This window comes from Columba livia, chromosome 27 (genome assembly GCF_036013475.1).
Source record: "Columba livia isolate bColLiv1 breed racing homer chromosome 27, bColLiv1.pat.W.v2, whole genome shotgun sequence".
Taxonomy (NCBI): Eukaryota; Metazoa; Chordata; class Aves; order Columbiformes; family Columbidae; genus Columba; species Columba livia.
The window spans coordinates 130,461-268,120 of record NC_088628.1 but is presented as its reverse complement, the minus strand read 5'-3'; the positions used below and the strand labels follow the sequence as shown (position 1 = coordinate 268,120).

The following is a 137,660-nucleotide window of genomic DNA, read 5'->3' as shown; positions in this document are numbered from 1 at the left end:
CCTGGTTGGCTCTACCCATAGGCTGGATGAGGCCCCTCATATGATGTGACACCGGTTGTCACTGCGGTACAGCCAGCAATGGAGAAAAGCCTTATCCTGTGTTCTCCTCCTTCCAACAGGTCAGAGCCACCATCGTGGGTCCCAACCACCTGTGCAGGATCCCCGGCTCCACCTCCCTACCTGCCTCTTTCCCTGGGGGCTCGGGGGAACTAGTTAGATTGTGTTCTTAAAGTGCTCTGGAAATTAAAAGCGCTTGAGAAAAGTGGTCAGAAACCTTAACAGAGCCAGAGGTTGCCTGGCCAGGGATGGACATCCCGGCTTTGTTTCCACGCAAGGAAAGACACCCAGGGCCTGTTGCAATAGAACAAGGGGTGATGGTTTAAACTAGAGGAGGGAGATTCAGGCTGGACATGAGGAAGGAATTCTTGTCCTGAGGGTGGTGAGAGCCTGGCCCAGGTTGGCCAGAGAGGGGGTAGATGAACCATCCCTGAGACACCCCAGGCCAGGCTGGACGGGGCTCTGAGCACCCTGAGCTGCTGAAGATGTCCCTGTCGTGGCGGGGGGGCACTGGGGAGCGGGGAAGGGCCCTGCAACACAAACTATTTTATGATTCTATCCTCCCAAAGCCCCCAAAACTCTCCTCTTTGGGCCGTGCCCAAGCCATGGGCTCGCGGGGTCCGGGGTTTCAGCCGTGGCTGGCGGGAGGCTGCCTGTGCCGCAAGGCCCGCCAATACTTAGCCAATAAAGTTATCTAAGGGTAATCATTAAGCCCTTATGAGCAATGCAGGTCGGGTAGAGCTGGGGGAGACAGCGAGGGAGATTCTGCTGCAGGTGCCCGTGCAGAACACAGCTGGCCTTGGCGAGGCAGAACCATGCGCTGCGGCCCGACCTCCTCTGAATTTGGGGATGGGCGACAGCCGCAGGACAGGTTTCCTCGCGAGGAGTCCAAGGACTTGCGGTGGCAACCGTGGCCAGCCTGTTCTTTAAGCGGTCACGTCCTTCCAGCAACAAGGAATCGCAGAATGGTTTGGGTTGAAGGGACCTCCCCAGCTCCCCAGTGCCCCCCTGCCTTGACAGGGACATCTTCAGGGCAGCTGTCCTCCATGAAGGCAAATCCCAGCCCTGGAGCCACAGGACGCGCCTGGGAGCGGCTCCGGCAGGGTTTGCCCCGCACCACCCTGGCCCCTGCTTTGCTCTGGAAAGTTTGTTTTGTTGATTTTTTTAATTAACCAGAAAGTAAATTTTAAAAGTTGGCTGTGCAGGAATTAGGCCTTTTGGCTGATAGTTTGTGAAGCATCTGTCTCCATCATCTTCCACAGGAGAGTAATCAGATGGTTAATGCAGCCGCAAATGAAATCACCCATCATTAACTATTCAAACCAAGAGGTCTGTAAAGGATTGGCCCAATGAATCCCCCCGGGTGAGGGCAGGAGGGGCCAGCGTGGGGCTGGGGTCACCGCGCCGGGGCCAGGAGCTGGTGACGCGGGACCGGGGCGCCCGGGAGCACCAACAACTCTGAGCACGAGGTTTTCACCCGCCGAAAAACACGTGGAGGGGGACGGCTCCGAGGAACCAGCGTCCAGCTGGTGTGTTTGGAGCAAACCAGACACAGCGGGGTTTGGCCTCTCCAGGCTCCCGGCCAGCGAGCTTCTGGAAAAGACCGGAGGAAGAAAAGGCAAATCAATCAGCAAACCCCCCAGTCACAGGGAAGGGGAAGATGCAGATGTTGCCAGCTGTGCCCCGTCTTGCCCGTGCAACCCCCACACCCCTAGGTGCCTCTTGTCCGTAGCGCCTGTTTGGGCTGGAATTTCATCACCATGACATAGGGGAAAAAAACAAAGACGGGAATTTTGGTCTCACACTGACACCATCACATGCACGTAACAAACACGGAGACCGAGGGAGACATTTACCCCTCTGACAAAGGTCAGTGCAGAGGTTGCGCAGCACCCGCACCCCGGGGACGCCGCGGGCTGCCTCCATCTGCAGGGCTGCGTTTGCCCTTAAAGAGTAATCCCTTAAAGATGACTTTACTGCTGGAGAAGGGGAGGAGACGGAGGAGCCTGCGTGCTGGAGGAGTAAGTTCTTTGTTGCCTAGAGCTGGTTAAATCCATACATTGAAGAGAAGAATAAATAAAAAATCAAATCTCTACTTCTGAAAAGCGTTTCTGTGGGGAACTGCTTCCCTGAATCTTCCAGACCCGGCCTCTGTCAATAAATCAATAGCTGATGCAGGTCGGCTGCAATCGGCTGCAGGAGAGCAGGCATGTGATGGATGGACAGGAGAGAGGCGAATCTAAGAGATAGGGCAGAGGTGATGCTCACCTTGAGCTTTATTGTTTGCCACTGAAAGACGCAGTAGTGCGGAGGCATTAACTGGAGTGCGAGCAGCAGGTGCAGGAGCGCAAACACCCCCTCCCCAAATCCCAGTTCTCCTGAGGAGCCCGCAGGGTCTCTCCTCTGGCTTTTACCGTGTCCTGTGGTCTTCCTTGCCACACAAGTGAGTAAACCGAGGTGAGGAGGAAGCCCAATGATGCTCCAAACGGCTGGGAAAGGAGGGATGTGCCTCTGGCTCCTGCTCAGATGTTCCTTGTGCGTTTAAACTTTCCAGTTTCAGCTGCAAGGGGCACATGGTTGCTCCTGCATGAGGCATGGGAGAGAAACACGGGATTTTCACAGCTGACTTTCTAGTTTTCAAGCCCATTGTCTCCTCAGCATCAGGAAGGAGCCGACTATACCGGGGAACAGAGGACCCGGTCTGCTGGGTTCGGGGGTTGCTTGGGCTGGCTGGAGCAGCGATGGGCCCATTGCTCTGCCTTGTGGGGAGAGGATTTTCTGTCTGCCACCCTCCTCCTGGCCCACAGGTTCACTCTTCCCTCCCCTGAACTCCAGCAGACCTTGAGACCTTCAGCACATCCCTGTTCCCAGCAAGGGGAAAGCTAGTGAGAAATAGGGTGACATTTCTCTTGCTGAAACACTTCTTATCTTCAGCTTAATGATTTATTTAGCTGTGGCTTCACTGGCCATCCCACATAACCATCCTCAAAAGCTTATTCCGGCCCCTCCAAACCCATTTATACTTTGGGTCTCAGCGGTCCAGGAACAGGGAGCTCCTGAACATAAGGAAGCACAGAACCTGCTTATCAGAGAAATTTGGGACTTTGCATAATTTTTCTGTTAGGAAAACAAGAAAATAACTATTTCTCTTCTTCTCCAGGCTGCTCACGACCTTTCGGGCTCCTCATCAACCCCTCAATGTCCCCACACGCGCGTACCAGCCAAGCCCACCCTTAGTGCCTCTCCTTGCTCAGCTCCCAAGGCAGGAGGGGACGGGGGTATCGAATATGGATTGACACAGGGCTCTAATGATGTGTTCTGATTTCTCTTCCATTCCTCTCTTAATCATTGCTAACATCCAATTTGCCTTTTTGACTGCAGCCGAACATTGAGCTGACATTTCCAGAGAACTACCCACATTAGCTCCAAGAGCTCTTCCCTGAGCAGTAATAGCTAATTTGGTGCCCATCGCAGGATATAGGTAGTTAAGGTTGTTTTCCTCCTGTGCATGACTTTGCATTTATCAACGTCATATTTTATGTGACCTTTTATTGCCCCGTCTCCTCGTGTCCTCAGATCCTTCTGCAAACTTTCCCAGTCACTCTTTGCCAACTGCCCTGAACATTTCTGCCTCCCCACCAAGCCTTATAGTTGTACTTTCTGCGTTTTGTCCCAGGTTATTTAGGACCGTGTGGTCAGAGCAGGTCCCAGCGCTGATCCTGTGGGGTCCTCCGCGAGGGCCGGTCGCAGGCTGAAGGAATGATCATCAGACACTGCCAGGTCATGTCCCGGTCCCATGTTTTCCAAGAGAAGCAAATCTATTTTAGGCCCAGGACACTAAGAAGGGGGTTAATTTTGGAGAACATGGAAGTGAGCAGCAACAGATACCGTAACATAATCAGGAATGCTGAGGAAGGTCCTTCATCCAGGCACGAGGCTTCATCCCATATAGATATTGTCTTCAAGTCCTCGTTGCTGTCCCACATTGGCACGTCCATCCTGAAGTCTGTCTGATTCACACGTCCCCACATGAGCAGTTCTGGCCTGGGAACCTGCAGAGGAGGGTTTTCCCCTGGGGTGTCTGAGGGGCTCTCGAGCTGGTGATCTCCGGGAGCACGTGGAGGCAATGGAGCCCAGATCGCAGGGACTGGGTCAGCTGGGAACAGAGTAGGATACTGGCCCCAGCAAAGGTGCTCAGGGACAGGCTCTCCTTGCACAGGGATTCAGACCTGGCCCATCTGCCCTGGCACAAGTCTTTGTCCTTTCCTTGCTGCTTGGAGGTTTGTAACTGCAGGATGGAGCAGCTGGTGGTCGGTCTGTGCTTGCAGGAGAAGGCAAATCCCTCCCGGGGGCGGTGGTGGAGTCAGCGCCAGCTGCCCTCGGGCACTGCAGGATAAGGACCTTCCCAAGGGGGGGTGGCTTCCTGGGACACCTTGCAATGGTGTTGCATGTGTAACTGTCCCGCACTGTTGAGCACCATCAAGTCTGGGCACGCATCGTGCCATGGGATGCAGGGAATAGCTCACACACCTTCTGCCTTGCAACCACAATAGCAAAACCCTCGCAGAGACTTGAGGTGGGGAAAGGGCTCTTTTGTCTCGTTTTTTATGTGACATCGCCGGGGTCAAGACTGGCTCCTCCGCGGGCCCACCACCGCCCCCATGCTCCAGGGCCATGGACCCAGACAAAGTGCCCACTGTTGTCACCTCCTCACAGCTGTTGCCAGCTGCAGCAGAGCGTCCCCGGCGTCCCCGCTTTGGCCGGGCTCTGCTGCCTTCCCTGGCTCTCGGAACAGTGTCTCCCGGCCCCCTCCCTGCTCCTTGGGCTTTGTCAAAGCACATTTCCCAATTAGAGGATAAAAATATTCCATTCCTGACTCCGTGCGCTATCGATTTTGCCTGTAGCTGTGGAGGGGGTGAGAGGGGCGGGCGCGGGGTAGGGAGAGGTGAAGGGCTGTAGGCACGAAGTGCAGCTGCCTCTCCCCCCACAACCCCTTTATTATTATTGTTATTATTCATCACTGTGAAAAGCACCTAGCAGGACTGGTTAGCTCAGCTGACCACTGATAGAGAACAGGGGATCGATACTTAATTGACACAGGCTGGGCAGCCGGAGCAGGGATTGGAGATGGAGAGAGGCTGCTGGGAGGAGGGAGGGGAAGAGGAGAGAAGGAACAAAAGCCAGGAGAGGGAGGAGAGGCAGGAGAGGTGGGAGGAGCGGGGAAGTAAGGAAGGAAGAGGCAGAGAGGACAGGCGGGAGGCGGGAGGACAAAGCCCAGCTCACCGTGGGAGATCTGCTGGTGGGCGCTGTGCCAGCACGTGGGCCCAGACGCCTCGTGCCCCACGAGGTCTGGCGGGACAGGAGAGGCGGCAGCCTGGCAGGGACGTCCTGCTGCCCACGTGGATATCTAAATCCTCTTCTGAACGCAAGGTGCGGGCTCTGCCGCTGCTGCAGGTGCGTGGGCACCCTCAGCATCGCAGCAATGGCAAAATGCCGCGGACCGGCTTTGCTCAGTTGTCCCTTCTTGCCCACTGTGGCCAGGAGCATGAAAACTCATGAACATCGCTCAGATGTCAAAAATACCCCAGCAAGAGCCAAACAGCATGCAGCAAGTTATCTGCTGGCCGCTAGTCTTGTCTTCCACCCCCTCATGCTGGAACTGGGCCTCCTGCCGGCAGGGGCCAGCCGGCCCTGGCCTGTCCCACGTGGCTGGTGGCGTGTGACCACCAAAGCCGCAAATAAGGTCTGAGCTCCCCACACCTCAGTTTTCCTACCTCTAGATAACGCTGCCCAGAGCTGTTAGAGAGCAAGTCTGAGCGAGGGTCATTGTGTGAAAACTTGTTTTGTCTCACGTTGGTCATTCGGGTCTATCTGCCCAGTGAAGCCGTGCTGTGGAGATGACCAATGCGTCCCCTGGTGGCCCTGGTCATTTCTGTCCTTCGAGGTGAGGAGCTGGTTCTGAGCGCTCAACAGGGCCTGCAAGGTAGACGTTCCTGCAGAACTCCAAGAGTCACTGCATGTGGTATGGAGGTCTGGCAAAGGGAACTTTAACCAAAAGGACAGAAAATTGCCGAACTTCTCCAGGGCTTGGCTGCTCCGGAGGATTGGGCAAGACGTGCTCGGGGCCTTTTACTGGGCCAGGAGTGGAAAAACTAAAATGTGCCTTGACCTTCAAGGTCCTTCGGCTGCCAACAGCACGGGCTGCTCTTCCCCCTGAGCGAGCCGGGCTCTCGGCCCCGCAGACACAGCAGGACTCCTTTCCTGAGCAGAGGGCTCTCTGCCCATCTGTAGAATGAAAGGGATGACCTTTCCCAAGGCAGAAGGTGACTTTTCCTTCTCTTTCGTTTTACTCTGGACCCTTACAGCTCTCCTGTCCATCACCTTCGGGAGGACACCCACGCACAGAAGGTCTTCAAGGCTCCTCCTTCTGCTGACCTTCACCAGCACCTCATACCAAACAACCCAACCAGGCAGGGAGAGCCCAGTTGGCCTTGGGAGAACCCAATGGAGCCTTTGTCTTCTTCCCAGTCAACGGGAAGAAGAGGGACCTTCCGGGCACCCCTGCTCCTGAGGGGTTCAACCTGCCGAGGACATACCAACCTGGAGAGACACACCTGTTGCTCAGTCCTGGGACCTGCTGGGTGGGAAACACTCAGACCCTCTTCCCGTCTACACAGATGTTTGCCTGCAGACGGGAAAGATTGATATATTTAGCTTCTGTTGGCAGCAGCCAAAAAGGGCATTGAAGGGAGGGATAGGGTGGTAGGAAAGCAGCACTTTGATTTTATTTGTTCTTTTTATGGACTCTTAAAGGTACAGGATGGCATTTGAGCCTTGTTAAGGCATGGGGCCCAACAGGCCATGGTGCAGGGAACCTCAACCCAGGGCCCGGCCCGTCACTCTTGATCTATAACATGTCAGTCTTAAAAGGATCCTCTCCATCTCCTTAAACAATATATTACTGCTGTCCATCGTTCCCATTAATGCATAAAAAATCATTAGGCATTTCTATGGAGACCCATTGCCATAAACACAGGCTTCCAAATGCACTCCGGCATTAAGCGGCCAAAGTAAACTGAAGGTGATTTCTGCGGTAATACCCTCTCATCACGCATCCCCATCCCAGCCCTCCCCCGTCCCCCGCTGTCTCTCTTCCCTCGATCAATTTTATGGTGCTTGCCTGGGGTTCATTAATGTTTCCGGAATCTCTCTCTGCCCTGTTTAAAAATTCTTAATTAAGCAAGGTTTTTTTGTTTACACTTGAACTAATTACACTTTTAAACCCGACAATAAAACATCAGCTCTGGGCCATTAGGGCCCGCCGTGGCCGGGCAATTCAGGAACTGCCACGCTTCGCAAGGAGATAGGAAGGCTGGGGACGCAGCCGTTCTGCCTAGCTTCAGTCAAGAGGACGCCAGGATCTTCACCTGGTACATGGAGATGGGGGCCAAGGGTCCAAGCAGCCAGATGTCCCCTTTAGCTCTTCCTTGTTTCCTCCGGATGCGCCTCCCCCAGATAAGGACGGGCAGAGCAGCTGGATGCGAACATGTCCTCACCCGATGCTCATCGCTGTTTGCCACGCATGGGTTCTCCATGCAGCCACCCCCATTTCTTCCAGAGGCACTTTAGCGTAGTGGGTCCCAAGGGTAACGAATGATGGAGGAGATGGAGACCTGGAGAATGGGCCTACGTGGAGGCTGTAGGCCTGAGACGTCAGTAGTTGGGTTGTCTCCAACAGGCCAAGCTTGAACGCTTATCTGTGCTAAGGAAATGCTCACCCAGGCCATCAAGGAGCAGAAGGGATGGAGAAGAACCTCTGGGACCTGTCTGTCATCATCCTCAAGAGAATGTTCCATGTCCTAGTGGTGGGAACACGTCTCACAAGCTTGGACTCAGCTTCTCACCACCGCAGGAAATGGTTTCTTCCTCACCTTTGTCTGCCTTGGGCTTTTTGTGTCCATCCCTGGGGACAGGAGCTGATGCTGCCGTGGTGCTGAGTCCTTGGGGCGTTGGTACTGGGCTGATTCTGGTGAAGACCCTTTAAGCAAGTACAGCTCATGGTGGACACAGTGTCATCGGTGACAGGGAGCTGCCCACCACCACCACATGAATGCTCTGAAGTCCCCATGAGCACAGCAGTAAGGGACACGCAGCAGCTGTTCTGCTCCATCCAGGACCAGGAGATGCTGGCCATTGGCTCTTCTCCCACCACAGTGGTGGCTCTCCAGATACCAGCTCCAAACTGGTATCTCCTGTCTTCTTCCTGTCCTATCCAGAACAAACCTCTGACATCAGGAGAGCACGCGGGGCACGATGGCCCAGCCGTCGCTCAGTGCTTCCCTGAAATCTGGAAAACCAGAGCGCCAGGGCTCCCTCTGCAAAAAGGACTATGGCATGTGTTTAAAATATAGATGAGGTTCTTAGAGACATGGTTTAGTGCAAGAGTTAGGTTATGTTTGGACTCGATGATCTGGAGGTTATTTCCAACCAAAACGATTCTATGATTTTCTCCCGTGCATCCAGGTCTCATCCAGGCAGGACTGCAGGGGCTTTCGTGACGTGATAAACACCCTGAGCAGCACCAAGCACTCCCGTCCAGTCCTGCAACTTGCTCCCACATCGCTTCATCCCAAGAGGCGCTCGTCTGCCTTCTGGAAACCTCTTTTCCCAGCAGCTACAGGCAGGGACCCTGGGAAAGCGTCTCTCCTTGCCCTCTTGTTTCTTCTCTGTAGCCTTCCCCGGTCGATCAGAGCAGCACCCAAGGCACCTGCAAACTTCCATCCCCATCAGGGGAGGTTTAGATTGGCTATTAAGAAAAATTTCTTCCCAGAAAGGGTTGTCAGGCATTGGGGTGCTGGGTCTCCCCCCCACAGCCCCTCTGGCACTGAGCCCCAACCCCTAAACAGCCCACCCAGGGCAGCATCCCACCCCCTTTGCACCCTGCCTCCCTCCTTCCCGTGGTCAGCACCGCAGCCAGGCTGCAGCCTCCTCCCTGCGCTCTGCCCTTGTTTCAATTTTATGAGCTTTTTCTTGCTATAAATATGGTTTTGAGAGCCCATTTATCAGGTCCTGCAGCTCTGGAGTCAGCCTGCCGAGCTGCCCATGACAGGTCAAAATTGACTCGTATGATATTAGAATTGCTATTGATCCCTTCGGCACCTCGCTCCGCTCCCGGCTCCGTGACCCGGTGTCAGGCTGGGCAGCCTCCCCGGCTCTGGCTGCCCCTCTCTTCCTCCCACCCGCCCACCGGTTCGTGTCTGCCACTGCAACGGGTCCTCACTCCCTGTCCCCCTGGCACCCCACGGGGGCACTGTGTCCAGACACCGTGTCCTCCCATGGCCCCCAGGCTGGTTTATCGGGTGACGCCGAGCAGGATACAGCCTCAAACCTGCTGTGTGCACAGCACTGGGTGAGTCCCAAAGGGAAATCCTGCTCCGGCTTGGGTGAGTTTCGAGGTTCTCAGCCCCTTGCTCAAGGATTTTGGGGTGGGGATGGGTGCTGCACCCCAGCAAGGCCGTAGAACCATAGAATCATTTTGGCTGGAAAAGACCGAGTCCAAGCATTACCCCAACCCTGACGCTAACCCATGTCCCTGAGAACCTCCTGTCTGTCTGTCCAGCCCTCCAGGGATGGTGACTCCAGCACTGCCCTGGGCAGCCTGTTCCAATGCCCCACAGCCCTTTGGGGAAGGACTTGTGCATTGTGGTGAACGGTCATGTATGGTCACATGCAGCTGTGATGACATCCAGAGCCACATAGCTGTGCCCCGAGCCTGGAGCAGGGCTGACCACCAAGGACACGAGGATGCCGCTGGTTCCTGGGAATGACATTTTGGATGACCAAAAGCAAGACCTGTTTTTCCGAGGAGTTTATCTGGAGCCAGGGCTGGCAATAATCCATCAAAGGGAAACTCCACATCCTCCAGCACAATGCAAGATTAATTTATGTTTGTCTGAAGGACGCTAATTAAGCCTGTTTAAGAGAAAGTTAACTTTAATACTGTGATCTAGTTGATATTAAGAAGCTGCCAAGGAGAGCTGGAAGCAGCGGCTCTAATGTCCAGCCAAGGGCTCCGGTTCAGGACTGGCTGCCCTGGGGATGCTCCCTGGGAGAATCTGCTCGAACACCCAAAGGAGGACTAAATCTGATCCAACCTGGTTTATCAAATAGGACCAAAAATATATATTTTCTTTTTTTTCGGTGTATTGGCAATTTCCTGTTCCCCATCTCAAAAAAAATAAATAGAAGTGATTTGATTTGAAATGAAAACTGGTTTGAAATCATTAGCAAATCGAAATCGGGCAAAACCAGATTGTTCTGGGTCAGGCAGCATGTTTGGGTTTGATTTCTGATTTTGAGGTGCAGCTTAAACATTTTAAGGTCAAACCCCATGAAATTCTTCCAGACAAAGTTGCTCTGGTGGCAGAGCCGGAGCCGCTTGGCACTGGAGCTGCTCCAGTGCAGGTTGGCACCGGGGCTGTGCCAGAGCCCTGCGTCCCCCTGGCTGCTCCTGTCACCCCAGGGACAGGGAGTGGGGCCCGATCCTGCTCCCCCAGTCCCACCCACATTCACCCTGGCAGCTGCCCACCCACCCCGGGGCTGCAGGAGATGCCACCAGCCCTGGGGACAAGCGGTGGCAGCAGCTCCTCGTCCCACCGTGGCCCCGTCACCCAGGACAGGGCAACATCCATTGAGTCAACAAAAAAATATCCTGGCAGCTCCATCTCTTTTTTCCCCCCTTAAAGCAAACATCTTCATTACAGCTCGGAGTTGTTTAAATAAATGAATTAATATTGACAAACCATCAACGAGGCTAATAAATGATTAGTTAAAGGCATACATACATCACATTACGGTTAGCATTAGCCGAGGCTTAATTACTTGTGGAGAGGATCCCATTAGAGTAGGTGCTGTGTCGCCATCACCTTCCGCAGCCCTTCACCCCCCTAGGACACCCCTGCGCCCTCAGGCCCCCCAGGGCCCCCGGTGACACCGTATCCCGCTGCCGCAGGGCCTTACCGGGATGGAAAGCACCAGTGGGCTGGGAGCAGAGGAGCCCTCGCCCTGACACGCTCACGGTGCATCGGCGCGGTGGCCGGGCCGGGTCGCGGCGCACGGCCGGGGCAGAGCCCGACGGCCCTCGGCACCACGCGAGGTGGTCAGACATCAGATCCGTGCGGCCTGTGAAAAGAGACACCGACAAATAAAATAGGCAATAAATAATAATAACAATATCATAAAATTTTCAAATTTATTGAAAACCGGTCCACTCACAGAATATTGGATTTTTCTATTATTTACACAGCTGCTGATTTTCTGTAAATATTTAATGCCCCATGCATTTTTTTCAAAGTACGAAACTGAACAATTTCTAAATTTAAAATCCATCGCACAGCGTGACACAGTGAGGGCCTGATCCTGCCACCCCCGCAGCGGGACCCATCCCTGGGGCTGGGATGGGGCCAGTGCTGCACCCACAGACGGCAGTGGTGGCTCCTGCTGGCCGGTGACATTTTGGGTCATCGTCTCAGGTGACAGACGGGCAAAGCAAAATCCTAAAATCTCCCACTATCTTCCCGGAGCATCCAGCACCCCCTGCCCCCCGACCCGGGGACCCGAGGCCACTTGCTGGTCCCACACGCAGTGGCGCTGGCACGGCCACTTTGTGGGGGCAGAGAGCCAAACAGCCCAAAGGCTGGAAATGGAGATGAAAGGCGGCGAGCGAGGCGCGTGCCCGCGTGCATCTCAGCTCGGAGAGGTTTGCGAGGACTAAAGAGGCCCTTTCATCCCTTTCCAAGGTGTTGTGCTGGATCCCCAGCTGCCTTTCATCTCTGCCTGATTGATACTCAGGGCTCTAATGAGCCTGACAGGAAAAGTGGCCAAGGCCTGGGGGGGCGGGGGGGAAGAGACCCCTCTGCAAAGGTTTCAAAACACTTTCCCTGTTGCAGCTGATGAGGAGACAGAGCTGGACTGTGGCGCTGGGAGCAACAGGAGGACAGGGCTCCCAGAAGCTGATGGGTGCAGGTCTCTGTGCCCCGGGGGACATCAAGCCCATGCCTCTGCAGGTAACCCTGCAGGATTCTTCTGCTCCACTGGCAAAGTGGAACATTTAAAGACAAAGAAGGCTTTAACCACCCTTTTGCTCTTGTCCATCCCTGGAGGTGTTTGTCCCCAAACCGCATGGTGGTGGGATGACGGCCCCGCTGGCCCTTCTCCCCTGGGAGGTGGGGGTTTGTATCCCTGCCCCAGGGGGCACAAGTGAGACAGGACCCCCAGGCTCCTCTCCCTTCCAGAAGACCCTCAGGCAGGACTAACCCCGTGGAGACGGTCACCAGAGGGACCCCTCCTGTCCCTGCCAGTGGGTCCCATCAGCTGGAGCTGGTTCTCCCAGTTCCCAGAGCTGTGACCGCAGCAAGCTGGGTCTGACTCAAGCCCAAGGTGACAATCCCATCCCTGCCTGTCCCCCTGACAGCCGGGAGATGCACTGGGCATCCGGGATGGAGGTGGCACAAGTGACGGGATCTGTCCCCTTCCCATCTCACGCGTGCTCAGAGTGCCCAGCTGAGTGACCGATAGGTTTTTATGTTACATTGGGAGGAAGAATTAAAATAAAAAAAGGGCAAGGGAGGAGATGCCAGCGTATTTAGCACTACCGGAGCAGTGGCTGATGACTGCCTGGAGGGAAATGTCTCAATACCTGGTGGCTGGGGGACCTGGAGATCTCCATCTCTTGCCGAATCACCAGCTGTGAGCCCTGGTGCTGGATGCAAAAGGCAGTGCTGCAAGAAATAGCTTTGTTTTCCCCCTGAAATTCCCTTGTCCCATCTCCAGCTGGTCTCCCAGTGTCCCAGCCCGGAGGGACCTGTCCCCTTTCCTTTGCTCACTGTCCCCACTGTGTCCCTGCCCAGGTTTGCTGGCCTGACCCCGGACATGGCAGGTGTCAGTCACAGAACTGGGGTGGGGACGGTTGGGGACCCCCACACTGGGGTCGCACCTGGGTGACTCCAGGACAAGAGAGCATCTTCAGGGCCAGTGGGAATGGAAGAAGAGGGGCACAGGCAAAGTTCCCACCCAAGCACCCAAAGTATGTCCCACCGCCCAGCAGCTCCATGACCCTCCCCTGGGCTGACCCCTCCTTCCTCCAACAGCTGCCTCTCCCCATCACCTTCCCCTCCCTCTCTGCTTTCAAACGATTGCAAAGCCTCTCATTTTCTAAGCCCAATTACTCCGGCACAATGCCCCCGACTGTGCTCTAAGCACGGCAGCACGGTCCGCTGCCTCCCCGAGCTGCCCCGCGGTCAGCGCCGAAAGCCGATGGCAAGAGGCCGGGATCAATACAACGCCTTCATCTCCTGGCCCCACTGTGCATCGTGGTCCGCACCCCTCTGGGCTCTGCACCCCTCTGGGCTCTGCAACCCTCCGGGCTCTGCAACCCTCCGGGCTCTGCACCCCTCCGGGCTCTGCACCCCTCCGGGCTCTTCTTCTGGAGATGGCCAGCAGGATGAGCTACGTCTTGTCCCATCAACTCGTCAGTGAGGGAACGGGCACGAAGGACTTCTGCTGGGATTTGGGAGCTTTATCGGCCCAAACAGGAGCTGCTCTTCTTGTGCTGCCTGGGGAGGGACATGGGGCCTGTTGTGATAGGACAAGGGGTGATGGTTTTAAGCTAAAGGAGATTCAGGCTGGACATGAGGAAGGAATTGTTGTCCTGAGGGTGGCGAGAGCCTGGCCCAGGTTGGCCAGAGAGGGGGTGGATGAACCATCCCTGAGACACCCCAGGCCAGGCTGGACGGGGCTCTGAGCACCCTGAGCTGGTGAAGATGTCCCTGCCATGGCGGGGGGGCACTGGGGAGCGGGGAAGGGCCCTGCAACACAAACCATTCTGTGATCCAGTGACACTGGTCTCCACAAATTCATGGGGCGAAGCCTTGAAGGAGCCACCTCTGCAAGCCGAGAATCCATCAGAGATGTAGAGCTGCAGGGCTGGGACTCACCGGCTGACCTGGATTGCAAGTAGCCGTTGGTTGGCAAAGGAGGATTTTTGGTAAACCCACCTCCCTCAGAGCCCATTGACCTCTCCGTGCTGTGACAATGGGAAAAAGCATTATGTTTTGCCAGCTCATGAAAAGAAACCAAAGCCAGAGCCTGGCAGGTGAAGTAGAGGGGCTGGGGTGACCCCGGGTGTTTCACCTAGACTGTCTCAACGGCGCTGGGTCCTTCCCCACGTGTTTCAGCTTTTCCAGGGAATATGGGTGATGGGAGTTGCTGGTGGCTGGTTTGGAAAGAAAAGGGCCAGCTAGGGGAGTTTTCCCAATTCCACAGGTACCCCCATCCATCTGATAACACCCTTCTCAACACAAACCCTTCAGCACCCATCCCGTGGACCCAAAGGTGCCCCCAGATCTCACACGTGCACCGAGTGCTGCCCGTCCTCAGCTGCAGCTGAGCCGACGCGCTGCAGACCCTTCCCAAGCCAACCCCTCTGCGGGGAGCTGGTTTACAAGAACAGTGCTGGCTTCCCAAACAAGCCTCCCAGTCCACAACACATTTCCAGCCATACATAATCTAATATACGTTACCATAGCGCCAATCAATAACGCAGTAGGCCAGCTCCGAAATTATTCTCTTAAAGGGCCGGTGCACCTCTTCCTCCCCCTCCCTGGGTCCATCTGCCTCGTGTCACCCAGCGCTGGGTCCAGAGGCACCGCTTGCCCTCAGGTCCTCGTGCCAAGCATTGCCAGGCAGGACATGACACTGGGCTGGTGGTGATGGTGGCCTTTCCGTACTTAAAAGGGGCCCGTAAAGAAAGATGGGGACAGACTTTTGAGCAGAACCTGTTGTGACAGGACAAGGGGTGATGGTTTAAACTAAAGGAGGGAGATTCAGGCTGGACATGAGGAAGGAATTGTTGTCCTGAAGGTGGTGAGAGCCTGGCCCAGGTTGGCCAGAGAGGTGGTGGATGAACCATCCCTGAGACATCCCAGGCCAGGCTGGACGGGGCTCTGAGCAACCTGAGCTGGTGAAGATGTCCCTGTCATGGCAGGGGGGCACTGGGGCAGATCTGAATGTCCCTGCAATCCCAGATTATTCCGATTCTGCCATTCCGTGGTGCAGTTCTTCACCCATCACATCCCCTTTGTGCCACGTCTCTGCTGCTTCACCCATGACGACACGTGGGTGCAACCTCCATCTTCACCACAGGGCAGCACCTTCCCTCCTCCGCAGCTCCGCCATCAGCACAGCTTTTCCTCCTCAACACAACCATGGCAGTCCCTCCCCACGCTCACACTCACAGTGGGCAGAGCATGAAAACACCCGGTTGTGCTCCATCAACCCACCTGCACAACAGGATTTTCCATCCCTCCAGTTCCCGAGAGCTGATGGTGTTCAGGCTGCAACGGGAGCACAGGACCAGGCAGCCACAAGCCACCCAGCTCCCTGCACGTGCCACCATGGGTTTGGAGACAGGCGCGGGGGACATCAGCACCCTGCCAGTCCCTGCCCTCCAGGAAACCCCAGGGACCTGCCCCTCCTGTGCCGAGGCACCCAGAACCACAGAAAGCCCAAGGGCACGTTTCCCAGTCAGCTCCTGCAGCATCGCTGCCGACGGCTCTTCCACCCGCTTCAACACCGGGGGGGAAAAGAGCTCCAGAGACCCCAGAAATCGCCTTCCCACAGCCCTCACTGGGTTCAATCCCCCCACCCGCCCCAAGAACCAGAGGGCTGTGCACACAGGTGTCGCTGCAACTAATCCCATCCTGCGGCACGGATGAGCAGACCCCGTGCCATGTCTCAGGGCACCATCCTCTTCCCCAAGCATCTCTAGTCCAGCTGGAGCAGGTTTGCAGGGCTGCAGGTGCTCCCCTGAGCCCAGCTCATCTGCTCTGCTCCCATTACAAGAGGAAAACAAAAGGAACTGCAGGACCTGGAGACAATTTCTCAGGTGCCCACGGTGCCTCCCCAAGCCCCTCACTGAACAAACGCACCAGACAACCCCAGTGTGAGTCCGTGTTGGTAGGAACTCTGCCATTCCCTAAGAGCGTTAACACTGAAACCTAACGATGCCAGCCAAGGTTGGCACCTCTCTATCTCAATCCCAGTAAAGACACACCAGCAGAAAGAATAGTAATTATGCCCTAAGGCCCTAATGAGCCTCAGCAAGTGAGAGAGGTTGCAAATTGTCTCATCTTAGGTGGAGTTTGGGAGATTTGTGCAGCTCCTGCCCCTCTGCACGGCGGGAAACGCTTCTGCAATGTTTCAGCTTTTGTGCTTTTTTGAGCTCGCTACCAAATACTCTGCAAAGGCAAACGAGATGTCGGAAACCCTCGTGCTTGCTCCGAGCTGGTTGTAGGCAAGGTCCTGGTTACACCCGGCTCCTCAGGTGCACGGAGCCCTCGTGAAAGAAAAGGCAACAGATTTTTATCAGAAACTGGGGATTTTTCTCCCCTTCTTTAATTTTCAGCACACCCCACCAGATGTTTTCATGAAAATCCTGACCAAGCAGCCTCCCCTTTTTGTTTGTCGGAAGAAAATACCATTTTTTAAATGCCTGGCTGTGGGGAAAGAGGCTACAGATGCTGTTTTAGAGTTGGGCGCGCTCCGGCGCCCTGGCGCGGCGCGGCCCTTGCGCAGCCGGGGCTTGGGCGCGAGGGGCTGTCTCAGCTACCACAAGATCCCGACTCTCTTGTCGGGGAGCAGCTCTAAAGCCACAAGGTCCCTACGACCGACCGGTGTCCCCCGACCCCCCGGCAGGATTGCAGCCAGGGTCCCCGGGGAGCCCTCCCGGCATCGCCAGCTGCCTTCAAGCAGCCCCCAAAGGGCAGCGCGGCCTCGGCAGCGCTGTCAGCCAGCCCCTACGTCTTCCATTAATTCACTTCACACTGTCCATATTGATCGGTTCTGCTCTCTCCCCAGCTCCCCCCGCTCCCTCGCACGCCCTCCCCCCCGCTGGCTGCTGCACCGCTGGGCAGCCCGGCCTGCAGGATCCATACAAACCCACTTACTCAGGGAAATCAATGGGCTCGAAAGAGCACACGCAGCAAGGCGAGGAGTCTGTCTGGGGATCGACCGCGCAACAAGGAGACACAGAGAGCAGCAGCCTGCACCCTGCCTGCCCGGCGCCCCGCGGGGCAGCCAGGGGACCCGCTGACCCCTGCCGCCCCCCCGCCCCGCTGCCACCCCCACCTTGCCCCGGTCCTCTGCAGGGTGGGGTGACGGTGCTCGGAGATGGGGGTGCCAGGGTGCAGCTGCCCTGGGGGGTTTCCCCCTTTTCTGACAAAATGAGGAGGCTGGGAGGCAGCGCGTGTCCTTGGGCAGGAGCAGGGGCTGTGCCAGGGCAGCGTTCCCACCGGGACACCTGCCTCCTCCTCCCACATCTAAGAGAAAGTACCTCCCCTTTTGCACTTTTACCTCCCCCTTTACACAACACAGGCTCCTGTATCATAGAATCATAGAACAGTTTGGGTTGCAGGGATCTTCCCAGCTCCCCAGTGCCCCCCCGGCCATGACAGGGACATTGTCACCAGCTCAGGGTGCTCAGAGCCCCGTCCAGCCTGGCCTGGGGTGTCTCAGGGATGGTTCATCCACCACCTCTCTGGGAACCTGGGCCAGGCTCTCACCACCCTCAGGACAAGAATTCCTTCCTCATGTCCAGCCTGAATCTCCCTCCTTTAGTTTAAAACCATCACCCCTTGTCATATCTTTCCCGCTTTGGTTCTCTTCAGCCTCAGACAAGCCATGCTGCCTTCATGCCTCAGTTTCCCCATGCTTAACTAGCAGGATGCCTCCCAGCTGGTTTCGAGGTGAGGGGAGACCGTGCTCTGCCAGGCTGCCCTGGTCTGCGGCCAGGCCTCTCCACAGCGGGGATGAACGCTGCTGGGCTGAAGACAGAGTTAAATGGGGGATTTTTGCCCGCTCTCAGGGCGCCACCAGCCCTGTTCACCCAGGGAAATAGTTGCCGCTGCACAAGCAGTGTGCTGGGGTGATTAATAAATCCTGCCAGAGGAGCTGCTGCTGTGCTGAGTTCACCCATCAAGGAAGGAAATCTTTATTTATATATATTCTATAAACTAATTTTTGCATCATTGCAATAAATCCATCTTCCAGCCGTCAGCTGCAATCTGCCTGCGTTGCCATTCACGTGCGGCTCCAGGCGGGACGCTGGGGGAGCAGGCACGGAGCACAGCTGGTCCCAGGGGTGTCCCTGCTGAGGCTGGAGCCGAAATGGGAACGTGGGGCAGTGTTAAGGGGGGAGGAAGAACGGCACCCAGCTCCCAGCCAGGTCCGTCACACCTTGGCAGAGGGATGAAGGGGTCCCCAGGAGCATTGGGTGACTGGGATGTCACCACCCTTGGGACACGGGACCCCAAATGGGCTCAGACCTCCCTGGGGAGGCCCAGGCGGAACCGGGAAGGCTCCGAGACGGTGCTGTTAACCCAGTACCGGTAAATCCTGACAATGCCCCTGCCCGCGGGCGCCCCGGCAGAAGCAAGGGGAGCCTTTTCCCAGCAGCCCCCCTCCCCGAGGTGAGTGTGGTTGTGCGCTGGAGACACCATGTCTGTCCTCTGCAGCCTCCAGCCCCAGCCCAGAGCAGCGGGGGAACCGGGGGGCCACGGTGGGCAGCGGCAGAGATGCGGGGATGGCTGCCGCCCTGGTCTCCAAAGCCATGACCCCCTTCAAGCTCCAGGCTGGTCCCTGGAGTTTGGTTTGCGGTTAGGAGGTGGCAATGCCACCCTGGCCACCCTGAGCAGCCTCTCCTGGTGTTTTCTTTGGCTGAGACCTCGTCCAGGGGTGGCCGTATCCCTGTGCTCTGGAGCATCTCAAGACAGGAGGTTGCACAAGATATTTGAGTTCCCACCTGGTCGCCCCCCCCACCATCCAGGAATGTCCCTGTTTGCCCTGCCAGGCTGATGAGCTCCCAGGGAGCAGGACCCCGTTTTGGGGGAGATTTGGGTGCCGCATCCCATCCCCCTGCCTGGGTGAGGGCTCTGCTGCCCAGACCTGCCCCAGCACCGCCCGGAGCCGGGGCCGGCAGCGGCCGATCGAACCCCGCCAGCGCCCGGGCAGTTGCGGGCAGGGATCCCACTGGGAGAGGAGTCTGCTGGGCCTCAGCCAGGCCGGGAGGCCCCGCAGCCCTGGCTCCCAGCCCAGGGCTGGAGCGGGATGGCAGGAGGGTGAGGAAGACTCAGGGCAAGGGGCTGGAGGAAGGCTGCCCTCCGCCTGGGCAAGCAGGGACCCCTGAGCCCTCCCCAGGATGGGTTCGCCATTGCTGGGGGGCACGCGGCTGCCTGGCCCACCCACAGGGACGGGGCAGGAGGAGGCCGGTGGGGTGCAGCAAAGCCGCCCTGTCCCCTCCCTGTTCACGCAGCCCCCGGCTGACGCTCTCCGGCAGGATGTGGTAACGCCGGGGGAGTGGGCTCACCCCCCGGGGCAGGGGTTTCGGGAACCGGCAGCTGCCAGACGCTGCTGTACGGGGCAGCACAGCTGCCGCACCACCTCCGCACCACCCTGGGCACCCAGAGCCCCACCCTGCCTGGGGACACCCACCTTGCCCAGCCCAAAGGCGCCTGCGGAGCTCCAGAGGGACCCATCTCAGGGGTCCCCTAATGGGGCAGGGGACAGGGGGGACTGGGGCAGGCACTTGAAACAAAATACTTTGAGTTGCTTTTACATAGTTTTCCCCCGTTTTGTCCCTTTTTCTCTCCCTTTCCTGTGCTTTGCCAGCCCTGGCACTCGTTACCAGTGCTGGCGGTAACGAAGGGCTCTCTGCATAGCAATGAGATTGATTGACCCCAGTGACCCTGGCCAGGGCCAGGGCTCCCTCCAGGGCACCCAGGTCACCGGCTGCTGACCATCACCGGTTGCCACGGTGACACCAGCGGTCCCCAGGGGTGGATGGGGGGCTCCAGGATGCGGGGGAGTGCCGGGACAGGTCAGCTGGTGTCAAAGCTGGTGCGTTGGTGGGATGCTACTGGCTTGGGGAGGGTGAGGGTTAAATTCCTGGCCCGGGTGGCACCCCAAGGGGCAGGTCCCCTCCAAGAGGAGCAGGACAGGGGCTGTAAGGGGGTGCCAGAATTTGCTGGTGAGGGTCGGTGCAGCGCACTCCCTGGTGAAACTGAGGCACAGAGGGATGCCTGGGTGACACAGCAGGAACCCAGGAGTGCTGGTCCCGGGTGGGAGCTGGCAGGGAGAGGGAAGAAAGGCCAGGGGGAGTGGACAGGGGTGGGAGGGGGCGTAGAGTGGAGGTTGGAGGTTTGCGTGGAGAGGTGTGGGGCGGAGGGAGTGAGGACGGAGGGGTGCAGGGCAGGGTGGGGATGGCGGGGGGCAGGATGAAGGGTGGAGGGGTACAGGGCAGGGTTCAGGGTGGCGGGGTGAGGGGTTGGGGTTGCGGGTCCCGCCCGGGGACCCCAATTCCTGGGCTCCCGCTGCCCTCTAGCGGCAACTGCGGCCCCGCCCCGGCCCCACCCCCCGCTGCCGCCGCCAGGGGTCCCGGCAGCGCGAGGCGGGGGGCGTGGGCTGGTGACGGGACACGGGGTCTCGCGTGTCGTGGCGGGTGGCGGAGCGGGGCGGGTGACCGGGCACAGGCCGGGCGGGCTGGGTCCTGCCTGGGGCCACTCTGACCCCCCCGGGGGACATATCGGGGACACGTCCCCCGGGTGCAGGGGTCGGAGCGGGGACGGGAGCTGCGGGCGGGGCCGCGGGTTAAACCACCAGCCCACCTCCGGGGGGATCCCCCGGGCCTCCCGCTCCGGCCGGAGCCGTGTCCGGGTGCGGGGGGCACCCACGGGCCACTGCCGGGGGTCCCACTGAACTTCATCCCCACAGGGTCCCCTCCCCGGCACCCAGCGGCTCTCACTGCCCCCCGTGTCCCCTGACTGGCACCCAGCGGCGCCCAGTGCGCCCCCGACCCCCCGCTCCCTGCAGCGCGTCTCTCGGCCGCCAGGTGGCGCCACGAAAAGGTGCCCGGCCCCTGTCCCTGCTCCTGTCCCCAGCCCTGTCCTTGTCCCTCTGCTCCGCCTGACCTGCCCGCCCCGCTGCCTAGTGCCGCCTAAGGCCTGATCCCGTCCCTGTCCCTGTCCCCGTCCCCGTCCCCAGCCCCAGCCCTGTCCCCGACCCTGTCCCCTGCTCTGCCTGCACTCCCCACTCTACTGCCTAATGCTGGACTGATGCTCAGTGTCCCATGGGCCTGTGACACCCCAAAGGTTCTGCCTGTGCCCAGCCCTTGGTGGCACCTGGCAGGCTGAGTCACCCTGGGCAGCCCCGGGTTGGTGGCACCTGGGCCAGCCGGCTGGCGGCCACACCACGGGCTGCGGTCGGGGACGGGAAACCCTCGGTTCTGCTTCTGCTCCTCCGATGTGGGCTGAGACGTGGACGGGGAGCGGACACCAACTCCGTCAGGACACAGTTGGGGACCAGGCAGTAGGTTCCTGACAGCCCTGAACATCACCCTGGGACAGTGACACCTGGGATGGGGTTCAGTGCCACTGGGGAACGTGGTCCAGGGGCAAAGCACCTGCAGCCTCGCTGTCCTGTAAAGAGACAGGAGAGGGGGCTCAGCCATCCCTCCCACCCCCTGCATCCTTTTCCCATCAGCCATTTTGGGAGGTGACACCAGCCTGCTGCGCTGTCCTGGGTGCCAGCAGGAGCAGGACGTGCAGAGCTGGTGAGCGAGCGTGACCAGAGGGGAATGGGGGTGACAACCCCCCACTCCTCCCCAGCCTGTTGCGGTTGGAGCTGTGGAGCGGAAGTAACAAGCGGCGACACGGCTGCCCAAAGCCCTGCCGCCAGAACAACAGTCGGGAGTGCGGAGAACACGGGCGGCCACGCTCCCCCAGCGCTTGCTGAGGAGCTGAAGACATCCCTGGGACACCCCTCAAGGGCACCCGGCTTGGGGACGTCCCACGCAAGAGACATCCCACAGCACTGGGTGGCCCCGGTGGTTGATGAGGACACTGTGCTGATGAGGATGGCCTGACATTTTGAGGGTGGCACTGGGACAGAGCTGGGCATTGGTGCTGGAGTCACAATCAGAGTGGCACCTGCGGAGCCCAGGGCTTCTGCCACCTCCAGCCCTAACGGGGAGAGAGTGAGGGGGAGAGGAAATGGCAGGCGAGACAACAGAGGAGCGGGTTGCTTCGCCTTTAAAATAATGCAGCAAAATTAGCAGCTCTGCAGTCATTAATATGCAAAAATGCAAATCAGGAGGTAATTAAGCTGCAGTCCTCCGGAGGATATTTCCATTATAATGAATTCTATTGTCAGGGAAAGAGCAGCCAGGCGGATTTATGTTGCTTACATGAATATAAAATATGAGTATCACAGGGCTGTCCTTGCGGCCTGCTGCAGTCCCGTCTTGGACAGAGGAGGGCACAGGGCACAATGTCCCTGTCTCCAGTGCCGTCCCGGCTGGCACTGCCCATCGCCAGGGCCAGGCAGTGGCTAGGGGACCCGGGCACCTGCAGTGCCGAGTTAAACAGCCTCTCCCTCCCCGCTCTGTGCCACATTCCCTGGCAAACCCCACAACCAACCAGCAGCACATTGGTTGTCCCCCATGGTGCCCACCGGTGCTGAGCCCTGTGCCGGAGCTGTGTCAGCTCTTCATCTCCCCAGGGACAACGAGGGACTGGGGACACCCAAGCCGGGAGGGTCCTGTGTGGTTATGCTCCCCCAGTGGCACCGCAGGGACCCGGTTTCTGAACCCATTGGGATTCCACTCCCAGAGAGCTGGATGCTGAGCAACACTTTGTCCATCTCTGTCCATATGGGGACAGGACCCCACCGGAGCTGGCACTGGACATGGCCCTTGGACACCAGGCCATGCGTTATGGTACAGACCCCAAACCAGGGGGGTGACACATGGATTCCCCCAAGGTTTGGGGTGATGGGGGCAGCTGGACTGCTGAGCTGTGAGAGTGATGCACCAGCCAAAGGGCCCTTGGGCACGGGATTGGTGCCCGTCTGAGGTCAAACCGACCCACCCGTGGGTGCCACATCCCCCCGGCAGCCCCCAGCACAGCCCCCAGCCTGGAGGGCGAGCACCGGGGTGCAGCCTTCCCCTTTCATTCCAGCCAGTGGCGGCCGCCACGGAAAACAAACCGAAACCCACCCAAAACAAAATATTTGGCCGGGTGCCACCCTGCAGCTGCCGCCTCCCGGCTCCGCCTGGCATGCCTCACATGTCAGGGCGAAAGGCTGCGGGGCCGCCAGGCAGCCAGCGCGGGGCTCAGGGCTGGGGAGGGCTGGGGACGGGGAGGGGGATGTGGATGGGAGGGGGTGGGGAGGGGGAAGGGACCCCCCAACCCTGCAGCTGTCATTGTCGTCCCTGCGGTGGGGCGGCGGGCTGGGGTGGCAGAAGGAGCCGTTTACGGGCGAGGTGGGGGGAACCGGCTCCATCTTAAGAGTCGCTGTGGTCGAGGTGAAAGAAAATTAAAAAAAAAAAGAAAAAAAAGCAGGAAAGGAAACGGGCAACCAGGAGCAGCTGCTCCTCGGGGACGGGGGCTTTTGCTTTCTTTCAAAACCACAAAGTTCTTGCTCACAGGCTCGTTGCCCCTCCCGTGGCCCCTCCTGTCCCACGCCGCGGTGGCCAGCGCGGCTGGATGGCTGGTGGCCAGAGCTCGAAGCCACTTTTGCCATCTGAGTGTCTGGGCAGCCAGAGCCGAGCTCGTCCCGCCCAGGGCATCCCCTGGTTCACTGGGAGGGAAGGGACATCCCTGCTTGTCACTGGGGCTGGCTGGGGACACAGGGCAAAGGGGCCCAGCAGGACCCTCCTCACCCTCGGCGAGGCTGAAGGCTCCGTGCCCCTGCCCGTGCCCAGGGTGCTGTGTGGGTGTCTCACAGCCGTGCTGCAGACGCAACCCAGCGTCTGGGGCCCCCACCCGCCGTGTCCCTGTCCCCCCCGTGCCGAGCCCCAGCACACCTGCGAAGCCGGAAACCTTCATCTCCCCAGCGGAGCCCAGAGGGGGGGCGCGGGGGCCGGGGAGGGGGCTGCCTCCGTCTCCCCCTGTGCCTGCTCACGCCTCACCGTCAGGCAACGGGGACATCGCTGTCTTTTCCTGGCGGGGGGCTCAAAGTCCCAATGTCCCTTCTCTGGGGAGGTGGGACACCAAGCGGGTGCCTGAACGTGGGTGCTGGGGGTGCTCTGTGTGTGCACAAGCCGGTGCATTGGGTGTTCTGTGTGTGCATGAGTGGGTGTGACGGGTGTTCTGTGGGAGCACAAGTGAGTGTGTTGGGTGCTCTGTGTGTGCACAAGCGGGTGCTGTTCACGTGTGACACCCCCACCGAACAGCATGAGAGCTGTGGAGCTGCAGTGGGCACTGTGACACCCAGGTGTCCCCCTCCCTAGCACCCTCCTGAACCCCTCAGGGAGGTGTGTGCTGGCAGGGGAGCACGGGGGGTGTCAGACACCTCCTTGCTGTGTCCCAGCCCCACGTCCAAGGCGGCAGAGCCTGGTGTGATCCGGGGTCCTGGGTTTCCCAGCTTCTGGGGGGCTCATGCCCCAGTCAGGCTGCAGGGGGGTTGGGAAGTTACATGGATGCTGGAAGAGCAAAAGGGGTTTGCAGTGGTGACAACCAACAAACTGAGGTCGAACTGGCTCTTGAGGAGCCCAGAAATGGAGTAGGCTGAGGGCAGAGTCCCAGATTTACCCCCCAGACCCAGAGGACAAGACCCCCCCATCCCCATGACCACAGGGTCCTCAACCATTCCCCAAAGCCACCAAATCCATCTCACGGGGGATGGCAGGGATCAGGGGTCGGAGTGCTATGCTGACCCCAAGAGAAGGGAAAACCTCGTGCCACCGCCCTGAGAAGCACCCGAGCGCACCAAGGCATTTTCATTGTCACTGCAGGGTGACAATATGGCAAAGGGTCATGTCCCCACTGCCCTGGGAGCTCACGGTGCACTGAGGCCATTCCCTGTCCCCCGGGGGGGACACGAGAGCCCATGGTCCCTGGTGAGGCTGGGGGGCTGCGGAAGGGGACGGCTGGGAGAGGAGCACCCTTGTTTACACACACACGGTGACTCGCAAATCCCCCCCTTGGCATCCCGGCCGCCCTCCCCCTCGGCAGCTCCTCTGAGGTTTGAGGTGACATCCTGCCTCTGCGTCTCACTGTCACCCCGGCCCGGCGCCTTGGGAGCAGGTAGGGAAACCGCAGAGGTAGCGGAGGCAGGTTTGGGGGGGCACAGCCCCCGGTCCAGCTTCAGCTTCACCCGAAAAATGGCAAATGTCTGCACCAGAGATGAGTCAAGTACAGTGACCCCCCTCATTCTCCTTATGGGGGACACACTCCGGGGCAAGGAGTTCAAAGGCTCCTTTCCTGAGCTCCCCACTCCTGTTCTGGGGGAAAAAAAATGCCAATATTTGGGTTTATAAGCTACCAGGAAAGGAAAATAGCAAGCTAGAAATCAGGGTGACATTGTCTCTGCTGAGCAGCAGGTGAAGAGTTCTGCATGGGTGCTTTCTTTGGGGAGCATGTGTGAGCAGGATTAGAGATAAATGGGGACTCTGCCCCACAGCCCAGGGCACCCGCAGCACCCACATCCCCTGTGCACCTCCAGACCTAGAACACAGACAGCTTGAGCATCACAGCTCCTGAAGACAGCAACAGGATGATACCCAGTGTCTCAACCTCCCCTTCCCGGGACGCCGGCGGATGAGGAGGGATGCGGGATGGAGGAGGGATGTGGGGATGAAGGAGGGATGCGGGATGGAGGAGGGATGCGGGATGGAGGAGGGATGCGGGGATGGAGGAGGGATGCGGGATGGAGGAGGGATGTGGGGATGGGAGCAGTCCCCGTTCCCATGAATTATCCCAGGGGACACCGTAGTGCCAGCTCCAAGGGCCGTGCGCGGAGCAGCCGGTCCCCGCGATGCTGAGCACAGGGTGCTGTGTCTGCGCGATGTGCTCCCAGCGGGCAGGGCCGGGGAAGCCGAGGCGCTTGGCACTCGTCGAGCTGCGAGCGCGGCTCGATGCGGAGATAAGATAAAGCGTCTGACGGCTGCCAAGTTAAACTGAGGTCACTGCAAACCCCGGCGGGCGAACGTGCCCCCGCAGCCCCAGGTTACACACACACAGATGTGTGTTTTCATTTCAGGCGGGTTTGTGTCTTTCCACCGGGCTGTCCTGCCCAGGCTGGTGGAACGGCACCGTTTCCCGCGGCACCACGCGTCCAGCGAGCTAACGGCAGGGCTGGGGGCTTCTGAGCCACTTTCTGCCTGGTTTTGCCCAAAATCTGAGCAAAACACGCTGTGGGAGAGGGACAAATTCTCGGGCAGAGAGGTTTTTTTCTATTTTACAGCTCGAGCAAGGTGTCATGGGCTCCCCCCCGCTGTGAACATGGGGCTGGTGTGGGGCTCAGCTCTGGGGCACCATCCTGCCGGCTCCCAGTCCTGCTGGTGACACCCCTGTTACCTCGTGGGGCTGCCAGATCTGTCACCCCCTCCCCAGCCGCTCCTGGGGGCTCCAACAGCACCCGCCACTGAAAGCTTTGCAAGCAGCTTCAAAACCCAGGGTGCCCAAGAACTGCCGAGCTGGGGCCAAGCCACACGTCCGAATGGCTCAGTCGCCTTTCTGTCCTGTCCTCTCCCCTCTCCAAACGTGTCTTTTTGGTTTTTTCCCCCTAAAGCTCCTGATTATAAACAAAACTATCATGACCCCCCCTGACTCCCTGACCTGGAGCTTTTCAGAGGCCTCAAACAGAAGAGAAATGCCCCCCGGGCGCCTAAAAACTGGGTCGGAGCGGAGCCTGGAGCCCGGGCTGGGGGCTGCCCGTGGGGACAAAAGGCACAGCCGGGGTTTTATACGAGTCAGAAGTCCCTTTGCCACCCCAAGGCCTCCTCCCCCCACCAAGGATGCTCCCCGCAGCCCCCCCGGATGCGGGTTTGCAGGAAGGGGCGGGGGGATGCAGGAGGTGGGGGTGATGCGGGGGGAGGCATCGCAGCCGCATTCGAACGGGAGACGCCTGACAGATGGGGCTGCCCCAGATTTCACGACTAGTTGCCGTTAATCTGGCTTCCTGCGCCCTCCCTGCCCCCCAGCCCACCCCCCCGCGGCCAGGGGATGCACCCAGGCTCCCCACTGCTAGGGGGGCAGCAGGGCCCTGTGGGGACACAGGGCGCAGCGGGGGTCACCGGGTGTCCCCAGCCCTTGGCAGGGCTGCGGGAACCCACCGCCACAGCCACAGCACCCTGCTCCGTCCTCAGTGCCACCTGCCAGCGGGTATGGCCTGAAACCCAGCCCTGGGGTGCCTGTGTCCCCTCTTGTCCCCCCTCCCACAGGCAAACCCCTCTGTGGTCTGCTGGCCGCGGCTGGGGGAGGTGGGTTTTGCTGCTGGGTCCTTTGACGTGCCCAGGCCTGAGCATCAGTCCAGCCTCCTCTCCCTCAACCCAGCAGTGGATTTCCTTCCTCTCCCCTTTGCACGTCCCAGCTCCCCAAAGACTGAGCGAAGCTGCAGGTGTCAGGGATGGGGACCACCCTGCAAAATGCCGGGGGGGGACCCAGGAGCTTCAGCTGCAGAACATGCACTCACAGCCAGGCTGCAGGAATTTTGGCTGGTGCCCGTGTGGGAACATCGCCCAGTGACACTCCCACAGCAGCCTCCGTCCCGGCCGTACCCACGGGGACAGGGGAAGGATGGGTCCCCTCCACTGCCCTTTCCCGCGTCCCCAGGCCGCCAAGATGCAGCCTCCCCAGACCCCTCGCGGGCAGCTCAGCCCCCACAGGAGTTTCTGCTTCTCCTTTCCCTCGGCCGACGTGACGTGAGCTCCCGAAGTTGCTGGTGTCTAATTATACCCCGTGTCCGTGTGGTTGGCTCCCCCGCCCACGCGCCCCACCGGCCCGGGGAAGCAAACGGGAAGCGATGCCGCGGTGCCGCGGGCCAGGCCAGGTGGGGGGACATGGTGGGGACACACCGGGAGCCACGGCAAAGGATGGGCCAGGGCTGGCAGAGCCACGGCAGAGCCACAGCGTCCCCGTGCCCAGCCCTGAGAACCTCACGTCCGTCTGTCCAGCCCTCCAGGGCTGGTGACTCCAGCACTGCCCTGGGCAGCCTGTTCCAATGCCCCACAGCCCTTTGGGGAAGAAATTGTTCCCACATCCAACCTCAACCTCCCCTGGGCAACTTGAGGCCAATTTAGGTCACTCAGGGCCAGTTTCTCCAGGAAACAGGGTCAGTTTTTAGGTGCCTGCTCATGTTCAGGTTGGTCTTTGCTCTTGTGCCCAAGCCCGAGTTTTGGGGGAGTTTTCAGCATCTTGCACCCACACCAGACCTGTGCAGTGGGACAAGGTCACAGCACAGACACAGGGGAAGGACTGGGTGGTATGGAAGAGGATGGAGCCAACCAGGGATCTCCCCATGCCGGGGGGGCTGGATCTGGCAGCTGGGGGGGAAACTGGGGGGGCAGGCAGTGCCTAAACCACCCCCTGGGCAGAGACCATGAGGAGGGAGGACGGAAAATTGGGCTGAGATGGGACTCGCTGCAAACTCCGCTGCGGCGTGAAGTGTCACCACGATCTGGCCATGACTGTGTCCCATAGTGGCGGACGGAGCCCGGAGCAGGGACTCACCTCACCGGGGAGGTTTCTATTACTCTTCAAATGATGCTGAAACTTGACGTTATATCACAAAACCCGCTAAGGGAAGAAATCTGGGTAGGGAAGGGAAATCCCCAGAGCGGTCCCAAAGAAGCAGCACTCACTCGCGTCCCCTCCTTCCCCCGCAGCACAGGGACCACTGCGCTCCCCAGCGTCCCGGCCCCTGGAGCAGCTCCGCTACCGGGAGCGTTTGCAAAATGAAACACTCCGAGCCTCACCCGCCATGATGAGGAATTTATTAACCTGTTTATCTCAAAGAAGCTGGAAATTCGCCCCGTTAATGACACATTTATATCCCAGCAGCATTCGAACCCCCAAACCCAGGCAAACCCCGCCCCGGTCCTCCTGCCCCTTCCCCACCAGGGCTTTTGGGGTGGGGGGGGGGGACCTCTGCAGCGGGGAGGGGGCACACGGGCAGTTCTTTAGACAGGTACTGCCACCTTCCTCGTCCATGGGGAATATTTACCCCCAAGTTTGAACAGCTGCCCATCCTGCTGGTGGCAGCGTGAGGGGCTGCGGGACGGGGCATTTCTAGGACAAGAGCAAACGGCCCCAAGTGGCGCCAGGGGAGGTTGAGGTTGGATCTGGGAACAATTTCTTCCCCAAAGGGCTGTGGGGCATTGGAACAGGCTGCCCAGGGCAGTGCTGGAGTCACCAGCCCTGGAGGGCTGGACAGACGGACATGAGGTTCTCAGGACACAGGACAGGGACAGGGCTGGGTTATGGTTGGACTCCATGATCTTGAGGGGCTTCTCCAACCAAAATGATTCTATGATATGATTCAGTCTTTTCCTGGCAGGTTCTCCCCTCACATTAACCTTCTCCCACCCACGAGCTGTCTCACCGGCAGCAACCTGCTCCCCTGCATCCTGGCTGGGGAAGGCAGTTTCCACCGGCCGCCGTGGGGCACCCCGGCAGGGGCACCCCTGGAGATCCACCCCCACAGTCTCTGGGTGGGGAGGTGACTTTTCTTTCCATTCAGAGGAGATTCCCCGGCCCCCCCGCCCCGGTGAACGCGTTCAGAGGGTTTCCTGTTCGTAGGCGGATGCCGTCCTGGGCCGCGCGCTGCAGCAGCGCGGGGAGGTTCCCACCGGGGACGGGGACCCCGCGTGACTGCCTCCAGCACACCGTTCTGAGGGCTCTCATGACTCTGCTTTGGTTTTGGTTGATTTTAAGGCAGCTTTTCCGAGCTCCCCCAGGCACGATCACGCTCCCCAGGCAACAAGCTGCCTCGGTGCTTTTCACTGTGTGGTTGAGAAGTTTCTTTCCCAGCTCTGCCCGGGCTGGGAGGCGAGTGGAGATGCTCGATGGCCACCACGAACTGCTGTGCTCCAGCAGAAAAGCCACTGCCTTTCCCTCTGCTGCAGCTTCCCCATCTGCAAACGGGGCCTGGAGCTGAGCCTGGTGGTGACAGGGACCCCTGCGGTGCTGGCAATGGGGGGGTCGGTGTCACCGATGTTCCTGCTCCATGCTGTGCCTGAAATAGAGGGGGGAGGAAGAAGAGGGTCCCTGACGCCCCAAGCGAAGGCAGGGGGACAATCACACTCTCAGCATCACTTCTGTCCCCACAGCTGGAAGAAAAGGAGGAAAATAGGTCAGAGAAGGAAAACAGGACCTGTCACTGCCACCGATGTCCCCCATGGCTGTGACCAAGGCCAGTCCCCATGGGCCACGTGGGCTAGGAGGGAGCTGAGGACAAAGTCACTGTAATGTGAGATATGGGCGGGTTCAGAAGAAGAAAAGACAAAAAAGAGCTTTGAGGACTTTTTTTTCTCCTCTCCCTGTTGTTGTTGTTGTCCATAAATAATAATTAAACCTCCATTTCCAGCCGAGGCCACTTGTTTTAAATTTCCTGGCTAAAGTGATGTAACAGCTGTGTGTGATGCAACAGCATGTGGAACCCATCAGCCAGGAAACCAAACACAAACCTGCCTTTCTGGCCCAACACTCAGCACGTCTCCCGCCGCCAGCCCCGGCGCGGGGGTCCGGCAGCCCCCGGGCCTGGGTGTCCCCAGTGGGACGAGCTCAGGGTGCCCGGGGCTGGCGGGAGAGGGGCCGGCGGGCGCGGGACGGGGGCTGGCTGGGCGGCAAGTCTTTTCTAATTAAAAACGTTACAAAGAAACGGCACTTTGCTGAGGACAAATAAACCTGCGTGAGCCTGGCCGGTGGCTTCGGCAGAGCTCCTGATGCCCCCGCGTCCCCCTGCAACTGCTGGAGGGATTTGGGGGTGTCCCTGGCTCAACCCCCTCCATGGCTGGGCCATCTGGAAAGGTTTAACCTCCCCTCACCTCCCCAGTGTTGCAGGGAAAAATGGAACTCCCTGGGCTGCCCAGGACCGCGTCTCTGCCGCAGCGGCCCCGGAGCGTCGCGGCTGATCCGTGCCCAGTGCCGAATGTGCTCCCGCGGGAGCCCGACCTCTGTCCACTGGGGCTGTTCACAAAGGACGGGCAAGAGACGGAGCAAAAAGAGGAGAAAGGAAAACAGAAGGCGGAAGAAGGAGGAAAAAAAAGGAAAAAAAGAAAAAAAAAGGAAAAAAGCTGGAGTTGCAGTGGGAAATCAGAAGTCAGAGCTGAGGCATTTCGGCAGCCGGGGCTGGAATGTCTGACTCACACTGTGACTAAATGCAAATATGAACTCAAGCTTGCTCCTAAAGCTGCTGGGATCCAGCGCGAAGCCCCACGCTCCCCTGCCCCCTCGCCTCGGCGGGGTGGCCCCAGCCTGGCTGCCACTGGCCCGCGTCTCGGCGGCCCCGGGACCGTCATCTGCAGGAGCGTCCTCTGCGGCGACAGCGCCCAGCGATGTCCACACCTCCTGGGTTGTTTTACCTCCTTGAAACTGGACCAAGAGCGGAGCTGGGTGGGGACGGCACCCCCAGACCTCGGCTGAGAGTGGGAGATGCTCGCCCGGTCATGTCCCTCATTGTCCCCAATGACGAGGGGACATCCTTGGGCTGCCCTGATTTTTAGGGGCTTTGCACAAGGACTTTATACAGCCGCTGGCCGTGCTGGGTGGTCCCAGCCCATCCATCTCCTCAGGTCCCCTGTGGTGCAAGTGGCTGTCACATGGTGCCCCTGGTTGGGTACAAGAGTTTGGGTCCCACATGGTGGCCAGGTCCCAGCAAACTGTGCCGAACCCTGGGAATCACATTACTCCCTGGGAAAGCAGCTCCACTGGAAGGAAATTCCAGGGAAATGGGGATTTTCTTGAGTATCTTATTTTTTTAAGCCTGTTTTGTTGTCAGCACTGACCTAATTTTTATTCATTTTCATCATTTATTTTATTTACTTATTCCTGCAGACCCTGCTGGGGCTGGAGCCCCCCCAGATGTTGCCGCAACACTTTGGCTGGAGCAGCCCAGTCCTCCCAAACCCTCCTGGCCAAGGACCTTTCCTGGACCCTCCTGAACCACTAGGAGGTGACACGGGGACAGTGATGGGCCAGGCTGGGTCTGCAGAACAACCTGCCCCACGTCTCCATCCACCTCACGTCAGGTTTCAGCCTTTTCTTCTGCAGCAGCAGCCCGTTCCCTGCGGATGGTGATGAGTCTGGCATCTTCTTGCTGAGAAACAAAACATCTCGGCTGGTTTTTGGTTCTGGGGATGACGCCGGGACATGGGGCAGCCCCCTGGGTTCCGGCAGGTTTGTGTCGTGAGGTTTTGGACACGGGGCTTGTTCGGGGAGCCCCTGCCCGGGTATGCTGCCGTGGGTTGACGCATCAGTGCCGCATCCCCAGCAGCACCTACAAAGGTCTTTGAGGGTTTCACACGAGCAGAGTTTGGCCTTGCTGTCATCACGCGGAGGGGAAACTGAGGCACAGAGACGGGGGCTGCAGGCGAACAGAAAGATCCAACTGGAGTAACCGCTCGTCTTCTCGTGGAGAGGGCGCGTGGCTCTGCCGGCTGCCGGGCTCGCGGCCGCTCTGCTGCTGCTGCCTCGCTGCACGTCACGACCTGCCCGGGGCTCAGCGGCGAGGAGGAGGCGGCTGCGCCTGCGGTGCCACGACCAGGGCCGCGGAGGCTGCGCTTCGCACGCAGGGAGCGAGACCCTGGGCAGGGAGGTCGCTGCAGCCGGAGCTTGGAGCTGGCCGGAGCCCTGGACTGCAGTCAAGGGCTATAAAGGGATGTTGTTTCTCTGCGAAAAATTTTAAGACAGGGAAATCCCCGGAGTGGGAAGCACAAGCGCTGGTGCTGTGCCGGCTGGCGAGGGCACCACTGCTGCTGGAGATTATTTAAGCCACAGCTCTTGGTGTGGTAGGACTACGACACAATCTCAGCTCCCACCCTTCAGGAGCAGGGGGAGCGTGGAGCATATGCTGGGGAGTTAACAGTGCCTGTTGTGACAGGACAAGGGGTGATGGTTTAAACTAAAGGAGGGAGATTCAGGCTGGACATGAGGCAGGAATTGTTGTCCTGAGGGTGGTGAGAGCCTGGCCCAGGTTGGCCAGAGAGGTGGTGGATGAACCATCCCTGAGACACCCCAGGCCAGGCTGGACGGGGCTCTGAGCACCCTGAGCTGGTGAAGATGTCCCTGTCATGGCGGGGGGACACTGGGGAGCGGGGATGGTCCTGCAACCCAAACTGTTCTGTGACTGTGTGACAGATGACTTTGGTCAATAACTCCCTTTAAAGGCAGGCATTTCTTTCCAAAAAGCCAAATGGCTACGGGGATATGGAACACGGACTTTACACCGCAATGCCCGCTGCGCTGCTGGGGACGGGCTGAGGCTGCGGGCCGGCGGGCAGCAGCACGGGCAGCGTGGGCAGGTGTCGGCGGCAGCGCTGCCCGGGTGGCGCGGGGCTGCCCTGTGGCGGGGGACCCGATGTCCCCAGCACCGAGGGGCGGAGGGGCCAGGCCGCAGACGCCTCAGCCCACCGGGCCCCTCCAGCCCCAAGCGCGGGGCTGCCCCGGGTGAAGCTACCCCACCCCACGGCGGGAAACCAGGGGACATCCAGCTGCGAGGCGGCTGCTCCCAGAGCGCCGCCAGCCCCGCAGCGGGACCTCCGGCCCCGCACAGGCCACCGGCTTGCGCCGCCCTGCCCGCCCGAACCCGCCGGGTGCCCCGTCGGCGAAGCGGGGGGAGCTGCGGACAGTGACGAGAACAGCGACCGCCCACGGTCTCCGCCGCGCCCCGCCCACCGCGCTCGGTGGGCGGGGACAGGGACAAAGCGCACTCTGGTTGGCCTGGCCGCCTGCCACTCAGAGCAGCGGCGCTCTCCCGTTGGACGGTGTCCCTCGGCCTTATCAGTCAATCTCCGGGAGCTCCCGTGTCGTCACGGCCCTCCTGCTTTTTCTTCGACACCACGTACGACCCATCCCCTTCCGCCATGAAACATAGTGCCCCAACCGGACGGGCCTCCTCCCCGTCTCCGCCTCCGCGCTGCCGTCGGGCCCCGTTCCGCCGCAACAGGTTCTGCCCAACTGCCTCCTAACGGTAGCGGGGTGTGCGTGGGGAGCGCCGCCTGTGGAATCCGCGCGGTCGGCGGAGGGATACGGTGGGGGGGGAGGCGCCCTGCCACGCAGGGGGCGGGGCGTGAGGGGGGGGCGGGGGTGTGCGCGGGACGGGGGAGGGGGGCGCCGCATCTACGCCCGCCGCCGCGGGGGGACCATGCGGAGGCAGCGGGGCCGGCGGGCGCAGCAGCAGCGGGAGGCGGAGCGGCGGCGGCAGCGATAGGACCCGGAGCGGCTGCGGGGGGGCGGGGGGGAGGTGGGGGCGGGCCGGAGCGCACGCGCCGCCCGGTGCGGGGCGATCGCGCCGCTTCGCTACATTGTATCCGCCGGCGGCGCGAGAACAATAGGCGCCGCCGCCGCCCGCCGGGCCCTGGGCGCCGCGGCCGCCGCCCGCCCCGGCCCTCCGCGCCCGCGGGACCTTCATGCGCTTCCCCTGCCCTGCGCACGCGGGGGGGTGCGCGCCTGCCCCGGAACAGGTAAAAAATAATGATAATAAAACAAATACAATAATAAAACACGCGCCCCCCCCTCCGCCCCCCCGGTGCTGCGGGCGCTGGAGCTCCCGGCGCAGCGCCCCGTGATCTGCGGGACTTGGGGCACCGGCCGCCTCCCTTCGCCGGGGCTGCCCCGGGACGGGCTCGGCTCTATTGTCCCCAGCAAAGTTTGCCGGGGCCGGAGGAAGGGGGGCGGGCAGCGGACGGGCCGTGCTGGGGGGTCCCAGGCGTGCGGGGCCGCCTCGAAGTGTGTGTGTGAGTGTGGGGGGGCGCAGTGCCCCGTCCCGCTGCGAAGTTCGGGGGCACGAATTTCAGCGCCCCGGGCGGGGGGTCCCTCTCTTCGGCTTGGGGCTCACGGCTCCGGCCGTTCCAAAAGTTGGGGGTCCCGACGCGGGTGGGAGATTGTTCGGCCTCGTTCCGTGGTGTCCAGCCCGGGGGGGGCCTCTACTTTTAGGGGAGGGCAGCCCGCTGTGAGCCCCCCCCAGCGACACGGGGGACACAGTGGTGCGCGAGGACCCCCTTCGCCCTTCCCCCTGCATGGGGGGCAGCCCGGATCGGCCTAGCTGAGCCCGGTCGAGCCAGGCCTGGCCCACGCGTGTCCCGGAGCAGCCGCGCTGCTGCGGCCGCCCCGGGAGTTGCGGGAACAGGAGCCCGGGGGTGCTGGAGCCTTTGTCCGAGGAGAGGAGGTGCCGCCAGCGCCGGGCCCGCCGGAGGAAACCCGAGCGGGCCGGGGGGAGCGGCGGACATCTGCTGCGCGTTAGCCCGGCCCGGCCGCCCTGCCTGCCAGCGGGGTCGGGTTTTCCTCGGCCTTTGTGCTCCTGGGGCAGGACGCTGGGTGCCCGGGGGCTGCTTGGGAGTTACAAATAGGACAGATTGGGGCGGGGGGTAAAAACAAAAACCCGTGTGGAGTTGGAGTTGTCCGCGGTGGTGTTGTCTCTGGGATGGGGGGTTTGGGGGGGCTGCTCAGGGGGGGATCTGCCCCCCCCCGTTTCACCAGGGGCTTCTTTGGGGTGTAACGGGGGCGAGCATGTCGCCCCAGCCCCCGCGCTCAAGGTGCCCGGGTGGGAGGTTGGGAAAGTGGCTTTAAAAGTGCCGACCAGATGCTCTGATGACACTTAGAAAAGGTGTTTTAAAGCCAAGAAAAAGAGGAAAAAGAAATCTCCTGGCGGTTGTTTTTGTTTTTTTTGTTTTTTTGTCGTTGGTTTGTTTTCATCGCGGCAAAGGGGTTGACGTGCTGGGCTGATCTCGGCGTTGGTCGGGTTTGTTTTTTAAGGCTGGGTGCGACGCGCAGGCCGAGCCGGCGCAGCCCGCGGCGCTTTGGGTCCCGCGGACTCTGCTGGCGAGTTCCGTTCTCTTTTCTAACCTGATGATGAACGAGTTAAATCTATTGGCCAGCGGCCCTTTGTGACCATGAATGAGTTCCTAAAAAAAAACAACAAAAAAAGAAATGTTTTATCTCATCCCAGGCCTCTCTTCCTTCCAAAGAAATATTTTTCTATCCTAGCGAGCTGGCCAGAAAGATCAACCTCCCTTTAAAAATAATAATCTGTAAAATTAGGAAAAATAATATTGACCTATCTCGCAAAGTTGCCTGAAGGGCTTTATTTCTGCAGAACCCTCCAAACCCGGTGTTTAAACCGCTTTCTTTCCGGCCGTTCCCGGAGCGGGAGGCTCCGCTCCCAGCGGGGCCGGCAGCCCCGGCGCCCGGAGGAGCCGCCGCAGGTGCTCGCGGCCCCGGGACGGAGGCGCAGGACCAGCGCTGCCCCTCTTCCTCTAGACAAACCTCAGCGAGGACAGCGAGCCTCCCGCGGGGGGGCGGGAGAGGGGCCGGGCCAGGCAAGTGCCTGAGTGATAACTTGCCTGAACCCTTTGATAAATGAGTTGACTCTTTTTTTTCCCCCCTTTTTTCTGTCTTCATTCGCCACACGCCAGGAACAGAATTGGCCCGAACTAGTGGAATTGGCAGCAAAAAACTAACATACAAGTGTGTCTGGTCAATAGAGCGCTTGTTCTGCCTCCAGGCGCGCTCTGAGGACTCCGACTGTGTCGAGGACTCGGGTGCCGGAGACCCGCAAAAAGGATTTTTCTTTTCGTGCCCCTTGCTCTGTCTTTTTAAAATATTCATCGATGGGGGGGTAGTTTGCTGTAGTCACTAAAATATCTCTTTTTCCCCTCCCCCTGGTTTTCCGCAGGGCTGGTGAGGCTGCGGGAGTATGAATCAGCAGCAGCAGAGAATGGCCGCGGTTGGGACAGACAAAGAGCTCAGTGACCTGCTGGACTTCAGCATGGTGAGCGCGCGGCCCGGGGGTCGCGGGCCCGGGGCGCCGGGTGCGGGTGTTTCGGAGCCGCAGGAGGGAGGAAACGTGAGACTGGAAATTGGCCGTGATGGGTTTCAGATGTGCCCGTGTTTGTTTGCGTGCACATGTGCTGCAACTTGTTTATTTTCGAGTTAAAGCAAAGCCTCTGCCCATCCTCCCCCCACACTTTCCCCTCAAACGTATTCTGTTTCCTGCCGGAGCACAGAGAGGTGGATTGGGGGAGGTTTTCGTTGGATGGGAAATTCTGGGGAAATGTAGCGGAGTCGTGTGTTCTCTGTTTGAACACTCACCGTGAACTGCGGCTGATTCTGAAGCCATTCAAAGATGTAACTTCAGTAGCTGATTAATCAGGCTTTTTTTTTCCTCTCCCCAGACCAGACTATTAAACTTTTGCTCCCACAGGTTATTTTGTCACAGTTTGAACCGTGTCCAGGCTCTCCAGCACGTTATTTTGCAGGAGCTGGACACTTGTGTCCCCCCCACTCTTCTCTGGAAACCTTTGGTTGCATTTAGGAGCTGTGCATTTCCAGAGGAACAAGACCTGCGAGTTCCCCCACAAGGATGCGCGCAGCTCGGGGGCACGAGAAGTCCCTTCTGGTCGCGGCAGGGTGGGGGTTATCACCCGACACGTCCGTCTGTCCTGCCGTCCGGGGACTTGTGGAGAGGAGAACCTGTGTTCAAAAGAAAATGACTTTCTGTTGGGTCCCTGTGTTGTGTGCTGCACCCTCACGGCGCCCGGCGCGCATCTTGCTCTTTTAGATAAGCAAACGTGCTGCAAAGATAGAAACGCAGCTCCACGAGGAGGAACAACCGTGGATGTGACCGGTGTGTCCCCGCGCTGTCCTGGGTCACCCAGCCCCTGGTCCTGCGGGGATGATTTTCTTGCCCCTTGGAGACTCAGGTCCATAAAGCTTTTTAGAAACGCTGATTCAGAACAGGCCAAACTGCTACTGCTGAGAATGTCAGCAAGTCACAAATGGCCCTCAGACACAGGGTGTGAATTTTGGGGTTGTTCTATGCAGGAACACAAGCTGCACTTGATAATCTTTGTGGGTCCCTTCCAACTCAGGACATTTTATGATTCTAAGAATGGAATAAAAGGGGGAAGAGCGATGGCAGAGCTCAGGCACCTGGTGACCTGGTACCTGTCATGCCTCGGGGAGTGCTGGGGCTCAGCCCCTCTTGCGCATCTGAGCAATGAGCAATAGGACTTGCGTACAGCTGGGGCGTATAGCTGTCCCAGCAGGACTCTGCGCTGGGGGGTCTTTCAGTCCCCCAAAGAGCAACTTCCTGCAGGTCCAGTTCTCCCCGTTTCAGGATTTTGTTGGGAGGCCAGTTCTGTGGAATTAACCGATGCGCTTTTACAGCTGCAGTGACAGCGTGCGTTTAACGGCAGGAACGTGTCGGCGCGTGGCTGTTTGTCCCTCCCTCCGTCGCAGGGTCCGTCCCTTCCCACCTCCTGCACCGCAGAGTTGCGGGTTTTGAAGCGCTCTGGGGCCGGTAGCCGGTGAGCGGCCCTGCTGGGGCTGCGGTGGTTCCCCCTTCGAAAGAAATAAAATCCCACTCACTATTTAGAGCTTTAAAGAAAAAAAACCCGAGACCTTATTTTCAGATTTAACAAGCCATCCTCATTTGCATGCTCAGAGCTGTGTTCCCTGGAGGGGTCCTGACCGGTTCCCTCTGCGCATAATGGTTCTGTCCTTGGAGATTAATCTACACCTAACGGTTGAATTTGGGTTCAGTTCCAACGCTTTTACACTGGTGTAAACCTGGGAATGCCCAGAACTCGTTCGTGTAGGGCTCGTGCGTCCAGCGGTGGCACCGGGGGCGCCTCTTGTGGGCCAGTTGCCAGCAAACGATTCAAAGACGTTCTCTCCAGGATAAGTTGGCCGATGGGCTTTGGAGCAGCCTGGATTTGAGCCAGGTCTGGCTCCCAAACCCTCAGCTCCGCACACCCTTCTCCGGAGTTTGCATAGGGGAATATGAACATCTCTCTTGGAGGATGAGTCGGTCAAATGGAAAGCTTCCTAGCGAGTAGATGATCTTGACCTGGGCGTTGTGAGCTTGTTGTGCGCGATGTGGGTCTGTTGAAGAGGCTCTTCCATGGTTGTTCTCCATGTGTTGCTGGGATGCAGCGTTTCTGACCACAAACCTTGCTCTTTCAAGCATATTCGTGTTTTTCTTTCACTAAGCAGGAGTGGAGCATTGCTCTGCTAATCCTCCCCAGGAGAGTAGATGGGAGGGAGGACTAGAGGGATTCACAGCAGCTGGAAGCGTTCACTTCAGATCAATATTTCTAGGGAAAATACGTTAAACCCCAGCAGCCTGTGGTCCAGCTCTCTGCTGTGTTTTGCTGTGCAGTGGGTGAATTTTAAGGTCACAGCGTAGTCAGACGTGAGTTCGTGGGGTCAGTACGGGGCAGGGTTGTGCGGGATGCTGTAAGTCAGGCTCACAGTCCTGAAAGAAGGACTTGTGCCTTCTTTAATAGATAAATAGATTGGGAGGTTGTTGAGCTGCAAAGTGCTCGCCCAAAGCTTTGTGCTAATGTAATTTGCCAATAAGGGCGAAAAATCAAAGGAATCTGAAATGTGGATCAAAGTGAGCCGGAGCCAAACCCCCAGCTCTGTGGTCTGGTCGCTGCTTTGGGCTGTACACGGCGCTCACCTCCCTCTGCTCCCAACAAATTGCCTTTTATAATTGCCCCAAAGTACTGGTAATTTGTAAGCTTTCCTTCACCACCGCTCCCTGGCAGTAATCCAGGCTGGGCTTGCAAATCTGGAGGAGAGCTTTTGGGAAAGCATCCTGCCTATAGATCCGAGTTGCTGTCTTAGCCCATTGACTAGGTTGGGGTTTCGGTGCGGTGGCTGCCAGGCGGCGCGGGGGCCGCTGTCGGGAGCCGCTCGGCCGTGAGGACTCGCCGTGGCTGTCCCGGCGTTGCGGGAAGGTTTGGGCAGGGATCCCGGCCGCGCGGGGGGCAGGAACGCTCCGTGGCGTGGGGAGAGCTGGGACGGAGCAGCACGCGGACGGGTTTTGGGGTCTGTTCGTGTCGCAGGGTGTTCCTTCCAAGCGAGATAGAGGCCGGCGGCTGTGTGCCAGCCCGGCTCTCTGGCAGAAGCGAGATGCTGTTAACAACCATGATTATTACAGAGTATTAACCATATGCTGCGGGGATGCTGGCTGTCAGGGTGGGTTTCCGGCTCGGTGGGACGCCGCGGGGCGGGCAGGGGCGCGGGACCTGCCGTCTCGTCTCTCCCACCGCTCTCCCGCGTTCAGCCCGTGAGCCGCTTGAGAGCCGAACCCTCGGCAGCGAGCGGGGCCGGGGCAAGCCTGCCCTCCCCGGTGCCGGGGGTGCCGGAACCTGCCGGCCAAGGCACGGCCCGTGTTTCCACGATGCAACTCTCGCTTTTGTTTGAAGTGAAGCTGTTGTAAAATTTGACTTTACGCTGCCGTGGACATTTGGGGCTGTAGTCAGGAAGGTCTGTCTTAATGAACACGTATGAAATATCCTGCTGGCAACGTTTATTGAGCTGAATTCCCTCTTCTCCCTGAATTAGCAGCTGGATGCTTTCCACAGTGAAAAATAGATTTCAGGTTTTGAGTTCAGGCCTGAGGTTGGTTCAGCCTGGAGCTCATGAGGTGGAAGAGCAGAGGAAGTGAGAACAGCTATTTAACTGGGAACACTGGTGCAAGTACACAAGGCATGAAATGCTGCTTGGTATTGTTACTTGTGTCTGACAAACTCCCTTTCTCGCTTTTGAGCTCGCTGTTGAAATTGTGGGGTCTCTGAGCTGTGAGAGGGCGGGTGTTTGGATCTTCCCAAGCACTGGGTTTACATCTTTTAACCTGTGGGAAAGAGAGGGAGAGGAGTAAATTATTGGGGAGGGGTGGAAATTGGGCTGTGAGGTTACGCTCAGGTTGTCAGCTGTCAGGGGGGCTGGAGAATAGGACTCGAGGAACCAAACACAACGACTTAAGATGGGAGATTTTTACATAGTCGTTTGCATCTACATTATTCAAATTCAACAAAGGCCAAGTAATGACCCAATTACATCTCCTCAGACTCTTGTGCCTGGGTCCCTCCTTGGTGCCTGGGGTTTGGCTCATCTCCTCCGCCCCCCACCTGGTTTATTTGTAAAGCAGAGAGGAAATTTGCAGTGGGTGGGTGAACTTTGCCTGTGCCAGCCGGCAGCCTCCCGTCTGACCTGAGCGGGGCTCCCGGGCGCAGCGTCCCCGCTCGGCTTCAGCCCACGCGCCACGGCAGAAACCCAGACCAACCCAGAACGCTTCTCGGAGCTGGCAAATGATAAACAAATTTGGAGGCCGCGTTGAGGTGAGGGGTAGCCCGGGGTTCCCCTTGTCTTGCCCTGCTTGAGCATCCTGGCGTGGGAGGGGGTCGGTGACTCCGAAATCCCAGCAGGAAGGTGTTGCATCAGTCTCGAAATAATCTCTGGAAGCAGGTGGGCGGTGGGGAGGGCACCCCCGTGGGGCGGCCGGGGCGTGGGGAGGGTGGGGGGGGCACCCCCCATGGGGCGGTGGGGAGGGCATCCCCCGTGGGGCGGTGGGGAGGGCACCCCCCGTGGGGAGGCGGGGGGCGGTGGGGATTGCCGGGGGTGGGGGTGGTGGGGATTGCCGAATGCACCGGGGGGGGACACTCCGTGTTTGCAGAAGTAAAAAAACCCCCACGGTCGTTGCACAATGGAACAAGGCTGTTCATTTTCTCCACTCAGGTTTACTGCTCAGACCTTGGGTTTTTCAGCATCAGCAAGTTAATAAGCAGAAACGCTTGTGAAAAAGAGCTAGCGGTGCTTTTTTCGAATTGTTGTTTTTGTTGGTTTTTGCTGCTCGGTACCATTATGTTCGTGCATCCCATCTCCCCCCGCAACTCGGATATGCAGAACTTGGCAAAGGGTTTTCAAACCACTTCACTTAATCTCTTCCGTGCCTCAGTAGTGAGCACAGGCTGGGCGGGATCAGCCGCGTAAAATCCACTCTGGGTCATTTTTGGAGGTCCTTGCAGCAAGCGGCGCTGCCCCGCGGGGGGCGGAGGGCAGGAGCCGCGGCGCTGTGGCGCTGCAGACCCGCGCTGGCGGCACGGCTCGCCGTTGTTCTCTGGCCCCGCATCCCGAGGAAAGAGGGTGCGTGCGATGTGTGGGCTGCCGGTGCCCCAGGGTGACGCTGGCGTCCCTCCGCCGCGCCTCCGCTGCCAGGCTGCATGTGGGGCTGGGGGAGCGCCATGGTGCTGCGTGCGGGGCTGGGGGAGCGCCGTGGGGCTGCGTGCGGGGCTGGGGGAGCGCCATGGGGCTGCGTGCGGGGCTGGGGGAGCGCCGTGGGGCTGCGTGCGGGGCTGGGGGAGCGCCATGGGGCTGCGTGCGGGGCTGGGGGAGCGCCGTGGGGCTGCGTGCGGGGCTGGGGGAGCGCCGTGGGGCTGCGTGCGGGGCTGGGGGAGCGCGGCGGTGACTGGGGACGGAGCCGTAGGAAGGCGGGTGGCTGCAGGCCGGAGCGGTTGTTCACGCACACGCTGCACCCTTAAACGCTCCTTACACCTTTGTTTAAATACATATATTACATATACATGACGCGCGTGTGCCTATATGTGATCCCAAGTTTGTGTTCTTTTTTGAATGGCAGTTGGTTTCTTAACTGCTCACTTTGCATCTCTACCACATTTAACTGCCTTTTTTCTTTCTTCTCCCCAGTGTTCGTAAAAACAAAGCAAAACAAAGCAAACCAAAGCAAAACCAAAGCCGGGCAGACGGTTTGTGCGGAGGAATGTTTCTGACCACAGCCAGACAGCAGCTCTGTCAGGGCATGAAACGCTGTGTTTCTTAAGCTCTTGTGCCATTACATTGTTTAATCTTCAAAGCATTAAACTTTGGAGTTGCTCAGACCTTGCAAAGCTAAAAATAATAAAAATTCAAATGACTCGGTGGTGAAAGTGTCTTGAGTTGAGTAGTAAAAGGATATTAAAATGTTAATTCACTAAGCGTTTTCCCACCAGTTGTTTTATTGGCTGGAGCTCCATTTGTGTGGAGGAGAATTAGTTTTCTGCCGCACACAGGTGTATATAAATTTTTAAATAACAGCTTCTGAAACCCTCCCAACTTATATTAAAAATATTCATACGGGTTAGCAGACGAGCCGTGCGGTGTTTTTGAAGGGAGAAGATGCGTTGCGATACTGAAGCCGGAGCAGCAAACAGGTTGCCAGAGTGACCGATGCCAAAGACACATTAATCTTTGTGATGCTGAGCTAAATACCTTTGGGAGATGCTGTGAGGTTTCCTGCGTGCCTGTCGGTCGCGTCTGGCTGACACCTGGAGCGTTACGGGTGCTGAGGGATGAAATGGGCTGTTCTGCGTGCTGCGGTCTCGGTGGGTGCCGTCGTTCACGGGGGGAACCGGCCCTTCTGTGCGGGCGGGCGCCTCCTGCGCCGCGCCTTGGTGAAGAAGTAGGGAGGGAGCGGTCGCTGTGCCCCAGCGCTGCTGCTTCTGGGGCGGTTCTGGGTTGCGCCGAGGAGCCGGGCCGTGTCTCAGCGCACGGCTGCGCCGCTCGCCCGTCCCTCCGCAGCCGGGCTCCGTAGCAGGGACGTTCGGAAAGTTTTCTGCATCAGTAAAGTGCTTTTCTCCCCCTTCCCTCCCCCGCCTGCCCAGTCTGACCCCTTTGCAGCAGCACAGTAAAACTGACATACTGAAATCTCCTTTCTCTGCCTCTCTCCCTCATCTTGTTTTGTAGATGTTTCCCCTGCCGGTGGCTAATGGAAAGAACAGACCCACGACCCTAGCGAGCACTCAGTTTGGAGGATCAGGTACTGTCATCTTACATCTATTTTTTTTTTCTTGAAACTGTAATGTTTCTTGCAGTAAATTTGTGTTTGCTTCCAGCGCCCCAAAAGGGGGGGTTTCTGTTGTTTTGTGTTACATATTTTTCTGGTGGTGGTCTGCTACTATTTCTCTAGGTGATTTTCTTGTTGTTCCCCGTGTCTCTGGATGATCAGAGCTGCTCTTGCCGAGCTGTCCCCAATTCAGGAGTCACTGCCCGAGCTGGAGGCTGTTGTCTCACTGCTCTGGTTGAAGCAGCACAGGACCAGACGCTCAGTGGTCTCCTGAGCTGCTGAACGCGTGTCTGCAGATGTGTGGTGGTGAATTCCTGGGCTCGGCTGCCCAGAGGGAGACCCTGGCATGGTTCGGGTGTCTGCTTCATGCAGCTCCCTGCCGATAGTGGGATCCTGGCGTTCCCAAAGGGACCTTTGCAAAGCCACCCTGACGAGGTGCCACCAGGCTGCCCTGGGGACACGGAAGCTGTGTCACCAGCCACCGAGCTGGACCTCGCTGTGGTTTTGGGGTGCTGTGAGCACAGCCGTGCCTGTCCCCCCATGCTGTGGTGTCTGTGAAGCCACCAGCTGGTCCTGGTCCCCAGGAGGACCAAGTGGCTGCATCTTTGCCAAGGAGGGGCCGGGGGTGCGGACGTGGAAGGGTTTGAGGGCGCGGAGCTTTAGGTGTGTGACTGGGAAACGTGGCGCTGGTTTATTTGAGGCTGAAGCGGAGAATTCCCCCCGGGTTGCCGGCGCGGGGCCGTGCCAGGCATTCGATGCCCGCGGAAGGCGCTTTGTGCCGGGCTCACCGTGGCCCCAGCGCGCGGGAAGTTCAGGTAGTTTGTCCTTCTTGCTGGAACATGCCGCCGCTTTGTGGGTGGTTAAAACTTGGCCTCCTCTGCCCTGAGCTGACGCGAGCTGGCCGGGGCAGTCCTGGCCACGTGGAATGTCCGTGCCCCACGCCGGGTGGCTTTCCAGGGGCGGCGGTGGGATTTCTAGGTTGTGGTGTTGATGCCGGAGCAAGTTGTGGGGCAGCTCTTGGGAAGGCCTGCCGGAGCAGGGACGGGAGGCGTGTGCCCTGGAGTTCGATGCTTTCAGATGGGGCGGTTTTCAGCAAACATTTTTACATGCAGGGAAGCTGTCGAGTGGGCGCTGGAGGAAATTCGCGGGGAGAAAGCTCTTGGGTTAGCGCAGGTGGAGGCTGATCTCTCCAGCGAGTGTTCCCATGTGCGACTTTTGCTGTTAAAATAATCCACAAAAGATGTGCTGGTGGGAGAATACCAGTGGAGCTAGCTCGCGGTAGTTGGCTTCCCGGTCGGCCGCCAGTTTGTAGCGCTGGCCGGACCCCTCCTGCTTGTACAGCAGCTGAAGTGACACCGAATCTTTGATTTCCCCCCGCTCCTTCTTTTCTTTCGGGTGAGCGCAAGGTAATGTTGACAGCACCCTTCCCCCGGGCTGCTGTGTTCCGGGTCCAGCTGCGAGCAGTCCATGAGAGCACAGGACTGGTGTTATACAACTGAAGGCAGTTGTGCAATCGCTGCCGCGCCGCGTTCTGCGGCTGCTCTTTGGTCCTGCCCTGGGCATTCTGGGCTTGAAACCAGCTCGGGGTTTGGTGTAGGGGAAGGCTTTCCTCTGACATGGAGTTACCTCTGCGGCCTCATTTCTGGAGAGCAGGGGGCACGTTTAATTTGTGTCGGCTTTGTGATTTCTCTCTGGTCCTGCATGTTTGACGACTGATTTTTGCTGGTGGGATGAGTAACTGCGGTAAGACCTTAACAAGATGTGCTGTGCACAAGGGTGCACTGTGTCAGTTGGAAGGATCCAAAGTGTCTAAGCTAGGTCTTAGGTAATTTGGAGTGATTGTTTTTATAGTTTGGTGATGTTTGGTTTAGCTTAATTCACTAATTGGCAGCAAGGTACAGTTGGATACTGGTTCACCCCCAAAAGGCACAACCAGCCGTCTGGCTCAGCATTTGGTTTGAAGCTGAATTGTTACCAGCCCGGCAGCGGTCAGGGGGTGAAGAGCAGAGAGTCCTTGGGTTTGGAGCCCCAGACTTGCTGAGGGAGCAGAGCGCCTTGCAGCCGGGCCCTCCTGGACCTGGAGGTTAGCTCCTTAAGTCTTCTTACCTTGCAGGAAGGACTGGGCTTCGTCTTTATGTGCCTGATGTTTTTCAAACACTCCTGTTCAGTTGGTATCGTAGACTGGTCTGGGTTGGAGGGACCTTCCCCGCTCCCCAGTGCCCCCCAGCCATGACAGGGACATTGTCACCAGCTCAGGGTGCTCAGAGCCCCGTCCAGCCTGGCCTGGGGTGTCTCAGGGATGGTTCATCTACCCCCTCTCTGGGAACCCGGGCCAGGCTCTCACCACCCTCAGGGCAACAATTCCTTCCTCATATCTGCCCCATCCACCAGTAAAGGCGGCGCCGTGTTTCCTCTCTGCTGCCTGGAAAGGAGAAGCAAATACTGATTTACTTCAGTGCTAGTTCAGTAACATGCACCACAGTGTCAGGATCTCATTATTTGGGGTTGTTGTAGTAACTCAAGAGGCTGCCTCGTGTGCCAGAGAAATCGGTGTTTCACGCTCCTGTCCACCCTTGCACACGGGAATTCCTGTCATCCCGCTTTTATCTCCTTCCTTCTCGGGAAATCCTGGGGCAACATGTAGCTTTTCTGCTTTTCCCCTCCGGAGGAGCGATTTCCCACGGGAGGTGGGGGGCGAAGGGGCGGCGCGGTGACCCGCGACTCCCAGCCGAGGCGCCCCACGTGCCAGGAGGAGATTCTTGCTTCCAAAGGGAAATCATAGAACTATCTCAGTTGGAAGAGACCCTCAGGATCGTTGAGTCCAACCATAACTTAACCTAACTCTAGCACTAAATAAGGTAGCGCAGTCATTTGAAACAGTGCTACTAGCAAATGATACTGATAAAGTTTCCCCAAATTCAAACTATTTTCAAATCCCAAAAGCTGCCCTGGCACCGGTGCCGGCGGCCGCTTTGCAAAGGGGAACCTGTTTCTCTCTGCTAGGCCAGGAACATTCCAACACAAGCCCTCCAGCTTTGAGATCCCCTGGCTTTTATATTTATCTCCTGGTTTTATTTTAAGCTCTGCCACTGTTTCCCTCCTTTCTGTCCTTAAATGCACCAGGGAGGAACTGGTTTAGCTGCCCTGCTGCACGGACAATGATTCCACACCTCCGCTTTGCCTTTTCTTGGCAAGGCGAGACCCAACAATTGCCGCTCGGATGGGGCTTACGTCACGCGGGCCGTGTCTGCGGCATTTATAGCGCATATAGGTCACCGCGGGGAAGTTGGTCTTCCTGGGCCTTAGAGCTGCAACTTGTGTTTTCCAATCCGAGCCGTGTCATTTGCTGCTCATATTTTATTTTAGCCGGGGTGCTCATTGTGTTCCTATTGTCCTGCTCCCGGGGCTGCGGTTTCCTCGTCCCCTCGCCAAACTGGTTGTTTATTATTTGCAGGAGCAAAATGTGTAAAACTGTGTCCCTCTCCATCTCATAGTTCATAAACAACTAATCTGATCAGAAACAAGCTCCGTCCTCGCGCGCTAAATTAAACTGCACTTCAAGCAGGAAACCGCGTGTGCTAAATTTCACGTGGAAATAACCATTTTTAGTTGACATTAAGGCAGTAGGAGTGGCAGGAGGCAAAGAAGTGTCACTGTGTCTCCCCAGCCTGGGCCGGCCTTTGCTTTAACGAGCAAGCGGGAGGCGCGGAGCGGAGCGGGGCGGGCGGTGCGGAGCGGGGCGGGCGGAGCCGGGCGGGCTGTGCGGCGCGGAGCCGGGCAGGCGGAGCGGAGCGGGGCGGGCGGAGCCGGGCGGGCTGTGCGGCGCGGAGCCGGGCAGGCGGAGCGGAGCGGGGCGGGCGGAGCCGGGCGGGCTGTGCGGCGCGGAGCCGGGCAGGCGGAGCGGGGCGGGCGGGCGGACGGAGGGAGGGGGCGAGCGAGGGGCAGCCCGGGAGCAGCACTGGGCAGGGGGTGCACAAACGTCTCCCCGTGCCCTGGGCAGCGCTCGCCGTGCCGGGTCTGCGTCCTGCGGGAGCAGGAGCCCGGGCGCGCTCCGCCGAAGGGACAACTCCGTTCATCACATAAAAACTGCTAATAGAAGTAGTGCTTTTTTTTCCCCTTTCCTTTTGAGTAAGTGCGTTCACCATTAAATGTCTTTTCCTTCTCGCGTTGTGGTGAGGGAGCTCCGGCACTTGGGGTCTCTCAGGCGGCGTGGGAAGGGGGAGTCCCCTCTTGCTCTGTGATTTCCACCCCCAAAATTTGTGCGGTGCTTTTTTCCTCGTGAGGCTCGTTGTTGAGGGAATTGCTTTGATCGGGGCAGGTTCAGAAGACACATTTGAAGCCGCCTAACCAGGGAGTTTTTTCAAAGACCTACAAGCTGGTGCATGTAACAGATTTTAAGTTACAGTCTACTGAACAAAGCGAACGCACTTTCCCTGGAGGGAGGTGAGTCTGTATCCCCTTTGAAAACCCGCTTTAAACAACATTCAAACTTGGATACTTGTGGCAGCGGCACTGAAAGTAATAAATTCTATGAAAGGTGAGGGTTGTCTCTTTAATTGGTGCTACGGGTGAGCTGTTTGAAGGTCTAATGACGTTGTGCGTGGGGAGAGCTCGTGGGCAGCCCCGGTGCTGGGACTAAACGCGTCTCGGCTACTCGGGAAGAACTGAACACTCTAAACTGTCAGCAATTGAGTCTCAGGCCGCAGAAACGCATTTGCAACTACTTACCACAGTGAGGAAAGCAGGAGCTTTTATTAGTAAGGATATATCACGTTTTCCTGCTAAGTCCCTCTAGTTCCCACATGTTTTGCTTATGCTGGAGTGGGAGTGATGGGCTTTGCTTGCTGTTTTGATAGATGATGAAAGGCAGACATGAGGTGCACAATATGTGACTTGGTATTAAAAACTGGCACTTTCCATTAAAGTACGTACTCGAGGCTGCTTGTCGATGCTGCGGCTGCACGCGTGCCCGTGCAGCGGGCTTGTAAAACTGTCACTAAACGCAAAGCCACCTCACCAAAACAAGGCAAAGCAGAAAGTTGTACTTGCCTGCCTATTGGTGCGACTTGCTTTCAAAGTAAAAAAATGGCTTTTTAGCCGTTATCAAAGGAAAAAGAATTGAAATCAAAAAGCTTTGCCGTGGACGAGCGAAGCCTGCGGCGGTGTCGTTGGGCCGGGCCGAGGCGCCCGCTGCTGCTCTCCGCGGCGCCGGGGCGCTCCGGCCGCGCGGCCTGTGCCAGGGCGCGGGGCGGTTCTGCAGGGCACACCCCGGGTGCCGCAGCCTTTCCGGTATCAAACCCTGGAGGACTTCCAGTGCAGTTTGTCTCCCACATGCTGGTCAGGTGCGTTCAACACCTTTCTGCTTCGTTTTCATCCCTCTGTTCTCCTTCCTCTCCCTTTCTGCTCCCCGTTCTTCCCCTGGGCTGGGGTGGGATGCAGAAGACAGGGTTTGAAGAAAAGAGCCCAAAAGCTGGGGGCAGGGAACATGGGTCGCAGGAAATAGCGAGTGCAGGGGAACAAACGGCCAGGGGCGATCTTCACACCCATCTCCCTTAACCCAGCGTCACATTCCAACCGTATCTGGGATCCTTGTGTTCCTGCTTCTGGGGCCGCCGCCCGGGCAGCACTTTCACCCCGGAGGCTGAGGACGTTCCTCTCTCTGTTGCCCCTCTTCGGATTCCTGGCTTCCCTTGACCTTCTGCCCGAGGCTGAGAGGGGCGGCCGGCCGGCGCACAGCGCGTTTCTGATGGACACACGAGGAGTGGGCGGGAGAAAGGTGGCGGTGCCAGCGCACGTTGGGGATGCTCTGCGGCAGCTCAGTGCTTCTCCAGCAGCTGGGGAGAGGAAGGCAGAACCCCGTCCCTGTCTTGCTGCACCTTTTTGGGGTAGAGTTGTTTTGGTTTATTTTGTTTTTTTTCTCCTGTATGGGGGAAGAGTCCTCCCGGCTGGATTGGAGATGTTGAACTAGGGAAGGAGCACGGCGAGCGTCAGGAGTGCCGCGGGGCAGAGCTGTGCTGAGCCGAGTGACAGCTTTTGTTTAGAAACTGCGAATTTGACATAGACCTTGTTTGAGCGCAGTTTTAGCCAAGCCAGGGGAGCTGAAGCAGCACAGCCATCTTTGCCAGCTGAGCTTTGTCCTCCCTGGACGAGGCAGTTCAGCGCTGGTGTAACTGTGCCCGCCTGGGGTTATGACAAGATGCGCGCATCTCCTGTACAAATGGTGTGCCTGGCCTGGATTAAGGCTGGCACGAGGCTGGGCCAGGAGGGAAACTTGTGCGCTTCGGAAGAACGTGTACAAACCCAAATACCTGCTTTCCTTCTTATAAGGGGAGCTGGTTGTGCATTAATTGCATGTGTGATGTCATTACCTTGTTCACGCTGCTGCCTTCTCAACCGCGAGGGCCAGGTCTCGTTATAGATGATGCTCTGGAGGGCAATGCGCTTGGGCTCTGCTCAGCCCAACCTCGAATCCTGCCCGAGCGGCACGTGTTGGCGCGGGGCTGAGCCGTCTGGATTGTTCGCCTTTGGCTCAGCGTCCCGGCTCGCGGCCCTGCGCGCTGGTCGTGCGCTTTCCACAGGGGCGGGGTGGCTTTGGAAGGGACGCGGTGGTCTGGCCGGCGGCTCTGCCGCGCCTGGCGCTGCGGGTCGTGCGGCCCGGCGCTCTGCCCGGCGCTCTGCCCGGCGCGTCTCCCTCGTTAACGTTTGCATGTAGTGGAACGCAAATTGGATTGTTATTCTGTTGTTTTTTAGTTTGGGACAGCAAATGGGTGTCTTAAGGGGGTGGATTTAGTGCATATTGTATTTTGTTAACTTGGATGGCTTCTCTACCTGGCACTACATTCTCCGGTGTTAAAGCTGAAGGATGCTGTAAAGTTGTCTTCTCTGCTCACTAGCACCCAAAGTCACTTGGCAAATTGATATTCCGATGCTCCTCTAACACAAGAGCAGACTCTGGGTAACGATGTTATTCCCGAGTGGGAACGTGATGGTGATCTGCCACTTGACATGGAAGAGTGAAGTGTTGGCACCAGCCTCCCCTGGGCGCTGAGGTCACCAGCGCCCGTTTCCTGAGCGCCTTGAGCCGCAGGTTCGAGAGCGTGAGGAGGGACTGTGGTCTGGACGTGCTGGGCAGGCGAGGCCCTCGGGAAACCCCGTGTCCCCTCATGGACGGAACCACAGAAACATTTTGTTTGGAAAAGCCCCTCGGGATCATCGGGTCCAACTGTGTGGCTGCGGGGAGGGCCCGGGCCCTTCTGCTCTCTGGGACCTTTCTTTAAAAAAAATAAAATAAAAAAAATGAGGTGGTCTCTCTTCCAAAGACTTCTTAATGCCCCATTAACATTGTTGCACAAAACAGCAGCATGCCATTTAATTAGGAAAAATACGTACTAACCTCTACCATATGTTGCTCTTCTCCTTGTATTTGCATTTGAAAGTCCGGCTGAATTTCAATGTGAAACTGGATTTTATGCAGATGATGAATGGCCCGAGGGGCTGTGGGAAGGCGGCTGTGCTCCCCGTCGCATGTGCCCGGTCTTTGCTTTGGTGGGTTCTTCTATTTTTAAGAAAAACTTTGGAAGCAAATTTCCTTGATTTCTTGCGCCGTGGTTCGGGCTGTTCACACCTGTCCTGTGAAACCTGGCGTGGGCTGGGCGGCCATTCCTGTGAGCTCTGGACCGGAGCTGCTCCAGCCCCCAAAGGACAGGGATTGAAGTTACTCGATTTACCTTTAAACAACCTGTTTTTGGTGGCAGCCCCACTCGTGGCCAAGGAGACAATCCTGTTACCGAACCTCCCGTGCTTGTGGTTTCAGCCGCGGCTGCTCCGTCCTCGCAGCTTTGTAACCTCCTTTGCTGATTTAAAGAAGAAGTTTGGTCCCGACAGTCACTCTTTCAAGCCCTGTGTTTTTCCAGCTGCTCTCAGGCCGCGGCGTCGGCTGCTGGAAGAAGCGCTGCTGTGCAGGGTCTGGGGCAGCGCATCCCCACAGCGTCTTCCAGTTGCCTGGACTTTGTCCTCGGCTTGGAGCTGGATTGTTCTCCTCGTCTGAGGTGCTTTTGAACTGGCTTAAGCTCCGTAACAAACTCAGCCTGACGTTGTTGAGCTGGGTCTGCTCACACAGCTCTTTGGGACCTTTTACCTCACCTACCTGGCGAAAAATCTGATGAGAATCACTTGGTATCCTGGTCATTCCTCCCCTGTGTGGGGCTGGGGGCTGGGGGGCCGTGGGGGGAGCTGCTCACCACAGGTTCTGACTTCTGTTCTCCTTTCGCTCAGCCCCTCGGAGATCAGTTCAGTCTTTAAGACAGTTTTTGTTGGGCTTTTTTGTTGTGTCAATGCAGCTGAACTAATATGATTGCATTTCCAGATTCGGGTAATGGAATAACAAGTCAGGAAGCTCTTTTTTTTTTTTTCCTTAGGAAAAAAAAAAGAATAATTTATGTCACTTCCAAATTCTGCAGGTGTCCGTTGGGAAGGTCTTTCTCAGTGGCGCTCGGCACGAGGGCTCCTTGCTGCGTGGCTGCGCGAGTGGCGCCACGTTGTGCCATGTGCCGGGATCGGCCATGGACCTGGAGCAACTGTGGGGTTGTCCTGGGTGCCCAAAAAGATGGGTCTTCCCTTCCTCATGGTCTGGAGGACCACGTACATCCCCCAGGTGCCGTATTTGGGGCAGAGACCCTTGCATGTGTCCCTTGGAGTGGTTTCACCAGCATCCCGAGGTGCGTTGGCTTTGCCCATCTCCAGTTTCAGAGGAGTGATCTGGAAAACAGCTCAGCCGAATCATCTCGCTAACGGCAACTTCCTTTCTAAAAAGAGAAGGATGTTGTGGAGTTTGTGGCTTCCCATTATTTTCCCCAATTTGAGCGCTTCCTCGCCGTCGGTCCACCAGCGTCGGGCTGCATGGTCGGCTTTGGTCTGGGGACGGTCTCGCCGCTGCCGACGCGCGCTGTGGTGCCGGGTGCTGGTGTCTCGGAGCTGCGCAGGCTCTGGCTCCATAGGACCCGGAACGTGCTCCCCCAGGCCGGGGCACCGCGCGGCAGAGCCCCTGTCCTGGCGCAGCCGCACGAGCAGGCGGCGGCCACGGTGTTTGCCCTTCTTTGGGTATGTTGTACAAAGGTAGTGAGTCACTGCTCCATCGAGCGATAGTTACCCTGCTCCTGCCCTGTATTTGTGTTGTGTAGCCAGTGGGATTATTTATAACTCAGCCCGCATCCCGAGCCTATTGTTTCGGCAAAGAGCAGGAATGACTAGATGACTTCCTGAGTTTTTTTTTTTCTTACCACCCCCTCATTTTTTTTTTTAAATCTGCTTTTCCTTCCAAGTATTATATTCGCCAGTTGGATGCTCTTCCCCCCCGCATCTTCCCCTCCTGATTGTGCATTTGTGCCACTGCCGGTGTTGCTTTAACTCTAAAAAGTCTCCCAGGAAACACCGGGGTCCGTGCCCCGGGAGGGCTGGGACACCTTGGAGTGGCCCGGGGGCTCTCACCAGCCTGGCAGGCGCCGGGGACCGCGGCACGAGGCTCTGGCGCTGCCGCTAATGGGGCAGGAGTTGCCCGGTGCCGTGGATGCTGCGGGGTGCTGCACAGCCCTGGTGCGGGGTTGGTCCAGTCCAGCCACCGGCACGGGATTGCATCTCAGTGCTCTGGCTCTGCCCGTTGTCACTGCCCCGCCGAGCGTGTCAACTGCTGAAATACAAAGGTCTCACCTGAGCCTGCTCAGGGCAAAGCCATTTCCATGCTGGTGGAAGTGGCATGTCCAGCCCTGGGCACGTGGCAATGGTGGAGGTGGATGAAGCGCGTCCTGAGCTCCTGTCATTGCGTGTACAGCCACTTGCCCAGGGGCAATGGTGCCATCTGGGCAGAGTTCGCCCTCAGTCCTGGAGCTCTCCTGGTTCTTGTCCTCCTCCACTTTTTCCATCTGCCTGCAGTTGGAGGCAGTTAATTCGCTGCTGCTACTGCAAGACCCAGGAGTCACCACAATTTTAACTAAGCCCTTCTCTGGAAATTAGTGTGAGGGGTGGAGGTGTGCAAAATGGAGAAAAAGGACATGTGGGTGGTTTGTTTGCTCAGCCCATCCGAACCTTTGGAAGGAACGTGGAGGTTGAGCTTCCTTAGGGAGCAACACCCAGGACCCCGGCAGCTGCCGCCCACAGCTCCTCTTTGTACAGCCCAGGCCCGCTTGGGATCTTCTTGCTTGAAATTGTGGCACAAGACACCTGTTTTGGGTTTGCTTTAGTCTAATTCTCCTTCTGGCTGAGCAGGATGCTCTGAGGTGGTGCCCGTCCTGGCTGCGTTCCCTTCGTTAGCTTCATTAGCCTCTTCTCGGCCGTGGCGTAATGAGCAGCCGCTAAGGTTAATGAGGCCGTAGCCACAACCTGCAAAAGCGACCCAGGGGTGAAACAGCTAAAGAGGAACAGGCCTTTGCTGCCTTGTGGCCAGCAGAGATCCTGCACACGTCCTCTCGGTTTCTGTTAGTTCAGAACTCAAAACTTAGCGCTGGTGTATTTTTAAGCTCCTGTTTCTAGCTGAGGTGCCTGCAGATCCTTGCTTGTCCTCTGGCTGGTGGTAGAAGGTACCTCGTGGCCCCACTGGCTCAGGACCCGCAAGGAAGCGTGAAGTTGGGCCAGATAGAGCTCTGCTGCTCAGGTGTGAGCAGCCAGGAGTGGAAAATGAGTCCAGAATTCTGTCCTGTGGGGTTTTTGCATAATCTGTAGAGCTGGTTTTGCTTTTCCAGGTTTCTTGCAGTGCAGGGCACTGGATAGGGGAGAGAAACTGGAGCGTCGAGTGAGGTCCTGGGCTCGGGATGATGCTCCGAGAAGGACCTGGGAACCGAGGCATCTCAGGAAACCGGTGTCTGGAGCCACGAGCTCGCTGCAGGCTCCCGGGCTGCTCTCTGGGTTGCTTGTTGCAGTCAAACTGGGGAGTTTTGGGCCAGGCACTGATCTCGTGTCTTGTCGGAGCTGGTCCCAAAGCTGTTAGAGCCCCAGTGGAGCCATTTAGGGTTGCGCAGGAGCTCGATGATGCTTGTGCTGGTGCTTCTCCTTCCTGGGAGGCTTTTGAGCTGCTGTTCCCTGCCTAGGGCACCCTTCCCGTCCCAGACACACAGTTGCTTTGGTTTTATCCCCTTGCTGGAGTCTGCAGGCAGCGATCTCCCAAGTAAAGCGCCACTACAGTTCCTGTACCGCAGCGTTTCCTGGGTGCGGTGGGAACGCTGAGCCTGCATGGCACTGAATTCCCGCTGCTCCTCAGGTTCCTTTCGGCTGAAGTGTGTGGAAAATAAAGCCGAGGAAGAAGATGGGGAGCTGCCTTTCTCACTCCCTGCTGTGGAACCGCCGCGGCTGCGGAGCTCCGGCTCCGCGCGGCAGGGAGAGCCGCGAGCGTCTCCTGCAGCGGCGCTGCTGGGCCAGCTCGGGAACAGGGAACGGACCTGCTCCCCGCTTGCTTTCTGTTTTTAAAAGCCTTGTGGTTTTTTGTTCTGTTTTCTTTAAATAATACTCGAAAAAGTTGAAACTGCAGGACTGGTGCTTTTTTAACCAAAGAAGAAAACTGAAAGATCAGTGAGACGTTGTGGTTTGGATCCCCAGTTGGAAGGATTTTTGCACGCTCCGGCACAGGAGGCTGTCAGACCTGGTGAGCACAAGTGCTCACTCCAAGAGGTGGGTTAAAAGCTGGAGTTGTGTCTGTCCGCGCAAGTGTTTAAGGGATAATCTGTGTCGCTTCATATTGTGCCAGGAGAGGCTGCCTCAGCTCTGGTCTCTGCTGCTGCATTTCCCGCTCTGCCCTCATTTTTGGGGCAAGTCTCTGCATACGTACAATAGCTAGAAACAGTTTTGTTCCCTAGAGAGGCTTTGAGGTTTAACATTTATAAAACGCTTTGAGATCTGCAGATAAAGGAAAGCAAGACAATAAACAGCGACTGGGGCTGTGCCAAAGAAATACCCTGTATCAGCACAACAGAGTCGTGCAGGATTGGGTGGAGATGCCTTTTGTTAGAGGGCGAACAGCCGCTCCAGGAGCCACTGCTTCAGACGTGGTGGGACCCCCTATAACAGCAGCTGAGCCCCGACCCTGGTGTTTGAAAGAGCTTGTGTTAAGGAGGTAACATCTGTGGATCGAGGCACGTAGGTGAGTTTTTCCGCCCGGTGCTCTCGGGCTGTCCCGGGACTGAACTGGGTCTGGACGAGATGCTGCCGAATCGCTCTTTGCACTCCAGGCAGCGCATCATAAAATCCCCTGGTAAACTTAATCCACTCCATAAGCCTCGTTAACTTTCTTTTAACTGCCTGTGCTTGTCCTTAGAGTGAACTCCTTTATAGTCCCCCGAACAAAGGCGGGCAGGGACGGAGGACCCGGGTGGGCGGAGCACGCGGGGCCGGGACTGCGCGGCACCGGGGCGCTGGGCTGCTCGGCCGCCGGCTGCTCCGTGGACATGGCATCCCCGAGGGCGCCGCGTTGGGGTAGGTGTCCTGCCGGGCATCTGGGACTGTCCTGGCAGAGGGTGTGAGGAGGGAGCGCAAAGGAGTAATTTTGAGTGGCTCGCTTGGGAATTCTGCTCTCGAGGGGTCTGGAGGCTGGAAGTCTGCAGGGATCCTCCTCCCCACGCCCTGGGTACCTGCCTTTGGGTGCTGTTCAGCTTTTGGGCAGGAGTGGAGAGTGTTAGCGCTGCTTGAGGACACTTGATCCTGTTTTGGGAACAGGACGCATGCCTCTGCAAGGATAGCTCAGCTTTCCCTGCTGCTTCCCTGCCTTCCCCATAGCGTATAAGTCCCTTAAAACCCATTAAAGCAAGCTGCGGCAAGCGGCAGCACGAGCAGAGAAGGATGAGTGACCGCAGCACAAAATGAAGTTAATTGCGAGCCGAGGGTTTCTGGGTGAGGCGGTGAGCCCTGGTCCCTGCGCGTGGTTAACTGCGGTGCCAGCGGGGGACTCACCTGGGGTGGGGGGGTTTCCTTCCCCTACAGGGGGCTTGTTGCATGGCTTTTGTTGCAACTGGTTTTAGAAGCAAATCAAACCAATGGATGCCCAGCTCTCTGGAGATGGTCTTGCTTTAATTTGAGTGGCTCATACGTATTTCGTTTTAACTTGAGAGAAAGCGGTTTATCTGGATTGCTACAAATGGTGCTGAAATGAGGTGGGCAACAGGGGCTCCTGCTCTGGCTGAGAAACCTCCACCTCTTAGTTTGAAAGAAACATGGGCTTGTGTTTAAGTGAGGATTGTGCTGTGTGCTCTGAAGTGGGCAGAATTCCCTTGGGACGCTGGGGGGCAATGGAGGCTTTCGGATGCCGTGGAGATGGGGGGGAACAGACAGAATGGACAAAAACTCTGCAACCCCAGAATTAGCTTCCCACGAGAGTTAAACCTCTGTGCTCCTTGTCCTGATCAGCGCAGCCAGGTCCTTGAGTGTGATGGATCCCAGGCACTGGAGTGGTTTTACAAGGGTTTTCGCCTTGATTCTGCTTGTGGTCCAGAGGGTGCAGTGGACTAGCTCGCATCGAGGTGGCTGTCCCCTCCGGGCTCTGACCTGCTGCCGCTGCCACGGTGGCAGATGCAAACGGGGCTCTTGCTTCGCTGGGAGATGCGGGGCTGCAGTTTTGTGAACAGCTGAGCCGACAGTCGCCTGCCGCTGGCTCAGGTCTTCCCCTTCCCATCTGTCCTGGGGCTCTGGGGCATGTTCTGCTCCAAATGGGGAACTGATTTTTCATTGGGTTTCCTGCTGTCTTATGCGTTCAGCAGCCTCTGGAAACTTTGGTGAGCCCCAGAACTTTCTCAAGGTACATGCAAAGCACGAAGGGCCTTTCCTTCCAGAGCAGCAATGCCTCAAACCGCCCATGGGCCCGGTGCAGGCAGGAGCTTGGTCCATGGCCACGGTGTCCCGGGGTCTCCCCGGAGCAGACATGGTCATGTGCTGGAAACAGCCCCGTTGTTCGGCGGTGACTTTTATCCTGCACATGCGCAGGGTTTTCCTTGCTGGACTCAAGCTAGGGGTGTTGTTTTTTTCCTTCTTCTCGTTTTTATACATAGATATTCTTTCCAAAGTTGTGTTTGAAAGTGCAGCTGGTTTTCTGCAAGGCAGCAGTTTCTGCTCAGCTTTCACCATCCTGACAAAATGTGGAATTGCAGGTTTTACGCCCCTTCAGACAACCAGAGCTTCTGTGCTTTTGGGTTTTCATGGAGGAAAAAAATCCTTTGAGCTTCTTGTAGGTAAGAGAAAGCAAACTGCAAGCAAAATGTTAGAGAAACTTCTAAATGGTGAATTGTTCTAGACAGTTATATTGGTGTTCCTGATAAGAAGTGATACCACTCGTCTAGACAAAAGCAATAGAAGAGAAAACATCATGTAGAGGAGAGACAGACAAGATAATCTAATAGGTCCCTTTTTGTCTCGGAGTAGCTCGCGGCACTGACGTGAAGAGCGTTCAAAGAGCTCGGACTCCGGGCTGGATGCTCAGGCCGGGGGAGAGAACCGATCCCCGGTCCCGGCAGCAGTGGGGCCGTGCATGCCCGGCGTGGTGTGAAAGATGTACCTTAGGGGAAATGTTGCTCCCTGGTGTTGTAACAGTCAGAAGAATAAAACCTACTTTCGTGAGATCTTCCTGGGGCTTCCTAGGAGCTGTGGAGTGGGTTTTTCAGGGTTCTTTCTACTGTTGTTCGGATCAGCCCAAGGAGGATCAGCTCCTGCCGAGTGTCCTTACGTGATGCTCGAGTAGCACCCAGGAAATGGTTTGAAATGCACATACAGGGAAAAAAGCGTTGGTTAGTCCTAGAAAACAGAGGAGCTGTGGTACACCTTGAATGGCATGGTACATGTTGAGTGCCATCTACTGGCACCTCACCCGTGGCATTGACGTGTGTACCCGGGGAGAGGTGCCACTGGGGTCAGCACGGTGACGCCTGGTGGTGGTGGGATCCCCTCTGCTTGTTCGGCGATGTGCTCAGTGTCCCAGCAGTTTGTAATCCTGCCGGGGCAGGAGGAGCCAGAAGGAGGTATCTGCTGGTGGCACGTCCCAGCTGGCGCTGGGTGCTTCATATTGCGCCTCTGTGGCTGATTTAACGTGGGATGTGTCCGTCCTGCTGGTGGCAGAAGCCATTCTGGTCCCCTCCCTTGAACTGACCCCAAATTCTCATCTACCTACTGAACCAAATCAGGTGACAAAATCATGGAATAATTTTGGTTGGAAGAGACCTTTAAGATCACCAAGTCCAAGCAAACCTAATTCTGGCATTAACCCATGTCCCTAATACCCTCATCTATACCCCTTGTAAACCCCTCCGGGGATGGCGACTCAGCCACCCTGGGCAAGATCTGGATTTCTTTTAAAAAGCAACCAACCCGCCACCACCTGGTCCCTTAATCTCTTCCCCAGCATGTGGGCTGACATGCTGCTTCAGGACAGGGGTTGTGATCTGGTTTTAGGGACAAAGGGGCTCCGGGACTGGAGCAACTTTCCGGAGTCCCTTGGCGGACGTGTGACTAGAAACAGGCTCTCAACGCATCATTGATTTCTGCTGAGGTCAGGAGGCCAGCTGAGACCTTCCCTGGTGGGCTCCGCTCCATCGACACCAGCAGCCACTGGAAAGCTTAGAACATAGCTGATGGTTTCATGTTTTTCTTTCAGGTAAGCTCTTCCTGTGACTGTCCCTTTGGGTACAAGGGGAATTCGAGGCACAGAATGTGGTTATGCAAAGATGTGGATTCTGCGCAGGGGAAGGGACAAGTGGGCATCCTGAAGTGTTTCTATTTAAAGAGGGGGGAAAGAATTGCGGTTCTTGGAAATGGTGCTCTTAGTAGTAAGCTGATCAAATGCAGCCCTTTTAAATGCAGTTTACATTATCGATGGTATATTCAATTACAGAAATATTTGGCAGAGCTCTAAATAGGTCACATCTGTCCTTAAACTGTTATTAAGGTAAATATCTCACCGTGCTGTGTCATGTTAGCCAAATTCTGTAAGAATCCCCCAGCCTCTGTGCCTTGCATACTGGGTTTGCTTTGGAGGTGCCTTCGTAAACCTGGCTGGCATATTCTGGGGATATACGGGCGTTTGCAGTCCTGTGGCTGGGACTGACTGAGGGTTTTGGCTGCAGGTTGGTGGACCTGGTGTTGCCCACCAGTTGCCCTCAGACGGGTGGCGGCCACGGTCCCGCTGCACACCGGGAGGAACGAGAACACAAAGCAGGATCTTTGCCGTGGCCGCCGCGGTCCCGGAGCCCTTTGCCAGCGGAAGCTGAAGCTGGAGCTGGAGCAGGGCGCTCGGCCGGCCCGCGCAGGCATGGAGCAGCCGGGCAGCTGGCGCGGGAGGACACTTTGTTTGGGGAAGTTTTTCTCATTGTGTTGAACAATTCTTCTTAGATGATCCTTCCTGTGGGCTGAATCATCGTCTGGGTGAACACGGTGGTTCGGTCACATCCTGCACAGTCTGGGCATCCTGAGCTGGCTGGTGCTGGGCTGTCCAGCACCCTGCGGGATTGCAAACCCTGCGAGCTGGCTCGCACTAAGCGCTCTGGGATGGACCTTCGCCTCAGCCTTCCCTGTGGGATTTGTTTCTTCCCCTCGCTCCAGGGAGCTCCGCAGAGTAGGTGCTGATCTGTCAGCGATGGAGCAGACCAGCCATTCGGCACCGTCGCTCTCCCTGGCAAGAGAAGACTCACCGATAAACTACCAAGGCCGTTGTGGTTGTGTGTACGTGCATTTGGCCGTTTCCCTGTTTAACTTCCATGTAATTTGGAAGCAGTCTTTAATTTGTCTAATTTTTAACGGCCTCTGGCCTCCCTGCCTGCTGGTGTTGGGTGGGCTGGGAGGACTCATGTCCTTGTTTCATCTGAAATGTCTCTCTTGCAAAGTTTTGGGTGTTTTTTTTTGGCCAGGTATAAGGAAACAAGCTTTTGTCCCTTATTTTCTTGCTGGGTGAGTAATGGAAACCCAGTGGGAAGAGATTTTATCCCCCAGCAAAAGGACAGTGGTCTGGTTGCGTCTCTGATACCGTAATTTTATTTTACATTGCAAATGAAACAATACTTGGAAAGATGCAAATCAGAGCGGAAATAGAGGTATATGCTTCTAAGTAAAGTAGCGGGGGTGTAGGTGCCTGTTCAGTGCATCTGCGCCCGTGTGCAAAATACACAATTGCCTGCAAAATGTGAAGGGTCAATACGGGGCGTCTCGGGGGCCCCGCAGCGTCGTGTTCCGTTCCTCCCTGGCGCTGGGCGGCCGTGCGCGCTCGGCACACTGAGATCATTGTGTGGACAGCGCGCGCGTTAGCGCTGTGTCGGCGTCTTCCATGGGCGGGCAACTGGGTGCTAAAATAAATGAGCCGGAAAAAAACAGGATACAGATTTACCCTCGCTCTTTTCCCCGAAGCTTTCTGTTTAATGGAATATAACCCTTCGCTTTGTGAATAAGCGGGTATCTACTGAATTTAAGTTGTTTTGTGGTTGCAAAAACATTGTTGAATGCATGTGATGCAGAACATGAGTAAAAGTTCTCTATGGGGCTGTGTTCAGGTTTCAGTTTGCTTCCAGGATTGCAGGTCCTCGGTCCTATAGACACATGTGTGGGCTTCCAGCCGGGGGGGCACGAGTTGGGTGTTCGGACCAAGGTGCATCCTCATAGCTCCATGGGTTTTAATATTTATTTAACAGGATTAAACGTTTTCAAGTTGCATGTTTAGAAATAGCGCAGAGTAGTGTGACGGCAACGTTTGGTGAGCCCGGGTCGAGGGGCAGCCGGGGGTGACAGGGACAGCACTGCTGCTGCCCAGCGCCGCGTGGCTTTGTGCTGAGCTTTGGCAGCCCTGCGTCAGACCCACTTCCGATGCGGGGGTGTCTTCCTCAGCCCCCATCACGGAGCGGCCTGGGGACGCCTGAGGCGCTTCGTGTCACCCTCCCGGGAAGCGGGTCCCACAGGGCTGGCTCTGAGCCACCTCTTGCTCTTCTGCGGGGCTGGTGTCACCATGAACTGCTTCCAGCAGCTTGGTGGCTCATCCCCGACACCCAGCGCGGCCCCTCGTGCTCCTGCCATGCTCAGCGGTCCCTGCGGCCCTGCTTCGCCGTGTCACCGTGCAGAGGAGCCCAGGGCCAGCTGGTGGCAATGGGGTTCCTGCTGCATCCTCACGTCAGGTCTCTGTTTCCATCCACGAGGAGGGTGGTAGCAGAGCTGCTCCCTAAAATACGTGTTGATCCAAGGCATTCGCAAGGAAAAAGCGAGTTCACCTGTTACCAGGCTGATTCAAACCCGTGTTGCTCTTGGCCCATTTCCCTGGTTCCTTAGACCATCCTTGACATCCCGCTTCTTGCGGAGCATGGATGAGCTGTCGGGCTCGGGTGGAGGCTGGGGACAAGGGACATGGGTATGTCTGTCCCGGAGAGGCTGGGGACAAGGGACGGGGGGTTTGTCCCACAGGCTGCTGACCTTTCAAAAGCTCCAGCTGGTCAAGCCCCGTGTTATCCTCCGTCTCTTTGTCATGCTGCTCCTTTGTGCTCTTGTTTTGTCATTGCTGTGCCTTTGTTTTTACAGCTGTGGGAAGTGTTTGGAGCTTTACAGTTTATTTTCTTCGCTCTGGTTGTCGTCACAGGTTTGTTTTCGTTCTCCCCGTGGCATCTCGCTGGCTTTCCGAGGGGCTGGGCCCGCTCTGCCCCCTGTGCCTGCGCACTGGACGGAGCTGCCTTCTGCCCTGCGCTTCAGAGGCCCCGTGGCCTCGTTAGTTCAATAAATCCTGCCCAGTTTGGCCTGTCCTCCAGGCGGAGCGCAGCCCAGCCGTCTGCCGCTGGCGTGCACCGCAGGACTCTGGGTCTGGTCCTTGGCCGCGCTGTGGACGCCATCAGTCCCACCATTGGTGCCATGTGCAGTTGGTTTACAAGGCCTTGATGAGGTTTGGGCTGGTTTGGGTGATTTATTTCCTTAATTATGACTTTAAGCAGGGAATTACCAAAAAGCCACTCCCCAAAACACAGTGGGGACCTTTCTGTAGGGTCTGCAAACAAACTTGTTTCTAAAGTGAAAGGTGGTTGAATTTGCTTGTTGGGTTTTCTTGTTAGACCTTCTGTGCCCCTGTGCTGGGCACTGTTTTGTACACTTATTTTTCTCTTCTGGGGCGTTCCTGGGATGTCGCCCCCTGAAACCAGCCTAGGAGCTGCCTTGGGACCTGCCGTGTCCTTTGGCGTCACCCGTGGGCTGTGACAGTGGAGCAAAGCAACGTCCTGACCCCCAGCAGAAGCTGGGAACACAAGTTCATTTTGAAATGCCATGTGCGTGGTGCCCCAGACCGTCTTCCAAAAGACTAGGAATAACCAGACTATTTTGGCTTTTTTTACCCTTTTTCTGGCTTTTTTCTTTGGTGTTGGCTGTAGATTTAATGTCTGTCCCTACTCTTCCAAAGCCAATGGGGAATGGATTATTTTTCCCCTCTCTCTGACTGGGACCATTCCATCTTTCCACAGCCCCAAACATTTCCAAAAGCCCCGCTCGGAGTGTGGACCGTGCAGAAGCTGCTGAACCAGAATGCAGCATGGGAGATACCAGAGCAGGTGCTGTGCAGAGGAATTAATGGTCACTGAATGGTGGCATCAGCTTTTTTTAAGTCAAAAATTGTCCCCGAGTGCGCGTTGGGGCGGGAGGCAGCAGCGAGCGCTTTCCTGGGGGCGGGGGCGCAGGGGCCACTGTGGCATGAATGTGCGTGTCTTGGCTTGGAGTTCTTGCTACGTTCATCATCACAAAGATAAACGGGCAGCGTCTGCCCTGTAGATCTTGTAGGGGTTGGTGTTAGCGGGCTCCGAGATGATGTGTTTCTTTAACGTGTGGGTGCAGTTGCGTGTGTGCCGTCATTGCTGCCCTCGGCCTCGCTGGTTGTCCTTGTGGTGGAGCGAGTCCCGAGGAGCCGCAGGACTGACCCGGGGCCGGAGCAGCTCTGCTGGGGACAGGCTGAGAGCTGGGCTGTTCAGCTGAGAAGAGAAGCTCCGGGGACCTCATTGTGGCCTTTCCGGACTTAAAAGGGGCCCAAAAGAGAGATGGGGACAGACTTTTGAGCAGAACCTGTTGCGATAGGACAAGGGGTGATGGTTTTAAACTAAAGGAGGGAGATTCAGGCTGGACATGAGGAAGGAATTGTTGTCCTGAGGGTGGTGAGAGCCTGGCCCAGGTTGGCCAGAGAGGGGGTAGATGAACCATCCCTGGAGACATCCCAGGCCAGGCTGGACGGGGCTCTGAGCACCCTGAGCTGGTGACGATGTCCCTGTCATGGCGGGGGGGCACTGGGGAGCGGGGGAGGTCCCTGCAACACAAACTGTTCTGTGAGTCTGCCCAAAGCGTCTCCTGGCCCCCTTGCTGCTCCTGGACAGGTCGGGAAGCCGACAGCACGCAGGGCAGGGGTCAGGACCCGGCTGGAGAGCAGCGTGGCTCCATCCATGCCATGCTTGGGCAGGACACTGTGGCACCCACCAAATACTTCATTTCTCCCCAGGCAGCAGAAAAGCTGGGCCTTGCTGTCTCCACCGTCCAGCCTTGGTCCAGCCTCAGTTTTGGAGGCAGTGGAGGGGGTGGGATGGAACGGAGCTGCCCTGCCTGGGGCAAGGCCTCCAGGTGGGTGTGATGGGTGAAAACTAGTAGTGATCAAAGCAAGAAGAGGGGCTGCAAGGGTGGCATCACAGGGATCCTGTCCTGCCCTCCAGGTGTTTGGCACCACTTGCTTTTGGGGGAGTTCTTTGACCCTTTTTCTTTTTTCTAAATTGTTTTGTCATGTGCCGGGAAAAGGAAGTGAACAAATTGTATAGTCCTGTCCACAATTGACGTCCTGTAAACAGCTACCGGCTGCCTTCCATTCACAGCTGTTTTTTCCTATTGGGGGTGGATGAGGCTGGAAAATAAACAGGCAGAGCTGGTGGCTGCTCCCAGCACCCCGTTGTCCCCTTGCAGGGGCTGTGCCGGCACCGAAGCGCCGTTCCTGGGCCGTCTCTGGATGCCGAGGTGCATCTGTGGCCTTTTCCTTGCCAAGTGCTGGCACACAGGTCTGGGGAGCCTGGAGAAAAACAACTTTGCTAGTTTTACTGGGACTAAAGCTAATTACCAGTTGACTAATTTTATTGATTTCAAATCCCTTTTAGCAGAGGTTTTGCTGTGAGGCTGATCGCCAGAGCGATTAGGACACAAAGCTGCTTAATTTTGAAGTGTTTATCAAGCAGCCTTCTGTCACCTCTGTTTCAAATCAAATTACCGTGACACCAGCGTCTCTATCCGTGGGGCCTTCCTTGTACCGTTCCACCTCTGACAGAGGCCGATGGGGAGCAGGGTCTCCCCGTTGGGGCTCAGGGCCGAGCTGAGGTGGAGCGTGTTCCTGGGACAGGCTCGGAGGCTGCTGGCTGCGCGGTGTTTGTTCCCACGCCCCAGTCCTGACGCAGCCCATGGGTGCAGGGCTGAGCACGCTGCCCAGCCCCCCGGGCCTTGCTGCGGGCACCGTGTGCTCATCGGTAAACCCGTGAAGATCATAGTATCACGGAGTCATTTTGGTTGGAAAAGCCCCTCAAGATCATGGAGTCCAACTGTTCCCCAGCCCCGTCCCTGCCCCATGTCCTGAGAACCTCATGTCCGTCTGTCTGTCCAGCCCTCCAGGGCTGGTGACTCCAGCACTGCCCTGGGCAGCCTGTTCCAATGCCCCACAGCCCTTTGGGGAAGGAATTGTTCCCAGATCCAACCTCAGCCTCCCCTGGCGCAACTTGAGGCCGTTTCCTCTGCTCCTGGCGCTTGTTCCTGGGGAGCAGAGCCCGACCCCCCTGGCTCCAAGCTCCTTTCAGGCAGCTCAGGGATCAGAAGGTCTCACCTCAGCTCCTGTTCTCCAGCTGAACCCCCAGGTCCCTCAGCCGCTCCATCACACTTGTGCTCCAGCCCCTCACCAGCCCCGTTCCCTCCTCTCCACTCGCTCAGCACCTCAAGACCTTTCTTGGCGTGAGGGGCCCAGAGCTGCCCCCAGGGTTCGAGGTTTGGGCTCCCCAGTGGCATGGATGGAAGATACCATTTTCATGGCAGCTGTGGCTGCTCCTGAGCCTGGTCCAGCCACACCAGGGGCTTGGCCTAAATATTTCTAATAGACTTTAAAAAAAAAAAAAAGCCTAGCCCAGTGACTTTGGTGGAATCAGATTAGGGAGGGTGCTCTGGTGCTGGCAGATTGCAGAGGCAGCACTGGGGGGGGAGGGAAGGGCTCAGCCGCAGCTTGAGCAGCATCCCTGGGGTGTTCCCCGCTGTCACCTGTGGGGCTGCTGTGACGCTCCCCTTGCTGCATCCTCCGGACACGGAGAACTGCGTGCCTTCAAGCATCCTTGGTGCAGGATATAAGAGCAACATCTCTGGATATTGCTGCACAAACAGTTTCCAAGGAAAAATACCTGTTTTTGGGGAAAGATGTCCTGCTCTGGGTCTGGAGGGCCAGCTGCCCAGCCCCAGCCCAGCACTGCGCCCGGGGGCCTTGGGGGCTCTGGTTGTTGAGACCAGAGCAGCATCTCTTGGCGCAGCATTTTGGACCCCAGGGGCGCCATGGGGGCTGGCAGCTGCACAGCGGGAGCTGAGCGGGAGGGACCGTGCCTGGCTGCTGTGGCGTGGGGATGGTGCTGGAAACCCCACGCCACTCTCCTTAGTGCCTTTTCTTGTTGAAGAATACTGTGTTTGAAGTGTTTTTTGGTTCCTCCTGGGTGAGGAACGGCTCCCCGTGCCCGATGTCACTGGTCACATGTGCTTGGCCTTTGACTCTGTCTCTCTCTCGGGTGAAGGCGTTTTTTGCTGAGACTAAATGTGGACAAATGATTTTGATCCGCGCTGGGAGCTTAGGATGGATTTTGTCTGTCAGCTCTTCTCAGCCGCGGCACAAAAATTGTAAGGGAAAAAAATTACTGTCTGACAGCTACATCTTATTCTATTAGTATGTTTTAATTAGAACATGAGCAAGAAATATGTTATGAATATTCATGATCAGGGTTATTAAAATGCACAATTAATCTGTGCGCTTTTTAATAACTGTATTAATGGAGAGAGGAGGTTGTTCCTATTTTTGTCTTTTCTGAATAGGAAAGTGTGCCTTAACTTGGTTAGCTGGAAAATGGGTTCATTGTGAAGTGAAGCTGGCTCCCGACAGCAGCGTTCACACGTGGGCGTCTCTGAGGCTGCGCACGTGCCCTGTGCTGCAAGAACCTCGCGAGCGTGGTGACACCGTGCGCTTGGAAAACGGGACGTGCCGGAATTCGGCTCGCTGGTGCAAACGCAGCTCAGCCCCGCGCCACGCGAGCTTTGCACCATCTCACTGACTTGGATTTCAGATCCTTTGTGTGGGACCACCTGAGCCCTGTCCTTCTCGCCCCATTATCACCTCTTAAGACGTCAGCTACAATACAGGTTGGGTCACTTAGATCACTCATGGAGGGCTGCAGAAGCCTCCATTTCCTCTACAAAAATGAATAGGCTCAGTTAAAACCAACCAACCAACAACAACAACAACACGCCCGAAACCAAACTAAACCAGAAAAAACAAACTAGTGATTTCTGAATGCCCCAACAACTCAAGTTCTGCTCATTTTAGAATGAAAAATACACAAAGATCCCAGTTCCAAACAGCTAGTGACTTAAAACAGTTAATACAAGAGGGCAAAAAAAGCATAAGGACGGTTACACGGATTGGAGCAAAGGTGCTTCCAGGTCGTGTCAGGGCTCTGACCGTGACCAGCCTTCCCTGTCTTCTGCTCCCTCCTCTTCCCCAGTGCCAGGCGATGCCTGCGGGGGGGTCAGGGTCAGGGGCTCTGCCGGCGGGAAGCGTGGCCGCGCTCGGTGCTCCACCTCTTTGGGGATTTTATGGTGCAAGCGGAGCAAAACCCTGCTGGGGGTTCCTGAAGCGCTGCCTGTGGCCGGACTGGGGGGTGTTGCAGGGTTGGCAGAGGGCCTTTTGCTGCCAAATTTCAGATCCTTCCTCCCGTACAAAGGGAGGAGCAGGTTGGGATTGAATGTGGGACGGATGCCAGAAGTCGAAAGCGGGCAGTCTGTTTTTTCCTGGCTTCATCCCAGAAATCCCCAACTCCTTCAGACACCTGCAGGCTGAATTGACTTTTGCCGGCACCTTTCATGCTGGTGACTGCAGCTTGGGGAAGGCACGAGACCTCTTTTTGCAGCAGGTTTCAGGCGTTTGCTGTCACGGGCACATTTGGAGGCAGCCGAGCCTTGGGGTGACTTGCAGAGCTGTGTGCCACCTGCTTTGCTGCTGGCATGGGAGAGCAGTAACCTCACTTCACCTTGGCAGCCGTGACCGCGTGTCGCTGGCACCGGGAGGCTTTCCCCGGGCCGGGGCTGCTCAGCCCAGCTGCACGTCGCCCAGGGGCTGGAGCATCTCTGGGCGAGCGGCTCGTCCTTCGCAGCCCACCGTGCTGTGTGCCAGTGGAGCCCCCAATGTGGTTCATCCCCTCTGGTGGCACCGCGCTGTGGCGGTCACTCGTGCAGAGGGTTCTGCCACGTCTAGGGGTTGCATGAGCCTCTTGGCCTCGGCTTTTGTCACCTGTACCGCCTGCCGTCTCCTCTTCCCTCCTTTGTGGAGGCCTGGCAGTGACTGATTTTTTTTCAGGAATGTTGGCAAAAAATTCATCTTGGGCTTCTAGGCACCCAGATGTCCTCAGAGCGGCCCCAGCCCTACTGAGCACCCCTCCCTGTGCATCCCGGCCTGCGGATGCTGCTCTGCCACCGACGCGTCTGGGACAGGGGCGGGTGGCTCTGCGGGAGGACAGGGTGACCTGGCACCCGCGAACACGCGTCCTGCCCAGTGCAGGGGTGAGGACACCTGTGCCTCAGCTTCCCCTCTGGCTCTGGGGCTCCTGGGGCGTCTCGTGGGGCCACCAGCCTCAGCCTCAGCCCGGGCGGTGCCACCGTCCTCGTCCTCCCCGTGCGAAGGGCCGAGCTTGCCAAGGATGGCTGAGGCTGCGGTTCCTGCTCATGTCTTCGCTCTGACCGTTGGGAACCTTTAAAAACACCCGTGAAAGCAAAATGAATAGAGAGGAGCGTTTTTGCCTCCTGTTCTCGGCTGGTGTTTGCAGGGTATGCAGATGAATTGCTTTAGAAAAACACATTAGCAAAGCAAAAGTTTATTCTAGGAAGTAGGAGGTGGGAGAATTGGCAGTAATTCTCCCTAGTATCCAAGGTATTATTAGAGGCTTATCCCTGCTCTGCACAGTAATCACATTGGAAATTTTTGATTAGAAAACAAAATCTAAATGAGAATTATGAATATTCATTAGGTGTTGAGATTAATATGCATAATTATGCAAATTAGACAGCAATTAAACACCAATTCTCTGGGGAAATGATTAACACAAAGGCACAGAAATAGAAGGATGTAATTTGAAAGAAGTTTCTGGTTAAATGAACAGTAAGGGGAGCGGAGGAGACAAATACACAGCGTGTTTGCCATAATAATCAGCTTTGCTAAAATTAAATTGGAGTGTGCCCTGCAACCCTGCCTTGCCCTGTGTCCTTGCTCCTGCACGCACCCCTGTCCCTGTCACCGTCCCTGTCGCCGTCCCTGTCACCATCCCTGTCACCATCCCTGTCACCGTCCCTGTCACCGTCCCTGTCGCCGTCCCTGTTGCCGTCCCTGTCCCCGCTGCTCAAGTGGGTCTCTGCTCCTGGAGGAAAACCTCGTGTCAGGCCCTGCCAGCGCCTTCGAACGGGGAGATGCCGACTCGAGAGGACGCGGACCGGCGCGGTGGGGAAACCCGCGGTCAGGCTCTGCCAGGGAACGTTTCTTCCGTGCGGTTGTGGTGCCACCTTGAACTGCGAGAGCTTTGCTCCGTGTGACTCTGGGGTTTTTTGTCCTGGTTCACTGTCTCCCCTGGGTCCCTTGTGTGCCAGTAGCCCAAGGTGCGGCCAGGGTAGACCTGGCAGAGGATGGAGGATGATTTCCTACCGCACATTGTAAAACCCTCCTGTTTCAGTCCTTTGCCATTTTTGGGTCGGATCCGCTTTGCCAAGGCTACACTTGAAGGGCTGAAAATGAGACAGATAGGAGCCTGCTCTGGTGGTCCCTATGCTGGCAGTGCACCTTCCTCTTAAATAGCAAGCGCCCTTGAATGACCAAGCCACAGGTAACGTTGTACCCCCAGCAGTTCCATCTGGGGCTTTCAGGTCTGGGCACTCGTTTAATCTGCGGGGGTGCGATGAAGGGCAGAGTTTGGTCCGTGATATAGCAGCACTGTGGGCAAAAATTAGATCCTGCTGGAGCATCAGGGTGCACGCGATGTGTTTTTAACTCATCGTGCTCTTCGCCATCGGTCTCTGGGGAGAAGAGATTCATTGACACTTTCTGGAGTAAAGCGAATTACAACACTCATTTCTCCCCTTCCCGCTGCCCTGTGTTTTGAAGTGTTTCCAGGCCGTGGTGGGATTTGCTTTGAAGTTTGTGGAATAAACTCCCGTCTGGAGTGGGAAGGATGAGGAGGGAGGGGGAGGATCAGTCACGCCAAATGGAAGTGGTTTATTAGTGAAAATATTGTTGTGTTTGTAGAAGGAAGAGTTAATTTTGCCAGAACACCTTTGAGGCTTTGCTGATAAAGCAAGAGTAACCTTTGTTCTTCCTGTTTTTTGGCAGGTTTGGATGAAAGACCAGGATCAGGTTCCTGGGGAACGGGAGATCAAAACAGCTCCACGTTTGACCAAGGAAGGGTAAGGACGGAGCACAAACACCGAGCTCCAACCAAAACAAACAGGGGCTTTACCGTGAGCTTGTGCGCAGGTCGGGTCTAACCCTGGAACAGCTTTTCTTGCCCCATTTTGGACATTTGACGCCCTGTGAGGGTGACAGTGGGGGAGGGGCCACCCATCCCCATCTTCCCGGGTTTTGCTGCCTCGAGGTCCCCCCGGAGAGGCTTCTTCACCAAACGCCTCCCAGACCCACACCCTCGGCTTTGGCGTGGGGAGCGGGGACTCCCCAAATGGGGGAGCAGGTTGAGGGATGTCACCCAATGGGCTGTGCCCCCACCATGGGCTTTGGGAGCCCAAGGCACCAGCTGGGGCTTGTTTTGGGGAGAATCAACCCCACTGGCCAGCCAGGGCGCCCAAGGTGGAGATGGAGAGCATGGGACAGGTTTTGAAAAGGTTTTGGGGTTGTCCTGTGCAGGGACAGGAGTTGGCCTTGATCCTTGTGGGTCCCTTCCAGCTCAGGACATTCTATGACTCTGTCACTCCATGAGTCACAGCAGCATCTGACTGGGGCCTGAGGAGAGGAAGACGGAAAAGACATTACCTTAATTGAAATGGTGTTATTTTGACAGATGCTCGTGTTTTAATGGGTTCGTGTGATTCATTTTTGCAATGACATCTTTCCCTTCCACGAGGTCAGTGCCGGAGCAGGCACTGTGGTGTCATTTCTCATTTGTATAGGTCTTCTCCTCGCCCCTTTGCCCCTGGCTCGGCTGGAGGGCTGCAGGGCTCTCAGCTTGTGGGTTCCGAGCCCCAGAGCTGCCAGCGTGGGACAGTCCCCTGAACATCCCTGTTTTGGTGCCGTATCCCCTCCCAGCGCTGCAGGCTGTACTGCCCTGCTCTCCCCTGTGTGAGGAAAAGATCATTTCTGTGCCCTTTGCTCGAGGAGCCTTTGGCTTTGAGCCTTCCTGTGATGGCAGAAACTGAGTGTGTGTTTTGGCGTTGCGCTCAGCGTGCCCGGTGGTAACGCTCCTGTGTTTTCCGGCAGAGCTATGGTGAAGGCCCTCACTACGGCGAGCACAGGGACCTGCCGTCCCACAGCAGCATCTCGTCATCGCCATTCCTGGGAGCTGGGCTGGTGGGTAAGTGGCCAAAGCCGGGGAGGTGGCATGTGGTGGTGGGAGCACCGGCTGGTGTTGCTGTTCCGCACGTTGGACCTGCTCCAGAAGGTGCTCCCAGAGCTGTGCTTGGAGGAGTTGCAGTCCAGAGGGTCTCGTCAGTGCCTGATATGCATGACAGCTGCTGTATTTGTGATTATTTATCTTATCATGTGCTGGGGAGCGGCGGAGGGACCTGGGGGTTCAGCTGGAGAACAGGAGCTGAGGGGAGACCTTCTGATCTCTGAACTGCCTGAAAGGAGCTTGGAGCCAGGGGGGTCGGGCTCTGCTCCCCAGGAACAAGCACCAGGAGCAGAGGAAACGGCCCCAAGTTGCCCAGGGGAGGTTGAGGTTGGATTTAGGAACAATTTCTTCCCCAAAGGGCTGTGGGGCATTGGAACAGGCTGCCCAGGGCAGTGCTGGAGTCGCCATCCCTGGAGGGCTGGACAGACGGACGTGAGGTTCTCAGGACATGGGCAGTGCCAGGGCTGGGGAAATGGGTGGACTTGATGACCTTGAGGGTCTTTTCCAACCAAAATGATTCTGTGATTTTTCCCAACTTTACAGCAGCACCCAGAGGCAATAGTGGAGATTGATGCCGTGCTGGCACAGGGTGGGCCGAGTTTGCTTTTGGGAGCTGGTAATCAAGGGAGGAAAAGAACCAGAAGAGAGGGGGAGAAAAGCCCCAGCTCATTGTTCGGCTTTTCCAGCAGGCTGGTGGCTGCTTTGCTTTCCAGCCCCACGGCCCCTGGGCAGTGCAGGCTCTGCAGGGAGCTGGAGGTGCCCCTACTTTGCTGCGGTGGGGCTTGGGGGGTCCTTCTTGTGTCCTGCCAGGCTCTGGCAGCCCCGTCTGGCTCCTCCATCTCCTGCTGCAACCAGGCAGCACGAGGAGCTGGTGGGTCCGGCGAGCGCCAGGACGGTGACCGTGCGTGCCCAGGTGCGTGCGACAATTCACCCAGTTACCTCTCCCAGCTTGGGGTGGGAGGAGAGATTATGAGCAGAAAATATCCATCCTGAAGGGCTTAGAGAGATCTCTAATGGCATTAGGTCAGGAATTGGGGTTAGTCCTCCTCACCTTTGCCCACGCAGCGGTGATTAAACTCCCCAGTGAGCATAGAAGGGTCCTGCTGCCACCCCTCGTGCTGTTGGGGGGATGATGTTTAATCATCCCTTGGGGGTTGTGTGCAGGCGTGGAAGAGCATTTCTGAGCAGGTTCCCACTGTCCTTCTGCAAGGGTGCTTATTCCTTCACATTGTCTGCCCCAGGAGGTTGTAAGCAAAGCAGAAGAGCTATTTCTTAGTCAGACAGGGGAGCCTTGATGCACACGGGGGAGTGTGTGCGGGGGACCCATCCCAACCCGCCCCACGCCCGGGGCCAAGGCAGCCTTGAGAGTTTCCAGCCACGGAGGAGCCGCCTGGGGAGGAACATGGAGGTTTCCCCTTTGATGCGTGCGAGGAAGACATGTTTGGCTTCCTCTCAAAGTCAGGGCTCCCAGGCTTTGGCAAGTGCTGCAGCCCTCCCTGGCGAGGCTGCGAGCCCAGCGCTCTCCAGCACGTGGAGCCGGAGCCTGCGCTGCTCGGGCGGGTGGGTTCCACCTTCTTCTCCGCGGTGGAGGACAAGCCTGGCCTTGTGGCCCGCAGGATGGTGGCCACGCGCTGTGCCTGGGGCTCAACACCGGCCGGGGCTGCGTCTCCTCCCACCGGCACGAGGTCTCAGCCACCGGCCTGGGCGTTTGGGCTGTGGGACCAGGAGCTCCAGCACCAGGACAGGAGCTGGGGTGGCCGGGAGGGAGCAGCCAGGCGGGGTTTTATTCCTAAAACTGAGTGTGGATTAAAGCAGGAAACATCAGCTCATGGGGCAGATTGCAAGATACGTCAGTTTTATTTTGCCTCCGTGTATTGAGAAGGATGGACCAGAGGAAGATCATGCGTGGGATTTGCTCTTCCTCATGACCAAGCTGCTTCTGAAAACTTTTCAAGTAGCAAAACAGTTTTTGGTAGGGGAGAGAAAAAAGAGCTTTTGCATACGCTGGTGAGGAGCAGCAGCCAGGTGGGGGAAAGGCGAGTATCCGAGATGTGTCGCTTCAGCCGCGGGGCCTGGTTGCCAGCAGGTCCCCCGGGGGCACCAGGCCGGCTCGTGCTGGTGGGCCAGTTGGGTACAGCTGATCTAACAGGAGCAGGGGTGTGAGCAGAGAGATTTGGGAACTGCTAGGGATAGTGGCCGTTTGGATAAAGGAAAAAATGGGTTTGAATTGATGTAGTGTGCTTTGAAAGGAAAAGTACTGATTTCTTTTCAGCTGGGATGCACAAGTGTGGTAGTTGAGGCTTATGGATGCTCCGCTCTGGTGAGGCCCCCTGCAGCGCTGGTCCAGCTCTGGGTCCTCAGCACAGACACACACGGAGCTGCTGGAGACGGGCCAGAGGAGCTGCAGGACTGACCGAGGCCAGAGCAGCTCTGCTGGGACAGGCTGGGAGAGCTGGGCTGTTCAGCTGAGAAGAGAAGCTCCGGGGAAACCTTAGTGCAGCCTTTCCGGGCTTAAAAGGGGCCAAAAGAAAGATGGGGGCAGACTTTTGAGCAGGACCTGTTGTGACAGGACAAGGGGTAATGGTTTAAACTAAAGGAGGGAGATTCAGGCTGGACATGAGGCAGGAATTGTTGTCCTGAGGGTGGTGAGAGCCTGGCCCAGGTTGGCCAGAGAGGTGGTGGATGAACCATCCCTGAGACACCCCAGGCCAGGCTGGACGGGGCTCTGAGCACCCTGAGCTGGTGACGATGCCCCTGTCATGGTGGAGGGGCACTGGGGAGCGGGGAAGGTCCCTCCAACCCAAACTGTTCTGTGGGTCTGTGATTCTTCTGATGGACACACAGCACCCAGCACGATGGGGCGCTTGGCTTCGGGAGGCACCGTGAGCGCAGGGCAGGAAAGCGGCTGCACCAACAGTGGGACCCACGGGTGCTGCCCCCGAGCTGGCCTCTCCCTTCCCTTGGGGCTCCCTGGGGGCTGCGGATGGCGCCGCTCGTGCGCTTTTTGAAGGGGACAGTGTGAGAACAGTATTCCATCGGGTGTTCCCAAAGCCCCGGTTCCTGCTCTGCCACAGGTGATGTGGAAAACCGGAGTTGTGTGCAAGGCTGACTGCGTGGAGAGCTCTGGCGGGGGTTGCACCGGGTGGGATTACCTAAATTAAAAAAAAATGTGAAGCAAGCTAGCCTCTGAATGGAAATACCGTCAGGACTCTGACCTGAAGCTGAACCTGGTGAGTGCAGCGGCAACATCTGCGAGCTCCATCGCTTCCTCTGAGTTTTCAAGCTTTGAGCTGTTGGTGCCGTCCTGGCGAGCTCTGAGCATCTCGGCCTCCGGTGCAGAGGGGTGACAAGGACCTTTCCTGGGTGACAGGGACCGTTCCTGGCTGCCCAGGGTGTGCCAGGACACAGCGCGGTGACGAACCGGCTTGTCCTGGGGCGCGAGGAGGGCGTTTCTGTTTGCTTTAAATCACCAGTCTACAAAATCTTCCACTCTGTTACCGTCCATCTTCAGCAGGGGAGGATTGCTTAAGCAGCGGGGAAACTGATAAGCCATAACAGATTTCTTTCTAGTAATTATTTCTAGTAATTAGCTTCTTTTCAGAGGAGTGCTTCTAATCTTGTGTGTATTGAGATGTTGTGCGTTGGGTTCCTCCTGGACAATGCTTTTAATCTACCCACGGACAGGGTTTGTCTTTGCTCCTGGTTTGTTAACATTTATTTCCTCCCCCCTTTAATCCCCAGCTGTGTTTTTTCTCTCCTGTTTCCCCAGGCTGTAACTTCAATGGAATTACCGGTGCAGGGCCGGGGGTGGCACACGGTGGGTGGTTGTACCGGGCGGTGGGTGCCGGGGGCTGCCCTGGTGCTCTGTTTCGGGGTGATACGGGGTCCCGTGGGCTGGCAGGACCCTCGGAAAAGCACCCACCTTCCTCCTGGCTGGTGAAACCTGTAGGCAGTGCCAAGTCGCCTTTTCCTGGCTTATTTATACCCGTCTGCGAGCGGGGCTGGTCCTGGGGTGAGAAACAGCAAAACTGCAAGTTTAGCTAAAAGCGTGGTTTGCTCTGGCGGGCGAGGTGCTGCTGCCGTCCCGGGCGCTGGGGCCGAACCCACCAGCAGCCTCGGGAAAGACGTTTTATTCCCCAAGCCCAGGAGCAAAATCCACCTTTGGGAGGAGCAAGCAGAGGGTGCACGGCGCAGAGGGTGCACGGCGCAGAGGGTGCACGGAGCAGAGGGTGCACGGAGCAGAGGGTGCATGGAGCAGAGGGTGCACGGAGCAGAGGGTGCACGGAGCAGAGGGTGCACGGCGCAGAGGGTGCACGGCGCAGAGGGTGCACGGCGCAGAGGGTGCACGGAGCAGAGGGTGCACGGAGCAGAGGGTGCACGGCGCAGAGGGTGCACGGAGCAGAGGGTGCACGGAGCAGAGGGTGCACGGAGCAGAGGGTGCATGGAGCAGAGGGTGCACGGAGCAGAGGGTGCACGGAGCAGAGGGTGCACGGCGCGGAGGGTGCACGGAGCAGAGGGTGCACGGAGCAGAGGGTGCACGGCGCAGAGGGTGCACGGAGCAGAGGGTGCACGGCGCAGAGGGTGCACGGTGCAGAGGGTGCACGGCGCAGAGGGTGCACGGAGCAGAGGGTGCATGGAGCAGAGGGTGCACGGCGCTTCCGCACACGAGCCCGCGCGGGTTCTGCAGGAGGGGGACTGGGCAAGGCTGGTTCTGCTGGGACGGGGGGCACGGGCAGGAGGGGCTGCCGGGGTGCGCAGTGAAGCTCTGCATGGCATCCAAGGAAACACTAAATACTCCCGGCCCACTTCTGGATGCGCCTTGCTCAGGCCGCCCCCGCCAGGCGTCACCTTTGCACGCAAACATTTGCAGAGGTAAATGCAGCAGATTTCCGAGGGAAACCCCTTTCCCATTCAAGGGATTTATTTCCAATATCTTCTGGTTTTATTGTTTTTTCCCCCAAGACCCCTTAACACCCATCTGCAGGATTTCAGTAATTCAGTCAGGAGCATCTGGGCGATTCCCCGTGTCTTCTGCCTCCTCTTGGCTCTGTCCTCCTCCTTGCCATGGTCCTGGGCTTTCTCCACCTTTTCTGGTTGGTGCCCCTGGGCTGTGGGCCGGGGCAAGTCCTGGCAGAGCCGCATTTGCCACCCTTGGCATTTCCCCAGCAGCAGGAACGGCACCTTCTGCTGGCAAGTTCGGCTTTTTCTTGTCCAACTTGTGGCCTTTTTAAAAATTTCAGTTGGCTAGATAGATCCAGAAAAAATTCGCCATTCTTCCTTCTGCTTTGTTCTCCCAGATAATGAAATGTAAAATTTCTCCCACCGAGGTTTTTGCTGCTTTTTCCCCTTTTTATGTGATGACGAAGGAGGGTGCAGGGCTGGCCAGGGGCAGCTGCCCTCCCTTTCCCAATTGCAAGTTGATCCAAGCGGTATATAGTACATCTAATATATATATAACATATTCTCAGGATGGGAGGCCTGGCCATTGCTGAGCAGATACAGGATCATGACATTGCACTGGTTTTCCTCTGTTGAGGAGGAATCACAGCCTGCCTGCCGCCACAGCCCGCGGGGTTATTCGGGTGCCGGCGCTGTGGCAGATAGAGCCGCTAAGCTCTTTTAGAAATTAGGTCATTTAGGAGATCCGTGCGCTGACATTTTGACCTTTGTTGACTTAACGTTTAAGCCTCCGAAACGACGCGGCGGCAGCGCCCGGCGGTCGCGGGAGGTGGGGACTGGCGGGACGCCGCCGTCCCGCGCTCGTCCCCGCTCCCGTGGGAATTGGGTTCGCGGGTTCGGGGGTTGTGGTGGGGAAAACCCACTCGCGAAATTTTGGCTTGAGCTCGAGGCCCCCATGCGAAGTTTGCAGGACCGAGCAGCCTCCTCGTCCTTCCGCCGCTCTGCCGTGTGCTTCGGTGGAGGCTGCTTTGGGGAAATGTGCTCTTCCCTCCCCTTCACCTGCTCCCCAAAACCTCTTGACTGTGTGTGGATCAGTCTGAACGTCACCCCAATGCGTTAACCTGCATTTTACCGTTCATCAGCGAGGTTTAGCTTTACGTTAAGCAGATTGGCAAAATCCTCCCTCTCAGTTTTGCTTACCCAGCCAGCCCAGAGGCTGGATGCGATCGCCCCTTTTTGGGGAGGGGTTTTGCAGGGCTGGGCTGTCGGAGCCCGGCACCCGCGGTGCGTCGTGGGCAGAGTCCCCTGCGCGGGGCCGTCCTGCCCCGGCTTCAAAGCCCTTCTGGATTATCATCTTCCATTTCCCTCTGCCCTCTCCTTTTCCATGGTGGCTGCAATTAACAGAAGGGGAAAATTCCTCTTGTATTTGAAGTCCAGTTTTTCTTGTTTTTTTTTAATGAAAAGCCACCTGTTCTCCACTAGAAAAATGTCTAACTTTGCTGTGAGTCGGGGGCAGGCAGGCTGTCGTGCTGCTGCCTGCCCCAGAGCTGTTCCCGTTGTCCCTGGGGCCCTTCCCCAGGGCGGCCACACTGCCCTGGCACCCATGGGTGCTGCATGCCAGGACCAGGGTGCAGCCACAAAGGAGGATACCACAAGGGCATTTCCAAATGGAAGCATTTCACCACGTGCGTTGTATTTTTTTAAAATTCTCCTTCTTGAAATCACTATTTTCAGCAGTGTGTGGGCAGGGTGAGGTTGAGCGTGTTTGATAAAAGCGGTTGGTGGGTAACCAAGTTCCCTCGGCAGCGCGGGACGCGTGGCCTTGGCTCGCATGGGGACGCTCCGGCTGCGGGGGGACCCGCCCAAGGGGGCTTGGAAAGGATGGAAAAGCTTTTCTACTGAATTCCTGCTCTTTACAGCTGGAGGGGGGGTTTGGAAAGTTAAATCTCCACTGGGAAAAGGGGAAGAAGGTGATCCTGGTGCCGTGAGGAACTCAGCTCCCTGTGCTCGGCGTGCGCTGGAATTGTGTTTCCTGTTGTGTGGAAGCGCTCGCAGAGCCTGGTCACTCGTGCCTGGCCTTCGGGTTGCGCTGCCGCTGCCTCTCTGCCAAATTCCGCTGGCTTTTTTTAACGTGTCTGGAGGGATTTTTTGGTATTTTTTTGCCTGGGCTGACACAACTGGTTTCCACAGCCACAAGCACTTCCCCGCATCGCTGCCGTTTTGGGGTTTTGCTGCTTCTGGGCCAGCTGAGTCCTGCTGTCTGTGAACCTGAAAAGAGCTTCTGTTTCAGCAGCGAGCTGTTGGGGGGCAGGCGCTGCTGCGGGGGCGGGAAGCGCTGCCATGGGATCGGGCTTCGCACCTCGGGACACCCGGGGGGCAGAACCTCCCCTTCCCTTTACACAAGCCCTTCTCCTTTCTCCACTGTAGGGAAGAGCAGTGAAAGAGCCTCGTACTCCACCTTTGGAAGAGAGACAGGGATGCCGGGACTAAACCAGGTAATGATAAATACTTTGGAATTTTTGGTTCATTTGCTGGCTAAGCTGTGAGGAGTGCGAGCCCAGGAATGAAAAGCAACCTGGGGCTTTGCATCTCGCCTCTGCACCAGGTCCTGGAAAGCATCTGCTCTGCTCAGAAACCCCTGTGCAGTGTCGGGGTTTACGTGGGTCTGCGGTGCTGGCTCAGGAGAGGTGTCAGGGTGTAGAAAATCGGGTTCTCGGTTCTCTTCACTTGTTTTGTTATTGTCAATCCTGTTTGTAGCTGATCTGTGTTTAATCAGATCGGAGCCGCTCGTGCTGCCCTCGGGGGACCCAGCAGCACCTTTCCTGTGGCGGGGCTGCGCGAGGGCCATTCTCCCTCAGGCCGTGGCTGTGGCGCTCTCGCCGTGCCAGCCTCCGCGTGTCTCCCCTCCCCAGCCGCATCCCCCTGTGCCACCGCTTGCCACTTAGCAGGATGGAGAGTCTGCAAGATGGTCTCTGTGATGCTATAGCGTCATTTTGGTGGTCAGCAGGACCAGAGCAGTGACCGTCCCCTGTGCTGGCCATTGATGACGCCAAACGTCAATTCCTGGGGTCGGTTTTGGGCCCCTCATGCCAAGAAAGGCCTTGAGGTGCTGGAGCGACGTGAGAGAAGGGACCGGAGCTGGTGAGGGGCTGGAGCACAAGTGTGATGGAGCGGCTGAGGGACCTGGGGGTTCAGCTGGAGAACAGGAGCTGCGACCAGCGCTGGGATGATCCCGTCTGATATCACCGGCATCCAGAGATAGTTTTTCGGGAAGGAGTGAGCACCTCTCCACTTTGATGTGTTGCTGCAACTGCCCCATCAGTGCCTGGCCATGGCCCCAGGGAAACAGTCCCACCATTTTATTCACAAGGCATCAGCTTTTGGCTGGACGGCTTTTTGTTTTATACATGCACACACACACATACTACATGTTTTAATTTTACACAAATTTGTCATAATTTCCTCTTCTCTGAACTGAGGATGTTTCCTTTGCTGAAACAGCTGTGCTGGCTGTCTGTGCCAGAGTGGATTTAATTTACCACTGAAGCTGCTAAAATAAAAACGGGATGGATGCCAGGCCTTGCTTTTTAATGTTAGGGTTTTGCTGGGGTTTCGTGGAGGAGGGGGAGGTGTAAGGTAACAGAAACAGGGTGGGCAAGTGGTGCCGGGGCTGGGAGAGGCCCCGCACGGGCGCAGATCAGGTGGCAGGGTGGGAGACGGGGCCCGTTTGATGTGGATGGCAGACAAAACCCCTCTTGTGCGGGCCGGGGCGGCGTCGGGGCCCTGCAACAGTTGTTGCTTCTGGCTCCAGGTTTTTGGTTTTTTTTGGGGGGGGTGGAGGGAACTTCTTTTTTGTTTCTGAAGAGCTGTGCAAAGCTGTCCAGTGGCAGTGACGCTGGGGGGGCACGATCCCCCCAAAGCACCGTCCTCGGGGGGAGCTGCGGCTCCCCCTTGCTTAATCCTTCACCACCCTGGAGTTGTCCCCAGGGAGAGGGAAGGGGACGAAAATCCCTTTTTCTAAGAAATTGCCTTAAAATCTCGGTGTCCCCCCGGAGGCAGCAGCGGCTCAGCCCTCGGGATCGGATCCCGGGTGTGCGCCCCGCGCTGTTCGTGGCCCCGCTGCTTCACGGCACGCGGTGGTTCCAGTGCAGAAAGGTAACCTGACCAGTGGAACAGATTGCAGGAATCTCACCAGCTGTGAATACAGAGCTCCTCCTTCCCTCCTTGACCCCTTTCTGGAGGAGGGGGAGTTTTAAAGCAGTGGGTTTTGCTTTCCAGTTTCTCAAAAGCTTGAAATCCTCCTTTATTTCAACGTGTTGCCCTCGGACGATGGGTCAAAGCTAAGCTTTTTTTACTAGAAGGCTCTATGCCAGCTCTCTTAAACTCCACGTAAATACATTTAACTCTCTCCAGAGGTGGAAGGGGCAATGCCAGTGGGTGTCTCTCAGAGGAAAGGGACATTTGCTCCATGCCGGGAGCTGACAAGCACCCAGGGCTCCCGCTCCTGCCAGCTCCGTGTCCAAGGTCAGAGGCAATAAACGTGAGGGAGGAGTTTCCTCTCTTCAGACAAAGGGATTTGACTTTTCCATGGTAAAACACAAGGTGCTGGAGCGAGTGGAGAGAAGGGAACGGAGCTAGAGCACAAGTGTGATGGAGCGGCTGAGGGACCTGGGGTGTTCAGCTGGAGAACAGGAGCTGAGGGGAGACCTTCTGATCTCTGAACTGCCTGAAAGGAGCTTGGAGCCAGGGGGGTCGGGCTCTGCTCCCCAGGAACAAGCACCAGGAGCAGAGGAAACGGTCTCAGGTTGCCCAGGGGAGGTTGAGGTTGGATCTGGGAACAATTTCTTCCCCAAAGGGCTGTGGGGCATTGGAACAGGCTGCCCAGGGCAGTGCTGGAGTCACCAGCCCTGGAGGGCTGGACAGACGGACATGAGGTTCTCAGGACATGGGGCAGGGACAGGGCTGGGGGAACAGTTGGACTTGATCTTGAGGGTCTTTTCCAACCAAAATGATTCTGTGATTCAATGATCCATGATGGGTCCAGCTGTGCGGCACTGGGGATGGAGAGAAACCACTGGTACCAGCACCCTGGGCTGGGGAAGCCTGGACAGGCACAGGCACAGGCACATGGGCTGCGGAACCTCTCCCGTCTCTTGCGGTCGGTTCAGACACGGTCGAGGGATGTGACAGCCTCAGGGACCCCAGGTTTGCTGGTTGGTGAGTGCTGGGTCTGTCCCTTGCCCCGGCCAGGTCCCATCCTGCTCTCAAGGGGCCGCGGGACTGTGGTGCTCTCCACAGTGGCACCTGCTGGTTCACATTCTCGGTTCATAGAGAGGTTCCTTGCTGGGGTCCAGCCAGAAAACACCACTTGAAAGACCTTTTCCTAGTTGCAGACATATTCTCCCACCGCTACCCCATGTTTACATATTTGGTTTTCCTTCTGTCCCTTTGACTTGTCCATTTATTTTCCTGCAGCTGAATTAGCGCAGAGGTGGCTCAAGGCAGCTCTGTTCTCTCCCAGCGGGCGCGGTGGATTTTGCAGCGTAATTACATGGAAGGGCTTCTCTGTCTCCTTGTTTGCAGACTGGTTTCCTGCCCAGCGAGATGGGAATCGCCAGCCCCAGCACGCTTTCCCCCACCGGGGTCAAGGGGGGGTCTCAGTATTTTTCTTACCCCAACAATCCTCGCAGGAGAGGTGCTGAGAGCAACATGGGTAAGTCCCCTTGTGTTCCCCTCAGGTGCCGCTGCTCCGGTTCGTCCTGTGGTTTGGTCAGGTAACTGTAGACTGGACGGGCACTTGCATCAGGTCTGAAAGCACCAGCGTTGCCATGTGTGCGCATACCCTGTTTCCTCGAAAATAAAACAGGGTCTTATATTAATTTTTGCTCTGAAAGATACATTAGGTCTTATTTTCAGGGGATGTCTTATTTTTCCATGAACAACAATCTGCATATATTCTTCAATAAAAATCAACATTTATTCAAATACAGTCATGTCATCATCGTCTGGAACATCATCGTAACTCTCCAAACCTTAAATTCCATCGTGAATTTCTTGTATAGCTGCCTGGACATTATTTAAATTGACTTTTTTAATGAACTGTAACTAGGGCTTATTTTTGGAGTAGGGCTTATATTTCAAGCATCCTCAAAAATCTTGCTAGGGCTTATTTTGGGGGTAGGTCTTATTTTGTGGGGAAAAGGGTAAGTGTGAATCATGCATTTGCTTTTTCTGAGGTGGAGGGGGAGAAAATATATATATGTATATATATATAAAAACCATTCTGGACCAGGCCTCGTCTGCGCCTGGATCTACCCAGGAAGAAGCCGTTTTGCTTTTCGCGGAGGTTAAGGCTGGGTGTGAATTTAACTTTTGAGTTCTCCAGAACTTGTGTTCTTGTCACAGTTCCCCTCGCACCCTCCAAAGTCACTTTCTTGCTGCTATTTTGGGTTTTCCCCAACAAACGAAACCAGAAGCAACCCAGTGTTACATGTCTTTTTTTTCCAGTGCTTTTCAGAAAAAAACCCATCCACTTTGATATTGCGCCTTTGACACGTTGCTGGTTTATGTTGTCAGCCTGGAAAATTGTTCTTTCGCATCAGGTCATTCCGTGCGATGGATTTATTCTCCCGAGCTAAAGCCCAGCGGAGTCCCTGGCTTGGCAGATTTGCCGTGTTGTCACCCTGCACCCTGGCTGGGGCTTTCCTAATTAAAAACAAACAAACAAACAAACAAACTGAATTTGTAACCGGTGCTTCCCCTTGAGCTGCTTCTCGGGATGTTCCCCCACTGCCTCCCGGAATTTTCTCCATTTCCCAGGGCTCTGTGTCCTCCCTGCTCGGAGCTGGACCTGGAGAGAGCATCTGGGGAGGGCCCGTCCCCCCTTCCCCCAGCATGAAGCTTTCCAAGTATCTTACTGTATAAGGAATAAATGAAAATACAGCCCCATCCCTGCATTTGTTCTCTTTCTGCATCCTCTCCCTGCAAACCCACTTCAGGTCAAATTGTTTAAATAAACCTGCCCTCAGAGCACACAGACGAGATGAGAAGTTCAGACGTTTCCACTATTGACACTTTGGTGATGGGACATTTGGGGTCTGAGCCCTGTTTGTACCTGCATCTTCCATCCTTGGAGCCTTCTAGCTGTAGCTTGTTGTTTTCCGTGCCGCTAACCCCCTTCAGAAGTTACATCCTTTCTTTTTCTCGTTAAACCAGATGGGCAGCCCAAAAAGGTTCGGAAGGTGCCTCCTGGACTCCCCTCCTCGGTAAGTGGCCGGAGCATTTTCCCCGTTTTCCCCTCCCTGTCCTCTGTCCCGTGGCTGTTCCTTCTCCCTCTGCCATGAGAGCAGCTGGCCCTGTGGGTCCAGCCACCCAAGCATGGAGGGTTTCGGTTTTAGGAGGAGGAGGAAGGGTTTTCTCAGCGTCTCCTCCATCGGGGAGAAGGAACCGTGACACTGCCCGTGTGGAGCAGCTGGTGGCACGTCCCCGGCCCCGGCGCCTCCTGCCCTCGCTGGCTCTCGTCTGTTTGATGTTATGTCGCCGTTACCCCAGTGAAATGTAATATTCGGCGTTATCGGATTTCACTCCAGAAGGGAAAGCAAAGCAGTTGTAACGCGGGCGGGCAGCTGGGGCTGCTCCAGGTGTGCACGCTGCCTGGGCTGCTTTAGAAGAAAGCCAAGCAGGCTGCAGGAATATGTTAGCCGTGCTCCCGCGGCTGTTTGGGGGAATACACTGAACAATGTCTTTGTGGCTGGAAGTAATGGGATCTCCAGGAAAGCTAATTGGAGCAGGCTGGAGGGTTCCTGCAGCAATATGGGAGCTGTCTGGCTGCGCGAGGCTGCATTCCTCGCTGGAGCCTTTGCATGTTTGCAGGGGGATGAGCAGGCTGTGTCCTGCAGGTGGGCTGGAGCTCAGGCTGGGGCTGAGCTGGAGCTGAAACTGGGGCTGAGCTGGAGCTGAAACTGGGGCTGTGCTGGAGCTGAAACTGGGGCTGTGCTGGAGCTCAGGCTGGGGCTATGCTGAAGCTTAAGCTGGGGCTGAGCTGGAGACATGCATTTGCCCGAGCATGTCATGCCACTCGCTGCCAAAGCTGATGCTGAAGTGACATGAGATGATCTTGGACGAGGGAATCGAGTGCACCCTCAGTAAGTTCGCAGATGACACCAAGTTGGGTGGGAGTGTTGATCTGCTGGGGGGTGGGAAGGCCATACAGAGGGGTCTGGACCGGCTGGATCGATGGGCTGAGGCCAATTGTCTGAGGTTCAACGAGGCCAAGTGCCGGGTCCTGCACTTGGATCACAACAACCCCAGGCAGCGCTCCAGGCTCAGGGAAGAGTGGCTGGAAAGTGACTGGCAGAAAAGGACCTGGGGGTGTTGAATATGAGCCAGTGTGTGCCCAGGTGGCCAAGAGGCCACCAGCATCCTGGCTGGGACCAGCACTGGTGTGGCCAGCAGGCCCAGGGCAGTGACTGTCCCTGTGCTGGCCATTGATGAGGCCAAACCTTGAATCCTGGGGTCAGTTCTGGGCCCCTCACGCCAAGAAAGCCCTTGAGGTGCTGGAGCGAGTGGAGAGGAGGGAATGGAGCTGGTGAGGGGCTGGAGCACAAGTGTGATGGAGCGGCTGAGGGACCTGGGGGTTCAGCTGGAGAACAGGAGCTGAGGGGAGACCTTCTGATCTCTGAACTGCCTGAAAGGAGCTTGGAGCCAGGGGGGGTCGGGCTCTGCTCCCCAGGAACAAGTGACAGGACGAGAGGAAACGGTCTCAGGTTGCCCAGGGGAGGTTGAGGTTGGATCTGGGAACAATTTCTTCCCCAAAGGGCTGTGGGGCATTGGAACAGGCTGCCCAGGGCAGTGCTGGAGTCACCAGCCCTGGAGGGCTGGACAGACGGACAGGAGGTTCTCAGGACATGGGGCAGTGCCCCCCAAGGCTGGGGGAACAGTTGGATATGATGACCTTGAGGGTCTTTTCCAACCAAAATGGTTCTGTGGTTCTATGGAATAGGTGCTGTGCTGGGGCAGTGTCACACACCAGGGCTGCCCTGGGACAGAGCTCCTTCCACCCTCCCTGTGACACGGAGCAGAGTTTGTGCTCGTGGCCACGTCCCCCAGGTCTGGCGTGTCCCGGCACAGGACCTCGGCCTAGATGAGGCCCCAGAGGATGCCGGGGAGGGATTTTGTGCGCGTTGGTTCCTGCAGGATCAGTTGCCGCAGCCGGCGTGGTGGCTGGGAACCGTTTCTACCCTGCCAATTTGCCGCCTGGTCCCTGCTCTGTTTAGCTTCAGTCTGCCTCACATCCCACCCCAGCTCAAGAAAAACAGGCAGAGAGGGATAAGAAACGCCCAGCACCCGCTAAGCCCTGCGAATTGCGGCACGAGGCTTGTGCAGTTGCTCTCTGACTGTGCTGGCAGTTCCAGCCGGAGGAAATTACCTCACCTGGAGGTCCCCGGGGCCACCGAGCGCTGGGGCCGCGGGGGGAGCGGGGCCCGGCGCTGATTTACCGTTTCCTGTGGCGCTTGGCTGGCGGCTGCGGCTCCGCCGGGTCCCCCCACGCGACAGGGCTGGGATGCTCCTGGCTTGGCTGGTGCCGGAAGAAGAGTTGGCTTTTCACAGCCTGCCCTGCGCTGAGCCGAAGAATTGAAGATGTAGGGGGACCAGGAGCAGCCCTGCGTTGAAACCTGCCCCTCAGGACCCAACAAGAGATGTAGGGGTCAGGGATAATGGAGCGAACTCCCCCTACTTTGCAACCCCCCTCCTCTCATCCCCTCTATTTTATTCTTTCTGTTTTCACTCCGGGTTTCTGAAATGGCTGTTGCGGCGCGCAGTGCCCCCCGTCCGCTGCCGCACAGCTGCCGCGCGCTGGCCAGCTGCCAGCCCCTGCCAGATGGCGCGGGGCTATTAGACGTTCTGCGCTCCATTCCCCCGGCCCAGCTCCCGCTATTTAATCAAATTAGAGGAAAAGTCAATTTACGGGATTCTTGTCCTTTGCAGCCTCCTCCGTTTGCTCCCCCGCTCTGCCCTGCCACACGCACTGCCCACGCGCGGCTCTGGGCACTCGCGGCACCCGATGCCGTGTCACGAATCTTCTGTTGTGAGCAGGGGCGAGCGGCAGCTGCCGGCGTCTCTCAGGATTTCCCATTCCCCTTCTCTTTATTTTTTAAATTTTTTTTTAAATTTTATTTTACGAGTTCCCTAGTCCCCATCTGTAGCAGCGATACCCACAAGTTGCTTTCAGCTCCCCATTGCCCTTCAGGTTCCAGCTGCCCCTGGGAGCTCTGAGACCCCCAGCTTCAAGAGAATCTGCTCTGAGAGCAGGAACCTGGGGAAAACAGAGCAATATATTAAAGTGAATTCACTGGTACTTTTCGGAGCTCTTTTTTTAACAAAAAGACCCCTGTTTTCTATTACACCCCACAAAAAAAAAGAAGTAATTCTTGGTGTTCTGGCCAGTTGCACTGATAGAGAATAATTCTGCCTCTTCTCAGCGGGCGAGGGCGCGGGTCGGAGGAGCTGGCTGGGTGCCGGGAGCAGAAGCTGGGGGCAGGTTTCCTCTGCAGGGGGGCTGCGTGTGCCCAGCCCAGCCAGCCCTGCCCCCGCTTGCGGCTGTGTGTAAAACAAATTATTAGCAGTTTCAGATTGAATCAATGAGGGGTGAAAATAAGCTGTAACCAAAGTTCTCATGTCATTTTGAGGGGTGTTTCAGTTTCTTTGCGTGTTGAATTTCTGCTTGAAAATAAAAAAAAGTGTGGTTTTGCACTGGCACAGGGTGACTTTTGGGAAGGGCTTTCTAGGATGGGTTTGGTTATTTGAGAAGAAAATAAAAAAGCCTTTTCTTTTGCATTGCTGTTAAATAATGTCGCTAACAGAAATCTGCCCCAGAGCTGCCTGAAAGCATCCCCCCCGTGTCACATCCCTTTCCTCAGTTTCCCCTCGAGCGGGACGGGCTGATTTTCGTGAAGGGTTGGAGCAGGTCCCAAGTCTTCGCCGACCCCGTCACCACCGCCCAGCCCGTGGGTGTGGGGGTCAGCACACAGGAACAATGGCTCGTGTGGTTACCAAGAAAAAGTCATAACTGCAGGAAAAGGAACTAGAGCAGGGCGCTAAAATTCCTGCCGGTGCCAGAGCGGCTGTGGGATCTGCGCTGTTACGGGAAGGCAGAGGGAGCACATCTGTGTGACAGCCCCATCCTCTGCACCGCTCCCCGCGTTTGGTGCCATCACCGTGACTTTCAGCTGCTTCGGTTCCCCCGGCTTCACTGTGGGAGTCACTCTGGCATCTGGTGCCGTGGATGAAAGCAAAGGGGGTTGCAGCATAGAGGGTTTTGGTCTCTGCTCCCAAGTGACAAGTGACAGGACGAGAGGACACAGCCTCAGGTTGCCCAGGGGAGGCTGAGGTTGGATCTGGGAACAATTTCTTCCCCAAAGGGCTGTGGGGCATTGGAACAGGCTGCCCAGGGCAGTGCTGGAGTCACCAGCCCTGGAGGGCTGGACAGACGGACAGGAGGTTCTCAGGACACGGGCAGTGCCGGGTGGGTTATGGTTGCACTCGATGATTTTGAGGGGCTTTGCCAAACAAAGCACAGGGTGGGTGACACGGGGTGGGTGACATGTGGGGCAATGGGAGGGCCAAGCACTTCTCACCCCCTTTTTCCTGCCCCACAGGTGTACCCATCCAACTCAGGTGATGACTACAGCAGGGATCCAGCTGGATATACGCCCTCGAAACCTCCCAGCACTGTATATCCCGGGGCTTTTTATATGGCAGGTGAGTTATGAACAATCCCCGGCGGAGTGCAGCGGCTGCCTGGCATGGTACCAATGACAGGAGGAATTGCACAGCAATGGGGAGCTCAGGGCAGGAGCTCACGAAACACAAACCAGCCCCCAGACTGCTCTCATTTTCTCAGTGATGCTCGCTGTAGGCGGCACATGGTGGGGACAGACACGGTCCCTCAGCTCTGCTTTTCCTTCCAGACGGGCTCCACAACTCGCCTGACCTGTGGAGCTCCCCGGGTGCCATGAGCCAGTCGGGTTACGGTGCCATGCTGGGCAGCTCCTCCTCCCCGCTCCCACAGGCCAGCAGCTTCAACAGTTTACATCAGCACGAACGCATGGTAATCTGTCCCTATGTGTCCCCACGTGTCCGTGTGGGCAGGCTAGGGGCTCGGCTCAGTGACAGTGTGTCACCTCACCCCAGCTTGGGGCAGCTGCCGGCAGGGGGAACTTTTGGGGACACGTCTCACCCCTCTCCCCTGTCTGGCAGAACTACCAGCTGCACTCAGGAGAGGTGAACGGCGGGCTCCCCTCCGTGTCCGGCTTCTCCTCTGCCTCCGCACCGTATGGGGTCTCCAGCCACACACCTCCCATCAGCGGGACGGACACTATGATGGGTACGTATGGGCACATGGTTGTCCCCAGCGTCACCCCCCTCGTTCCGCTGCCACGCAGGGGCTGAACTGGAAAATCAAAGTCTTGTGCAAACTTCTGATACCTGGGGCTGCGATATCAATGTCCAGTGTACCCAGACACTTTTTGTCCCTTCTGTGTTACCCACCGTGGAGTTATGGCATGAGGAAGAGAGGCAGCGAGGTTATTGCTGATGGGTGCCTGGGCAGGCTGTAGCGGGGGAACAGGGGCTGGTTTTGGGGATTTACACCTCACTTGGTGGCTCTGGGAGGAGAGCAGGACCTGTGACATTATCTCTTGGAGGTGCTGTGGCTTCAGTGAGTTGCAGGAGGGGTTTGCACCTGCACTGCGGGAAGGCGGAGTACGTGTGAAGCTGTTTGTCTAAACCCGGAATAGAAATGTTTGTGCTGTATTCGGATACCACGTTAAACCCCTGAGTGCTTTAATCTCTAGCCCTGCTGAACCTGTTACAAAACCTGTTACTGAAATGAACTCGTGTTCCCCTGAAAATGAGGATCCTGACCTTTATTCTTAGAAAAACCCTTGTTTAGAGGAGGGGAAACAAGTTTGGGATTGTAGAGGCTTAAGATGCCCTGTGAAAACAGGACTGTGCTGCAGCAGACACTTGATTGCTGCTGATGGTGACACCTTCAACCCAGCAGCTTTATAAAGACATTTGTGCAAGCCCAGGAAAGCTGCTGGGGCACGTGTCCTTTCGTCCAGGCTGCTCTGAGCTGGGTGTCTGTTGAGTTTTCAAGCAAAGCAATAAGAGAGAGAAATTCCAGTCTCAGAGAAGGTCTCGTGTGGGCGCTCTGTGGGTCTCTGGCACCCTGGCAGTGACGTCCTTGTCCTCTCTTGACAGGTAACAGAGGAACCACAGCTGGGAGCTCGGGAGATGCGCTTGGGAAGGCACTAGCTTCAGTAAGGGTTTCTGCGGATACTTGACATGGTCCCTGTCCTGTCACAGCGTGGGACCTCCCCTCTGTCACAGGACCCTCTGGGCAGTGGGGAGGATGCGCAAATTGAGAAGTTTGGGTGAATGCACCCCAAAAACACGGCAACCTCTGGGGGGGGAGTGTTTCCCAATTCTCTGTGCTGCCATGGAGTCCTGGCACTGTGCAAAAGCACCTTTTGGCAGATGGGGGAACGGGGCTGGCCCGTCCCACTGGCTGGGAGCTGGTGTTGGTCGGAAGGGACATGCTGCCGGTGGTCCTGGGCTCGGCGCAGCTGCTGGTCAGGAGGCGCCGTCGCAGGGGTGGGCTCTGCTGACTGTGTCCTTCTTCTGTCCCTTCAGATTTATTCCCCTGATCACTCTAGCAATAACTTCTCATCAAACCCCTCTACACCGGTTGGCTCCCCTCAGGGGCTTGCAGGTAGGTGAAAAATGACGCTCTTTGTCTGAAGGGGGATGTCGGGTTTGCTTCAGGAGATCTGAGGCACTGAACTTCCCAAACCCTCATTAAAGATGCTTTTGGCAATCTCGGCAAATCCCATTTATTGTTAAAAGCAGGGAGGACAAGCAAACTTGAAGATAATTTTTAAATGTCTCCAGTGAAGCTGCGTGTCTGTCTGCTTTAATCAGTTGTAGCTTTTCCCCCGTTGGATACGGCGGCACCGCGTGCGCGGGTGCGACGGCTCTGCTGCGCCTGGCTCTGTTCTGCAGAGGGGTTTGAGCTGCAGACACGAGCCCGGTGCACACGGTAGCAGCTCTGGGCACTTGAGTCAAAGCATCGCTGCCACTTCTGAGACTTCCACTCGGTCCGTGCCCCTGTGTGTCCCGGTTTGGAGAGCCTGTCCCTGGTTCTGTCACTCGTGGGAGCAGCACAGTGGGAACTGAGAAGGAACCAACTAGTTAAAAGCCATTTTCAGCGCCCAATGAAAACCCGTCTGTGCTCCCGTCGGCGGGAGAGCTCTAGTTTCTGCCCAGCTCCTTGGTGCCTGAGGTGCAGAGTGATGTTCACGCTCCAGCCTGCTGCTCCTCGGAGGTTGGGATGCTTGCTGCCAAGCTGTAAATTTAAAAACCTCTTGAGGTCTGAAGGCCTGAGCTCAGTTCCCTGCTAAGGCAAAGTGGGGATGAGCCCACAGCAGGGGCTGAGCAGAGATTTCCACAGGAGGCATGTGGGGTCAGAGCATGTCCCCTCGCAGCATCTTGGCAAGATAAGGCAATGCCGGGTGGTGATAGGGAGCTGGGGAAAAACCCCTGGCTGGCTTTGTACACGCAGTGTCACTGTCCCTGTGCCACAGTGGCCTGTGCGGTGCCATGTAGTGCAGTGTTGGCCTATGCGGTGCTGTGCACAGCATGGTGGCCCAGTTTCCAGCCCCACCTAGTGGCAGCCGTACCTGGTCCCAAGCTCTCTCCCTGTTTGTTTGCAGGCACATCGCAGTGGTCGCGAGCGAGTGGGCAGGGTGCCTTATCTCCCAGCTATGAAGGGAGCCTTCACACTTTAGTAAGTGTCGCCAAAAGATCTGTCTTTTTCCTTTTCCATCCCTCGTGCGCTGGGCGGTAAAGGGCTTTGGGTAAATCATAGAATCACAGAATCATTTTGGTTAGAAGGGACACTTAAGATCAACGAGTCCCCAGCTGTTCCCCCAGTCCTGGCGCTGCCCCACATCCCTGAGAACCTCCCGTCCGTCTGTCCAGCCCTCCAGGGCTGGTGACTCCAGCACTGCCCTGGGCAGCCTGTTCAATGCCCCACAGCCCTTTGGGGAAGAAATTGTTCCTAAATCCAACCTCAGCCTCCCCTGGCGCAACTTGAGGCCGTTTCCTCTCCCCAAATATCTGGGTCCTGAAGGAGGATTGTCAGCTGGTGGATGGACATTTGGTTGGACACCAGATTTCTGTCTAGTTTTTGCTGCCCTTTCCAGAGTGGTTCTGCTTGTGTGACCCCTCACGCCTAAAGGGAGTGGCACTGATGGCATCGGGGGTTGTTAATATTTGTCCCTGTACCTGCCCCGCATTAGTTGGGTGCTTGGTTGCCAACGACCATTCTTTAGTGCAGACAGCTGCCTGCTGGCTTTACAGGTGTTAACACAGACCTATTTCTCTCTCCTGCCCTTCAAGCAAAACAAAATGGAAGACAGGTTGGACGAAGCCATCCACGTGCTGCGGAATCATGCCGTGGGCCAGACAGCTGCCATGCCCAGCAACCACGGGGACATGCACGGGCTCCTGGGCTCGGCACCAGCGCACAGTGCCACAGTGGGCAGCTTGGGCCAGGCCTTCCCCGCCGCTGTTATGTCCCTGGGGAACAGGCACCCCGGCCTGGTAAGCGCGGAACATCACGGCAGCTGGCGGAGACACTCCAGGGACCCACATCACAGTGTCCCATGGCATCCAGAGGGACATTGCCTTGCTTTTGGTGTGAGAATAGCTCAGTGTGGTGCAGCTTGGGACAGCTCTTGGCAGCTTTGCAGGGGTGATGTGCACAGAAGTGCGGTGGTTTGCTGGCTTTGTGCAGGGGCTGGAATCGTGCTCAGCACAGTGGTGGGCGCTCAGGCACAAGCCCTGCATGCAGAGGTGGTGAAGGCAATTCTTTCCCTGCAACATGGATGGAAATCCATCAAAACAGCTGTAAGGCATACCTGAGGTGTGCAGGGAGAAGGAGAGAGATCTGGTGCTGGTTCTAGAGAGCCAGGTATCGCCAGGATTTCTCTGTTTTGCACCATTTGGGCAGGCACTGCATCCTCCATGCACATGGAAGGTGCCCCAAACGTGGATGCTGTGGTCCCATGCTGGGTTACCAGGGTCCGCACTTATCCAGAGGCTGGTGACCCCAGGAGCACATTTTTGGCAGAACTGGGCTCTGGTTTCTCTGGAGAACCAGCTCTGCTTCCCTTCTGAGCTCCCCAAACTCTGCTGCGAAGCGATGAATCGTGTCCTCTGTTGCAAACTGCTGCTGGCTGCAGACACGCAGGTGTTTGCAGCGCAGCTGGCTCGGTCCTGCCGGTCCCTGGGTGCAGCCTCAGGGGCGCAGGCACAGAGAGGCTGCTTGATCCTTGCCCTTTGTGTCCAGGCCCTTTGGGGTGACGTTCACGCTGCTGGGACGTCCCTTGCTCTGGTGGCACTGGGGAAGTAGCAGAAACATTAGTGCTTGATGGAGACGGCACACGTGCAGCCCAGGCAGGGTGTTCTCTCCACTGTGGCAGCCTTGCACCATGGTGGGGAGTGACAGCACTGACAGGGCTTTCTGCTTGTCCTACCGATGCGCAGGGCATGGAGCTGCTTTCCAAGGTGTTCCCACTGCTGTCCCCAGAGCAGAGCTGGTGCTGGAGCGGGTTGGCTGTTCCCTCCTGCATGTTGGTGCCCAAAGAGGTGGCACCATGCGAGGCGTGCACGTGGCTGCCACCCCAGTCTGGTCTGCGGAGCCCTGTGGCCGTGCTCGGCGGGCATGACACCACCCAGACCCACTAGCCATAACACTTCCCCCTCTCAGGGCTCACTCTGCTTGTGTTGCTGTAGGTGGGAGGAGGTCACGCTGAAGACGGGCTGTCCAGCAACCCCAGCATGCTCCACAACCACGTCACCCTTCCGTCACAGCCCAGCACGCTCCCTGACCTCAGCAGGCAGCAGGACACGTTCAGCGGTAAGGCAGCTCTGCACGCTTGAGATTCCCTTGCTGGGGGCGTGGTTGGGATCACCCCGCAGGTCCAGGAGCAGCTGGGGGGAGGTGGGTGCTCTTGCAAGGCTACTGCTTCCTTGCAGCAGCCACAGGGCAGCGTCTGCATTGAGCTTTTTGCAGAGGTTTGACCTGTATGTTCTCATCCTTCCTGCCAGTTTTGGGTGCACGATGTCCCTGGGCCCAAGTCTGCTGGGGGGAGGTGGGCTCTGATTCTGGAGGGTCTGGGAGGTGGGGGGACAAGAATGGGGAGTGGTGGCTGGGCAGAGCTGGTGCCCTTCCAGTGTCCCTTATAGAATCATTGAATCACAGGATGGTTTGGGTTGCAGGGACCTCCCCTGCTCCCCAGTGCCCCCCCGCCATGACAGGGACATCGTCACCAGCTCAGGGTGCTCAGAGCCCCGTCCAGCCTGGCCTGGGATGTCTCCAGGGATGGTTCATCCACCACCTCTCTGGCCAACCTGGGCCAGGCTCTCACCACCCTCAGGACAACAATTCCTGCCTCATGTCCAGCCTGAATCTCCCTCCTTTAGTTTAAACCATCACCCCTTGTCCTGTCACAACAGGTTCTGCTCAAAAGTCTGTCCCCATCTTTCTTTTGGGCCCCTTTTAAGCCCGGAAAGGCCGCGCTAAGGTCTCCCCGGAGCTTCTCTTCTCAGCTGAACAGCCCAGCTCTCTCAGCCTGTCCCCAGCAGAGCTGCTCCAGCCTCGGATCCTTTCTGTGGCTCCTCTTGCTGCAGCTGCGGTTGCAGGATGAGTTCTGGATGCTCTGACGATGCTGTGCAGCAGGAACAGGGCCTGGGGACCCCCATGCAGGTCTGGCCCCTCCAACCTCCGTGTGTGGTTCTGTTTCCTCAGCAGGTTTGTCGGGGGGACTAGGGCGAAGCAACATCTCCTCGGGAAACAGCGAAATAAAGAGGGAAGAGAAGGAAGACGAAGAGAACACGTCGGTGGCAGATAACTCAGAAGAGGAGAAGAAGGAGCTGAAACCCTCCCGGAACAGAACAAGGTGCTCTTTGAACAGGTCTCTCCCTTTGCTTTGTTACCAGGCTGGGGGCGTTTGGGCTGGGGTACGGCCGTGGTGACGTACCACAGAGCCTGGTCTGGCCTCGCACAGCCTGCTCTGCCGCTGTTCCCCGCGTCCACCTTGGGCCATACCAGGGAACGGTCCCTGTTGGCTCCTGTCCCCTTGGCCTCTGGGCTTCGTTCTGCTTCTAAAGCAGAAGCTTTACACCTTGGCCACACAAGCTGCACCTGCCTGTGGGGTCGCTCAAACTGTTGTTTGTGCCCGTGTGTGGGAAGGACGAGTGCTCAGGGGCAGGGAGAAGTTTGAACCTCCTCCCTGCTCTACGTCGTCCTCGCTGTCCACGTCAGGTTCCCGTATCCTGTGTCACATTCAGCCAGGGATGTGGCAGCAGATCAGTAAAGCCCATCCAGCGCGCTGCCTTGTCTGAGACCTCGCCGTGGGCTTGGAGACCTTGCCGGGGTGGTGTGTCCGGAGGGGCAGCGCCTGCCCCACTGCGGCCAGACCGCAGCCACCTCCTGCCCTGACGGCAGAGGGCTGTGTCATCTCAAAATGCCACCTTGGGACACCAGTGCTGGCCCCCAGCCCTTCTCCGGGCCACCCTGCAACCTCCCAGAAACCAGCTCAGGCCTTAATCGCATTGTGATTTGCTTCTCTGTTGTTTAAAACCAAACCAAACCAAAAAAAAAAAAAAGAGGCAGAAGAAGAGCCTTAATGACTTCCGTCCAAAGTCGCCATGTGTCCCTGTGCCTGACCGCAGGGCACCGGGCCGGCCGGGACACGTGGTTACATGCGTGGGGTTTGGCATCTCGGTGCCTCGACCTGTGTTTCTTTTCTGTGAGTTGACTGGTGCTGAGAGTGCACGCGAGGAATGTCCCTGTCTCGTTCTTATTTTAAACTATTAGTCAAGATGAGGATGAGGAGGACGATCTTCTTCCCCCAGAGCAAAAAGCCGAGAGAGAGAGAGAAAGGAGGGTCGCCAATAATGCCCGTGAGCGCCTGCGGGTCCGTGACATCAACGAGGCCTTTAAAGAGCTCGGACGCATGTGCCAACTCCACCTAAACAGCGAAAAACCGCAGACCAAACTGCTAATCCTACACCAGGCCGTATCAGTCATACTGAACCTGGAGCAACAAGTTAGAGGTCAGTGAGGGTCCCGGAGTGGTGATATTTTACGTATCTGATCGGCACGGGGCTGTCTGTCTGTCTGTCTCCTGTGACACGTGCTGTGGTGCCTCGCACTGTCTCTCTCCCCTGTGGCCTTGGGTTCCCAAGGCTGTTGATTGTCCTTTTATTTTTTTATTTTCTTTTGTTTTTTCTTTTTTTTTTTTTTTTTTCCCTCTTTTGCATCCCTGTTGTTCTCTCTTTTGTCCCCCACTGCCACCGCGTGTGCTGCATGCTGGTCCCCAAGGGGACACCTGCGCCGTCCTCTCTTTCCTGCAGCCAGGTGTTCCGCTCAGCCGCTTGACCCGCAAAATGAAAGCAAAAAGAAACAAAACCCCAGTAAATCTCTCAGCGTGGGTCCAGATCTGACATGAGCAGTGCCCCGTGCGCTCAGTGCTCCTGTCCCCACCGCTGCAGCCCCAGTTTTGGGGGCAGCTGGCAAACCCCTGGGGGTGGCTGGAGCTGCACAAGGGGATGGAGGCGCCGAGCCCAGTGCTGGGCAGCCCTCACTGCTGCTCCGGACTGGTCTCCAGTTGAAGCCGGGAGCACTGGAGCGTCCCTCACAGAGCCCGGAGCTGCGGGCAGGCGTGCGCAGGCTCCGCTCGCTCCTGTCTCAGACACGTGTGCCGCGTGCTGTCCCGCTGCGTGGGGCGTGCTGTCCCGCTGCGTGGGGCGGCAGGGGCTCCGCTGGTCCCCCGCCCTGCAGTGCATGTGCTCCTGGCTGACTCTGCCACAGGTTAACCCCTTTCTCTCTGCAGAGGCTGTTGTAACACATCGGTGGTTTGTGCCTGGCTCTGCTCCTCTCTGCTGGCCTCTGCTGTTGCATTGGTGTTGGAGTCCTTTGTGCCTCTCTTCAGTTTGTAATTTTTTGCCTTTCATAACATGTATATTTTTTCCTGTCTCTTTTTTAATTTCCCCTTCCTTTTTATTTTTATTTTTTTTTTTATTTTGAGTTTTTTATTTTTCAGTTCTGTTCTTTCCAATCTCCTACAGACAGTCCCCAGCCGTGACCTCTCGGTGGTCCCACTCTCTACCTTGTACTTGCTGCTCACGGCTGGAGGCAGGAGCTGAGGGCCGACGGGGGCTTAGACAGAGTTGGCACCGTGTTCACTTTGGTCTCCCACGCTTGTCCCTTTTTAAAGCCTTCCAGAACGCGGCCAGGGCCGTGTGCCCGGTCCTGTGCTGCTGTTGGCGGGCCTTAGCGCAGGCAGGCAAGGTGTCTCTTCTTGGGGGCTTGGCCTTCAGGCTGTTTCGCAGGACAGAAGCCAACCCCCATGTCCCCTCCAGCAGCAGGACTGGGGCCATTGCGTGCCCAGCCGAGGATCTTCTCACTGCCATCCGCAGGGAAGGAGAAGATTAGGGGTGTTAGGAGGGGCAGCAGGCAGGTCAGTGTCCCCTGTGAGCGAGGCACAAGACAGCCAAGGCACCATGTGTCCTTATCACCGGAGGGTCCCACATGTACCGTACGAGGCGCTCCCGGAGCCATGTCCCTGCCGACAGGAACCAGAGGAATGAGCCGGGTTGTGCCACGGGTGGGTTTGTGTCCCCTGTGACGGGCTGGGGAGAAGGTGGCAGTGCTGACTGGGACACCGTGGCAGGCAGGAGGGGACACGGAAAGGGACGAGGCAGTGGGGAGAGGATGAGTCAGGGACAGCGGCAGACATTGCCTGGGGAGCCCTCACTACCCCTGCATGTGGCTGGCCAGCATCTGGGGGGGTCTCAGACCCCCCGCACAGCTCTGACTCCACAGCCCCTATTCAGTGAAGATTTGTCCCCACGTGTGTCCCCTGGAGCTGAAGGCCACAGTCTGTCCCAGTGCCGGCTCTCACCCAGGGATCCTCCTCAGATAGGTGTCTTTCTTGCAAGAATTTTTGCTCTGGGGGAAAAGATCGTCTACACAGAAAATTGGGGGTTTGGAGGGGATGGGCTGCGGGCAAGACCACGGTTCAAGGTGCTGCCAGCATGACTCGGCCTTCTCCCCAGCTCTGCCTGTTCAGCACCCCCAGGGTGCTGCCAAAGCTGCTCCCAAAGCTTCTGACCATGGCTGCAAAATCGCCCCTTTACAGTGTGATTTTGGCTGTGTCGAAAGACTTGGATTCAGTGTCTGCATCCGAGACCGACCCGCAGCAGCAGCTGGGGGCACGTGGCTCCTGGGCCAGGCTGCCCAAAACACCTTCCCTGGGAGGATTTTGCTGCAGATGGCGTTTTTGAAAGAAATCTTAAAAAGAGGGATTTGCTTTCTGCCAAAAAGTCTTTCCTTGGGGCACAAAGCCAGAGTTTTTGGCTGAGACCCCCACTTTGACCTTTTTGTTTGCAGCCAAAAATGAGCAGGAAGGCGAAATTTTGCCAAGGGGGGAGAAGGTATCGATGGCGATGACCAAATGCGCTCTCGCCCCAGCAGGCCCTCTGGCCCCGCGCTGGCAGCACCTTCCTGGGGTTTGGGAGAACCACCCAAGACAAATTGGCTTTGCAAAATGAGGCTGTTTGAGCCGTTTCCAGAGGACGCCAGCAGCACTTCCAGCACGGCAACGTACAGTCCCCCCAGTCGCTACCGCCCCCCTGACTAACCCCTATGGTGCTGTGAACCCAGCAGTACAGACGAGGCCTTGTCACTGGAGGACAAAGATCTGAGGGACCGGGAGAGGAGAATGGCCAATAACGCCAGGGAAAGGGTGCGTGTGCGGGACATTAACGAGGCCTTTAAAGAACTGGGACGCATGTGTCAGATGCACTTAAAAACGGACAAAGCACAGACCAAACTGATCATCCTACAGCAAGCGGTGCAGGTCATTCTGGGCCTGGAGCAGCAAGTACGAGGTATGGTACCAGCTGGCAGGTGCATTTCCCTCCCCCTACATCGCTGTGTGTGTGCATCTCCAGCGTGACTCCTGCTTTCGTGCGAGGGTGCGTGTCGGCATCGCCATGGCACCCCGGGTGCTCCACGCTTTCCAAAGCCCCGGCCTAGGGGTGGATTCGGGGCCTCTCTGTCCATTTTTCCTCAACGCTTAATGAGAATTGGGCACCTGGATCCCCTTAAGCAGCTTTGGAAACTCAGTCCTCAGCTCTGAGAGCCGGCTTAGGCTCTCGGGGTTTGCTCTGAGCCAGCGCATGTTTGAATTGGCCCAGCCAGGCGCGGGGTTTTGCTCGAGCAGGGGGTCCCACCAAGTTACCGCAGCCACTGTAACGAGTTGCTTCACTGAGGCTGTTCCCTCGCATGGTCCGTCTGTCTGTCCTGGGACTCTGTCCTCGCTCTCTCTCTTGGCTGCTGCGTGACGCTGTTGCCCACACCAACATCACTTCCTTGCTGTTTTTTGGCCTAGAGCGCAATCTGAACCCTAAAGCCGCCTGCTTGAAGCGTCGGGAAGAGGAGAAAGTGTCCGGAGTGGCGGGAGATCCCCAGATGACGCTTTCAGCTTCACATCCCGGTCTGGGAGATGGTCACAACCCTGTTGGACACATGTAAAGGTACCGTCCCACGGCCTGCGGTCCCGGCACCCGGCTGCAGGTCCCAGCTGATGCACATGGCTCTGCTTCGGCACCAGCTCGTTTGGCACCAGCCTTATTGAATGACTTCCACGCGTGCGCTGTTTGCTCGTCCCTGGGCAGCCCTGTCTCTGGGACGGAGGTTCCAGGGCTCTCACCACCCTGTGTGAGCTCAGCTCTGCTCTGCGCCTCCCCATCCTGCCCCAGTTGGTGACTGGAAATGGGCAGCAACTTTGCCTGGTGGCCCTGTGGGAGGGAACGGGCAGCCCCCAGACAGGCCAAAAACGACACGAACGGTGAAATTCCCTGGGTGAGGCCGTGGCAAGTGCAAGCTTTCCTGGGCTCTCCCGATTTTTAGAGGAACCCCAAATCCTCGTGCTTGGCCAGGAGCAGCTGCGCCATTTGGACCAAGCGCTGCGGGGATGCGCCCGGGGCACGGGCAGGGGCCGTTGTCCCCAGTGTCCCTGCGCCAGCGGGTGCCTGGGGCTGCCGTGAAAAATTTAAAGCAAGGTAAAGCCGACGTCTTGGCAGAATCGCGAGCTCTTGTCTGGGCTTCACGCGGAGCTCTCGGGGCTGTTTTCTGCAGAGACGAGACTGCGGCAGCGAGACTCGTGCTCCTCCTGCGCTAGGAACAGGGTTCTGTTCTCATTTGCGTTTCTCTCACTTCAGGCTTTTTTTTTTGTTATTACTTCTAGATCTTTTTGTTCCTCTGGATACAGAGATCTGTAGGAAGAAAACCCCTGGTGTGACCTGCAGCCTTCTCGAACCATAAACTTAAGTACTGCTAATACTGACACACATGGACGGATCCCGGCCTGACGTAAGGGGTGGAAAAAAACACTTTGTCAAAAACAAAACGAAAACAAAATATTGCCTTAAGTATAAAGTGCGGAACAGTCAATACATATCACTCAGTTAGGAGAGGGTGGCGTGTTCTCTTGGCTTGTTCACAAGCAGCCAGCAGCAAAATTGTGCCTAAGCTTGATATTTCTTTTTTTAAAAAAAAGAACATTAGTTATGAGATTTTTTATGTAGAACAAATAGCAATGCCTTTTGGTTTTTTTAGCTTCTTTTGCATATGTTTTGTAAGCAACAAAAAGAAATTTTTTTTGTATAAAAAAATGTCTTGTACCCCACGCTTTTCTGCTGCTGTTTCTATAGTTAACGTTGCATCTTTAGGATCAACCAGAATATTAAAATTGTATTAAGAGAGACTGGATATAAAGAGAGGAATTCTCAGATTCGGCTCTGAAAGCCACTAAAAGCGAATGTAACTGCAGTGAGGGAATGTTCTTCCTCGCCTGGCTTGTACCCTCCATTACAAAAACAAACCAAACTCATGCTGAATTCACCATCTCTTTGCTTTGGCCACTTCTGATACGGGAAAAGGAAGTTGAACAGCAAAGCGAGTCACAGCTGTGTCCCTCAGTGCTGCTCCTGGGAGGTGACCGAGCTCCGTCAGGGCACTGCAGGATTTGCTTTCCTCTGAGAATCCTGGGGAACGCGGTCCTGCCAGAGGAGGAGACGTCCCACGGTTGTCCCAGGGCGTCAGGATGGGGAGGACAAGGGGGTGGAAGAGAATCGAGGGACCGAGGCGCTTTCAGGATCACCAAAGAAGCACCACGGATGCAAGAGGAAAGCCCAGGGTGCAGGAAAACGCCTCTTGCCCACATGTCTGAGCAAACGCCCGCTGGCAGAGGCAGCGCTGAACAAAGACGGATGGAACAAAGGCGGAGGACAGGGACAAGGCTGAGGCAGGACACACAGCAACGTTGCAGCAGATGGACCCACGGACAGTGGTGACAGGCAGCAGAGCCCAAGGTGGCAGCAGAACGCGGAGCAGCTCCCCAGCCCGTGCGCTCGCTCCAGCACTCAGCAATTGCCGAGCATCAGCAGGATCCTGTGCTCCTCACAGCTTCTCCCTGCACCATGGAAGAGAGGGATGGTTTCACACCGCACCTTCGCCCACTGCCTTATCCCCATAGCATCCTTGGAGGCAAATGCAGCTCGGCATCGCCATCTGGCTCGCCATGGGGACACAGAGTGGCCACTGTCACCTGCATGTGGGTGCTGGAAAGGAGGGGAGCAGCCAGTGCCTGTCCTGCTCCAGCAGCCAAGCTGGGCCATCAAGGCCTTCACCCTAAGGGCTTCCCAATGTCACTCCAGAGCAGCTCAGCGGGAGGAAAGTCCCCAACAGCCTAGCCACGAGGTGAGGGAGCAAACAAATAGCTGCTCGGTGGTGCTGAGCTGCCGCTGCCGTTCTGGAGTTGGCAATGGAAAAGAGTCCGCCGGGAAATGTGTTCTTGTTTCTTCCCTTTCTGAAACATTTTGTGCCCGGTTCTTTCCCAGCTCTGCAGGCAGGCGAGGCCGCTCCCCGGGAGATGGTAAATCCCAGCTCAGTGTCTGTGACGTGCTCGGGGTGGGGTGGCTGCTGCCCGGAGCTGCCCGGCGGAGTCGTGTCAGGCAGGACGGCTCAGGGGCTGCTGGTGGCCAGAGGGGGTCGAGGGGACATTGAGTATTGTAGGAGCCCAGCAGTGGGGTCCATCTCTACCCTCTGCTTCTTTGGCCTGTGCTCCTGAGGCAGCTGCATTGCTTTGGCACCGGGAAGGGGAGCGGCTGGAATAGGGTTAGGTCCTGTGGCACTTCCAGCAGCCCCAGGCTTTGGCATAACTTCCTCTGCGCTCATAGCTGCGCTTCGTCCTCCAGCAAAGCCGCTGGAAATGCTCAGGACTTTGCTCATCTCCCACCTGCACCCGAGTCCCACGGGCTCAGCCCCTGTAGCACCTCAAGAAGGAACCGCTCACAAGTGTGGGAACAGACGGGACCATCTGTCCCCGCAGCCCCGGCGCTGCCACAGGACTCGCCAAGGTCCAGCCGAGCTCTGGGGCTTTGGGGTGCTTCAGGCTTTCCCTGCTCCCACCAGTGCTTCTGCAGGGTGAGACCGGAGACCACAGCAGTTCCAGGTTCCTGCAACCCCGGGACACATGTTCTTCTCACCTGTGTCAACAGGAGTTTCAGCCTAATTAGCTCGTCACGTTATGATGCTCTTCCCTCCCTTGAGTTCTTCTGCCTGCTTAAGCACCCAGCAGCATGAGATGGATGAGGTTTTCCTCCGCGTGTGACAGCTGTGTCCCCATGGGGCAGGTCCTTGTCTTCCTCAGGCATCTTCTTGTGCTTCAGACACTGGAGTTTCAGTCTGAGGGTGGTAAAATGCACAGGAAGGGCTCAGTGTCCCTCCGTACCCCATCGGCTAGGTCCAGACGCTTGGAAAACCCCAGTTCGTGGTTTGAGGTGGGATCTGGGGACTCACTGGCTGGGAGAGGCTGTTCCATCCCACCAGCATCTCTGTCCCATCCTCAGGATGGTGCTGGGGTGGGAGGGCACTCGCTGCTTGGGGTTTTCTGCGGGTTCAGTGTCACCACCCCAGGACCGGGGAGGGATGGAGCAATGTCCCAGCCCTGGCAAGTGTGAAACGGTACAAAAAAATGAGAAAGTGCTTCCCCAACACTTTAGTTTTGCAACAAGAATTTGAGGTGGTAGTCGTGTACAGCGGGATTTAAAGAAAAAAGATATTGTAGTAAAGAAAAATCCAGACACTTGGCAAATTTGAAACTGGAGAAGATTTGTGATTTATTCAATATTTTGCTGAAGTCCTTCGTCCCCTCCAAGTCATGGTGGGACAGAGCTTTCCCCATCATCCCGAAAACACCAAACACTGCGAGAGAGATGGGGCTTTTTATCTGCGTTTAGGCGGTTTAGATGCTGTTTTCTTGACAGAAAACCAGGGAACTTCCTTGGCAAGGCTTGAATGTTGGTCCTTGAGCACATACCCCTGTTGCCACTGTTGGAGATCTTGGTTCCTCCAGCAGGAAACGTGTTGGGGGCTGATGGTGCTGTGCCCTGGAGCTGCCTGGATGGCTCAGGGTGTTTCACATTCCATCGTGCTCTTCAGGAGCAAGGAAGAAAAGCTTTGGGGTCACCCAGTGTTTTGGCTCAGCACGAACGTGATGCCTGCAGCCTGCCAGGGAAGGTGGCTCTTCTGAGAATGAGCGCTGCCAGGTGCTGTGCCCAGAATACCACCCGGTCAGCCTTGAAATATCAGCCTGTTGCAATGAAACTCTGGTCTCTAAGTGTCGTGGGTAGAGAGGGATGGGGTCTGTGCACTCTCCAGCCCACAGTGCTGCTGGCATTCAGCTCTAGATCCTTTTTCTCCCCAAATTTGCTTCTCTGTGTGCCGCTGGCGCCGGCGGTCCCGTACAGAGAGCTGTCCTGGGTGGGAGATGTACTGTAGGGCGTGTGGTTTTCTGCTCCTTCTCTCAGCCCTGCATGAGCAGGTTCTCCTGGCTGTGTGTCCCTCATTGCTGGGGGTCACAGGGCCCCCTCAAAGGTCCTTGATCAGGCAGAATCGGGAGAAGCCGCTTTCCCCATGTGCGTTTTCTGGGTTTTTTCTGTCCAGGGCGCAGTAGCTGAGACACATCACAGTCGAACAGCAGAAGTGGGGTCCATGGGACACTTGTTGCATGGTGGGGATGCTGTCCTCAGGTCCCTTGCCCAAGGGACTTACTCTGTTTCCCCCCTCAAGCAGCCTCTGCACATCCCAGCCCCTGTGCTGCCAGGCGCCGGTGAGTGGCTGGAATCCAGGTTATTAACAGTATAAAATTGCAGATTTTTTTTGTTCTTTCTCCCTTTTCACCTGTTTTTCACCCCAGAGCAAAACAGCTGCGGCCTCCCAGAGACTTGATGGTCTCATGGTAGCGGCGGGAGGTAGTGGCAGCCTGCCCACTCGGACCCCAGGGAGCAGAATTCCCGCGAGCCCCCAGGTTTGGCAGCCGCTCCCCTGCCTGCGGCCCGCCAGCCAAACCTGGCTGGAGTTCAGCTTCGGCTCTTTGCCAGCATCTCCTTGGGCTCTCTGCCCCCCGGCTCTTACAGAGAGGGAAGTTGGTGAGAGAGACAGGGCTGGGGACGTCTGGATCCCAGTCTGTGCCCCTCCGGCCTGCACGGACCTCCACCCTGCGAGCCGGGGCAGGTGGTTTGCAGGAATCGGGGCAGTCGAGTTAGCTGGGAACCGCTAAATCCACATCTGTCCGTGGGGAGAGGGTCGTGTCAGCCCCCTTCGGCGGGACAGCTTGCTGCCCCTTCCGTGTGCCTCAGGGCTCTGGCTGCTTTGCAGTTGGGGTTTTTGCCCTCTCCACCAGAGAAATGCAGAAATGTGATGTGAAACCTCCCCAGCTGTGACTTCAGTGAACGGCTTTGTCCCCTGGCCCGTGGGTCGGTGGCGAGACGGGTTCCTAGAGGTTTTGCGCTTGCTGCTCTGTAGCAATTGAACAGGAAGGACAGAATCAGTCTGGGGTTTCCCCAGAGTCGGCGATTTCAGGTTCAGTGCGGAAGACGCTCTCAAAGGTCCTTCGCTCTCACACGTGTGCCTGCTGGAGCCAGCAGAGCCTTCGGGCAATTCAGACTTGAGAAAGAGGCTTTTGGACCCCCCGTCCCTGACGTCCCTGAGCTTTGCTCCCTTGGGGATGTGGCCAGCATCAGTGCCCATGGTCCTGTTTGTGTGCTGTGCTGGTGATCCTGTGCCAGCTCCACTTCCAGCAAGGCCCTGGCCTGGGGTTTTAGAGAGCAGCTGAGAATGAGAGAGTGAAGCAAAGCTGGGGCCAGGACAAGCCCCCAGCCCCTGTGGTGCTGTGCTGGCTCACCCGGAGCAAGCTGTGGCCACTGGAAGGCCCCGTTCCTGCTCATCACCAGCAATAGCAAGACCTCTTTTCCCTCCTACAAGGTCTTTGCCCTGTGAAATCCTATGCAACCCCCTCCCTCTCCCCGGGACTCTCCAGATCCCAGCCCGTTCTCTGTGCTCTTGTCCACGGCTGCCAAGTTCTTCTTCCTCCTGCTGCTCTCTGGGTCCAGCTTCATTTCTCGCGGCTCCAAAAGCATTTCAAGACCTGTGCCCTGGAGCTGAGGGGGTAGACGAGGGCTGAGAAGGCAGGAACATCCTTTCAACTGGCGCTGCAGGAGCTGAGCATTGAGTTGGAGGGACAAGGCCTGGTCCTGGGGCTCCTCCGCACACCCTTCACCCCCCCGTGCCTTCTGCCGATGCTGGGCAGCTTGCTGCTGGCGTACTTTATCTCGCCCCATCTTGCGGTACCCCTGAACAGGGACATCGTGTCCCACCTTGCTGCTGCTCGGCTCTGCCCTGAGCCTCAGGCTCGCCTTGGCTGGTCTTCCCTCAACCACCTCAAGCCTGAAAGTGTTCTTTCCCTCCTCCCGCGCACCCCAGATCCCTCCAGCCAGCACCCCGAGCTGTTTTCCTTCATCCGCAGGTTTCCTCGCGGCGGGGCAGGACCGTGTCACCAGCTGATTTAGGAGGTTGGTCCCACAGCCCTTGGCGCATGGATGGGGGGACCCGGTGCTCTCCGTGGAAGTTTTGAGGCTGATTCACCCGTTTTGGAGCCCTGGCAGCTGCAGCGCCTTCGCCTGTGGGACTCGAGCAAGGAGGAGCTCTCTGGTTAGAACAGTGCAGGTCGCCAGTGTCCTCTCTGCCAAAACTTGCGTGTCCATCTCGTGCCCCAGCTGCCAGGGGTCTCCGTGCTGGTGTTTCGGTTCCTCTGCTGTTGGAGCCCCTCACTCCTCAGCTCTTGCCGGACCCCCCCGGCCCAGCCAAGCACCCACCACGTTGGGAGGGAATAAAAGTCGCGCCCTGTTGAATCTTGGTGCAGCTGTGGGCACCAGTACAGGAGAGCAAAGGGGTTTGTGCGCCAAAATGTGCTGTCACAGGTACCCGAAGAGCATCCCTGTACCCAGTGTCCCTGGGGGCCCGGGGACACCATGGGTCGCTCTTCTGGTGTCACATCCTCCCAATTCACTTGAAAACCACCAGTTTTTGAGCAAAATGTGTAGTTTAGGGCCTCGTGGGAATGGCAGGAGCTGTGCCTCCGCCGGGGGGGCTGCTTTGCTGGGAGAGGAGAAAGGCGCCTGGTGATGCGGAGCAGGGGCGGCCCCGCACGCAGGCTGGCGCCCGCGGGCCGCAGCAGGTGACCCGGGCTCTGTGGAGGCTCCAGCTCGCGGGGCAAGCGAAGCGTTGCTGGGTTTCTCTTTCTCTACATTTTTGTAGAAGGGGCGGGGGCGGGGGGGAGCAGATGGGAGATGCCTGCGGAAGTTGTTTATTTTTAACCCTGTAGAAAGTTTTGGGTTGTTTTATTGGCTTTTGGCCTTTAAAAACAAAAAAAGTCCTTGCTTTTGATGTTTATGCTGCCTACCTGTAAATCCAGATGTACCTAAGTGGCTGAAATCCTTGTTCTTAAATCAGATACACATTATAGTTTTGAACTATATATATAGTAAATATATATATATATGTCTAACCCACAGAAAAAAAAAAAAAAAGAAAAAAGAAAAAAGAAAAAATAAAGTATTTGGGGGTGGGAAATGCGTTGTTCTTTGAAATGAATCACAATTGGGGGATGAAATTGTGTTTCTGAGTGCCTCAAGATATGAATTGTTTTCATTTTTTTAAATAATTTTATACAAGTGTCAAAACAGCTGGCTGGATTATTTGGAATTTTTAAATAATCCTAACTTTTTTAAAGTAGATTTTGAGAACTGTCCTGTATATAACAGTAATGTAGCAATAAATGTGACTTTTTATAACAATATTACTTTTTTCCCCCATATATGTCTTTCAGATGTTGTATACCCATGAATGGGAAGTGGTAATAAAAGCTTTACCTTGTACCAAAAAAACCCAAACAAACCAACAAACAAACGACTGAAGGAGAAGACAGGACCAGATGGGTTTTCGGGCACGGCCGCTTGCTGTGCCCGCGCGCAGCCGGAGCTCAGGCGCTGCGGGTGTCCGCGGGCGTTCCGCGGGCGTTCCATGGGTGTTCGCTGGTGGACGTTTTCAGGGAGACCTTGTGGCGAACTTTCCGCACTTTAAAGGAGCCGATGAGAAAGATGGGGACAGACTTTCGAGCAGAACCTGTTGTGACAGGACAAGGGGTGATGGTTTAAACTAAAGGAGGGAGATTCAGGCTGGACATGAGGAAGGAATTGTTGTCCTGAGGGTGGTGAGAGCCTGGCCCAGGTTGGCCAGAGAGGGGGTAGATGAACCATCCCTGAGACACCCCAGGCCAGGCTGGATGGGGCTCTGAGCACCCTGAGCTGGTGAAGATGTCCCTGTCATGGCGGGGGGCACTGGGGAGCGGGGGGGGCACTGGGGAGCGGGGGGGTCCTGCAACCCAAGCCGTCTGTGATTCGGTGATCCCCTCAGGGATCCTGTGCCCACTCGGGCGGGACCGGGGAGCGCGCGGGGCCACGTACGACCATGACCATGGGAGGGGTGTTGCCATGTCAACGCCTCTTGACTCAGGCACTGCCGAGGGCAGCTCCGCACAGTGCGCATGCGTGGAAGCGCTGCAGGGTCGCAAAGGCCCCTGCGGCCCGCACCTGCGCACTGGGGGTGACTTTGAGCGGGGCGGGATGCTGAGCAAGCTGGTGGGGCCGCGTTACGTCCAGCTGCTCCAGAACTGGTGAGGCCCTGCGCGGGGCTCCCGCTCGGCCCGGGGCTCCCGCTCGGCGTTCCCTGGCTGGGCGGGGCGGGGCGGGGCGGGACGGGGCGGGACGCCGCTGCTCCTGCGGTTCGCAGCGGGAGGCGCGCGGCCTGTCCCGGTCTCCTCACGCGGACACCGGGGCGGGCCGCAGCCCCCGCCGCGCGCCTGAGGGGCTTCCCGGGCCCTTGCCGTTTCCTCCGGGTTGGTTCCGCCGCTCCGCGTGGGCTCGGGCCGGGTTCGAGGCGCTGAGGGGCGGGTTTGGGGACTAACGGGGTGTTTGCTTGGCGGCGGTTTCGCCTCCGGGCTGTTGTGACCGTTTTCAAGGTGTTGCAGAGCTGTAAATGCGTGTGGCAGTACCAGCGGGTGCCAGAGTGCAGGGCTGTGTGACAGTATGAAGTAGCTGGTGGGCGATAGCAGTGGAGTAGCTCAACAAGTAACCACAGCTTTTCTGAACTTGGTAGCATTATTTTTGAATAAAAAGAATGTCTGTGCTTTCCTGTAAAATATCTTGGCTGCCCTGGGGACTAAGAGTTATCTATGAATGTGTGTTTCTTTCAAGATTTCTGCCAAGCATTTTTCTCAACTGAAATTACTTTCCCAGGTATTTTAGTGATGGGTGTTTGCCAGACCTTTTGTTGTGGAGAATTATAGAATCCTTTTGGTTGGAAAAGACCTTTAAGACCATTGGGTCCACCCATTAACCCACCCTGTCCCAGCCCCATGTCCTGAGAACCTCACGTCCGTCTGTCCAGCCCTCCAGGGCTGGTGACTCCAGCACTGCCCTGGGCAGCCTGTTCAATGCCCCACAGCCCTTTTCGGGAAGAAATTGTTCCTAAATCCAACCTCAGCCTCCCCTGGTTAACGTTTACCTGCATGTGTGTGTGTCTTCTCTTTAGGATTCCCACCCTCAGTACGTGGGGTGGTGTAGCAGGTGTTGGTGTAATATGGGTCACAGACTGGAAGCTGGTGCTTCAATATGTTCCCTACATCGGTGGCAAGTATAAAACTGAAGACTAAGCTTTCCTCTCTTGGTAAGTTTTGTTTGTGCATGTCTTGGCTTAAGCAGTGGTGTTGTGTTGGTGTGTCTGGTCAGTCTGGGGCACAGTCATATTGTTGGTCCGAAACAGAACTGCTCCATTTGATCCTTTAGGGCTTTTAAAAATTATTATTATTTTTTAAATACAGTACTTCACAGAGTGCCCGGAGGATGAAACATCAATGAGAGTATGTTTTTCAAGAGATTATTTTGCAAGCAGTGGATTTTTCACAGTGTAATGTGGTTCCTGAGAAGTCCAATCAAGTGTTTTGTGGTAATTTGGAACGTTTGACAGATCTTTTTACATCTGCTCCGAGGGAGAATGACGACGAGCTGGTGACTAGTTTTGTTGCAAGGCAATTCACACTCCTTTCTGTTCCTTGTAACTGTTATTAAAATAAGTTGAATGTTTGGAGGTGGTTACTGCTTATCACAAATTCACTGTCAAATTGGCTCTCTCAATGTTGTATTTTTTCTTTAGTAGCGTATGAAATGTGCTGCTCGGAATCTCCTCTAAGACTGACCGTCCATCAACGCAGAGCAGCAATTAGACAAGACCTTCTCTTAGGCTTCTAAATGTGTGTTTGTGTAGTAGGCAGGCTTAGAACTTTGTTATTTTTTCATTGCACTAAAGGATGCTGACAGAAGGTCCAGAGGAAACTGCATAAATCTCAATCATTTCTTCCAGTCAGAATAACAGTTACATTTAAACGTTGTTAAATGAAAGTGAGATACTTGCCTTCACGCTACACGGTATTTCATAGGGAGATCGGAGAGTCTTGAAGTCGCAGAGTGAATTGTTTGTACTTTTGTAAGTCACTTTTTCCAGCGGTGCTTGTTGCAGTTGGAATGATTTGCTGTCCCTTCCCTGTTTTCAGTATATGTACCACACAGATTCTTGGTGTAACCGAGGGATGAAAGACGCTTTTCATGAAAGTCGGCGGCTGGCCGTAGATGCTTTTGGACAAGTCAGTGGAAAAGCCAATTAAGTTACCTGGCCATGGATTATTTTTTTTACTTAAAAACGTCTTAGCCGGTAGCAGGGATGTAAATGCTTTCCTGAGACCACAGCGTATGTTTTGGGTTTTGGAGTGAGAGCTTTGATGTGTCGTTGTGCATAAATCATCTTGAAAGACCATATTTCTCTGTGGGAAGAAAGAGGATGTTTCTGTGGTGGCTTTTGATTCCTCCCAGAGAGACTCCAGGCACACGTCTGTGTTCTGTGCCTCATTTGCTTCTGTAACCAGAAATTTCGTGCCTGGATAGCTGAGGATTCTGAAATCTGTAGCACGTTGCGGGAAGTGCTGCTGAATAACTGCTTTGCGTTTATTGTAGGAAGTTTATGGCTGGATAGCGTGTTTTGGAGCCGTCCGTCCGCTGAGCCCCTGCTTTGAGGTGACCTTGCAACGCCCAGGACAGATTCTGTGGCAGGTGAACATGAACAAGTTTGGGAAAACATTTGACTTCAGTGACCAGCCTGCCTGGTACTCGTCTTCTGATCGCCTTCGCAGCAGATCTTGTCCTCGTGGGAATAATTTATAAACCTGATATACCAAATAAACAAAGAGAATGACAGTTTTTGGTGTTGTTTTGTTGTGCTTTGTTTGGTTTGTTTTGGTGTTTGTTTTTTTTTTTGCGTTACCATCTTAGTCCAGTCTTTAGGCCAGACTCCTGGCTTGGGTTCTGTTGTCAGCTTGTTCACATGTGTGTGCTGTGGAAGTCCTGCTGCGTGTTGGCTTCCCGGGCATCAGCTGGTAGCTGCCAGGACTCTGTGTTTGAGCAGTGCCTCTTTCTAACACTTAATTATTTTTCAGGGTGTGCTAACCCAATGTCACATCCATTATATGAACAGATTAGTTAAAAGATAATGACCTGACAGAGGAAAAACCTGGAGAGGGTGTGGCCAAGCTCACGGGGCTTTGGAGCTGCAGAAATCAAAAAGCGCCTCCAGCGCTGGGTTTATGATGTGATTTCAAAAAGGAGGGTTGTCTGGATTCCCGCCTGCCTCCTCAAAGGTTTGGCCATGCTGGGATCTTCGTTTTTGTCGTGAAAGGTTGAGTGGAGGCGGGACGGAGCGTTGTTGTGCGGCCACCTCGGCGCTGTCGCTCTGCTGTGGGCAGCTTGTGCTGGCCGCTTCTGTCCTCATCTCCTGGACCAGTTCTGCTCTGAAATAAGCTCCCCTGCTGGCGCTGGGATGTTTGGCAGAAAGCTTTTGACTTCAGGGCTAAAATTGGAGAGTTTTTTTCTGTCAGAATGTCCCATTGCTTGTTTCCGTGGCTGATTTGTGGTACAACATGGGCTCTGGCAGCTGAATACGCTTTCAGCTGGTGGCAGCATCTGCAAATGCCTCATCCTCTGCACCTTGGCAGTATTCCCGAAGGAACGCAGGCATCTTCTCCCGTGGGCTCAAGAGAGGGTTTCTACCCAAACACTTCATGCAGTCCTTGGAAACGTCTTCCCTTCAAGCTGTTGCTGCACCGGCTGTCAGTGGAAACTGATTTTCCAACTCCTGTCAGCCTGAGTTTGAGGTTCCCTGGAGTTTTAAGTGTCAACCTTCTCCATTCCCACCCTGCAGCTGGATCCACTCCCCAGCTTTTCCAATTTAGTCTTAAAAAATGCCATTAAGATTTCACGTAGACCTTTTCTGTGCTTAACTTCTCAGTTTACCTGTTTATAAAAAAGAAATTCTCTCCCCTCCTGCTCAGTAATTCTTTCCCTTTTGCATAACTGAAGGTTATTAAGAGATCTCGGATATTTTTTCGAGACTAAATAACCGCCATTCTTTCCTCGCAGGACATTTTGCAGACAGCCGCTGCTGATTTTCACCGCGCTCCTCGTGGCTTCCACTCGCTCCACGTCTCTCTCCAAGCGCAGCCGTCGGGCGCACGGCACTGCAGCGTCGCCCCAGCTGGTTCTGCTGCTGGTTTCCCTGTTTGCTGCGCTAAATCGGAGCAAACTGCATCGCTCCATGCCTCAGTTTCCCTTTGTGCAATTATTTCTAATCAAGAACTTGTATTTCACTGCAAGTTTTTGGTTGGGGTAGTAGGATTTTGGCGGGGTTGTAAGGTGTTTGCAGAAAGTGCACTTATGAAAAATAACGTGGTTTTGATCAATACTGGCAATTAAAACTTTTCTGATCTGTATGTTCCAGCTCACAGGAAATAACAGCGATAACAGAGCAAGATATTTCATAAGTGTGAGCCCAGAAGGAGACGATGTTAAACACAAACGAACAAAACCAAAACCACTCCCTAAAGAGATGGAGCGTCTTCAGGGCAACGGAAAGCTCCGTATTGACTAGATTAAAGACAAAATCCCCACTGTCATATATCTTACATGTAAAAATCTTCCTGTACAAAGCAAATGCAACCCGGCGCTTACTGGCACATCTGGTTCTTTGAATTTTTTTTCAACTTCTACCTGAGTCCGGAAAACTTACACGCCGTGCGCCCGTTTCCTCTCGTGTCTTGTGCTCCCTGCTGCTTCCAGACAAGGGAGTCTGAAACAAATGAGCAAAAACATGAAAAACGTAAGTAAAAGTACCGACAGCTTGTTGCACAGATGTGGGCTGGAGGAAGCACTGGAAGCTCAAATAGAGTAAGTTTGGTGGCAGAACTGAGCGGTGGCCGGAGCTGCACTCGTATTTTGGTGGTTGGTCGGGTTTTGTGTGGGGTTTTTTTTCATAATCTTTTAGTTTATTTTGATCTCAACAGATCTGGGTGGGCTCCCGTGGGTGCTGCTGCTTTGGAATCTGATGGTGATTGCTCAGGTCTGCTGGTCCGAGCAAAATCCTTAACACAAGCCTACTGTGTCATTTGTTTGTTAGAGGAAAGTGAATTACTGTGACTTGCTTCAGAAGCAGGCTGCCCGGTGGAGCTTCGTGTCTTTTGGTGCGTAGCGCCAAAATAGGGGTGCTGGATTGTGCCTCCTCAACACGGGGGTGATTTTGCGATGGTTTTCCAGTAGAGGATTTCCAGCAGAGGTTGAACAGCCGCAGGAGGTGACGCCGCTGCCCTGGGGGAACCACAGCGGGTGACTTGGCCGCCCAGGTTGGTTTTTTCCTGAAAACCTTTTCATCACTTCCTCTTCACACTGTCTCTTCTCCATGGCAAGTTTTAATTGCCGAATGGTTGGGATTGGAAGTGGCCTCTGGAGATCAGCCCAGGGTACGCAGAGCCAATTGCAGGGTAATGCACCCAGGCTTTGGGGTGGTGGGTTTTCTAATATCTCCAGAGGAGGAAGCTGCACAACCTCCCTGGGCAATTTTCCCCTTTCTTTTCTTCTTTTTTGTTGTTGTTGGTTTTGTTGGGGTTTTGGGTTGTGTTGTTGTTGTTTGTGGTTATTTTCATTTTAATTTTTGTTTGTTTTGTTTGTTTCTCGGTGGGTTGTTTTGTGTGTGTTTTGTGTTTGGTGGGTTGTTTTGCGCTGGCGTGTTGCTGTTTGGTTGCTGTTCTCAGGGGTTTGCCCGTTGTCCCCGCAGACGGGCTCCGGCAGCTCCCGGGGCGCTGCTGCTGCACGCGCGAACGAGCCCCGAGGAGCCCCCTCCGAGAACGCCCCTCGGGGAGGGGCCGTGCTGCAGGACGGGCCGGTTGCTCCAGGCAGTGTCACCGGGACACGGGCTGCCTCCGCCCGGCAGCCCGCCCGTGCCTCGCGGCTCGGGATCCAGCCCGCGGCCCGGGCTGCGGGGCGGGAATCCCGGTGGCGCCGGGGCTGCGGCGCGGGGCCGGGCCTGCAGGGGGCGCGGGCGGGGCCGCGGGGCCACCAGTCTGGCCGGGGCGGGCTCGGGGGAAGATGCCCAAAGCGGCGCTGCCGGGACCCCGGGGAGGGGCGCGGCGCCCGGCGGCGAGGTGAGGTGGGGGCCCCGCGGAGAGGGCGGTGGGTCCAGCTTTTCCCGCCGAGCGGGGCGGCGGGGAGGGACTATATCTCCGCGGCGCGCGCGGGCGGAGGGATCCAGCCGCGGCGGGAAGGCGGGAAGCGGTGGAAGGGGCGGGAGCGGGCGGAGCGGCCGCCTCACGGCGTGGAGGAGGCGGGAGGCCCGCGGCGCGGCGGCTAGCGGGGCCAGGGCCCGGCGGGCGGCGGCGGGGGCTGCACTGGGAAGCGGGACGAGCTGCGGCCTCAGCGCCGCCTCCCGCGGCCGGGGAGGGGGGGCAGGAACCCGGCGGGGGTTGGCGTGAGCGCCGGAGCGTGGACCGGCCGGCGGCTGGAGGAGAGCGCGGCGGCGGGGAAGAGCCGGCGGCCGGAGGGAGCGGGCCGGGCCGCCATGGAGCGGAAGAGGTGGGAGCGCTCGGCCGGGCCGCGGCGCCGCTGCCCTGGGCCTGGGAGGGAGCCGTGGGTTGCGCTTCCCTGCGTGGGGGCTGGGAGGCGGCGCCCGGTGGGTGGGAGGCCGAGCCGGCCCCGCCTGGCGCTACAGGTGGAGGTGGCGGGGGGCCGCAGGGCTGTAGGTACCGGTTGGTACCTGTGGGAATCGGCTCTGTAGCGGGGTGCGGGGTCTGGGGGGGCTCTGCCACCCCCCTTCTTGCCGCCAGCGACCTGCCGTGAGGGGATGAGCCCCATGAACGTAACGATGGCCTTTCAGGAGCCCAGCTTGTCCCTCAGGAGTGGTTTGTACCCTGCCAATAGTTTTTTGTTTTTTTAATGTCAAATAAATGCGGTGTTTGCAAAGTAGCCAGGGTATTAGTGAGAGCGGCCACCTGCTTTCCTGCGGCTCTATCTGCTGCATTTTCTGTAAACTGGGGAATTTGGGGCAAGGCAAAGAAAGAAGCATTTGTGTTGCTGGGTGTTGCTGTGGGTGAGGAGCCCGGGGCTCTGGGTGCCGTATCCTGCACGTGTGGCTGCGGAGCCGCTCTCTCTGCCTGGCAAATTGCTGTAAATCTTGCTGCATGTCTCATGGCTGTAGGTGTGGGCCGTGTGGATCCTTCCCGCACCCACCCAAGGCCACCCAGCGCACCCACGGCTGACAGATGAAACCTGGGAGCCGCAGGAGTGTAGCAGAGCTTACCCAGGTGTTCTTACCCAGCCTTCTCCAGTCAGCAAAAGGCACGCGATCAACTTTCTGCACGTGTTAGGTTTCATTTTTTTAAAAAATCAGATTGCAGCTGGGAGAAAAGCGCGTGGCGCTGGGCAGCGACGGAGCCGGCGGACGTCCTCGAGAGCGGAAAGCTGAAGTGCCGGCTCCGCGGCTTCGTCGCGGAGGAGCGCAGACGATCAGCGGCTGAAAGCTTGAAACATCGCCGGTTTTCCATGTACTTATTTTATTTGTAAAGTTGTGGTCTTGGAGCTGAGCTTAAGAAAGAGGGGCAGAGAGGATAAGTAGCATGTTTTTATTCCCAAGTTATAATGGATTTTTCTTTTATATCAATTTGGACAGAGATCAAAGGTAGAATAGGGCCCCGCTGCACTGATCTTTGGTTACTGTTGCATTTTGCATTACCTCAGAGCGGAAAATACATGTCAGGCAATTTATTAATCCCTCTACTATTTCTGCATGTTGTTTACCTGGATGGTTATTTTTTAAAATCCGGCTGCCCTGAACACACAGATGCAGCGTGTGCTGGTGGGAAATCTCACGTGGCTCAGAAAGGAGCGCTCTTGTGCAACGACCAGCCTTAAGAACGAATGCTGAGCTGCGGGAATCGGCAGTGCGGTGCCAGTTACTGCTTTCCAAACCAATTTTTTTAGGGCTGTTGTGCTTTCTATTTGGAGATTTCCTTTTGTAGCCCTGAGTGCTTGCAGCACATGTTTCTGTTGAAGATGAGCTCTGCTTTGGGCGACAAGACAAATGAGTTGTGCCAAGTGTGTTCAGCTCACGTGCGAGCCGGTTGCTGGCTGGAAGTTAAACCCTCTTTGAGGCTTACGTCCCTGGCCGGATTTTTAGCAGCAGTTCTACACTGTTGCAGTTACCGGTGGATGATTGTGCAGAATTTTTTTTAACCGGATTCTATTTACTCATCTGCCTGTGGCTTAAGAGTTGGGAAACCCAAGAGGGCGTCTCGCTGATGTGGGGCTTGTGGGCTGGCTTCGCAGGGAACAGCAAAGGGACAGGGGTGCAGGGTGTTGGGAAGCGTGTTGGGATTTTGTGAAAGCGGTGCGTTGTTTTTTGAGAGAGTTGTAGCTACAAAGGCTCCTGTCAGACTCGGTGTTCTCACCGCGGGGAAGGAGAATTCAGTGCTGCTTTGTGATGCTTTTCCTCATAGTATTTTCTACTGAGGGTTCGATGACCAAGTGTGTAAGAGGTCTGGCATTGCTGTTCCTCTGCTGCAAGGAGTTGGTGGCATCGCTGCTCTGGAAAACTTAACAGATCTCTTGGGTGGAGCTTATTTTGTTGTGAATTTCTTACCTATGTAAGAAGTTGAAGAGAACATTTTTAACACCCCCAAGTATATTTTGGTCTATATTCTTTTCTTTTTTTTTTTTTTTTAGCTGAGCTTGTACTTTGCTATTTTTCGGTTGTTCTGTTTTACTTACAGCTTGCCCAGGGAAACTCATGGTGTTTGAGATGAGCCTTATAAAAATGGCTCATTGTATTTGTCCTTGTTCCTGCCACTCGAGTTCTTGTTTGGCAGTGGGGTGCCTCTGGAAATTTGAGAGGTTTTGGTGTATTTATCATATGTATCAAAGTTGGTTTTGGGGGTGTTTGTTTGGTTTTTGTTTTTGGGGGGGGTGTTTGTTTGGTTTTGTTTTTTTTGTGGTCAGAGCCCGGGTTACTGAACAAAGAGCCGCGTTGCCCTTCGGGGCAGCCCTTGCCTGCTGCTGCTGGCAGTGGTGCGGGGCCACGTGCACAGAAGTATTTCTGGGGACAGCTGCAGCGGCAGGGGACGGCTCGATCCCCCGAGGCTGCTCTGTACAGAGCCGAGGACGCCCGTTTCTGGAGGGGCGTGTGAAGATGCGGGTTATGGCAGCTGGAGTTGTCACCTTGTTCCTACCGGTGCTTTGTGCGAGCCCGTCCCAGGGTCACGCAGTTGTTGGAGTTTGGGACCACCGAGGCAGGACCTGGTGCGGGTGCTGCAGCCAGGGATAACGTGGGGTGCGAGGTGTCCCAGGGTGCCTGTGCCTCCCTAGGACGTGGTGCTGGGGGGTTGTACAGCACCCACGGGGCCCCTGGCATCAGCCTTTACCTGGGGCAGAGCTGGGGGGGTTGTGACTCCCCAGCTCTGCCAGGAAGGAGCTTCACTGAAATGGGGAAGGAAAAAGCTTTTTCATTATACCCATCACCTCCCACCGAGGAAATGAGGTGTAAGGGATATACCATTGCTCTCTGTTTTCACCCAGGTGATTCCTGTCTCCATTTCTTTAAAAGGCGCAGGTGATGCCTGGGTTTGTTTGGGGTTCTTTTTGTCTTTTGTCCCTCACTTTCCAAGTTGTGCAGATCTCCCATAGGCTAAATGGGGAGAGCGGAGGGGAGGAGACTTGTGTAATGAAGGAGGAGGAGAGAGGGCCTGGGCTCGCAGTCTGTCTCTCCTTAAGAATCTAAGGCAGGAGACAAAGGCTGAGCTGCACACGGGGCGCAGCGGGCACCCGGCAGCGCCCGGCCCGTCACTTGCCTAATGTGGCTCAATCCACAGCCAGACAGTCCATGGACAGCAAACGGGGGTGGCTGGCCTTGGACACCCCAGCCCTCGCTCCTCGTTTTGTTCGTGCCGTGCAGGCACATAACACTGTGGAGCTTTTGATGGACGAGTGTGTCAAATTGGTTGCAACTTTGCAGTTGCATTGTTTGTTTGTAACACGGTGAAGTGTGAAAGACTGGAATTCAGGACCTGAGCGCGGCGTATTGCAGGGTTATTTAGAAGAGGTGTTTTTTTCCAGCTGCATATCAAGATGTCTTTCTTCTGAGTTGTTTCGAAGTCTTTGTCCATCAAAACCAGGAGTGCAAACAACGCTTTTGCTCCAAGTGGAGGGAGAGAAATTTCATATTTTGTGGCATTTAAAGGGCACACAAGCGTTTTAATGACGTTCAGAACTCATAACTGCTGGTTTAATGTTTCCGTGCCTCGTGATGTGCAGCGAGCAATCCCACTGCTCAAATTTTGTGGGTTTTGGCTGCCTTTTTTTCCCCCCCTCCCCACTTTGACCGTCTCAGGTGTCTATAGGTGCCCTCAACAGCTGTATCATACCGGGGATGCTCCTGCCAGAGGGACCCCAGGAGCTCCAGAGCTGTTTGCATTTACTGAGCAAGTTCACTGTCAGTTTGAGTTTGAGCTTTGTTCCCCATCCTGCCGTTGCTCCAGGGCTTGGTACGGTTGTTACCGTTTGCAAGACATAATTAGAATAAAAGTTTTTCTTCTGAACATTTCAGTGCTTTTCCTTTGCGCCAAGCTTCCCCAGGAAGAGAAAGGACTCTGAGTCATTTCAGGTGGGTTTTTTTAGATGTATGTGGACTTTGAGCAGCTTTTCAGATCCATTGCAAAATGACTACAACATGTACAAAACACAAAAGCCAAAGAGTTACGTTCATTTAAAATACTGTCTCCGAGTGTATCTGGCTCTGTTCTGGAAGTTACACTGTGTTTCGAGGTGCACAGTTCACTATAATGTATTATTTCAAAAATTACTAAGGCACTAAACTGTAAACTGGAGCTGCGGAGCAGTGTCGTGTTCTTAATGTATTCGGACTTTCTCTTCTCGGCTTTGCTCACGGCAGAGGCGGCTCTGGCCGGAAAGCTGCTGGAGCTGGTTATTCCTCTTTATAGACTGAGGCATAAAAATCCCTTTATATTTTTAAAATTGGCTTCAAATTTGAGTCTGGACCCAGGCTCTGTTCCTCTCTGCTTATTCCTGCGCTCTCTGTCACCGTCTTGCCTGTGCAGCTCTGTGGTGAAATGGTCCAGCTGAGGAATAACCAGTGATAAAGTGCTAAACCCCTTCTTTCTGCCCTCTAAAGACGGATTATTTTCTCTGCATTTGCATGGATGCTTTCAGGCCTGAGCAGTAGTGGGGAGCAGATACAAGCTTTTAATACTTCATTTCTTTCTGGTTTTTGTTATAATCTATTTTTTTTTGCATGCTCAGCTTGACTCGGACTGATTGGTTTGCCACTGTCCCATACTAGAAATTCTATTCTCACATTGTTTTTTTCAGACCTTTCCCCTATTAAAAGCTTCAGGGCAGCAGATAATGTGTTGTAAAGAGGCTTTTTTTCTGTTTTTCCTCTTTGATAAGACCCTGTTGGGCTGTTGGTGTCTGCTCAGGGCGGTATCTGGGCACCGCTTCTCTGCATCTCAAGTTCAACGTCTGGACGTTGTGAGGTTGCTTTGAGTTGAGTTGTTGAACTTGCAGGTGCCACCGTTGTGTACGATGTTCGTCGGATCTGCCAGGATGTGACCTGACGTTTTCTAAACGAGATCCTGTGGTGCATGGAGAGCGGAGGGGAAACCACCCGCATCATGCGGTCTGGCAGAAAGAAAATATTCTGTCACTAACTGCTCTTTAAAATGAGAAAATGGATAATTAGGAGCAGGGTGGTAATTGGCATTTTTGGTCTTTAACCCAATTAACTTGTGTTTAGTATGATATACATGGAAAGACCCGCTACCAGATGGGTGCTAAGATGGAATATGCAGACTGCAAGATGCAGAAAACCAGAAGTGAGAGAAGTTAAGGGAATAAAGAGGCATCGTTATTATGCTGAATAGGAATGTGAAGAATCCTTTGTGCTTATGGGCTGTTCAGTTCTACGCTGTAGTCATAACACATTGACGGATTTTTGCTTTATGCATGAAAAATAAGAGAGCTTAACCTAGCACTGCTTTTTGTAGCAGTGGAAAAGGTGATATTAAGAAAGAGAATAAACACAACAACGACGAGCTGGAGTAATTTGTGCCTGCGTGCCAGGCTGCAGGCTCCCAGGAGAAACCAGGTGTTCAAAAACGGAACTTCTGTTTCCTATTGATTGAAAGTTTTCCAAGGTTTTGAACTTTATCTTTGCCTCACTTAATCTTTGTAATTCTTTGCTTTGTGGCTTGTCAGCACTTAATCTCTGCTCTTGCTCCTTGCTGCTGTGTAATCCTGAAGTTGGGTGTTCAGAATTCTACCGAAGATTTAACCAAACCTGAGAGTGCTATTCAAGGAGGGGGGAGGGAGTCGGAGGAGGCGTGTTTGGTGCTAGTCAAACGTGACACTCCCGAGAGAAGAAATAATGTTTGAAAATGGACATTTGTTATTTGAGACAGCTGAGTGATAAGTACACCTGTGCTGATATCTCCCCTGTCAGTTATTGTGTTAATTATGCTATGTTCATTTATACCTGGTCTGAATCTTCCTCTTTACATGTAAAAGCATTTTAACGTGGTCTGCACTCGTCTCTCCCACGGTAATCGTGAGAAGGAGTTGATACAAGAGCCTTAATATCCTTTGAGAGTTTAATGTGAGCTTCATTCTTGGGAGTTCAGCACATGTTTTTTAAGAAGGAAATAAAACTTGCCTCTCCTGCCTTCCAGCTGGTGTTGAAGTCCAGGAGGTTTTAATTTCCCTCCTTGTTTCTTTTCTGTGTTTTTCTCAGCCCGAGTGGTAAGAAGTTCCGAAGCAAGCCCCAGCTGGCGCGCTACCTGGGCAGCTCCATGGACCTCGGCACTTTTGACTTCCGCACCGGGAAGATGTTGATGAATAAAATGAACAAGAACAGGCAGAGGATGCGCTATGACTGTTCCAACCAAGCCAAAGTAAGACCGAGAGGCATGGACGGCTTTTACTTTTCCATTCGCTGGTGGAGTGGCCAGGCTGCCTCTCAGAATGACGTCCTGCTGTGAAAACTAAGCATTTTGTAATTAATGCTTGAAACTCAGGGTTATATGAAATACGAATGTCTCTGTTATGGGGTGCTGGACAAATACTGCAATTCCCTGACTCTTCCAGGGTAGCGATGCCATGGAAGAATATTGTGATAACTGTGAAATATTGTGGAGAGAGGGCTGGCATCTTTCTTTCTTCCCTTCCCTGGAGAGTGAGATTGTCTTCCTGATCTCCTCTGGGGCCGCACCTCTCCAGCTGGTCTGGTGACCGGGCCGCAGCTCTGCTCTGACGTTTGCTTTTGGGGAGTGGGAAGGGGACAGCAGGGACCGTGGCTGTGCCGCTGTCTTGGCTTTGGAATCGCTGTAAGGAGGGGGGTACATTTTGGGCAAAAAGCTGAAGAGACAGGAGGATGGTAAGGCCCGATTTTAGAACAAAACGAAAGGGTCTGTGTTTGGTGCCTGGTGATTTCAGTTGTTAAGGTTTAGTCAGGATTACAGTGACATTGGCATACAGCCTGTCTGCAGAGATTGGCTCAAGCCATTCCTAAATTACCTTCTTCAGGTGCTAAAAGCTTTTTCAGAATCCAAAAGCTTATGTCTGTGCACCTAAATGTTAAATTTGGGAAACAGCATCATGCTTATGTTCTAACTGTGTCAGCCATTAAGGAATCATCATCATCATCAGAGCAATCGGAACATTTACTTGCAGCAGTAGGTGCTGTTGTGAGATTTGGAAACGTTCCTCGCTGCAGAGACCAGCAGCTAACGTGCATCTCGCAGGCTAAAAACGCGGCCCACACCTTTCAATAAATGTACGAATAGTTACCACTGCCTTGTAAATGGATTAGCACACATGATTCAGAGTGATATTTGTCCTGAATACATCTTTTCTACATCTCATGAATAAATACGTTAAGCAGATGTGATATCTGCATCCTCAAGAACAAAGTGTGTCCTGAGGCTGTTTCAGGACTTGCCTGCTGTATCTCGGGAGCATGGAACAGTTTTCCCGTGTTCCCACTAGCAGAAAATGCAGTCTTGCAGTAAAAACTTGGGTTTTATGAGCTCCATTTAAAACCTGAGTTTCGTTAACTGAAAATAAAAAATGCGATCAAGGTTCCAGCTGCATTGATTTGCTTATTGGTGTCCACGACAGGATTGAAGCGGAGTGGTTGAGAATGGTTTCTGGATTCTAGTTATTATTTCTAATTATTACAAACATTGTATTGAAATCTTCCAGTTTAGTGATCTACAGGTGGCTTGTCAGAGTGAAAACTCAGTGTTCTTACTCCTAAATTCTGTCAAAACTGGGATAAAACCAGTGTGTATAAACCAGCGTGAGAGGATGTTAAGTAAAATGTGGAAGAGTGGAAAACTTATTTTAATTTTGATAGATTTAAGGCAAGATTTTAACATAGTTCTGCGTTTTTAGCAGTCTAACTCGTACAGCCTGAGGGCAGCTGAGTGTTCAGGTCCACGAACGCTCTGTTTCCCCGCTGTGCATCTTTGTGGCTGCAGCAGCATTTTAGCAGACTGAAAATATTTTTGTTTTGTTTTGTTTTTCTCTCCTTTTGTTTGAAAACTTTAGGGGAAGCCTGATCTGAACACGGCGCTGCCTGTCAGACAGACGGCTTCTATCTTCAAACAGCCCGTCACGAAGATCACGAACCATCCCAGCAACAAGGTGAAGAGCGATCCACAGAAAGCCGTGGAGCAGCCCCGGCAGGTAAGGATTGCAGCTTAGCAGCTTCTCCAAAGTTAAGAAAACTCCAGGCTTTGCTGCTGGGAGGGTCCCAGAATAAACCACTTGAAATTTGTGATGCTGAACAAATGGTCCATGCCGATTTGAAGTCTGTTGGTATTTCAGAAACAAGACCTTCCAGTGCTCCCAGCTTTTGAAATGGGAACCCCATTTCCAATCTGTAATTAATATGCTGTTTGTACTGTGTTTTATTATCTACAAATTTAGACACATGTAACCACTTCAGGGGACATTTGCACTGTAATTAGAATCACTGTCAAATCACACAGAATCACAGAATGGACTGGGTTGGAAAGGCCCTCAGAGATCATCCAGTCCAACCCTTGGTCCAACTCCAGCCCATTGACTAGATCATGGCACTAAGTGCCATGTCCAATCTCAGTTTCAAAACCTCCAGGGCCGGTGAGTCCAGCACCTCCCTGGGCAGCCATTCCAATGCCTGACCACTCTCTCTGCAGAGAATTGCTTTCTCATCTCCAGCCTCAATTTCCCCTGGCAGAGTTGAAGCCCATGGCCCCTTGTCCTATTGCTGACTGCCTGGGAGAAGAGCCCAATCCCCACCTGGCTAGAACTGCCCTTCAGGTAGTTCTAGAGAGTGCTGAGCTCACCTCTAAGCCTCCCCTTCTCCAGACTGAACAAGCCCAGCTCCCTCAGCCTCTCCCCATAGGGCTTGTGTTCCAATCGTATAAGAATTCTGTGTTTTGAGAAATCCCTGTTCCTGTACAGACCACATACATGTAGAGCAAGGGATTGTACTGACTGCACAGGCCTTGTTTTTCAGATGCGTATCTCGTTAGTAGTTAACTCTACCTGTATGAATAAGGTTATAAATTTACATTGCTTTCTTTCAAGACAAATGGTATTCCGTCTGTATTCATTGCTCATCCTTGTACATATAGATCAAGAGTTGAAGGTGTATCTAGGTATAGTATCCGACTTTACACCAAACCAGACGTTTACATGTTCTTAAGCTTGAGGAGAATCTGTGATTTAAAACATGGTGAACGACCAGATGTGTTTGTTCTTGTGATTCATAAATAAAATAACGCTTGACTTTAGAAGGAGGTTGGAGAAAATCCATATATTCCGTAACTTCTGTGGTAGGTCTGAGGCAGCAAGAGGAAAAGGAGTGTACTTTGGAGGAGGGCGCTTCTGCTGTTCCGATTCAGTACCAGTCCCTGGATGAGAAGGAAAAAAAGTATTTTTCAAGGCAGCAAATCAGGACAGAGTCGTCATGGGACTGATTGGTAATGGGGGTCGTCCCCTGACACAGACCCTTCTGCCGTAAATCCAATAGCAAATTGTCTGCAGCAGCGTTCTTCTCTTTTGTTGACAGTAAGCAGGTGCTTTGTGTAGTTGTCAGTTCCGTTTCTCTGTTTTGTGCCAATAAACGCTTTCTTTGCTGTCAGCTCTTCTGGGAGAAGAAATTAAGTGGACTGAATGCTTTTGACATTGCAGAGGAGCTGGTGAAAACAATGGACCTTCCAAAAGGTTTACAAGGTAAGTGCAGTCTGCCCTTAACCCGGGGTGGCGTTTTGATACTGATCAGTGGCGATCGGAAGATACTGTGTTTGACCTCCTTGTTCTGCAGCGCTCCTGGTGCTGCGGACCGTTTCTGCTTCGGCTGGAAGCCTCCCTGCCGAGGGGGTGCTGGAGCAAAACTTCTTGACTTCTGGTTCATTTTCCAGAAGCAGAATGCAAGCAGCTTCCATTCCTTTTTTTTTTTTTTTTTTTTTTTAATGTAACAGAAGGGAGAATTCATCTCGGTTTAAATAACCTTGATAACCTTGCAGGGAGTAGTACAGGTGTTGTGATAAATCTGTCCCAAAGGTTTCTGTTGTGTTAGCTCTCTAAATGACAGTACATGCCTTGCCGTTAAAATTTAAATAGCGCTTGTTGTCTTGATTTGCTGTTCTGTGTCTGCTGCAATGTCCATTATTGTTTTTGCTCTCACTTTCAGGAGTTGGACCCGGTTGCACTGACGAAACCCTTCTGTCTGCCATCGCCAGTGCTCTGCACACCAGCACCATGCCCATCACTGGCCAGCTCTCTGCGGCCGTGGAGAAAAATCCAGGCGTTTGGCTCAACACCTCCCAGCCGCTTTGCAAAGCGTTCATGGTGACAGATGAAGATATTAGGTATTTGCTGGAAATATCACTTACTGTCTTGGAACAAGGTTTCTTGTGCTAAAAAAGTTTCAACCCGTGCCTTTTTTTTCTTTCCAATAGCAAGTTTAGATGTCTGGTGGAGCGCTATGGCTTGCTGAATTTATTTGAGTGCTTCTTTATCGGTAGAGTAGAAAAGAATTGTTAGATGAAGCTGCTCTCGGACAAGCATGTGCTTAAAGCCCATTAGTTTTTATTTTGCCCATGCTCAGTTCCTCTGAGGTTTCAGGTTTGTATTTGTTTTTCATGTCAGAGTACCTCTCCTTTTATTGAAAAAAATGTCTGAATTTGAGTAACCTTGATTAAGGCACCTGTGAGTAACGAAGGGATTGAAGAAATCCTGAGCAGTGCCATTCGATTCTCTTCACCGTACTCTGTCTCAACACAGGACCAAATAAAAGCATTTAACTGCTGCTGAGGCAGTGAACAAGGATGCAGTTTAGTTAGATGTACCTTCCTGTCTGTAAGTAGTTATGTTGCTAAATCAAGACTGGAGAAATTCAGCTTTAAGCACTTCATAGAAAACTTAATATACCTAGGATGCTAACCTGAGAGCAGGTAGGAATTGCATTGACTGTTTGATAAATCTTTTTGAGTTACAGGATGACTTTTTTTATACTTGATTTATACATGAATGACCAGGAAAAATGGTCTGTTTATAACCTTATGATTTCCTGTGGCTGAGATGAAATAGGAGTACCGAGAGCTGGATTGTTTATTGCTTCTTTACTGTGCCTTGACTGAAAAGGAGCTGTAAAATTTAAGGTTGTGACTCACAAGGAGAATGAGCGAAAAAGATTGAAATGGTCAGAAACTTAATTTTCTCCAGTCTCATTTTTGGAAATGTGAGCAGGGTAGCTTTTTCTTGTTTAAATTAATATTAGTACTGGAAATAAAACAGAAAAAAAGATAAGGTCTTCAGTCAGCTGCCAGAATTAAAAATGGTACAATCAGTGCTAAAGGCTTGTAATAGAAAACATTGGACAACTTTTAAAAGAGTTTCTTTCACGTTCATTTCTAATATAATACCAGTCAGGATTTTTTTACCATGCAGTTAGAACCACAGAATGTCCTGAGCTGGAAGGGCCCACAGGGATCACGGAGTCCAACTGCTGTCCCTGCACAGGACACCCCACAGGTCACCCCGTGTGTCTGAGGACGTTGTCCAGTCTCTTCTTGAACACTGTCAGGTTGGGGCCGTGACACCTCCCTGGGGAGCCTGTTCAGTGTCCAGCACCTCTGGGGAAGAACCTTTTCCTCATGTCCCACTGCCCCTCCCTGGCACATCTCCTGCCGTTCCCTGGGCTCTGTCACTGTCACAGAGCAGAGCTCACCCTGCCCCTCCTGCTCCTGCTGAGGAACCTGCAGCCCATGAGCTCTGCCCTCAGTCTCCTCCAGGCTGAACAAACCCAGGGACTTCAGCCACTCCTCATATGGCTTCCCCTCCAAACCTTCACCAACTTCGCAGCCTCTTCTGGACACTCCCTAGCAGCTTATTGTCTTTTTTAACCTGTAGCGCCCAGAACTGCACACAGTGCTCGAGGTGAGGCCGCCATAGTGCGGAGCAGAGCGGGACAGTCCCCTCCCTGCCCAGCTGGCAATGCTGTGCTGGATGCACCCAGGACATGGTTGGCCCTCTTGGCTGCCAGGGACACTGGTGGCTCAGGTTCAGTTCTTGCAGGAGGGCTCTTTCAAAGCCACGCTTGTCTGCCCAGCCTCACATACAAGGATTAGAATCACAGAATCATTTCAGTTGGAAGAGACCCTCAGGATCATCGCGTCCAACCATAACCTAGACCAATTCTGGCACTAACCCATGTCCCTAAGAATCTTGTATAAACACCTTTTAAACCCCTCCAGGGGTGGTGACTCTACCACTGCCCTGGGCAGCCTGTTCCAATGCCCGACAGGCCTTTCCAGGAAGAATTTTTTCCTAATATCCAATCTAAACCTGCCCTGGCACAACCTGAGGCCATTTCCTCTTGGCCTGTCACTTGCTACTCGGGAGAAGAGACCAACACTCTCCATGCTCCAAGCTCCTTTCAGGCAGTTGCAGAGAGTGAGAAGGTCTCCCTTCAGCCTCCTGTTCTCCAGGCTGAACCCTCCAGGTTCCGTCAGCCGCTCCCATCACGCTTGTGCTCCAGGCTCCTCACCAGCTTCATCGCCTCCTCTGCAGTCTCTTAAGTATTTCAATGTCCTTCTTATGACGAGGGGCTCAAAACTGAACGCAGGATTCAAGATGCGGTCTCACCAGTGCCGAGTACAGTGGCACAATGACTTCTCTAGTTCTGCTGGCCAGACTATTCCTGGTACAAGCCAGGATGCTGTTGGCCTTTTTGGCCCCCTGGGCACACGCTGGCTCATGTTCAGCCACTGTCACCAGCACACCCAGGTCCTTTTCTGGCCGCTCTTCCCCGAGCCTGAAGCGTTCAGGGGATTGTTGTGACCCAGTTGCAGGACGCAGCACTTGGCCTTGTTGAACCTCAGGCAGCTGGCCTCAGCCCATTGATCCCGCCAGTCCAGATCCCTTATTTATAATAAGATTCTTTGCCCTTGAAAGAGGGATTGAGGATTGATGTCGGTGTTGGTTGATTTGGGGCAGGAAGCAGGAGGAGCTGGTGCAGCAGGTGAGGAAGAGACTGGAGGAAGCTCTGATGGCTGACATGCTCGCCCATGTGGAGGAAATAGCGCGAGATGGGGAAGCTCCTTCAGAGAAAGAAGGAGGCGAGGAAGAAGGAGAAGAGGAAGAGGAGGAGGAGGAGCAGGACCCTGACCAGGAGATGGAGAACTTATAGTCCAGGTAATGTGACAGCATCTCTTCTCACCTTAAACTGGACTTCACTGAAGGCAGAAATAATTTCAGAAGGAATCTTAGTCTATATTGACAAACCTTTGCTTTTTAGTACGCACTTTAAATTGTGGAGTAGCCGTGCTTGCGGTAAAAAATCAAATACTTTGATGTGTGTGGTGTCTGGTGAGTCCTTGCGTTGTCACGGGCCCTATATCTGTGTCAGGTGGGCTAAATGTGTAACCAGCACGTATGTAAGTGCTTGAAGGATTCTGTCTTGAGCATCAATTCTTAAAAAATTATCTTGTAATGTCGTTTTTCCCCCTATTTACCTGTTCTTACTACAAGCAAGAGGGCGCCCTGAGCAGACAGGGCAGCTGCCATCTCATGGACTCAGTTTCTCCCCCTGCCTGTGTTTTTCTCTCACTCCATGTTTTTAGTTCGTGTTTTCTTGCAGGGTGTGTTAGAGGGCACATTTGTGGAATTTTTTCAGATAATATTTGTAGAAAGTTAGAAAAAGGCAACGTAACCATCAAAAGAGGGAAGCTGATAAAAAAACTTTCGGTGTGGTGGGAATTTATAAACTGAAAAGAACAGAAAAGTGTATGTCTTCAACATCTGGAAACATCTGAGAAGTTGAAGATAGTAGTAACTGCAGGATTCACCGAGATGTGCCTTTACATTGTACATCCCTTAAAAACGTCGCAAAGGGCTTGTTTTCGAGAACACCTCTGACTTCCGCTTGTGTGCTGGACCTCTTCAAAGGCGCAAGTAGAATTTGTTTTAATTGCCTTGTAAACCAAAAATAGCTCTTAATAATGAATTGTTAATGTGTAGTAATGCAGAAAAAAGCAGATATCTAAGGCCAAGTCAAGAGGCACCAATGGGAATTCTCTTAAATAAAATCATCGTATTATTTTGGTTGAAGAAGACCTTTAAGATCATGGAGTTCAACTGTTAAATGTTGCATTTGAGGACTGTGCTATGGAGCAGAGTTTGTTCCTTGCTGGTTCCTTTGATGTAACGCTAACCATGAGCACCGTATGTATCATCGGTGGAGCTCATGCTGATTTTAATTTTTGATCATTTTAAGTTTTAGCCTAAGAAAACCAATTAGTGCTCTGTCACAGAAACAGGGTGGCCAATGTTATGTAGAGTCCAGAGCCTGGGAGGCAGGAACCAAGAAGGTGGAAGGGCAAAAATAGGAAATCTTTGGAGGAGTAACAGACGAAAAGCCCCTTTGGAGGGAGCGGCAGCCGTACCTCAGGTAGAAGGGCCATTTGTGTTTAGCGGTCCTCCAAGCTTGGAAGGTTTGTAACACGAGGTCTGTTTGGCGTTTGGGAGATACCGTATCTGAGCTCTTACCACATCACTAGCAGGAGCTTTATTTGGACAAAGATCTGGCAACAGCAAAGAACCAGGACAAACCATCTGCTGAAAGTGCAGAACAGGAGATAAAGAAATAGATATTTTATGGCAATGGTGCTTTATTCTTTTAAGGGCTCACTAGCTATAAAGATATATTAATAAAAAGTTCTTCTTGACTTACAAGAGTGTTTTTTTTTCTTTTATAGGGAGTTCCATCTAAGAATTGCCAGAATAAACCCTATCAGCAGGGTCAGCACAACGATTTACAAAGCCAAGAGTGTCTGCTACATGTATTGCACCAACAGTCCAATTGAACCTACGAGCGTTTTGACGTGCGCTTCAGGAAGCATCGAGAAGCTGATGGCTAATTCGTTGCCGGGTAGTTTTGAGGATGGAACTTGACTAAACTCTACTCCCCCTCCTTTTTCTAAAGGGGTAGGGTAATCGGGAATGCAAAAGTGGAAGGGAATAAAGGAATATAAAGTGGTGGGAGGGAAAATCCTAGGAACCAAATTTCCTGTCCTTTGGTTTTTTTTAACTGTGGGTCAGTGATGGGTGATACTTTTTTTTTTTGTAAGCTTTTTCTATTGAAGTACCTTTAACAATGACCCATTGAAACAATTTGATCTTCAACGCGAGAGTTCACTCCTTGGCTACTCTGCTGTAGGCTCCTTGTTTGTAGCGGGCTGTAGGGAGGTCATTTTATGTTGTGGATTGTCATTCCCCATGTCAATTTGGGTCACCAAATTTCCTTTTCCTTGCAAGACCACATTGGTCTTGGAAGCGTCATCTGAGAGATGAACTGCTGGTGCCTCTTCCACCTGAGGTTTTGATTAGCAGAGGAAGTTAACTTGAGGAATTGATCTTACATCAATGGCAATAATTTTTTTAGCTAGTTCCAGCACCACAGGAACGCACTGCGGTGCGCGGTTTTGATCCGAATAGAGTCTCGAAGATAAATATTCCTGCTCTGTGGTATATTTTGCTTTGGTTTAAGTCTGCTCAGAAGGACCTTCTCAACTCAGAATGGCAGGATGAGCCATTTCTGACTGACAGGAAGAACTGTTCTCCTCTGGTGCCAAGAACCCTGACCTCTGTTTCTGTGCGTGTGGAGGGAAGGGGGATCCATTCCATTAGGTGTGTCTATGCATCTGCTTTCGTCTGCAGTAATGTTCTGACCTCTTTTAAAAGAAGAAAGGAAAAAAGGTTGATTTTTCTATAATTGATATCTAAAAGAATGAATTTAAAGCTTTTTATTAAGTGTGAAATCTTTCTTATTTGCATGTGCAGTGAAGTGACCAGCATTTTGTGTCCAAAAATGAAATGATGCGAAACCTGCCTTAATGTGTTTTTATAAGTATTTGGCTTCACCGTGGGTACCTTGATTGATTCCTTGGTCTCTTCTAGTACGTCTGTGAGCATATTGGGGTAACTTGGGGCTAAAAATGGATTTATCTGGGGAGGGAGGATAGGGAGAGGGGAGGAAGATGAGAGTTTATCCCTTGGAGAATGCATCGACAGGCTTGCAAAAGTTATTTTAGTCTTAGGGTATCCATTGCATAATTTGTGCGTGGACGTCTTGGCTGAGAATACAGTATGAAGTGGTGGATTAAATATTGTGTATCCCCAAACTTGGGGAAGAAAGTAGCTCCCAGAGCCATCAGGTCGGAATTATTAGTGGTGACACGCAGGGAACTGCCCAGGAAGTGGTTTGTCACCTTCGGGTGTAGTTCAGTGTAGGGACTGGAATAGGTTTAAGCTCCTTGAAGAATATCCCATGCCAAAGTGATTGATATACTGTATTTTAACTCTTTTTGTAGAGATTTGAAAATGCAAAGTTCTTTGGTATTGCTCATCCAGAGTACTGCAAGAAGACTGAGCTGTGCTTCGTGCTGCTCTGCCAGGCTTTGCTTTGGGGACCCTCACCTGGTGCTGCAGCCAGCGGCGATGATTTTCCTTTTTGAACAGTCTGTTATGGTTATTCTGTAAATCCGTCCTCTTGTAATTCTTTGTGTTGAATTAAATGTTTCTCACAAAGCAGAGGGTCCTCTAGTCTGCGTCGAGCCCCCACCTGCAGTTCCTGCGCTCTGCTCCTACCAGTTATTGCAGCAGAGACGCTCTTGAATTTTTATAGTATCTAGTGATTTTTTTATTTACTTTTACTTGAATTTGAATATATTGTGAGTATAAATAGCACCAAAACTTAGATAATTGAGATGTCGATACTGATATTTTGATGCATTTGATATCAGGTTTAAATTACTGCCAATTTGTGTGCCAGCTTTTTTGTTTTCACCAGCCTGCTGTCCCCATCCAGCTCTTTATCTCCTTCAGTCCTGTAAAAAGTTGATTAATGTTTTCATTCATATGGAAAAGTTGGTTGTTCACAGTATCAAAATGGTGCCCAAGGCTCCTATCACATCAAAGGAAACTTCAATAACTCTACCTGCTTATCAAGACAGGTGAGTAAATAAAATATTCCATTTAAATGACCCTGATATCTTGCTCATGTTGCTGCAATAATAACTGGATTGGTTTGCATTATCACAGCCTATTGCCGTGGATGTGACCGATGGGTTTATAGTGCTTTGCCATCACTGAATATACCCCCAGGATGGACACAGCGGGTGATATTTGGGGTGTCTTGTTGAGCAGATGATGAGTAAAGAACATATTTAAGAAAAGTAACTGAGTGGAACTGGGGTAAAACTCACTGTTTATAATATACAGCAGTTGTTACATGGAAATATTTTAACAGTGGCGTTGCCTGTTCTGTCTGAGATAAAGGGCATTTGCTTGAAGAGTGCTAGTGAGGGGGTAACTTTGAAACTAATAATTCTTTGTGTCAATGTGAATGACACCTTCTTGTTGCCCTCAAATATTATAAATGTAATACGGAGACACAATTGGAAACAGCCATAGGTTTGCCCTGCTTGCACTGGTAAATGATATTGATTATTTTCTACTAAAACAATAGCACCAAACTGTAGATAGATAATTATCTTGAGATAGTTTAGTCCTCTTTGGAGACAATATATAAGTGTATTCTAATGGCCCTAGTGCAGCTTCTCTGAGGGGTGGGATCTAATCCAGTGTAGCTGGGGTTTTGCATCTTTTTCTGTAGCTGGTGTAGTTTTGGCTGAGCACCACGGATGCTCACAAAAGCGCCATTTCCTCTGCTGTGTCGTGCTCAGTCAGGCTTTTCTTGTTTTATCAGAAAACGGCTGCCTGCCGAATTCTGGGGGGGACAGGCTGGAGATGGGGGCGGGCCGGTGTGGTTCCTGCTGGTAGCCTGGTGCCGGGTTGCACAGCTCGAGGCTGCGTCCACGCATTTGTAAAAGATCGTGAATGCACGGATGCTGCCGTGTGGAGCTGCTGGGTCACCCTGCCCTGTGCCGTGTAGCTCTGTGCATCCGTCTCTGTGGTGTAAGATTTTATCCTTTAAAACAGACGAGCTGTTCACCTGGAGCTTTCTGCCCAGACTTACTGCTGTCATTGGATGTTACTTCTCATATTCTATCCTTAAACTTATTCATTCCTGTCTAACTTTGTCTTGGCTCCCACTTATCAACTTCAAATTCTTCTTTTAAGATCACTATGAAATACATTTTTGCCTTTCTTCCCTCCTGTTTGCTGTTGAACGTTACCTCTGTGGCAACTGAGACACGTCTTTACTTGAGAATGTATTTTAGCAAGTTACTGACGAAATTCCTACCCCGCGGCTCCGTCCAGGCTCCCCGGCAGGACCGATGGCTTCACGTCAGCTGTTGCAAGTGGTTTCTGTTTTGTTTTGGTTTTACTCTGCTCCCTCTCTTTCCTGCTTTGCAGGAGGCAGCTGAAGCAGAACATCCGAAAGGGTGACTAGTCTTTGAACATTTCTGAGTCATGTCCTTTTACCTGGCTTTGAGGAGAGCCCATTCTGTCTAGACCGATGCTCTCAATCCTCAAAAAGAAGGTAGGAGAACATATTTAAAGGGGGAGAAGACAGGAGAGTGTTCGTTTTTTTGAATGAAGAAAAAGTAAGTTTTTCAGGATTAATTCTCCAATCAAACAATCCTATTTATTTAAGATTACATCCAGAAGAACAGTCTCCAAGAAGCCAGGGGCCCATGCAAATCCTTGGGTGATACCACTTATAAATAAATATAAAATGCATCTTCTCCGCTGTTGTCCCTCTGAACAGAAATTTCTGTGTGTCCTGGAACCGCATCTTAATAGAGTCTTGTGGTTGGTCGAGGTTCCCGGTCCTGCGTATTTTAGCACCCTGCTTTAAATAAGTGTGCACACAGCCATGAGAAGGTGGTACGCTAATTCTGCAGCACAAAAAATAATGTCCTGGAGCTAAAAATGTGGATTTGTACTCGGATTAGCAAGGATCAACTCTGAGTCCTTGAACTAATGAGGGAAAACCGTTCCACTTCAGCCCGACCCCACAACTGGCTGGAGTATTATGAGAGAACAGCACAGAACAGCATTTGCCAAATGACATTTGCAGTGATAGAGCATTTATGAGAATGAGGAGGAAGAAAACCCCAACATCTTGGACTTCAGAATGACCCAGCAAATTGTACTTGAAATTGTCAGAGTTACTGGTTGGCAATTGAATTTGGTATTGATGAGTACTGGTCTAGTACTGACTGCTAGTCGTAAATAACACTTACCAGGAATAGTAGATTAATATTTATTTAGTTCATTAAACAAATATCTTGTTTAGTGGATTTTTCTTTCCTTGCAAAGTCAAAAGTGGTGATAATTTGGGATCCCAGAGTGTCGGGGGTTGAAGGGACCTGGAAAGCTCATGCAGTGCAATCCCCCATGGAGCAGGAACACCCAGATGAGGTTACACAGGAAGGTGTCCAGGCGGGTTGGAATGTCTGCACAGAAGGAGACTCCACAACCTCCCTGGGCAGCCTGGGCCAGGCTCTGCCACCCTCACCCCCAACAAGTTTCTTCTCATCTTTAAGTGGAACCTTTTGTGTTCCAGTTTGCACCCATTGCCTCTTGTCCTGTCCCTGGCTGTCACCCAGAAGAGCCTGGCTCCATCCTCCTGACACTCCCCCTTTCCATACTGATCCCCATGAATGAGTCCCCCCTCAGTCTCCTCTTGTCCAGCTCCAGAGCCCCAGCTCCCTCAGCCTTTCCTCACACGGGAGATGCTCCACTCCCTCTAGCATCTTGGTGGCTGCGCTGGACTCTCTGCAGCAGTTCCCTGTCCTGCTGGAGCTGAGATCGCGCAGAGCTGGAACAGTGGGGCAGTGAGCAACCTCTCAACTGGTTTGTTTCTAGTGGCAAGAACCGGGAACTGCTCAGCTGTAGGAATCTGATGTCATTTGCATATGCATTCTGATACACAGACCCACAATGTTGAGCTTTCAGAAGGAGATGAACACCAAAAAGTTATTACTTGGTTTTGTTTGTAATTTGGGTCCTGTTCTGTGTCCTGAATTAGCCCGTCAAGCACATTTTATGGGGTTTAGTGATCTGAAGGGCTGCAAAACTTGAAAGCTTAGTGCTCCATCTTTGGTATTTTTCATGCTTTTGTTTGATCTGCAATTAATTCTTAGTTTTGCATCATGTGGCTGCTCCCCAATTTCTCAGAAGTCGTTACCTGAAAGCTAGATTCTTCATTAATTTTAATTAATTGAATGAGTGAGAAAGATGTTCGCTAGTGGTTTCCCCCAAAGTGCCTTTTTTTTTTTAACGTATAATGTGGTGCTGGTGATACAAAGAGGTAACAGTAAAAAGCCTTCTCGGTATGCTGGTGCCAAGAGGATCCCAGTTGTTCGCCCTTCGTTCAGTTTTTGCCTGTCATGCTGACACTGAACCTCATCCCCTGGAGCCATCTCAGTAAGTTGTTCCCTCTGTCAGCTACTTTGGGAGCTGATTGATCTCACACTTAGGTCACTTTTCAACTTGGAGATCTTGTCAGTCTGTCTGGCTCCACCTACCTGCAGTGATTCAGCTCCTGATGTGCTGAAGTACTCCCTCCAGCCTTCCCACGCGCAAGGAAGAGGAAGGACCTTTTTTTTCTTAAGATCGTTGTTCTCCAGGCTGCGTCTCCGTCTGTGCCGTGCTCAAAGCCTGGCTTCTTTTGCACGATGTTTGCATGTGCTTGAAGAAGCGGAGTCTGATCTCCTGGAGAGTGAGAGGAGCAACTACAATTGTTCTCTAACAGTAATTTTTGCCCCTAAACTTTGGATCACATTTGTGGCATTTGGTTAATTTAGGCAGATAGATAACTGGGGTTTTTGTTTGTTTGTTGGGGAGAGAGGGTTTCCCCGATGTGTTCAGTAATCCGCTCTTCAGGGATTGGTCTGCAAAAGGATGGTCTTTGTAGCAAAATAGATCTTCTAGTTAGGATGTTGGACCTTCTGCCTTTGTACACTTGACCTGGAATAAGAGCAGCTGTTGCAGAATTGTGCTTGGGGGAGTTTGTTTCATACAGCTGTGGTGGTACTAATGAATCTGCTGTAGTTATATTGCTGTTATATTGCTGGAACATACAGAAAACAGCTTAACGGGCTGTTCCACCTCAGCTTTGCTCTAGCACAGTGTTCTTTAATTCCCGGTACATGTACAGGGGATTGTCTTGGTCTCTTTAGGGAACATCTTTTTTCTGTGGACGATCAGAGATCAAACAATTACATGCAGCACAAAGAGACAGAAGGAGTAATTGTGAATGAGCTGCCTGGAGGGATGGGCTTGGAAACCAAAAGCATGTGCCTTCTGTCTTCTCTTGTGTTCAAGGAAATCAGATTTTCCGTATGGTTGTGTTTTGGTAAAGAAAGGAGTTCTGCTGAAGATCTCTGCTGAATTGTGTAATCCATTTTTGTCTCTTAAAGACCTGCTAATTACTCAGGTTAAAAAATGCAAAGGGAGCTTGGTGTCCTGAATGAAGTTAAGAATCTGAGAAGAAAGTGTGAGCTGGTTCTGCAGAAAATTGAACAAAACCTCATGTCTACAAACCAGGTTTGCCAAAAGCACTTAAAATAACTGGCAGTTTCTCTAGGTGTTGTTGGAGTCAATGTAGTGATTTCCAAAAGAACTCTCACAAGTGCAAAGCAGACAAAAATGGCAGTGTTCGCAGATGGATTTTTGCAGTTCCTGAGGTCAGTTTGAAACCAGCACTTTTCATGGGGCTTGAGAGGTGGTGGCTGGTGGTGACGAGGAGTGTGTTGGTCACGCTGGAGCTGTGGTGGGGACATCGGGAGCGTTCAGATGGGCACAGGTACAGGTGTTGTCTGGGTTGGTGCAGGTTGCCCAGAGAAGTTTGCAGTGCTGGTCATTGATGGGAATTTTCTACATTTTCTGGAAATGGGAGAAACTCATGAGGGAGGGGTTGTACTGTTCGGTCTCAAGTCATGGAAACCCCACTATTTTTAGTAGTTTAGTGGGGTGTTTCAGCTTAGTAGGTTAAATATTTTGAGAAGTGAGCAGGGGAAATGTCTCACAGCAGCTTGTGTGGCTCAAATCTGGTTTTGCTGTGTCTGTGCCTGGAGGAGAAGCTTCGATCCTCAGTAGCTGCGAGCTGTCTATGACTTGCCTGCAGCAGAACAATTCTCTGAACATCTTGCAGCATGGAGAAGACAAGTCCGAAGTGGGAGGATTCCCAGAGCTGCACTCATGCTGATGCAGCCACTGAGGAGTCTGGATGGATGCGGTCAGATCTCTCTGAAATTGAGCTGTGAATGCTTCGGGGAAAACCAGAAGTTGCTACAGTCATCTTCTGCAGCAGCCGTCCAGAAAAAGAGCTGGTGGGAGCTCGCTGCCAGGACCTCTGAAGGTAAAACAGGAGGAGAAGCAGCTTGTTGCCTGTTTTCATGAAGCTTTTCAGCAGCTGGAAGATGTCAGGGTTGGTTGGCAGGTAAAAGAAATGGAAAGAAGGAAGGAAGCGGTTCCTGGCGGCTGTTATCTCGCTGGAAAGATCACATAGATGATAAGGTGACACATCTTTACACTGAGGGTGGTGAGAGCCTGGCCCAGGTTGGCCAGAGAGGTGGTGGATGAACCATCCCTGAGACACCCCAGGCCAGGCTGGACGGGGCTCTGAGCACCCTGAGCTGGGGCAGATGTCCCTGTCATGGCCGGGGGGCACTGGGGAGCGGGGGAGGTCCTGCAACACAAACCATTCTATGATTCACATTATCAGAAGGTCAAAGTCCTTCTCCATAGGAGAGTCCCCAGCTGAAGGATAAAAACTCGGAAGCACAAGGACAGCCGTGTGGCTAGTGTGTCAGGGCCACTGACCAGCAGGATTTGAATGTTTTCCAGGGCCTGTGAAATGGGAACAGAATGTAGACATCTCAAAGTGGGGGTTTACTAGACCAGACACTACTGGTTCTTGCACCTAAAACCAATCCCAAGCCAAATGGTTGTATTAGTCCCAAAGACAGTGACTTGGAAAGACAATTATGTGAAAATGTAGAAAAAGAAGCTTGAGAATGGGACCTGTGGAATTGGAGCATCTGGGTGTTGGAGGTAGTGGGTGAGCTAGTAATTGGTTTCCATATGGTTACAGTGAATGAGCTGCTGTGCTGTCGCTGCGGGAAGGGCTCCTTACGGCTCCATCTGCAGCAGGTCCCTGGAAAGTGATGGCCCAGGTGGAATGAGGAGTTTGGAGGAGACTGTTTTGCAACTGCCTTTTTGCGGGGGCGGGGGGAACCTCCTGCTGGGGCTTTCCCTCCAGGGAGGCTCGGGAAGGTGGTTGAGATCCCTGTGGGCTTTGGGGCATCCAAGCTGCTGTTGTCACAACTCTGAAGCAGGAACAGCTGCCTGCTGAGCTCAATAAGCAGCAACTAACCCTTGTAAAACAGTAACTGAAGAACCAAGGGGAAAAGGTGGGAGAAAGGAAAAAGATTTTATGCTTTCTTAACTTTTGCAACTCAGGAAGAAGGAAATATCCTTTGGTACCCTTTGGTAGCTGTGCTGTAGCTCCACACCCTCGAGTGCTTGACAAAGGGTTTGTGGTCTTGGTATGCATGGAACAGGGGGACAGGAACGGGCCCCCTGGGTGCTGTGCAGAGCTGCCATGTCTTCAGTGAATGCTTTGCTGCTCCGGCTTTGCTTTCTTGCTGGGAAATAAGGGTTGTGCAAAGCAGCATCTGCCTCATCCGA

At 55.0% G+C, this 137,660-nt stretch overlaps 3 protein-coding genes and 1 long non-coding RNA gene across 49 annotated transcripts; all 4 read left to right on the top strand.

The window, feature by feature from the left end:
• Positions 1 to 33,894: 33,894 nt before the first annotated feature.
• On the top strand, positions 33,895 to 106,804 carry TCF3 (transcription factor 3). 41 transcript variants are annotated; one of them, XR_010468217.1, is made up of 22 exons: positions 34,345 to 34,570; positions 36,781 to 36,876; positions 43,638 to 43,710; positions 63,174 to 63,260; positions 70,337 to 70,410; positions 71,435 to 71,528; positions 78,894 to 78,961; positions 82,050 to 82,179; positions 83,682 to 83,731; positions 88,124 to 88,226; positions 88,436 to 88,575; positions 88,725 to 88,851; positions 89,730 to 89,788; positions 90,162 to 90,240; positions 91,241 to 91,314; positions 91,929 to 92,132; positions 93,327 to 93,450; positions 94,342 to 94,507; positions 95,413 to 95,651; positions 98,993 to 99,137; positions 99,851 to 101,364; positions 105,473 to 106,804. XR_010468217.1 is itself a non-coding variant. In XM_065041998.1 (21 exons), the coding sequence occupies exons 2-20, from the start codon at positions 36,802 to 36,804 to the stop codon at positions 99,133 to 99,135; spliced, it is 2,079 nt and encodes a 692-aa protein (XP_064898070.1). In that variant the 5' UTR covers positions 33,895 to 34,077; positions 36,781 to 36,801; the 3' UTR covers positions 99,136 to 99,137; positions 99,851 to 106,804. The 41 variants fall into 41 exon arrangements, 40 of the variants coding, with proteins under 40 accessions (XP_064898070.1, XP_064898081.1, XP_064898075.1 ...); XM_065041998.1 differs by lacking the exons at positions 34,345 to 34,570; positions 95,413 to 95,651 and adding exons at positions 33,895 to 34,077; positions 98,266 to 98,489 and having other exon boundaries at positions 94,342 to 94,492; positions 99,851 to 106,804; XM_065041986.1 differs by lacking the exon at positions 34,345 to 34,570 and adding an exon at positions 33,916 to 34,053 and having other exon boundaries at positions 99,851 to 106,804.
• On the top strand, positions 41,533 to 42,829 carry LOC135576468 (uncharacterized). Its single transcript, XR_010468219.1, has 2 exons — positions 41,533 to 42,041; positions 42,603 to 42,829. It is a non-coding gene; the product is annotated as an uncharacterized LOC135576468 (long non-coding RNA).
• Positions 106,805 to 107,477: 673 nt separating the features above from the next.
• LOC102084355 (cytochrome b-c1 complex subunit 10) lies at positions 107,478 to 110,312 on the top strand. Its single transcript, XM_065041984.1, has 3 exons — positions 107,478 to 107,680; positions 108,598 to 108,732; positions 110,073 to 110,312. Exons 1-2 carry the CDS (start codon positions 107,499 to 107,501, stop codon positions 108,716 to 108,718), a joined length of 303 nt encoding a protein of 100 aa, XP_064898056.1. The 5' UTR covers positions 107,478 to 107,498; the 3' UTR covers positions 108,719 to 108,732; positions 110,073 to 110,312.
• Positions 110,313 to 113,455: 3,143 nt separating this feature from the next.
• MBD3 (methyl-CpG binding domain protein 3) lies at positions 113,456 to 130,583 on the top strand. Of its 6 annotated transcripts, none has more exons than XM_065041979.1 (9): positions 113,515 to 113,584; positions 114,826 to 114,979; positions 118,033 to 118,089; positions 120,235 to 120,394; positions 122,052 to 122,189; positions 123,635 to 123,725; positions 124,186 to 124,363; positions 126,993 to 127,190; positions 128,753 to 130,583. In XM_065041979.1, the coding sequence occupies exons 4-8, from the start codon at positions 120,293 to 120,295 to the stop codon at positions 127,183 to 127,185; spliced, it is 702 nt and encodes a 233-aa protein (XP_064898051.1). In that variant the 5' UTR covers positions 113,515 to 113,584; positions 114,826 to 114,979; positions 118,033 to 118,089; positions 120,235 to 120,292; the 3' UTR covers positions 127,186 to 127,190; positions 128,753 to 130,583. The 6 variants fall into 6 exon arrangements, with proteins under 6 accessions (XP_064898053.1, XP_064898050.1, XP_064898051.1 ...); XM_065041977.1 differs by lacking the exon at positions 113,515 to 113,584 and adding an exon at positions 114,093 to 114,337; XM_065041978.1 differs by lacking the exon at positions 114,826 to 114,979 and having other exon boundaries at positions 113,489 to 113,584.
• Positions 130,584 to 137,660: the final 7,077 nt, after the last annotated feature.

What these genes read in the sequence shown, in the direction of transcription:
- TCF3 (XM_065041986.1), top strand. Translation starts at nt 36,802, where the DNA reads ATGAATCAGCAGCAGCAGAGAATGGCCGCGGTTGGGACAGACAAAGAG. An exon ending in GGAACAGGCACCCCGGCCTG is followed by an intron (nt 92,133 to 93,326) that starts GTAAGCGCGGAA and finishes GTGTTGCTGTAG; the next exon opens with GTGGGAGGAGGTCACGCTGA. An exon ending in CCTGGAGCAACAAGTTAGAG is followed by an intron (nt 95,652 to 98,992) that starts GTCAGTGAGGGT and finishes TTTTTGGCCTAG; the next exon opens with AGCGCAATCTGAACCCTAAA.
- LOC102084355 (XM_065041984.1), top strand. Translation starts at nt 107,499, where the DNA reads ATGTCAACGCCTCTTGACTCAGGCACTGCCGAGGGCAGCTCCGCACAG. An exon ending in GTCCAGCTGCTCCAGAACTG is followed by an intron (nt 107,681 to 108,597) that starts GTGAGGCCCTGC and finishes TCTTCTCTTTAG; the next exon opens with GATTCCCACCCTCAGTACGT.
- MBD3 (XM_065041977.1), top strand. Translation starts at nt 114,280, where the DNA reads ATGAGCCCCATGAACGTAACGATGGCCTTTCAGGAGCCCAGCTTGTCC. An exon ending in AGGACTCTGAGTCATTTCAG is followed by an intron (nt 118,090 to 120,234) that starts GTGGGTTTTTTT and finishes TGTTTTTCTCAG; the next exon opens with CCCGAGTGGTAAGAAGTTCC. An exon ending in GTGACAGATGAAGATATTAG is followed by an intron (nt 124,364 to 126,992) that starts GTATTTGCTGGA and finishes GATTTGGGGCAG; the next exon opens with GAAGCAGGAGGAGCTGGTGC.